At 40.3% G+C, this 127889-nt stretch overlaps 2 protein-coding genes across 10 annotated transcripts; both read right to left on the bottom strand.

Annotated features, from left to right (window-relative positions):
• Positions 1-6299: 6299 nt before the first annotated feature.
• Positions 6300-25479, bottom strand: IL17C (interleukin 17C). Its single transcript, XM_043981198.1, has 6 exons — positions 25473-25479; positions 20960-21386; positions 9388-9473; positions 9211-9266; positions 8092-8417; positions 6300-6558 (listed from the first exon to the last, which is right to left on the bottom strand). The coding sequence occupies exons 1-6, from the start codon at positions 25477-25479 to the stop codon at positions 6300-6302; spliced, it is 1161 nt and encodes a 386-aa protein (XP_043837133.1).
• A 2902-nt stretch (positions 25480-28381) lies between these two features.
• ZC3H18 (zinc finger CCCH-type containing 18) lies at positions 28382-125959 on the bottom strand. 9 transcript variants are annotated; one of them, XR_006354743.1, is made up of 21 exons: positions 118942-125272; positions 117040-117662; positions 107358-107442; positions 106847-106927; positions 102414-102562; positions 102034-102126; positions 100109-100266; positions 91683-91800; positions 90005-90273; positions 59702-59893; positions 58912-59037; positions 52423-52524; positions 46286-46429; positions 44924-45076; positions 43912-43920; positions 41525-41685; positions 40097-40296; positions 37638-37734; positions 31784-31880; positions 29883-30386; positions 28382-29128 (listed from the first exon to the last, which is right to left on the bottom strand). XR_006354743.1 is itself a non-coding variant. In XM_043982547.1 (21 exons), the coding sequence occupies exons 3-21, from the start codon at positions 117646-117648 to the stop codon at positions 30182-30184; spliced, it is 3048 nt and encodes a 1015-aa protein (XP_043838482.1). In that variant the 5' UTR covers positions 117649-117662; positions 118942-119134; positions 125796-125959; the 3' UTR covers positions 29310-30181. The 9 variants fall into 9 exon arrangements, 8 of the variants coding, with proteins under 8 accessions (XP_043838482.1, XP_043838483.1, XP_043838481.1 ...); XM_043982547.1 differs by lacking the exon at positions 28382-29128 and adding an exon at positions 125796-125959 and having other exon boundaries at positions 29310-30386; positions 118942-119134; XM_043982548.1 differs by lacking the exons at positions 28382-29128; positions 118942-125272 and adding an exon at positions 125688-125959 and having other exon boundaries at positions 29310-30386.
• Between the last annotated feature and the right edge of the window lie 1930 nt (positions 125960-127889).

The raw sequence follows: 127889 nt of genomic DNA, 5'->3' as shown, positions 1-127889 counted from the left end.
CATATTCATGGTGTGGATAAGGCCCAAGCCCCTTCTCTCTGCCTTCAAAATTTTACAGTCAGTAAACAAGTGTTTATCAAGTGCTTGCCATGTGCCTGGCACTGTGCTGAGTGCTAGGGATCCAAAGAAAGGCAAAAAAAAATGTTGGTGTAGCATTATATGTTCTTGAAATCCAGTGCAAATGATGAAACCACAGTGCAGAGAAATGGGCAAGGACGTGAGAAATCCAATTTTCTTGTGCTTTTCTCTCTGCTCTTGTGCTTCCTATGTTCATCCCATGGTGGAAGAAGACACAGTGGGCCCTGTGTTAAGTGGATACGACAAATATGTGTAAGGTCTAGTATCTGTTCTCAAGGAGGTCCCTTTCGAGTGGAGGAGCGAAGGGAGATGGATGGATGCCTATAAAGATGGACTGGACCGATGGAGAGACAAACAGATGGACAGAGAGATAGCTGCATAGATGGATGGATGGATGGATAGATATATGGGAAATGGCAAAATGCTTCAGTATCTTCTGCACCAAGAAGACCCCAAGTGGGGTCATGAAGAGTTGGACATGACTGAACAACATGGATGGATGGGTGGGTGGGTAGATGATAGAGAGAGCTAGAATTTAAGATTCCCTAGGTAACAGGTATTGTGCTAAGCACTGGAGATACAAATACAAGTTGACATTTCCTGTTCTCAAGAAGCTAATACTGTCATGGGCAAAGACAACACATAAAGGGGAGCTGAAAATAGAGGAAGGGTCCTCAGTGGCGTGGCAAAGAGACTGCAAGAAGTGGCTCATGCGCCTAGAATGATAAGGGAAAAGGCTTACCTATCAAAGACCTACAAACATGACCATAACATGAAGCAGCATGTGATAAGCACCTATCAGGAAGTTTCAAACAAAGTTCAGGTGAGAAGAAGTCATTAACAGCTCGGTCAGAGATTTTTATAGAAGAAATGACACTTGAACGGAGCCTTAATCGACAGGCAGGATTTCAACAGGTGGAAATATGGGGGAGAGCCCCAGGAAAGCTATGAGCAGAGATAAAGGAGTGGGAAAACCCCAGGGTGTGTCATAAAAACAGCCATTCCTTCCCTCCCTTGCTCATAAACTGTTATTACTCGGGGCCTTTGGCTATTTGTTACAAGGGTCTATGCACTGATTGCAACATTATCCTTGAGTATTAAGAGGAAGCTCAGCCAAGGGTTGGGCCATCCTTACAGAGCTCTGCAAGTATGGCTTCTTCCCCTCCCTGCCTTGGTTCTTGCTCCCCTGGATCTTGTTAGGGGAGGGCAACATAGTCATGAAGGCATTCAAATGTAACTCCTGCCTGAAAAAGCAGCTCCACTTCAACATAGCTGAAGAGGGGTCATCTGATCTGTGCTTGGAGCCCTCCAAGGAGGGAAAACCTGATGGATGGATGGATGGATGGATGGATGGATGGATGGATGGATGGATGGATGGATGGATGGATGGATGGGTGGATGGATGGATGGGTGGATGGATGGATCTATGGATGGATGGATGGATGGATGGATGGATGGATGGATGGATGGATGGATGGATGGATGGACAAGCATATAGGTAGATAAATAGATGGAAGGACAAACAGATGGATGACAGAGGATAGATAAATAATTAGATAGATAGAGGATAGGTGACAAATGGATAAGTTGGCAGACAGAGAGGTAGACATAACACTTATGCAGCACTTACTATGTGCTAAGCACTGTGCTAATCTCTAGGTATTGTGTCAAGATAATGGAATCTGATAGATGAGATTTAGCAGACACTCAGGAGCCTACCTGGAGATTAATTTAAACTGATTGAATTGGATTAGGCAACTGACTGCTGAATGGATTACTGGTTGACTTCTAGTTAAGCACATCTGGCTGGTACTTAAGGGTATTTAATGAATTTGAATGACACTAGCCAATCAGCTTGAAGAACCTCCCATTTCTGGGAGGGGAAGATGAAGCAGGAAGCAGATGCTGGGGATGGGTTCCTGCCTCTTTGACTTCGAGACATCGAGACATGGGCCTGGTGGCAGAGAACTTCACATGGGAGTTTAGGAAGGGAAGGATTTCAGGCTATAAGAAATCTGTTCTCAATCTTTCTCTTTCTTTTACTATCTTTCAATAAACCCTTAAAAAACCTGAACTCGTTTATCAGTGATTTTAGTCAGTTTCCCCCCAAAACTGGGGGGACAGATTAGAACCCACATTTAGGGGGCAGCTAGGTGGCACAGTGGATAGAGCACCAGCCCCGGAGTCAGGAGTACCTGGGTTCAAATCTGGCCTCAGACACTTAACACTTACCAGCTGTGTGACCCTGGGCAAGTCACTTAACCCCAATTGCCTCACCAAAAACAAAAAAAAAAGAGAATGAGAACCCACATTTAGAATTTTAAATGACACAGTATGCAAATACAAGGGAACAAGATGGCACCTGTGCTCAAGAAGCTTTCATTCTAATGGGAGAAAACAAATAAAGGGGATCCAGGAAGAGGTGGAGGGATCCCAGATGAGCACCATGGTGTGGAAATGTGTGAGAAGGTTCTAAGCCTGGTTCCAGGCAAGATGGGGCAAACTGTTCGCCTGTTGATCCCCGGGGCGCTAGGGGCAGAGTCCATGGTTCTGTTGTGGGGGGAGGGGGCTCAGACTGGTTGCTGGGGGGCAGGTGGTAAGGTGTAGAAGTGACTAGGACATTACTACCTCTTGAGGCAGCCTTCCCCTTATGGAAATTTATCAAACAATCCTAAATTTCTCTCTTGGTAACTTCCTCCATTGTTGCTGGTTCTGTCCTCTGGAAAGTAATAGAAGCTGAGAGCCCTTCAGATTCTCAAAGATGCCTCTCATCCCCCCCAGGTCTTTGCTGTCCAAGCGCAGCTTGTCCAGTCCATTGATTCCACGTTCAACAAGTATTTACTGAGCGTCCACCATATGCACAAAATTCTGGGCTAGATTCTTTCAATCAGTTCTCACTGGGGATCCCACTAGACAGGCACCAGCTACAGACCAGGCGCTTCCAACAGAAAAGTTTAAAATGAAAGACAAACTTTATTTCCAAATGTAACTTCATTTTTGTGAAAACAGAAATACAAAGTCTGGGGATAACAATAATTTAAATAAATTATTTTTATTATTATTTATCTACTCCACACCCCCCTCCCCATTCCCTGTCCTTAGCTTTTAGACCCCTTAGCTTTCCATCTAATATATGACATAATTGTGCCCAAGAAGAAGCCAGGGCTCCCCCTGAGGGAACCAATAAAATTCACAGTAATTAATTAATCTGAACCTGCCCCACTGAGAACCTAGTGCCAACCACCAGAAGCTCAACGCTGACACCTGACCCTTGGGGCCTTCCCTCGGATGTCCAACCCAACCTGCCACATGGAGGATTAAGAAGCATCTTACAACTTTTTTTTTTGTGTGTGAGGCAATTGGGATTGACTTGCCCAGGGTCACACAGCTAGTAAGTGTTATGTGTCTGAGACTAGATTTGAACTCAGGTCCTCCTGACTCCAGGGCCGGTGCTCTATCCACTGCTCCACCTAGCTGCCCCCATCTTACAACTTTTGTTGAATTTCTACAAAGGCCTGACCACACCCTACTGGCATCTAGGCCCAGGAGACCAGGTTCTAAGGTTCTCCAGGGTTTAAAATAATCCTGGAATTCACAGCTAGATTAGTATTCTCTCATTGACCAGGCCCCAAGACAAGCTATGTCTTTCTGTCTTGTGAAACTTGGAACCTCAGCTGGCCCAGTAAAGGCACATATAGCTGCAGGCTCCACCAGCCTGGACCTATCACTGAAGGAGGAAGGACAGGGGAAGTAGGGAGGGAAAGAGAACATATCATGAGATTCTGAAAATGAATATATATATATATATATATATATATATATATATATATATATATATACACACTCATACACACATATATCAAACACGTCAGAACACAATTGAGTCATGGAGGAGTGAAGGATGGTTGGTGAGGACAAAGGTCCTGTATATTCTTTCTTTCTTTCTTTCTTTTTTTTTTGTAGGGCAATGGGGGTTAAGTGACTTGCCCAGGGTCACACAGCTAGTAAGTGTTAAGTGTCTGAGGCTGGATTTGAACTCAGGTACTCCTGAATCCAGGGCTGGTGCTCTATCCACTGCACCATCTAGCTGCCCCTCTTTCTTTCCTTTTAAAGGCAGTTGGGGTTAGGTGACTTGCCCAGGGTCACACAGCTAGTAAGTGTCTGAAGTGAGATTTGAATTCATGTCCTTTTGACTCCAAGGCCAGTGCTCAATCTACTTCGACACCTAGCTGCCCTCCCATATATCCATTAAAAAACTATGCACCAGGGACGGCTAGGTGGCACAGTGGATAAAGCACCAGCCCAGGAGTACCTGAGTTCAAATCCCGCCTCAGACACTTGACACTTACTAGCTGTGTGACCCTGGGCAAGTCACTTAAACCCCATTGCCCCACCAAAAAGCATAAAAACAAAACAAAACTATGCACCAACCCCTCCCCCAGCGGTCTTTGTCATAGATAACTATAGTTCAGGGATAGGGTCAAGAGAGTGAATAAGAAGTGAAAGTCAAAGGGAAGTTTATAACCTAGCAGAAGCATTGCTCCTTCCATTCTTGTACTTGAATAACAGAAGAGCTGTGCCTCTCCCAAATTTGTGCTGAGTGGGCCAGGTGTCCCAACATCCAGTCTAGGGGGGTTTTCACTAAATCATATGCTGCCTTTGTGGTTCAAGTGAACATCTGGAGCAGCCTAGAAAGAGGAAATGTCCCAGTGGAAGAAAAAAGCCCCTAGCTCTGGGTCAGAACTGTGGCAGGCTCTCTCCCCCCAGCCAAAACCTGGTAACCTGTGGTTTCATCGGAGGGGAGGTAGTTGGAGAGAAGTCTTTCAAAGGGTTAGTTTTTCTTTTACTGGTCCCTGTAAATCAACCTGGAACTTGTCAAATTATGACAACAGGAAATCAAAGACCCTCCAGATAAAAAATAGCCAGAAAAACTGATACAGTTTCCCTAGGACAGACCAACTGTGGAGAGATAATCCAACCACGATGCCATTTCATATAAATAATTAATAAATATATAGATACACACATATGCACATAGCCACAATACTTCTATAAATACAATCTGTGCTCAGTGGGTTCTCGGGGTGTAATTACAGCCTTCCAGAGTTGACAGGGAACAAGTGGGCTGATGTGACCCATAAAACCTCCACCCTTTTTTCTCCTCCACCTTGACTTGCTGATTCCCAAAGCTTCTACCCTGTGGTACAGTCTGAGGGCCTGCCCAAAGAAAGGGGCCCAGCACTGGACACAGAGGAGAAAAAAATAGGAAGATGGCACCTGGAAGGTTGTGTTACAAGAAGGAACCCACCAAAAGACAGCCCACTGGGCTTGAAAATAATAATAATTATTATTATTATTATAATTATAAAATAACTTACAAGCTGCAGGGCTTACAAAGGGCTTTCCTTACAGCAACCTTGTGAGGTAGGGAGTGCAAGGATTATTGTACCCAGTTTACAGATGGAAAAACTGAGAATCAGAGAATTTAAAGGACTTTTCCAGGGGGTACACAACTACTAAATACCAGAACCTGGATTAAAAACCCAGGTTTCATTTAACTCTGTGACTACAACATTAAAAACATAACCTCCCCACCCCTATCCCCAATGTCCATCCCACTAGACATGAGAATGAAGAACATCATAGTAAGTGAGCCAGGAGCTATGAACAAGTCCATGTTCTCCACTCATCCTTGGGAAGGGCCAACCCTGCCAACAGCACTGGACCCAGCAGGTGTGCAGTGAAGGGAGTCTTGGGGAACCTTAGGTTCAAAGGCCAAGAGAAAGTCAGCAAGGGGTTAGCAATCAGGACCCAAGGAGGATAGTGGCACCAATAATAAATAATTGTGGGCCAAGTGTATCCAAGTGTCCAGTGCTGGAGAGACATTGGAGAAATGCAGAGGCAAGAAGAAGGTTCCTTGTCTTAGCTGGGTTAAAAACTCCTTTAGGCCCTGTTGTACAGTTAGGGAAACTGAGGCCCAAAGAAATGAACTGACTTGCCCTTGGTCACGCAGCTGGTAGCAAAGCCTAGATTCAAACTCAGGTCTTCTGATTCCAAACACAGGGCCCTTTCCATCACTCCAGGCTGCTTCATGGACCAAGCTGCATCATGGAACTAGGCAAGTGATGCAGAGTTGGAGAGAGGATTAAACAGAAGAGGGAGTAATTGAACCAAGAGGAATGAGTGGAGTGAGCCTCCCAGCTCTAGCCAGTTGTTCCTTCTTATTGGAAGCGGGGCAGGACACAAGTGCAGCCCACGGGAACGTTGATGTATTCTATGTGGAAGGTGAAGGCCCCTGGGGTCACCTGAGCATCTCCCTTCAGAGCACAAGGTCTGCGACGGAGGACCATGACTCTCTGATGCAGCAGAATCGAGTTGAATGAAGATGTCTCCCGACCTGATTTCATGTTGATACAACCTTTGCATAGGCACTCTGCAAAGGCCAGCTTCTGGGGATATCGGTTCTCATCCGTGTCGATTCTGTGAGACAAAGAAGTGAATGAGCATTTATGCGGGGCTTGCTAAGTGCCAGGCGCTGTGCTAACTGCTGCGGACACCAAAGGAGGAAAAGGACAAGCCCCTACCCTCAAGGAGCTCACAATCGAATGAACAACCTCCCAAAGTTGTTGTGAAGAAAGTGCTCAGATAATTAGAAATTTAAGTGATAGGGGGCAGCTAGGTGGTGCAGTGGATAAAGCACAGGCCCTGGATTCAGGAGGACCTGAGTTCAAATCCGGCCTCAGATACTTGACACTTACTAGCTGTGTGACCCTGGGCAAGTCACTTAACCCCAATTGCCTCACTTAAAAAAAATTATAAAAAAAAAAAAGGCAAATACCCCTGGGGAGTTGGAACATCCCTAAGGTCATGTCTGCCATTGACAACTAAGATGAAGGGCAGGTGGTGCAGTGGATAGAACACTGGCCCTAGAGTCAGGAGGATTTGGGTTCAAATCTGCCTTCACACACTTACTAGCTGTGTGACCCTGGGCAAGTCACTTAACCCCAATCGCCTCAAAAAGAAATGCAATTAAGGTTGTAAAGAGTAGGCTGAGAACACATAGAAAGGAGAATAGGGAGGTGGGAGACAGTCAAAGAGACATTTCAACTATTCCACAATATTGCCTGGATGTCCCCGTTTCAGTTCCCCTCTCTGCTGCTGGGACAAATCCACAGAGAATACCCCCAAACTTATTGTAGGCAATAATTTTGACCTTTTCTTCACCCCTGTCCCAATTAAAAACCAATCAAATTATCAGATACTGGGGGGATTGGGCAGAGGCTAAAACAGGCAGGAGAGGAGGAGGTGATTCTAACAGGTACTAACAAGAAAACTCCATCCAACTACCTAATACATACTATCCATTCCCATCACCAAGGCAAAATGGGAGTGAGCCTGCACCTTCCTCCTTCCATATCTCTCTCTCTTTTAAAAATTGTATTTATTTATTTTTTGTAGGAGAACGAGGGTGAAGTGACTTGCCCAGGGTCACACAGCTAGTGCCAAGGGTCTGAGGCTGCAATTTGAACTCAGGTCCTCCTGAATCCCGGGCTGGTGCTTTATCCACTGCGCCACCTAGCTGCCCCACTTCCACATCTCCCTTGGGAGAATTCTTTGCCCGTTCAAAGGCTGCTTTTAATGTCCAATTTAAACTCTCAGACAGCACGTGATTTTGTGGAAAGGGCTCTAGGCAGGAGGTCAAAACATTGGATTTTAATCCTGTCTCCGCTGCTGCTGTCAACGAGGCAGCAAATCCCCTTTCCCCTGTGGGTCGCAGTAAAATGAGAGGAGTGACCTAAGGGAGCGCTAATGTCCCTTCCAATAAACGTTAATGCTCAATGTGCTAACAATACGCGTTCTAAGGTTCCTTGGGCTCCCGCACTTCCAGCTCAAAGGTCATTTTTTGTTCTGGGAGCCTGATTTCACTTATGCAAATGTGTAGAACAAGGGGCAGCCTTGTCGGAGCCCCCGGGCTGCAGACCTCCGCTCCTCTTTCCGGTTGGTGCGGCTTACCGGTAACTCCAAGGTGAGAGAGATCGCTGTTGGTGCTCCGCTTCGTACAGGCTTTCAAGCTGGAGGGTCGGGCATCGGGAGCCCTGGTGGTGATGATGTCTCTGTCCCCCAGCCGGGCTCCTAGCCTCCAGGCTGGACACCAGTGTAGCCGGCAAGGAGCGGGCAGACCTGGCGCCCTGGCCCATCAGGTGGAGGGGGAGCTGGCCGTCGGACAGCTCCTCGGGAGGGTAGCAGCGTTGGTGAAGATGGGCAGTTTCTGAAGGCTGCCAGTGTGGGTGACGGGAGAAGCAGGCGGGCAAGCAAAGGAAGAGAAGCCAGGCTACGATCTGAAGGAAAAAGTTGGGGAGAAGGGAAAGATAAGTGGGGGACTCTTCGTGAGACTGGGAACTTACTTGACCTTCTGGCAGACCCTGGGAAAGTCTGCCAACTTAGCCAGCAGAGACGGCAGAGTCTTTGGGAGGGAGGAAGGATACCTTCATCCCCTGGGGAGAGGTTCCTTTTCCTAGGCCGCCTCCTGGGAAAGTCTCCTGATTTCAAAGTTACAGAAACCCTCTAGCTCAGAGCTTCTTAACTTCCTTTGTGTCCTGGAACCTCCCCCTCCCCCCCCCCCCCGCAGTGTGGTGGAACCCATTGTCTTCTTAGCACAAAATGAAATGCACAGGATCAAAAAGGAAAGCAATTATATTGAAATATATAGGGTTTTCCCCCCTCTTAAGTTTCTCCTGAGTTCTATCCAAAGAGGTCCATGGACCCCAAGTTAAGAATCCCTGCTCTGAACTTTTCCTAGTGAACTCAGCCAAAGAAACAGACAAAAGCCTATCTCTTCATCTCCTTCCATAAACTGCTTCCCTGTACCCATCCCTCCAACTCCCCCTTCACGGGTTCTCTCCCCAAACATATCCTAACTTTACAGCAAGGTGAGCTAGACATGATTCTTCCGGTTTTCTTTAAGGCAAAGCTGGGCTATCCAAATGCACCAACAGAACCCAATCCACTCAGAACTGGCATTAGAGGGGGAGGGGAAGAGAGGAAAGAGGAATCTTCATTTCAGACCCAGGGTTCTTTCATCCTCCAGATCATATCACTACTCCCAGGAGACGCAGCTTCCATTGTCCCTACCTCCATCCCTCCCATCCCATCAGTAAGGGCTGGCTCAGCCAGCAACACATCTCCAGCTGGTGAGTGGCCAAGATGCCGAGAGTAGGCACTGCTGCTCTTACCATGACAGAGCACTCCACTGGCTATAGAAGGAGATGGAGGCTTCTTTCTGGTCCTTTGTGATCCTCCGGCAGGCACCTGTCAAGGGGTCTATTTGGACGTTTCTGATTTCCCCTGTGGCTTTGCTAGGCTCCTTATACTCGGGCAGAGAGGGCGGAACACACCTGCGGAAACTCCAGGGGAAAACATTCCTTTGTTAATGCCCTTCTCTTCCTCCTTTGTAAGGAAGTGCCTTGGCCCAGTGTTTTCTCCTCCCAACAATGATCTGGCCTTCAAGAAAAGGGGGCCTTCCCAGAGGGATCAAGTTTCAAATGTCACTTTAACCTAGAAGGTTTTTGAAGGACTCCAATCCAGTTTTCTTCTTGAGGTTACTGAACACACCGGATCTGCTGCCTACTTTCCCCTCCCCTAGTCTGTTTCACTCCTATCCTCCCTACAAGCCCATTTCCCCCAGTCTTCAGTACATCACCTCATTTCCCCTTCCCCAATTCATATCACCCCTTCACCCCAAACCCATCTCCCTTTAATTACTCTCTACAAAGCCACCATCCCTGACCCTCAGTCTAATGCCCCATTCTTCAATCCCCCCAACTTATCTACCCTTTTTAGAAACCAATTTCACCAACTATATTCTCTAGAAAACCAATTACCCATGCCCCTAACCCCAAACTCATTTCCCCCAACCACCCTCTGCACAAATCCTTTTTCTCATCCTCACCTTTACAAGCCATATCCTCTTTCCCCCTTCCCCAAACCTGTGCCTCTCCTTCCCTCCCCCATGACAGCACCAGGGACATATTTAACCCCCATTTCCCTTTTTATGGAGGGCTCCAAGCATCCATGAGGAGCAGTAGCATAGGGAAGGGAAAATAGGAATTCAGGGTTTACCTTCCAATTCTTTGAGCCCTATTTTCCTACCTGCAAAATGGAGTTAATGACTCCTCCTCCCTCCTTCCCTTTTTCCCTCCTTCCCTCCCTCCCAACTTTCCTTCTTCCTCTTGTTCTCTTTTTAAGGAGAGGGGAATTCATGGTGCAAAGGCTGCATGAAGAACGAGCCCCTCAGACTGAGGAGCGCATTTTGCTTTTCCTGTCACTTCACATCCCACCCAACCTTGACTCCAAGAAGACTATAAGCTCTTTGAGGGCAGGGCTCATTTTGGATCTCCAGCAGAACTTGGTGCTGAGCACAATGACAGACCTCAGTAAAATATTAACCTCTTTGTAGAGTCATAATGTAGTAAGATTTGGGGGCAGCTAGATGGCGCAGTGGTTAAAGTACCGGCCCTGGATTCAGGAGTACCTGAGTTCAAATCCGACCTCGGACACTTGACACTTACTAGCTGTGTGACCCTGGGCAAGTCACTTAACCCCCATTGCCTGCAAAACAAACAAACAAACAAATAATGTAGTAAGATTTGGTTTGTTTTTCTTTTCTTTTTTTCGGGGCAATGAGGGTTAAGTCACACAGCTAGTTAACGTCAAGTGTCTGAAGTCACATTTAAACTCAGGTCCTCCTGAATCCACAGCTGGTGCTCTATCCACTTTGCCACCTAGCTGCCCCAATGTAGTAAAATTTGGAAGGGATCATCTAATGCAGCCCCTTCACTTCACAGAGAAGGAAACTGGTCCCGGAGTTCAATGAAGCGTAATTCAACCAACATCTAGAAAGTGCCTGCAATGTGCAGAGCGTACGCTGCATGCTGGCAGAAACAGAAGATGTAACAAGGTCATGGCTCCTGCCCTCGTGGCACTTACGCTCTTGTTGGGTGATATGACACATCCCCAGTCACATAAAACTATCATACAGGCATATACCTATATACATATAGACAGATTAGAGAGGGGCTGATAAAGTACTAAGAGTGTGGGGAGGTGCAGCAGGAGGGGAAGAGGCTAGGGAAGGGTTCATGGAAGGAGCTGCCATCGGAATTGGGCTTTCATGAATGGCTAGGTGTTGAAAAGCAGCTAAGTGGTGCAGTGGGTAACATGTTAGACCTGAAGTCAGGAAGACCTGAGCTTAAATGCAGCCCCAGACTGGATTTACTAGCTGTGTGACCCCTGAGCTAGTCATAACCTCTCCTCCTCAGTGTCCTCTGCCTGTAAAATGAAGATAAAACAGCACCTACCTCATGAGGTTATTGTGAGGATCAAATGAGGTAACATGTGTAAAGTGCTTTGCATACCTTAAAATGCTATATGAAAACTAGCTATAAAAATAATAATTATTTGTTGTTGTTCAGTTGTTTCAGACTCTTTGTGACCCCATTTGGGGTTTTCTTGGCAGAGATACTGAAGTGATTTGCCATTTCCTTCTCCAGCTCATTTGACAGATGAAGAAACTGCGACAAACAGGGTCAAGTGACTTATCCAGGGGTCACACAGCTAGGAAGTGTCTGAGGCTGGATTTGAACTCAGGAAGATGAGTCTTTTTGACTCTATGCCTAGTACTCTATCCACTGTAGTGCCACCTAGCTGCATCATCATCATCATGAGGAGAGAGGACATTCTAGGCATACGGAATGTCATAACCAAGGGTTTAGAGACAAGAAAGGCCAGGGGCAGTCAGTTGTCCAATTAAGGTTATGAGGTAAAGGAATAAGGTACCCCCAATTATGGAGCATCTTGAAAGCCACAGAGGAGTTATGAGACCAGCAGCAGAGCCAGGCCTCCTGCTCACCAGGCTAGAGTTGAATTGAATTGAAAAGTCCCTCCACCCCCCATACCTGGAGGGAGCAAGTTAGGAGCCCACCCCTCCCCCAATCCCCTCCTCCCCAGTCTTTTCCACCAATTGGCTATCATCAATTCAACCATTAAAACTGGTTGGAGTAGCTCCCTCTTACATCTAGGAGCAAGCATAAAAACCTGTTGAATAGTTTCTTGGTCTATTAAAGGCTAAAATCAGATGTAAAAAAAAAATCTTGTTTGGATTTTCAGCACAATCTGGCCCCCTTCCTACCTTTCCAGTCTTCTAATGCTCCGCCCCCTTCCACTCTTCCACCCACCAACAATGGCCTCTTTGCTGATCCTTGAACACAACACTCCAACTGTCCCAAGGTGTTCCAGGACTGAAAAAAAATTCTCTCTCTCCTCATTTCTGCCTCTGGACTTCCCTGGCTTCCTTCAAGTCTCCCTCAGCCTATTCCAGTCCTCTTTAATCTTAGTGCCTTCCTTCTGAGATTATTGCCAATTTATCCTGTCTATATCTGGCTTGGACACAGTTGCTTTCAAATGGTCTCCCCTCTTAGAGATTGTAAGCTCCCTGTGGGCAGGGACTGTATTTTTGCCCTTTTTTGTATCTCCAGTACTAACAGCAGTGCCTGGAACATTATAGGAGTTTAAAAAATTCTTGTTGATTTGATTATCTAAAGTTTTACTTCCTATTAGTATGGGACAGATAACTGGAAGATGGCTGAGTTTGGAAGTAGAGGCTTTGGACTTTGTTTCCTTATCTATTTGTTTGTTTTTTGGGGGCAATGAGGGTTAAGTGACTTGCACAGGGTCACACAGCTAGTAAGTATCAAGTGTCTGAGGCCAGATTTGAACTCAGGTACTCCTGATTCCAGGGCCAGTGCTTTATCCACTGTGCCACCTAGCTGCCCTTGTTTCCTTATCTATAAAGGGCTTGACTACATGACTTCTGAGGTCCCTTATACTTCTGAAGCCCATGATCCTCTACTCTATCACCTTCCCCTGGGAAGGAGTTGTTAAACCCTGTTTGTACCTTCATGTGATGAAGGCTCCCAAGGTGGGATTTGATAGAGGTAAGAGAGGAGACAGCATTGTGTAACTACTCTCAGCAGTGCAATGATCGAAGACAATCCCAAGGAACTAATGAGAAAGCTTACTATGCACACCTATAGAAAGAACTGATAAAAAGAACACTTGTGGATTGTACATATATAACCTGGTTGCAATCTTGTGGAGGGGCGTGGAAAGGGAGGGAGAACAATTTGAAACTCTAAATCTTATGAAAATGAATGTTGAAAACTACCCTTACATGTAACTGGAAAAATAAATGTTTGTTGAATAAAAAAAAAGAGAGAGAGAGGAGACGGTACCAGGATCCCGAAAGAAGGAAGGGAGGGAGGGAAATGGCCCGTCATGATAGGAAAAGAATGAAGAATGGGGCAATAGATGGACATCTAGTCACTTAAGAGGCACAGGGAAGACCTTCCCTTCCCAAATAGACTGTCCCCTAGCACCCAGGCACAGCGCCAGGATTAAGGTACTACCAGCTCCCGCATCCTCTTTTTTTTTTTTTTTGTGGGGCAATGGGGGTTAAGTGACTTGCCCAGGGTCACACAGCTAGTAAGTGTCAAGTGTCTGAAGCCGGATTTGAACTCCAAGGGCCGGTGCTTTATCCTCTGCTCCACCTAGCTGCCTTCCCATTTGTCTTTTTTAAGAGGATGCAGGAGGGGGCGGCTAGGTGGCGAAGTAGATAAAGCACCAGCCTTGGATTCAGGAGTACCTGAGTTCAAATCTGGCTTCAGACACTTGACACTTACTAGTTGTGTGACCCTGGGCAAGTCACTTAACCCCCATTGCCCCACAAAAAAAAAAAAAAAAAAAAGGACAAATGGGGTAAGCTGTTAACCAATTTATCACCAGGATCATAGCATCTGGGAGTTTCAGAGCTCAGAAGAACAGCATCATGGGAAGAACAATGTATTTGGACTCCAAAGACCTGGGTTCAAAACCTGGGACCTTGGAAAAGTCATAGGTTAATAATCTTACTAGACGTTGGTTTGTTCACTTGCAAAATGAAGGTGGCAAAGTGGATAGAATGCCAGGTATGGAGTCAGGAAGACCCAAGTTCAAAGTTGGCCTCAGACACTTAACACTAGCTGTGTGACCCTGGGCAAGTCACTTAACCCCAATTGCCTCACCAAAAAAACAAACAAACAAACAAACAAACAAAACCAAATAAAGAATAAAGAGGTAAAGAAAAAAATGAGGGGGAAAGGAAAACAAATATAAAAGATAATTTTTCCCTGTTATTCTCAAAACCCATCAATCTTTTCAGTGCCTGGAAGCAAGGTCACTGGTTGCCCCAAAAGAATCATAGAGAGTAATTTTGGTCTATTTTTAGAAACCAAACCCTCTCCTTCCCATGCTCTACAGCCATTAATTATCCATTATTGAGATGAGCTTGTACTCAAAGGCTATGAACAAAGAGTTCTCAAAAGGAGAATTGCAGATGAAGTCATATTAAAGCTCATTCTGAAACACTAATAAGAGATGCAAATCAGAACAACTCTGAAGTCTTATTTCACACACAAAAGTGTAAAGGATGATAAACAATGTTGCAGAAAGACAGGTCTACTGATCATACTGGAATAATACTGTTGTTTGTTTTTTTTTTTAATGACAATATGCCACAAAACTTTGACCCAGAGATTTCACTTCTGTGCATTGTGATGATTAAGAAGGTAGAGCAGGGGCAGCTAGGTGGCACAGTGGATAAAGCACTGGCCCTGGATTCAGGAGGACCTGGGTTCAAATTTGGCCTCAGACACTTGACACTTACTAGCTGTGTGACCTTGGGCAAGTCACTTAACCCTCATTGCCCCACCAAAAAAAAAAAGTTAGAGTGACATAGTTTCTGGGTAATTTAATCATTTTATTAATAAGGCCTGCACGTTATTAATAAAAGGACAGTCATTTGGCTGATTCTCTTAGACCAAAGACAATCATGGTGGTGGACTCACACTTTATATGCCCTTCAAAACAGTAGGTGGGCCATCAAACAGCAATCAAATCTAATTGGTTAACATGATCAGAGTTGGGCTATATTAAAATGAAGAGCTCAGTATCTCTTAGATAGGGAAAGCATCTCTATAGCAGACCACCCATAGCTTTGTACTATCGGTTCAAATAATGTATGCCCTCAACAAAAAAAAAAAAAAAGAAAGAAAGGAAGAAAGAAAGAAAGAAAGAACATATGCCCTTTTCGTTTTTTTTTGTTTTTTTTTTTTGAGGGGCAATTGGGGTTAAGTGACTTGCCCAGGGTCACACAGCTAGTAAGTGTTAAGTGTCTGAGGCCGGATTTGAACTCAGGTACTCCTGAATCCAGGGCCGGTGCTCTATCCACTGCGCCACCTAGCTGCCCCACATATGCCCTTTTCAATGGGGGCTGAGAATGACCCCTGGACAGAGAAATCTCTACTCAGACCCTGCCCCCCCCCCCCAGCCTTCAGCTTTTTAGACAAAAGGATCCCTCCAACTTCAAGGCCAGTGCTCTATCCACTGCACCATCTAGCTGCTCCAACACTTACTAGCTGTGTGACCCTGGGCAAGTCACTTAACCCCAATTGCCTTACCTATCCAAAGCCATCTCCAGTTGTCCTGATGTATATCTTGCCACTGGGCCCAAATGTTTCTGGAGGGAGAGTGAGGTTGGTGACTTTGCACAGTCCCCCCTCACTTATATCCAATTCCCTGAAAGTCATGTCATCATTACCTTCCTGATATCGTGGTCTTCTTTCAGAAGAAGGACAAACAACAACAATAAGACAAAAGGATCTGTCTCCACCCAAGTTTGAGTAGAACACAATGAGTTTCCCCACCCTAGATTAAATTCTTTGCAAGGTTGGGTGGGGTCTGACCAAGATGAAGACAGTTAATGCAATCTCATTGTCAGTAATATCCTGAACTTTTAAAGAATGTTAGAAGAAGGGTGAGAGCTCTGAATCTCCTCAAAATTGGTTTTTAATAGTCATTTCTCACAGCATCTAACCCAAGGAAATCAAAGACAGAGAGCCCCATATACAACAAAATATTCAGTGCAATACATTTTGTATTAGCAAAGAACTGGAAACAAAATGGATATCCATTAATTGGGGAATGGCTTAATACATGGATACCAGGGGATATTACTGTTCAGTAAGAAACAATAGGGGTAGCTAGGTGGCACAGTGGATAAAGCACTGGGCCTAGAGTGAGGAAGATCTGAGTTCAAATCCAACCTCAGAAATGCACTAATTGTGTGACCCTGGGCAAGTCACATAACTTTTGTTTGCCTTAAGCCTCTGGAGAAGGCAATGGCAAACCACTCCAGTGTCTTTGCCAAGAAAACCCCAAATAGGGCCACAAAGAGCTGGACAGGACTGAACAACATCAACAGACACAGGAATCAGGTAGTAGTGTAAATGAACCAATGCAGGGTACATTAAACAGAATTGTAAAAACAATCTATATAATAATGCCAATTATGTAAATGGAAAGAACAAAAAACCACACTTGAATGTGAAATAATTATAACAATCTTATAATAAGGGCCAATAAGCTTGGCCCTGGGGAAGAACTTTTCTCCTTTGTTTTCAGAAGTGGGGACATTTGGATATTAAATATTGCAAGTCAGTTTATGAATTGATTTTGTTGAACTGCCTTTTAAAAAACTACACCATCTAGCTGCCCACTCTAATACACTTTAATAAATCCTTAAGGGGCAGCTAGGTGGTGCAGTGGATAAAGCGCCAGCCCTGGATTCAGGAGGACCTGAGTTCAAATCTGACCTCAGACACTTAACACTTACTGGCTGTGTGACTCTGGGCAAGTCACTTAACCCCAATTGCCATACCAAAAAAAAACCCCAAAACAACAAAAAAATAAAGTGTATTAGAAGTTAGTGAAGAGAAAGAATGGAAAACCCTAGTTTAGATCTATTCAGTATAACCAGAGAGAAACCATGTGAAGTCCCCCACCACACCAAAGTCCTGGATGAAAACGGGGACCCTCCTTATCTCCATCTGCTGCCACCAAGCCAGTTCTGGACAAAAAGAGGAAGATCCATCGAGCCAGCCTCTGCTTCCTACTTCCTGTTTCCCTCCCCAAAAGGGGAAGCCCTTCAAGCTGATTGGTTGAGAGTGGTCTCCTGTTGATGGCATAGTCCACAGTCTCTGAGAACAACACCCTACTGAGGGTTGGCCACTTGTGGTCTCGATTTAATAATTCTTTTTTTTTTTCGCGGGGGTATGGGGGTTAAGTGACTTGCCCAGGGTCACACAGCTAGTCAAGTGTCTGAGGCTGGATTTGAACTCCGCTACTCCTGAATCCAGGGCTGGTGCTTTATCCACTGTGCTACCTACCTGCCCCCTGATTTAATCATTCTTTTTTTTTTTTTTTTTTTTTTTTAGTAAGGCAATTGGGGTTAAGTGACTTGCCCAGGGTCACACAGCTAGTAAGTGTTAAGTGTCTGAGGTTGGGTTTGAACTCAGGTACTCCTGACTCCAGGGCCGGTGCTCTATCCACTGCGCCATCTAGTTGCCCCTTTAATCATTCTTAAGTAGGTTCTCAGTCAGTTTCTCAGTCGTACCCAATTCAATCAATTCCAAATCAATCTTCAGGTGGGGCCCCTTGGGTCTGCCAAATCCCATTATTTTATGACAAAGAGAATGTTGTTCAGATCTAAGAAGATGAAACTTAATGGGGAGAAATGCAAAATCAACACTTGGGCTCAAAATGTCAACTTAATTCATACAAAATGAAGGAAATGTGGCTAGACAAAGGTTTGTGGGAAAACTATCTGGCTTTTTGGGTGACCTCTAGATGTGTTGGCAGTGCAAGAAGACAGAAGAGGTGTGAGTTTAGACTGCTTTAAGAGAAGCAGTGTCCTGAATAAGGAAATGTGATAGTCCCATATCCTCTGTCCTGATCAGAACAGATCTTGAATCTTTTGTTTTGGAGAGAGTCCAGGGAAGGGTAGCCAGGATGGTGGCAGATCTTGAAATACTGCTATCTGAGGATCCTCTGAAAGAAGTGGGCATGTTTAGTTTAAAGAGAAGACTTTGGGGGACCATGATAACTAACCTTCAAATATTTGAAGGGCTGTCCTGTGGAAGAAGGATTCACTTTGAGCAAAGGGTGGGAAGTTCGAATGGAGACAGATTTAGGCTGTACCCAAGTGGACTGCCTCCCGAGGGAGTGATGGATTTTCCATCACTAGAGGATGTTGTAGGATCATTGGTCACATACAAGTTGGACCAGATGGATGGCCTCTCAGATTCCCTCCAGCTCTGAAGTTCTGATGATTTCAAGCTATAAGGGGAAGTAGAATGCCTGGTGATTCCAGGATTGGACAAGTCACTTCTTCTCCTTTCTCTTCCTGCTTAATCATTTCCTCTTACATTACATCTTTGCAGAAGATCTTTCCAGTGAAACCTGGGAGGTGGTTAGCGCACTTGGAGCTATTGAGTGGCTAGACCCATCCCTAGCAGAACCTCTTTCCCTCTTTTAAGCCAATCTTAGTCTTCTGAGTTCCTACTTGTTCCACAGATTTGTTTGTTTTTTTGGTGAGGCAATTGGGGTTAAGTGACTTGCCCAAGGTCACACAGCTAGTAAGTATCAAGTGTTTGAGACCCGATTTGAACTCAGGTACTCCTGACTTCAGGGCTGGCGCTCTATCCACTGCGCCACCTCACTGCCCCTGTTCCACAGATCTGGACTTCACTCAGCCTTAGTTTCTCCAATAGAGCAAGACTGCTGGTGATCACTCCCCTTGCTATTGGATTCAGGATGGACCTGCTGGATATAGATAGGGTCAGGAAAAGTCAGCCAAGATCTAAGTGTCTCATGGGCATTTTTTTTTTTTTGGTGGGGCAATGAGGGTTAAGTGACTTGCCCAGGGTCACACAGCTAGTAAGAGTCAAGTGCCTGAGGTCGAATTTGAACTCAGGTCCTCCTGAATTCAGGGCTGGTGCTTTATCCACTATGCCACCTAGCTGCCCTCAGAGGCAAAAATTCTGACTAAGATCATCGAGTTTATAGTCTTAGGTGACTTCATCTACTTTCCTTTGACTATTTTACAGATGAAGAAACTGAGGCTGAGAGAGGAAGAGATGTTCCTAAAGTCACAAATGTAGTAAGTAGCAGGACCACAGTTCAAATCCATGTACCTCGAACACAGATATGGTGCTTTTTCTGCCTCTTGGACATAGAAAGTTTATGTTGCAAGGGACCTTAGAACATGGTGTATTAGAATATAGGATGTTAGCATTGCAGATGTTCTTAGAGATCCAGCTCCCTCGTTTTATAGATGAGTCAGAATGGGGAAATGACTTCCCCAAGGTCACATGGGCAGCATGCAACCGAGATGACCCGACATATTAGTCCTTTTCCAAACTCTCTTAAAAACCATTTTACTGCAAAAGATTTAAAGAAGGTCAGTGAGGTCTTTGACCCTAGGCAAGTCACCCATCCCTGTTTGACTCAGTTTCCTCATCTGTCAAATAAGCTGGAGAAGGAAATGGCAAGTCACTCCATTATCTTTGCCAAGGAAACCCCAAATGGGGTCACAGTGAGTGGGGAAGGCTTAGTGGGTCAAGAGTGTGGGCTTCCCTCCCTTCTTTTCCCCCTTGTACTTGGACCCTGGTAAAATTGGGCTCAGGACCATATGAAGGGTGTGTGTGTGTGTGTGTGTGTGTGTGTGTGTGTGTGTGTGTGTGTGTGTGTGTGTATGTGTGTGTAATCAGGGGAAAGATATTTCCATCACTTTGCCCTGATGATATGGCAGAGAAGGGTTTTGGCTTGGGATGTCTTTGTTGTTGTTCTTTCTGAAGATTCTCACACAATGAGTCTGAGTCATTGACAGGCTGTGGCAACAAGTCAGAATCATAAAAAGTTAGAGCTGGATTAGCTTTTAGAGGCCCAATTCCTTCATTTTGTAAATGAGGAAACAAATCCAGAGCAGGACTTCTCCAATGTTATCCATCTAGGAAGTGATTCTGAGCCTGGCGTCATGCCCAGCTAATCTGATTCCAAATTCCAGTTCCTTTTCCATGCTCCACAACACCTTGGTCCTCCTGCTGGCAAAACACAAGGTCACAGGGATGGCCACCACCTGTTTTAGGATCGGCTCTGATAGAAAGGAACCACCAGACAAGTCATTTAACCTCTCCATCTGCCTTTGCTAGTCTCTAAAACGGAAACAATAACATTCTTTCTGACTCACTACACAACAGCATCTATGGGTCTGACACGAGGTCATTGTCCAAGGTGAACAGTGCATTCCCCTCACTGAGAGTGATCCCCTCATAATCCTTATTTTTCTAAATTCAGGAAACTGGCCAGCTAGGTGGGGCAAGCACTTCCATGGAATTGGTGAGCTGAGGGATGTGGCTGCTCTCAAGTTCATTTCTACAGCAGCTAGGCATCTGTGACCTTTCTCTGACCCTGGATCTCTCCAAATCGAGGCCATTGCTACCTATCTGCCCAAGGAGTTCTGGGCTCCAAGAGTCAGACCCAAGAAGATTGGGGCAGTCGGGAAGTGGAAAGGTCTCCGGTTAGCCTGGATTCCTTGGAGTCTGAGACCTCAGCAGCAGAGGGGAGTGGGGGGGGGCGGGGAAATTCAGCTCCCATCTCTCTGCATCGCTCTCTTGGAATAGTGGGATTCCTTTTTGGGGGTAAAGAGGATGGGCAGGGCAGGGAAGGAGAAAGATGAGGGGAAGGAATTTTAAGGGCTGGTGGCAGAGGGTGGGGAGTAATTATAATTGCAATTTTTAGAACGCTTTGAGTTTTAGAAAGGGTTTGCCTTACAACAAGCACTCCGTGGGGCAGCTAAGACAAATATTAGCTTCATTGTACAGATGGGGAAACTGAGGTTCGAAGAGATGAAGACTTGACCAGGGCTGAAATTCAGTCCTCAGGCCTCTACGTTGAGCACCCTGTGGGTGCGGGTGGGTCCGGAGTCGTCACAGAAGCCGGGTAGGGAGAAGGGAAGACAAGGGACTTATGACTCCAGGGCTGGGAGGGAACCACTGCGGGGCAACCCCCGGGCTGGGGCAAGCGGCAGAAATCCCAGGTTGGGCAAGACTGGAAAGCGCCCGCGAGCAAAGAGTTGAGCTTGTCCCGACCTTGCATCCCGAAGGGCGGAAAACGAGTGCGGCCACTGACGTAGGGCAGCCCCGGCCCTCGGAAAACCGAAGCTACTTCCTCTGACGCCCCAGATAGCAAGGGCACATTGCCAGGAGCCCCGCCTGGCAGCACGCACGAAGCGCGGCGCGGCGAGGACTCCTGTTCCGGGATTGTCACCAGGTGGGTGGAGAGATGGATACTTGGGGAGACACGGAGAGAAGTAGAGACTGGAGACAGGGAAAGGAGAGACGAAAAAAGAGGGAGGGGCACAGGGGAAGGAGGGAGGGACGGGGAGAGGGAGAGGCACCGGGGAAGGAGAGAGGAGAGGAGAGAAAGAAGAGATAACAATGATAAATGACTTCGATATGGCACATGACTCTTTACCCACATTTTCTCTGGAGTCTTACAGTAGAGCCCAGGAGGTTGGTATTTATCATCATCTCCATTTTATGGATGAGGAAACTGAGGCTCGGATTTAGTGATTTGTCAAAGGTCCCACAGCTAGTGACATTTAGAGATTTAGAACCCGTCTTCCCCAATACTCTATCCTCAATGCCAAGCGGCCTCTCCAAAGAGATAGGAGTAGGGCAAAGCCGTATGGTAGAAAGAGAGCCGACTTTGAATTCGGAAGATTTGGGTTAGAATTTGGGCTCGGTCACTACATCTGTGACCTTGCGCATGTCACCTCCGCTCTTTGGGACGCAGTTTTCCTCATTTGTAAAATGACGGGGCTGGACTAGATAATCTCCATGGCCTCTTTAACATTCTGTGATCTAAGGAAAGAAAGGGACAGAAAGAAACAGGAAAAAAGGGCAAGGCCAGAAGACAAGGGTCGGGGGAGGGAGGGAGGGAGGGAGGGAGAGAGAGACAGAGACAGAGATAGAGACAGACAGACAGAGACAAAGAGAGACAGAGACAGAGACACACAGAGACAGAGAGACAGACAGAGAGACAGAGAGAGGCAACCCTCTAGGGAGCATTGCTTCGGTGGGGGCTTCTGGCATTGTTTTCAAACCCCGGTTTAAAAAAAAAATCCCTCCTTTAAACAATGTAAGTGCAATATTCTAATAAACGCTACATAAATTATATTCTAAAGCTTTGTAGTCCCCTCCATCCCAAATACATTCACTAGATGAAGCACGTCTCTTCCCATTCCCCCAACCCACAGGTCACTTTGGAAAATCAGAAAAACTAGAGTTCAAATACTGTCTCAGACACTACCTTCGAGACCCTGGGCAAGTCACTTAACCTCTGTTTGCTCCAGTTTCCTGATCTGTAAAATGGAGATATTAATAGCACCTTGCTCCCAGGATTGTCGTGAAGGTCACTCAATGAGAATCTCCACTTATTCATACTTATTCGAAAAGTGCCCAGCACACAGGAGACACTATATAAATGTCAGCTGTTATTATTACGAACCTACTGGGTAATACTAGATGTCTTTGTGCCTCCATTTCCTCGTGTGTAAAATGGAGATTTCATTCCATTTCCGCAAACGTTTATCAAGTACCTACTATGTATATAACATGCTGTGCTAGGCACTGAGGATACAAAGATAAAAAAAAGAAGGGGGGGGCTGGTTCTTGCCCTCAAGGTGCTTACATTCCAATGGAGGGATGGGGGGAGGGTTAGAACTCATACAACTATACATATGAAATCTATATGAAGTAACAAAGTAAGTTGAAAGGGAGTGAATGATGATAATCGGAGGATTCAGGAAAGGCTTTGTATAGGAGTTGGCCCCCAAGCTGTGCTTTGAAATAAGCTAGGGATTCTACCAGATGGAGGTGAGCAAGAGGTATATGCTAGATGAGGGTGATGGAGTACAAAGGGGTGGAGACCGCAGATGAAACATTAATATATGGGACTCACTACGATTGAACAGAGTGTGGAAGGGGATTAATAGGAAACATCTGGAAATGTAAGTGGGAGCCAGATTGTGAGGTTAGATATTTAGTTTTGCCCACCTCACTTGGAAATTATGAGGATCAAATGAGAAATCTAAAGATTTAATTATTAATATTAAACGGAATCCTAAAATTAATGATTCCATTTCTGAAAAGTCACAATTGCATGTGCACCCAAATGAACAGGTTACAGCATATTATGAAAGATGTAACATCAAAAGGAAAGGTCTCATATATACAGATATTGGAAACAGTAGGTGCTCACTGACTGGGAAACAGCTGAACAAATTGTAGCTAATGTAATGAAATATTATTGCTTCAAGAGAAATTATGAATGTAAAGAATTTGGGAAACTTGGACAAACTTAGATGAACTGATACAGAATGAAGCAAGCCGACCCCAGAGAACAATTTACACAATGGCTATGGTCATTTAGGAAAATACTAAAATCGGATCTTTTTTTTTTTTTTTTTGGTGTGAGGCAATTGGGGTTAAGTGACTTGCCCAGGGTTACACAGATAGTAAGTGTTATGTGTCTAAGGCCGGATTTGAACTTAGGTCCTCCTGAATCCAGGGCCGGTGCTCTATCCATTGTGCCACCTAGCTGCCCCTGCAATATTCACTCTTGACCATCATGACATCTCTCACTTGTATTCTCTCTAATCACACAACCAAAGCTCTGTACAAGTAAACTGAACCCCTATGGACTCTGGTTCTAATGAAATACTGAACAGTCACATTCTGATTGATAAAGTGTAGGGCAATGATGAGGATACTCTAGTGGTCTACACTGTTACCTTCCCATTGCCTCTCTTCATGACATTCCATTGCTGATACATCGGGTCCAAATTCTTCACCTTTAGATTGGAGTCCAAGGAAAACCTGGGGCTCTTTCTATGAGAACATAATTATTTCTCAACTCCATTCTCCCCTGGGGGACAGCTAGGTGGTGCAGTGGATACAGCACTGGCCCTGGAGATAGGAGGAGCTGAGTTCAAATGTCACCTCAGACTTAACCTCAATTGCCTTAAACATCCAGTCGTCCTGATGTGAATCTTGCCACTGGACCCAGATGGTTCTGGTGACTTTGCATAGTCCTCCTTCACTTAAATTCAATTTACTGCAAGTCATGACATCACCTGCCTGATGTCATGGTCCTCTTTGAGAACGAGGACAAACAAGATTTTCCCCTGGTCAGTCCTTGAAAGGTTTGCTCTTTCCATTGTCACCATCCTTAATGCATCTGATTCAGAAATTTTATGGAAAGCTACCACCCAGTAACTGCAGAATCATATTACCTAAGCGTCCTAAGATGCTGTCTCTATACTAGAGCCCTAGGTCAATGATTCTGAAGAGTTTTGAAGGTATAACATTCCAGGATTACAGTTTCTACAGTATTTCCTCTGTCTTAAGAGTCTTATGGAAATGAATTTTTTTTTAAAAATAGGGAATTAAAATGGATTTTGCTCTGAGACTTTCTTGATAATTTCATAATATGCCTTGAGATAATTGGGTGACCCTTCAGGGTCACCATTTATTCTTTGTGTGTGTGTGTGTGTGTGTGGCAATTGGGGTTGAGTGACTTGCCCAGGGTCACACAGCTAGTAAGTGTCAAGTATTTGAACGCAGGTCCTCCTGACTCCAGGGCCAGTGCTCTATTCACTGTGCCACCTAGCTGCCCCCACCATTTATTCTTGAAAAACCATTTGTTATTAAGTACAAAGCTTTGTGCTTAATGCTGGCGAAAATACAATGGTAATTTTATCTTGGTCCCTGTCCTCTGAGAGCTTACAGTCTAGCTGGGGAAAGGGGAGACACAGCACACACACACAAGTGATTAATAGCATAAAATAACAGAGAAGCCAACAGGGTGGGGACCATTCATTGCTTCGGGTCCAGTTATCATGTCCATACATAGTACACACAGAACTACCTTTGGGTCTCTGAGGTTCCATGCTATGAAATACCTGGTCTACAAAATCCTTTGAAGCTGCTCATCTCTGTTCCCTACTGGCAACCATATCCCAGCACCTGGATTCAAAATCTCCTTCTGGTGGGCAACAAGAAGAGACCTCAGAGAAAGCTTTGATCCATTTCTACCCTTTATTCTGTGCCTGTCACACCTTCTAGTCATATCGCATGCTTACATCCTGTTCATATACATTATCTCATTAATGGGCAAGTACCTTTATTATCATTTGACAGATGAGGAAACAATCTGCAAGCAGCTAAATAATCTGCCCAAAGGTTTTCAAAGGATTTCCACACCTGGTTCTTGCCTCTCTCTTTATTTCTTCCTTCCTTTCCTTTTTCTCTTATTCCCTCCCTCCTTCCAGCTCCCTTTTTCTCTCATCAAAGCAAGTGCCTGGCACATAGTAGGAGCTTCATAAATGCTTATTGACTGACCTTCCATATCTAGCCCAATTCTCTTCCAAAACCCCATTTTACAGAAGAGGTAATCGGGGTCTGCAGAAAACACATGACATGCTCCAAGTCACACAGGCGGTGAGTTGGCAGTGCTGGGATTTAAGCCCTGGGTCCACAACTCACACCCTGTCCTCCTTGCCCTGTTGCTTCCCCAAGATCCTTCCTCCTCAAGTCCTCCCTCTCTCCCTGATGGGTTGAATGAATCCCTCCAGACTGCTGCTAGCATCGTAAATCAGTTTGAATTCCAGCCCAGCCATTTAGGCAAACCACTGGCTCTCAGATTCCTCATCTGTAAATGGGGGGGTGCGGGGGGGGGGAGGAGGGGAATCTTGCTAGTAAGGAACTCTAGGTTGCTTTACAACTCTATTCGTTATTCTGCGATTCTTTCTAACCCAGGGCACAAAACAGTTCCTGAAGACCTATCTCCCCACAAAGCCTTTTTGGGTTAATGTGAGGGGAGGTGGGATGGGTCATCATGGCTACATTGTTCCATACCCCGAAACTGCAGTTGCCTGTTAACACAGATAACATACTTTTATTATTTACTTAGGAACATGCTCAATACTCTATTCTATTCTTTGCATGCCCTTCCGCATTCACTCACAGTAATAACTTACATTTATGTGATTTTGTGTCTAAAAACACTTCCTAATACATCAGTTGACTTAATAGAACCCTGAGGTAGGCAGTATTAGGTATGATGAACAACCCCCTCCCCCCTTTTACAAACAAGGAAACTAAATAAAGCTCAGAGTTCTTTTGCCCAGGGTTGGATCAGAAACAGGACTAGAACTCGGGTCTTTTCGACCCCGAGTCCAGTTTCTTGCCATTCTATTTTGTTTTGGGACTGCAAAATAGCAGGGACTATTTATATAGATTGCGAAAGGGGTCTGTTACTGGAGCTAGTGTAACTAGGTGCTTTGTGGCAAGGATTACAGGCTACAGTATTGATTTTTTAAAATTCAGGAGGGGTGGTAGGATTGAAGTAGAGCCTGTCCTGGTAATCAGACAGCATGGGTTCTAGTTTCAGCTCTAACTCTTGGGAAGTCAATTCCTCTCATCATAATGAGGGTGTTGCCCCAATTGAGTTCTAAGGTTCTGAGCTCTGACATTCTACATTCAGATGATAAGGAAGGTTTGTTCTGCCTCTAAGATGCTAGGGTTTTATTTTGTAAGCCTTTCTGGGCTCATTTTGCCAGAAGAAAGTGACTAGTCTTTGCGCTTGTTTACAATTTTACAATCTGGATACATTTCTTTTCCCAAAGTAGAGAAGGCTGTTGTTACTGTATTACTATAGTAGAAAAAAGCTTGGGTTTGGAAAGAGAAGACCTGGGGCCGAAGTCCCAATTATTACAGACAAAATTCCTGAGTTGTTGGATCAAATGAAATACTGAAAAACACTAATTCTTACTAAATATCCTGCCCGTGGTATGAACTCTTTTGGTAGTTCTGTTGGAAACATCACACATAATTTTAGAGGCCATCTAGTCTAACCTATACCTGAAAAAGTTTCTTCTACCACATGTTCAACATGTCTGAAGACCTCCAATGACCAAAACCCTCCTACTTTTGGACAATTCTAATTTTTAGGAGGTTTTTCCTTCTAATAAACCTAATTTTTTCTCTTTGTAATTTCTACCACAAAAAGCTCATTCACAGAATAAGCATAATAATGTCTGGTAGAAGAGAACTCGCTAAGTCCCAGCCTTAAAAGTTGTTTCCACACAGAGGTCTTTGAATCGAATTGACTTGGTCTACCAAGCAAAGATGACAGTGAGCAGAAAGAGACCACAATAGTATTTTAGACAGTTTGTTTTTCCCACACTACACTGATTTTATTTCAAGCCCAGTTCATCTGAAGAGAAAAAAAGCTGTTTATTAGTCATTAAACTCTAGGGCTGCCAGATGACCTACGTAAGTAGTATCTAAGCTATTTTCATTAGGTAGAGTAAGAAAGACCATTCGAAGTTAAGATCACTAGCTCATTCTCTGGGGCAAGTGTTCTTTCTAGTGGAGGAAGAATTCAGGTAGGCAGCATGTGGAAGACATATCCCCAGACACGGGAAAATGATTTCATCAATATATTTCTGGTTCTTGGAAAAGATCCCATGTAAGCGGGCATACTAGTTGGTCTAATGGACCAGTTTTAGACAATCCATTCATATCACACTTCTAAGGAAATTAGCAATAATCCCTTCTTTTTTCTTCCTTCATTAGGACATTTACTTGTTTAATGGGAACCCAGGAATATAGATCTGGCCTTCCCATCATCTCAGAGTGTGGTCTGGGGCAAGCCACTTCCTCCAGTAGATGGTCTGTCTCTAGGGTAACTAGCTCCCTTTGCTAACAAAGTAGGATATTAGGATTCAACCCTGTGGAACTAAGGACCATTCATAAACTACCCATAATGGTAGCTTGGTTCTTGTGAACTCACATTTCATCTGGTGAAAAATGTTTCTCATCTTCCAAACACAAGTCCAGCTATGGTCTGGTAGTAAGCTGAGTTAAATCTTGTAAGTATCCAAACAAAATCTGCTCTGGATTGTACTAATTAATCATATCCTCATCATCCTAGACAGTACAATAGCAGAACAAGTTCTGGCCATGAAGTGAGGAAACCTGGGTTCAAATCCCAGCTCTGACACGTATTAGGCGAGTGACCATAAGCAAGTAATTTAACCTCTCTGAGTTTATTTCCTTATATGTGAAAATGACAAAAATAATACTTGAACTACCTACCTCATAGGTACTCACAGTTTTATGAAAGCCTTAAAAGTTTATATAAAATGTGATTTATCTGATTGGATGAGGACAAGAATTTAAAAATATAATCAACTTGATACAAACAAATATAAACACAGGCAAAGTAAACCAATTCCCAACTTTCATGTTTAATATTCTAATCTCATCTTGACCTCAGGGTTGTGCAAGAGAAGTCAGAGAGGGAGAAATTGGAGGAAGAAAACAAGTCTTGAGGCTGTGTCCCTCTGATGACATGTCTTCTGGGGAACTGTGCTTATTGGGTAAATTAGACAAATATTACAGTTTAACTGATGTCTTAATACTATACATTTTTTTCCCTTAGAGTCTGGCAAATAACTGTTCTGAGCTCAGTCTTTTATTTTGATGGTGAGCTTGGATGAGAGTTGACTGTGAGCAAAGTGAGGTCACCACAGAGCCAAGAGATGTGGCTTCTCGGTTTAAGGCACTTCCGTGTAGATGCCAGCAAAGCTGTGGTAGCTTAATTTCTTTCCATAGCCCCTAAGTTACTCACACATGGCATGTTGAAACACACGTCTTCTCTCCTGGCCTATAAGCAGGAATCTGCAGGAAAGGTGCAATGTGCCCTCAAGGGGCACCAACAGTGTGTCACGTCACAGTGATTCTGCAGACATCTTCAGCTTTCTCTTTACAGGCCATCAGGAAAATGCCGCAGGTGGGTTCCCTCGGCAGAATTCCATCAATTTCAACTTTGCCAAGAGTCACAAGTATGACAAGTCAGGGAATAAGGTAAGAGACATGATTTCAAGGGAACCTGCAGAGATGGGAGACCGGAATCTGTACAGTGAGGCTGACGCGTCTCTCCAGTGTCACAGCGCCTCATCTGTACTTTCATCAAGATAAAGAGGACAGACCTGGAAGAAAAGCGCTCGGTAAGCTTAAGCTATTGTTAAACTAGAGCAAACAGAATCTACGACTTCTAGTCCCCAAATCATCAGTTTGCTGGTTGTGTGGCCGAGGAGTCGTAAAGGTAAGAGTGGGAAATGGGAGAAGAGTCACTCCAACACACGCAGACACAACTAAAAGGGCAGGAAGAACTGTTTATCAAAATATTTTATTTTAGGAGACCCCCTCAAAAAAAAGACCCTCCTCACTAGACAGATGCCCCAACAATACCTTTGCTTTTTTAATCAACTAAAACAATCTGATGCTTAAAATAAAAGATAGGAAATATTTCCTGATCAGACTTTAGTCAAGAATATATATATATATATCTATCTATCTATGACTATATATATATATATATTTTTGATCCTGGGGAGGGGGCAAGGGAGAAGATGTTGCCAGTAGTTCACAGAAGTATTCGGTTTTCTTGTTACACAGGAAATAGAACTGCATTGCTGAAGACACAACACACAGCAAGGCTAACTAGAATACAACTCGTGGCTAGCAAAGAGGAGTGGGTGGAAGAGGAGGAGGAGGAAAAAAGAAAAAGAGGGTGTGAGGGAGGAGAGAGGGAGAGAGGGAGGGAGGGAGGGAGGGAGGGAGGGAGAGGGAGGGAGGGAGAGGGAGAGGGGGAGGGAGAGAGAGAGAGAGAGAGAGAGAGAGAGAGAGAGAGAGAAAGTATCCAGTGGGGCTGGAATTAGGAGTCCAGGATTTATAATTTACATTGAAAATGTTGCTGCGTGTGCCTCCGCCTCCGCCTTGGTGCTGGCCTGTTCTGCCTCTGGGGATTCTGCTCTGGGAAGGGACTCATCCTCAATCTGGGAAGCAGCTGGGAATCAGAGTCATCTTCATTATATGGGCGGCTTCTTTTCCAGCTGAGAAACTTTTTTTTTCCTTTTAATTAATTTTTAAAAAGAACGGCAGCCAAAATAAGACATTAACTGCACAATCCAAAATGGCTGCGCTTACACTATTTATAAAAACATGTGAGAGTCTGTGCGGGACAGGGCCAGGGCCAGGAGCTATACTTTCCCAGGGATTTTGGCCCGCTTCCGAGCAATGGCATCTTCCACGGCCTTCAGCTGCTTCAAGAGCTCTTCCCGTCTCGATAGCGTGCTTGACTTCCCAGACTTGGCACCAGCGGTGGCCGGGCCCCCATCAGAGGCTTTGCCTGGCACACTGGTGACTTTGCTTGAACTCTTGGACTGTGGTGATAGCTGGCGTTTCCTGGGAAGGAAGCAAGAGAAAAGTAAGGCAGGCAGGCAAGGAAGAGCGGAAGAGTAGACAGGACCCATGAGCCTGGGAAGCTCTCCTCCCCACCCTGATTCCTATGCAAGGGTCTAAAAGGCCAGAAGTGAATGGCTTCAGACTTGGACTCTGTGGGAAGAGCTCCCTTGGGGAGCTGCGTGAAGTAATGTCTGAAAAGCTCCAGGGTCCCAAGGGCCTTTGATGCCGAGTGGGCCGGCTGGCGGGGCTCTCATGACAACCTTTGCTTTTGGGGGCTGACTGCTGGGACCGGCAAGGCTAGGAGAAGAAGGGTCTCCTGCAGCCATCAAAGGTCATTCAATCAGTTAAGCAGCCTCCGTCGGGTCCCATCTAAACTCTCCATTCTGCTTTTCTGCCCTGGAGAGACTCGATTCTAAAATGTTAAATGACATTTTTGCCACTGAGAACTAAAGTGGGAACCTGCCCCCTGTTGAGCAACAGCAGGTTCCAGCTTCTCCAGTCAGTCTGGGAAGGGTTAAGTCTGGAGAAGAAAGGGCAGAAAATTCTGCTGACTGAAGTTCACGAGGAAGAGCGAGAACTGTATGTCTGTGCTTCTCTGAGTGCCCAGCTCCCTCTGTTTCTGTGTCTTGTCTCTTCCTAGGTCCTGCCTTCCAGGTTGTTCTTTAAGGATTCAACAAGTGCATTTGTCAGGCAAATGATGACGTAGCAAAAGCACCAGGGCCTAAGAACTACACTGAAGACCTGCTTCTGGAAGGCAGCTGTGTGAAAAGACAGTCAGTGAACTGAATGATTCAAAGCTCTGCCTTCCAGGCCTTCACTTCCTTCCGTTCCCTTCTGCTGCTTCATTTGGGTCTTATTTCTCTCAGTGCTCCCAAACAGTTTGCCACATGCTCTCAAGAGGCGTTTACTGACTAACTGCTGCCGGGCCTTTGGCTATTCACTGCTTACCTGCAACTTTACTAGCAGAGGGGGCAAAATTCAAGACAGTCAGTCTGTTTACTAACAGGATAAGGAAATATCTGGTTGAGAAAAAAGTCAGACTTAGCCACAACAAAGTTTTTAGACTATTAGTGGATAGTATTCATACTCTCGCCTTTGCCTTTTACTACAGATCATAAATAAAGGGCTCCTTGTTGGTTCTGTGCTAGGGAGCACAAGCTCAGCTTGGTGAGGTTTTGGGCATGGGTCCAGTGATGGACTGGATACCATCTGAGGATGAAAGCTAAGCTCAGGGAGGTTTATCTTCACCCAGGTCCTAGGGCAGCGAGCTCCTCGGCATTCTTAACCCAGGCCTCTTTACTGCTTTCATGATGCCACAACAGGTAAGATTCCCGCTCCCCTTACAGCAATGGAGCCACTATATAAAGCTGCCAAGGAGGACAGAAGAGGGGACTCACCTATCTGGTTGAGTCAGAGGTGGTTTAGGGTTCTGTCCTCTCTGGCGTTCCTGTTTGGGAGAAGAGAGTCTTCCAGCTGGTTTCCTGTCACGAGAACCTGGAATACAAGGTGGAAAGGAGTTATTTTTTCAACCCATAACTTGTCAGCCTCCAACAGTCACATTCTGTATTGAAGATAATCTTAAAGAATGTGACAGTTTGGGGCAACATCAGTGGAAGTGAGGCTTTAATTATAGCTCAGATCATTTCACTTTCCTTAAGAAAAATAGCTCCTGGGCAGCCAGGTGGCGCAGTGGATAAAGCACCGGCCCTGGATTCAGAAGGTCCTCAGTTCAAATCTGCCCTCAGACACTTGACACTTATTAGCTGTGTGACCCTGGGCAAGTCACTTAACCTTCACTGCCCCACCAAAACAAAAAAAGAAAAACAGCTCCTCACTTAATTTGTAAACCAACCTAGGGACCAATGGAGGACTTTTCTTTCCAAGTTAAGACTGTCGTATACTTCCCTTCCAATGTGCCTGTTGGAATCTCCCCTCTATCATGAACATCTTTCATCTTAGACCCCTTTCTTCTGTACTCTTCCAGCCCCACAAGCAGACACCACATCCCAGCCCACCCTCTCTAGTACCAGTCGTACTCTCTCTAATGTCCCATTACTCAGAGGACTGAGGAACAACAGTAGGAGCAGGAGCAGCAGCAGCAGGGGCCTTCATCACAGATGCTTCCTGAGCCTCCCTCTTCCAGTACTGTTTAGCCATCCCCCCACCTCCCTTTCCCCTTTGAAGTCCTTTCTCTGCTACCCCTATTCTGCCTGCAATCACTTACTGGCTGCTGATCATTTCATGTTTCCTTTTCATCCCAATCCCCAACACTCATACTTGAGAGACTTCAAAGTACATACTTATGTGTCTGTTTGTTCTTTATATTTAAATGTTTCCCTTAGTTTCTGAAGAACCGGAAAGCTAAAGTGTTTGAGTAGATATCAGCTTTCTCAACTCTCATGGCCTACACCCGCCCTCCACCTCAGCCACACACAGTGATGGATGCTCAGAATCTGGGTTTCACCATTACCCACAAGTGTCTTACCTTTAAACTCTGGAATTGAAAATATTCCCTGCAAGCATAACCTCCCCTCCCTGTTGCCTCATTCTTCCTAATCCTATTTCTCATCCTCCCATTTCTCTTCATGTCATTCTTGCTCTAATCTTGCTTTCCTCCTTTCACAATCCCAATCTTATAGTTAAATCAGTTCAGCTGCCCTCTACACTTGAATTTCTTATCCCTTGTCCCAATGCATGTCTTGTCAAAACACGACTTGGAAGTAGAGGTGAAGGAGAAACAAGACATCAATCACCACTGCAGATTTGTTAGCTAATCTCACCTGGGTCCTCTCTCTAGGGGCGAAGTGAGCCTTCCTCTTCCCTAATTAATTCTCTCTGCCACCCATCACAGTGGCTGTTCCAAAATTCCTTTCTTTCCTCCAAATCCCCCATGTCCCCTCTACTCCTTCCCTCTCGAGGACAGATTAAAAAAAGAAGCTCCTTTTTCTCTCATCTCACTGCCCAATGACATCGTGCCCTACCATTTTCTCCAGCCTTTGATGAGAAGGGATATGCCTATTTCTTCTACTTACTGAGGCCGACAAACTCAGACACATGCGATCCTATTTCCTTCCATCTCCTCCAGCAGACTGTCCCCACTATAATTTCTTTGATCCCTTCCTATCTATAGGTTCCTACACTGTTTACCACAAACATACCAAATCTTCTCCATCCTTAAAAACTTGTCTTCAATCTCTCCTCTCCTTTTCAAACTTCTTGAATAAGTTGTCTACTCCTGCTACTTTTACCTTTCATCTCACTCCAAAACTCTGTTTGGCTTCTGACCTCATTACTCAAATGAAACTACTCATAATTGCTAAATCCAATGGCCTTTTCTCAAACCTGAACTTCCTTGACCTTTCTGCAGCCTATGACACTGCTGATATAAATGGGGTGGGGGTGAAGTAATATGTATGTGCAAGGAGCAAGTAGGCTGGTGTGACTAGACCACAGACTGTGCAGTGGGAAGTAATTTGTAAGGTATCTGGAAAGCCAGAAAGCCAGATCTCCTCTATACTCTCTCCTCAATGGGATATTGTGCTGCTGCTGCTCTTTCCTGGTTCTCCTCCCGTCTCCTAACTTCTCATTTTGCTTTGGTGGATCATATTCTGTGGGTCCTTCAAGGCTCTTCCTGGGCCCGCTCTTCTTTCTTTAAAGTCTCACTTGGCGATTCTATCTCCCATGAGTTCAATTACCATCTATGCAGATAGTTCTCAGACCAATTTAATCAGGCCTATTCTCTCCTGTGGTCCAGCCCTATGTCACCAACTGAATATGCTGTAGGCACTTCAAATTCAACATGTCCAAAAGAGAACTCATCTTTCTTTCCCCCTAAATCCACACCTCTTCTGATGTTTCCTGTAGACATCGAGGGTACCACATCCTCAAATCACTGGTTTCTTATTCTCACTTGTTCCATATCTCCAGTCAGTTGCCAAATCCTATCTTTCCTGTCTCCTTAAGATTTCTTGCCCAGCTCCCTTCTCTCCTTTCACATGGCCACTGCTGTAGATTAGGCCCTCTGAATTGTTGCTTCAAATCTTTTCAAATCTTCCCTCCATTCAACTGCCAAAGTGATTTTCCTAAAGCTCAGGTCTCACCACCTCACACGTGACTGTAACTCAATAAACTCCAATGGTTTCCAACTGCCTACAGATAAAACGTAATTTTAAAAAAAGCATTTAAAGCCGATCACAACCTGGCTGTCTATCTTTCTACTGGGTGGGCCAAAAGTCACAATGTTTGAATAACTTTTTGAAAAAAATTTTTTTTGGGCCATTTATGAGATTTTTCATATGTAAATTCATTTCCTATATGTACTGTATATGATGCTATGGCACTGTAAATTAAAAAACATAAAATAAAGGCATTTGGCCCACCCTGTAGTAATCTTACAAATGACTTTCTGCTACAAAGATTAGGGTCTAGTACTATGAGCCTACTTGCCACCCCTTGCACATATATACTGCTTCATCTCCCATTTATAGGGTTTTGCACTGGCTGTTCTGCATGTCTGGAAGACACTCTCCGTCTCCCCCTCTTAGAACACCTGTTTTCCTTTGGAAAGCGGCTGACAGGAAGTCTTCTAAAAGAGGGCCTCTCTTGACCCCTCTCCGAAAAATACCTTGTCACGGTTTTGTATATATTCTACATATCCTTATGTATGTAAGACAACAGTTTCCCACCTGTCTGACCATTCCTCAGTCTGATTTGCTGGATTATTCATCCTGACACCTAAACATGGATACCTGCCAAGGCCCTACTCTCGGCTTCTCTTTTCTTGATATGTTCTCTCTTGTCGATCTTATTTTTTTCTATGAACTTATGATCTATCAAATCAAGGTTTGACGTGATTGAAACAACAAATTCTTAGAGAAGACAGGAGAGAGTAGAAGGGATCAATGGCACGAGGAAGGAGATTCACACTGGAAAGATGGGAACAAAAACAAAAGGAGCTTTTAAGGTAAGACATGAGGATTCTCCTAATGAACAGTCTTGGTTTTTCCCAGTAAAGCAGGTGATGCTCTCTGCAGTGGAGGAAAGGAAGGCAGGTGGTGGCTTAGGGAGAGAAGATGAGATTTGCAGTAGCCACTAAGGGGAGTACAAGACAGTGAATCAATCTGAGGAGAAAAAAAAAGATTGCAGTAGTGAGGGCACAACTGAGATTATGTAACAAATGTGTAGTAGACCAGTGTACTTGGCAAGGTTATGTGACTTTCTAGCAGCAGTAAGATTAAGTAGACAAATAAATGGTAGAGGTAATGGCTGGAATTTGGTAAGGTGTGAATGGTAACAGGCAAAGGGGCAAACTATTTGAGAAAAGGGAAGAGAGGAGGAAGAGGGAACAAGCATTTATTAAAAGATTACTATGCGGGGCAGCTAGGTGGCGCAGTGGATAGAGCACCGGCTCTGGAGTCAGGAGTACCTGAGTTCAAATCCGGCCTCAGACACTTGACACTTACTAGCTGTGTGACCCTGGGCAAGTCACTTAACCCCAATTGCCTCACCAAAAAAAAGATTACTATGTCCTGGACACTATGCTAAGAACTTTACAAATAAAAAACCAAAGCAAAGGTTAAGTGATTTGTCCAAGTTCACACAGCTAGAATATGTATGAGACCGAATTTGAACTCAGGTCTTCCTGACTCCAGTCTCACTCTTCTATCCACTGTGTAATCGTGGATCTAGAAAGTAGAAAGTATAATATACCCAGATGGAGTGGACCTCAAAGGAGAAAAGGTCACTGACAGCAGCTAAGGGAAGGTTTAGAAAGGGCAGTGAAGAGCAAAGACTATGCCCATTCTTCCTGCTGGTCCGTGTGTGATGGAACATGAGAGAGGGCACATCAAGGATTGCAGAGGATGGCCAGGGGTATATTTGTTCTAGGGGGATCCAGATTTGCATAAGTACAAGGAGAGTGTGAGAAGAGATCGAAGATGAAACAAAATTCGTTAATGACAAAGTAGGGGTGCCAGAGGTCACCACAGAAGGGGAAGACAGGAGGTTTAGAACTTACTTGATGTAGATGACGATGAGAAACGAAAGAGAGGAGGTTTTTGCCAAATAGCCTGGGGCTCTTGGATCACAGGTAATTTTGTTATTGTTTAGTTGTTTTTCAGTCATGTTCGACTCTTCATGACCCCACCATTTGGGGTTTTCTTTGCAGAGATACTAGAATGGTTTGCCATTTCCTTCTCCAGCTCATTTTACAGATAAGGAAACTGAGGGCAAAAGGGTTAAGTGACTTGCCCAGGGTCACACACAGTAAGTGTCTGAGGCCAGATCTGAACTCAGAAGAATCTTCCTGCCTCCACGCCTGGCACTCTTTCTACCATCTTAGTACCTCACTGTCCTTCACAAGGAATTAGTAAACAAATATCCTCTTCCTGAGGGCAGAGACCGTCTCACTTTTTATTCTATGTCCCAAGCACTTCGGACAAAGCACACACAAATATTTGCTGATTAACTGAATACAGAGGCAAACGCTGTAAGACAAGGACTACTGTTTCTTGAACTCAGGTCTTCTGCATTCATGCCTTTGCCCAGGTGTTCCCTCTATGCTTAGAATACCTCTTAAGCTCCCCAGCCTCATCTCCTCCCTCCTTCCTTCAGGAAGCCTCCCCTGGCCCTCCAGTTTAGTGCTCTACAATCATGTCTATAACTGTTTACTTGCTGTGCCTACTCCCTGCTTCTCCACCTCCTCCGGAGCAGGGACTATGTCTTCCTTGGGTCTTTTGTCTGTGTGCCCAGTGGTGAGGGCAGCCCAGTACATGCATGAGCAGTACTGGTTGAGGGGGCACTGGAGGGAGCAGTATAAAAAAAAAGTCTTGTCGCTTAATCAGTTTTGATGCCTCTCTCTACCTTTTAACTGTTATCACACCTTCACCAGCCTCATTTTAGCCAGCTATCCTTGTAACCTAGTACACAATCTGCTGCCCACCTTTTGTAGATGGAAGGGAGAGGCCTTAGATGTTGCCTTACAAAGTCAGACTAAAAGAAGAGAAATTACAAGTCTTTGGGAATGGAAGCTGATGTGTGTAGCTTAGTGTAGTCACTGTTCTAGCTGTCACAGCCATAAATAACTTGCTTGCAGGCCTGGGAGGCAGCATGTTTTTGAGCTTTATTACAAGCCTGGCTCTTACCATTTTGCAGAGTGATAGCGAAATAGTCAAGGCTGCGCCAAGACCAGAGAGCTGCTTCCAGAAAAAGCAACTCTCTCAACACCAACCCGACAGTACGGTCATTTCTTACCTCTTTCAGGAGACAGGTTAGCTCGTTTTGCTGGAGGAGAAGTTTGTCTATCCTTGTCTGATGGTTCATATCTCTTCCTGCTTCCTTTATCAGCTGCCTAAAGTGAGAAAGGAAATCAAGCCAAAGGCTGCAGAGAAACTCTGGGTAAGACTTAAAAACCCCAAACAAAACCAAACCAGAAACAGAAGTATCAAGTAATGAAGCTGCCTTACATTCAACATTCAGAGCAATACTGCCTAGGACGGACATGGCTCATCTCGAATGGGCTCAGTCAATTGCTGAGCCCGTGTGGGTCTCGGTTCCCTATCATTAAACACACAGGAAAGAGTGACAAAACATTTCCCATTTCACGAGGGTATCATAAAGGAATTCTTTCGGTACTGGAACACAAAGTTACTCACTCAACCTAATTAGGATATAAATTACTGATGCGTGACAAACACGAAAGGCTTTCAAAGTGTGGTCTAGAGCTTTTGGTCTGGGATTGGACCTGTGATTTCACTGATAATGGGAGCTTGAAATGAGGAAACTTGCCCTACCAATCCAAATTGAGCAACTGCTTGGCAGTTTATACAATGGTGTACAAATGAACTAAACCTGACATACAGTAACACTTACAAACTTTTACATTTTAAAAATTCTCTATCTATAGCATGTCCTCTTTTTGCAGCAATTCCTTGTTTTAAGTGATATGGCACTGAATTCACAAGATTTTGATGTATATGTTTTAATTCTCTACCAAAAAACCCCAATATTTTTATCACATCGGCTATTGAACATATTTTTGATAAATAGTTCATTTTTCCAAGGCTAGTTTTAATTATAAGCCACAAGTTTTCCACGGGTTTAAATAAGATGAGCTTCTAGGGCACTGAAGCACGTTTATCTCTTTTTCTCATACATTTGTATTAACCCTTTGTGAAGTGGGACACAGTACAAGGTCATATTTTATATATTTCATCTCCATCTGGGGGCATTTCTGTAATTCTGGAATAATTCAGACCATCATTCCCCCATTGGGGACAAGACTTCAAGGCCCACTGGAGATTAAAAAAAAAATACTAAAGTCCCCCAAACATGTTTTAGAGTAGACGTTTTATAGTCTGATGAAGATGTCCCAATCTTATCTGCTTACTTGGACTTTTTCTGATAATAGTTTTAGTCTTGAATGAAAAGTTGAGCTTCATCAGTAAAATCTACCTCTTCTCAATTGTGAGTACTCCAGCTTTTATGTTGTTTTGCTCACGACAAGATCTTCACAGGAACTAAAGTTAGCAGTTATTTGTTTTTACATTATTCTTCCTATTTGTTCTTCTGACTTCAGGAAGCCCCTACTAGAGAACAGACGAATCAATAACAACCCTTCCACCTGCCCGTTCTCTCTGAAGGTCTCTGCCTGTTTTCAGAGGATCAATTAGGCTTTTATGCATCAACAGTTTCAGTTCTTGGTAGTGTTTTTCATTTTCAGCCTCACTTTGCTTTGAGTTTCAGGGTGACTGATGCTGTTTCATTGTGGGCTTGAAGATCAATGAAAGGTCTGACTTCCACATCAACAGCTATGATACTGTCTCTAAGTCATTGAAGTATGTGCTTTTATTAAAAGCCACAACTTTTGCACATTTGTATTCTTGAAAATTATGAAATTAAAAAAAAAGCCAAAGAGAAATGAAACGTGTCCATGGCATGACACATAGGACCCAGTACAGAGAACTAAGTAAAAGGTGGAGAAAACCAGCTTCATTGGGTTCAGGGCAGGCATTTTAGTCAGAGTAGCATGTATACATGTATCATGAAGACATATCAAAATCATTCCCAGTCCCAAGTAACTTTGTACACCACTGCCATATGGGAGAGTTGCCCAGGGTCACTCAGTCAGTTTAGGTTAAAGGTGGAACTTGGATCCAGGTCTTTCAAAATCAGATACTGAACATGAGTGGTGTAGTCTGATAGTGGCTCCAGGGACATTCTGAGGCTTTCCCAGAAGATGCCATCCTTACTATGCATTTCTATGACTTTTAGGGAGCCTGAGTCTTTCTAATAGTTGTCACTTTCCCCATGCAGTCAGTACACTTAGCTGTGGAGTCACTGGCCAACTCTACAAGGAATTCCCAAGTCTCATTACCAACATAAAGCCATCCTTTTGGTACATTCTCCAATTTCTAAAAATGTCAAGAAACAAAACTGCTGTCTGTCTTGGCAAGTGGCAGCCCTCAAGTCAGCCCTAACTCTCACTCACTGGCATCAGCTATCAGAGCCCAAGTTCAGGGAACTGGAACCTGCTCCATGCCACCCTGACAGGTTTTTGTTTTCCCTTCTAGTGAGGACTATGGCTCTAACTCAGCTGGGTTTCCTAATCAAGTTTTTTCTTGTTGATGTTCCTCTTCTTCCTTTTTCCTCCTATTAGCAGATCACTGGTAGCTGAATTAGTTGGCCCAATGTCCTTGCTCTATAAGTCTTACCTTATTTAATAACGTCAGTTTGATCTCTTTGTGAGCGCTGAACCCTCCTTGCTGAGGTTGTGGTGGGAGCACTTGTTGGGGAGGTGGCGGCTGCTGGGATGATTTACTACTGGCTGTTGGTTTTGTGGATTTGGGGGGCTGTGTGGGCGCCTCCCTTTTCCGCTTCTCTTCTTTAACACTGTCTTCTTTTTTAGATTTTCCTGTTAAATAACAAATTCTCACAGTCAATCATCTGCAGTAATCTCTTCTTTTGGGTTATTTTGGGGGCAATGTAGTTAACAGCAGGAAACACACAAAATATGTGTATGCAGATTAACAGTGAATATGCAAATAACAAAACTTCTCTATGTGCTGAATGGTTTCTGGATGATGGTGGAAGAGGCAAGTATACACTGATGCCTACTATGGGCAGACTCTGGCCTAGGCACTAGAGAGGGGAGTGGGGTGGGCTGGGGAATGTTAGACCACAAAGACGAATGTGTGGTTTTAACCAAGAGGCAACTTGGCATAACAGAGCCTCAAGTGCAGCCTCTGACACACACCGGTGGTGTGACCTTGGATGAGTCACTTAACAACTTTCTTGAAACCATAAGCTTCTAAGCAGGCTCCATGTGTGTCAGTGGCTGAAGTTTCCTCATCAGGCATTCCGTTCCCCACATCTCTAAAATCACAGGTCTGGTCCAAAAACTCTGAAATAAACCTTCTAAACACATTCATCTTCCTTACAGCCAGTGCAGCGAGTTATTCTGGGAGACGCAGGTCCCTGTCCTCAAGGAGCTTGCTGTCTGGTAGGCAGGCTAAAAATAGACTAGAGAAATGCATCTAATGCATGGTGTGTGAAAGTCTCTGTGAGATAGATACACAGCACCAGGAGTTTGCAGAAAGAAGATTCCATTTTGGTGTCTCTCACTCCCCCACTATAAGTTTATATTTACATTTATCAAACATAGGCAATAGACATTTTGTAGTGTTTCTATTTAAGACTGATCTAAATGGCTGAAAAACTAGTAAGAAAAAAGTGATAAATTTTATTACAGGTCAAGGTTTATATTGAAGGCGTCCCTTTCTCCCATTGAGAATGAATGGCATTTAGGTCCCAAAGTTATTCTGCACTGCCTACCTTATTTGAGTGAATTAAACAATGCTCATGTACTGAGAGACCCACTTAAGGCTAGGATGAAATATCCACATGGTCTTTCATTTTCACAGCCAAAGACAATTAAGTGATGTAGAATGTGCAAAGATTCACTGTGGTTTTTTAGGGGGTGGGGGAGACCTTTCAGGCATATACTGTCTCAAATTTTTGTTGGACAAACTTCTTATGAGCTCATGTCACCACTACATTTGTTCTAAGTAGTGAGGCATGGTCTCTAGGGATGTCCAATCCTCTCAGAAGATAAACCAGCACAAAAGAACCAGATGCTTTACCTTTTTCTTTCTTCGGCTGGGCGGGGGTGGGAGACCGAGAACTGGCCGAGGAAACAGGACTGGCCAGATCAGCATACATGTCTTCTGAATCGGCACTGCGAACAGAACTGCTACTTGAAGTGGCACTGGAGACAGAGGAGACGCTGCTCACGCTCAGGGACCTGTAACATACACAGAAATCCATGCACCACCAAGGGGATACTGGATTGCAGGACAGTGAGGTAGGAGGGGGAAAGTAAAGGAGGGGGGGTGCACAGATGGAGACTGGCTGCTTCCCTACCATTGACCAACACGCCCAGATCTCCCCTTTCTTGAACTCCTTCCGTTCACTCCCCACTGCTAGCTGTGGTGCTGCACTTCTCCCTTCTGTGGCTGAAGCCCTAAAGAGGCCACCTATAAGAGGGGTCTGCACTCCCCTCTCCCTTCACTCTCTGCAGCTGGGCTTACAACCTCTTCATTCAATTGAAATTGTTCTTCCTAGTTGCTCACAATCTCTCAGCTCAATCCTCATTCTCCTCTGCAGCCTTTGGCACTGCTGTTCACATCATCCTTCTTGATACTCCCTTCCCTCTGGGTTTTTCAGGACACCACTTTCTCTCTCTTTCTCTCCTGGTTCCCCTCCCACCTCTCTGAGTGACCACTCCTCAGTCTCTTTTGCTGGATCCTCCTTCAAACCATGCCCTCTAATCTAAGGTGTCCCACAGGGCTCAGTCCTGGGTCTCTTCTTCTCTATAGTACTTCACCTGGTGATCTTATCAGTTCCCATGGATTTAATCATCACTTTTATCTAAAGATTCTCTAATCTACTTACCTAGCCCTCACCTTTCCGGTGAAATCTATTAGACATCTCAAACTGGACATCTCTACCTATTAGACATTTCGAATTGATCACTAGTAGATATCTTAAGCTTAACACATCAAAACAGGACTCATTAGCTTTCCCCCAAAACTCAATTTCCCTATTACGACTGACAGGCCACCACCATCCTCCCAGTCATGGAATCGAGGTGCTGACTCCTCACTCTCACTTCTCACCTCCCATCCCCAATACAATCTGTTGCCATGGCCTATCTATTTTATCTTTGAAATACCTCTTTTCTCCTCTGACACTGCCACCATCTTGGAGCAGGCCCTCATCTCCTCATGTTGGACTACTGCAAAAGTTGACAATTGCTCTCCCTGCCTCAAATCTCTCCCCACTCTAGTCCATCCTGCAATCAGCTGAAAAAGTGATCTTAAAGTGCATGTTTGACCACACCAGGTCTCGCCTCAATAAACTCCCTATTACCTCTGCCATCAAATATATAATTCTCCATTTGGCATTCAAAGTCTATTATCATTTGTCCCCTTGATCTAGTATTCTTACACCCTAACCTCCCCCACTGTACTCTGTGAGCCATGACATTGGCCTCTGCTGTTCCTTGAACAAAACCCTCCATTCTCCACACCTGGGACATTTTCACTAGCTCTTTTTCTTTTCTCATCTCCTCTTCCTGACTACCCTGGCTTCCTTCAAGTCCCAGCCCAAATCCCTTTCCCAATCCCCCTTATTTCTAGTGCCTTCCCTTTGTTGATTATTTTCAATTGATCTTGTTTGTATGTAGTTGTTTACATTCTGTCTCCTTCATTAGATTGTGAGAGCTCCTTGAGAGCAGGGTCTTTACCTTTTTTTGTATCCCCAGCCTAGTGCTGTGCCTGGAACACAAGTGGGCTTAATAAATGTTTATTTATTAAAAGTTATCAACATTTATTAAGTGTCTACTAGTCAACAACACTCCTATTTCCCACTGTTATTTTCTAAGGGATACGTGTGCTCAGAACTGTAGGATTTAGAGATAACAGAACTTTCTATCACTAAGTAAGAGGATTCCCTGTCCAGTTAACAGAAGAAAATGATCAAAACCTGGTGTTTGCATGCACTACCTACCAACATAGAACAAACAAGGCCCTGTTCTGAAATATGCAAAACAAGGAAAGATGACTGACCTACAGAAAAATGAAAGACTACATCAGGGACATTTCATTTCAAAACACAATCAATTTGAAGTCAGAATTACTGAGCTCCTATCAACTTTGGGAAAGTTTACCTCGGACAGTCTTTGGTTTCTTATCTAGGACAAAAACTGTGCACAAGTCAAGTTACTTCTCTTTCTCTGGTGCCCACTTTTCTCATCTGTGAAATGAGCTGGACTAGATAATCTTCAAAGTCCCTCTCAGCTCTAAAATTCCATGAAAGGAGAATCCAACCCCAAAAACATGTCATTGAAAGGCATGAAAGAGTATTTTTAAAGAAATATTAAACTATTACAACAGACACAGAAATTTTTAAAAGTGGTAGTGGTGGTGTTAAATATTGTGTTTTATATCTTTCCAGAGAAAATACCTACCTGGATTTCCTAAGGCCATCAATAAATGGGTAAGGAAAAAGGGAAAGAACCACATTTTAAAAAAAGGCTATGCCTAGGCCAACAAAAAAAGTTTAGGTAAGAAAGCATAAGCCACTCCACTGCCTGGCACATTGAGAAGTATTTTTATTTCACTGATGATCAAGTCACTCATACCCATTGTGGTTTGATCTTTTCCCCCAGAGTGACCCTTACAACAGCTATTAAAATCCTTTGCAAAACTCCTTTCTACAGTCTTTCTTCTCTTTCAAGTGTCTCTTTTCAATTTTCAATAAAGGGTTTGTTTAAAGGTTCTAACTAATTCTCAAAGTCTCAAATTGTAAGCTATCAACTTTCCTCCTGGAGAGACTTAAATAAGAAACTTTCTAGAACTCAATAGTATAATTTTAGATGGCCTGCCTCCACCCATCTTTCTACTGGCCTTTGCTGTATAGAGAAGATACCAACTCTCTTGGTTTTTTTTTAGACTGGAGAGCATGAGATCAGATCTGGCAATTTGACACAAGTGTTTCAGAGAGAAGTATAGGACATCAACTATCAGTCTAAATGTTTTAGTTTTACTTCACAAATACAAAAGTACTTCCTTCCTGGGCTAGACATGTATTCACTTAGAATATTACTCATCTTCAAAACAAGTAGAATTAATTATGTCTGTGAATTTTCTTTTTAAAAATTTAAGTCTTGGGGGCAGCTAGTTGGTGCAGTGGATAGAGCACCGGCCCTGGAGTCAGGAGTACCTGAGTTCAAATCTGGCCTCAGACACTTAACACTTACTAGCTGTGTGACCCTGGGCAAGTCACTTAACCCCAATTGCCTCACCAAAAAAAAAAGAAAAAAAAAAGTCTGACTTTCAGAGCTGTTTTCTAACAATATAGCAGCCATCCAACATCACCCCCCTTCCCCCAGGAGAATTTTCACACTTACAGGATTGACTAGTAATTGGTCCTAGAATACCTCAGGGAGAAGGAAGCTAACACTTGGCTTAACTTCTTACCGGGACTTCCTGGACCCTGATGGGGAGGGAGAAATAGAGGCAGAAGTTGATCGGGAATGGGACCTAGAGAGAGATCTTGACAATGACCTGGATCGGGAACTAGATCCGCTATAGCTACTGGCGCTGCCGCTGATGCTGCCGCTGATGGTCCGCCTGCAACACAATCAGATGTCCTGTTAGAATCATTGTCAATGGATTAAGGACAAGGTTACTAACTTATCAGAGACAAACAGCTACAACCCTTGGTTCAGACAAATAAAATGTTTACATGCTAAGTTGAGGGCCCATTATAACTTCATTTTCTTTATGGGGGGCGGGGGAAGAAAGAAAACCTCAGTGAGAGCTCATGCCAATTCTGAAGAGACTGACCATTCTCACATTGTCTATCACCACATTAAACCTGTTTCCATAGAATGAGACATAAGTTATTAGATGGAAAGAAACCCTACTGGTCCCTACTTTGCTACATGTTCAATTCCACATGTTGAACCTGTGAACATAGAACACTATTTTTAGTAGTAAAAAGCAAGATGACATGGCCTGTCTAGAGACTAAACCTTCAATCTTGGAAGCATTAGCACCATGCTCTAAGTAATTACAATAGGATGATAAATAGCAACAATAATAATGGTGATAAAGTGAATATCCATTTAAATTTAAAATGGGGCGGGGGAAAGGCAATGAGGCTTAGATGACTTGCCCAGGGTCACCCAGCTAGTAAGTGTAAAGTGTCTGAGACCGTATTTGAACACAGGTCCTCCTGAATCCAGGGTCGGTGCTTTATCTACTGTGCCACCTACTTGCTCCCTAAAGTACCTTTACATACATTATTTCATTTAATCTCCATAATCACCCTGTGAAATGGCAAAGTAGTTTTCATCATTTTACAGAAAGACACTGAGATTGAGGGAAGTTAAGGAGTTGACCAAGGTCATAAAGCTAGTTCATGGTGAAGCAGCAACTAAAACACAGGCCTCTTGCTTCCAAATTCTGTCATTCCACTAGACAGGATTGCCAGTTTATGCTTACTTTTGTTCACGGGAAGACTGAATATATTTGTTCAAGAATTCCCAAGTCTCATTACCAACATAAAGCCATCCTTTTGGTACACTCCCAATTTCTAAAAATGCCAAGAAACAAAACTGCAGTCTGTCTTGGCAAGTGGCAGCCCTAACTCAGTTACTGGCATGAGCCATCAGAGACCAAGTTCATGGAACTGGAACCTGCCCCTTGCTCTCTATTCCCCTACTTCTGGATTCCTGAGTTTACCATCTCCCGGTTTCTGTCAGAGTTCTCTTTGGGACTGCACACGTACACCACTCAGAAATTACAGTGACCACAAAGAGAGCACAGCGGCCTCACCTCCTTGGTGGGGTTCTTGTTTGGCGGTCCTTCCTCCTTGCTTCTCTGTTATCTCCTGGTTTGGTTGGCTCTGGTGCAGGTGTAATTGTTTTGGTGGACTGTGGGGGGGCCGGAGGTGGGGCTGGCTTTTTCAGAGACTTCTCTCTAAGAGATAAGAGTCCAAACATGCTACTGTCAGCAGCAAAGAAATTTTACTCTCTGAAGAAAATTTCCAAATGTCACACCTTGGGTTAGGTACGACAAAAAGCACAACGATCCAAGTTTCACTGCTTCATTTAAATGGCAACATTCTACACAAGTGACACCATGTGTCAATGAACTTTCCTATCACACTAAAGACAGTCCATCTATCGCTCCTTTATCTGAGCCTTTTCTACTCTACCACACTGCCTCTCAAAAATCAAAGTAGTGCTTACAGTGGCAGAACTCTAAATTTTAGCCATCTCGGAAAAAAAGAAAAGAATTATATGAAAAAAGTGATCAAGCTGTCATAAATTCTGACAAAACAATCCCTCTTCTGGGTATAAATCCCTAGGAGATCAAAAGCAGAAACAAAGTTTCAAAATAGACTATATATATTAGTGTCAGTGCCACTTATGATGAGGCAGTGTGGTCGACTGGATAGAGCTAGCCTCAGAGTGAGCTGTGTCCTATGTAACTATCCAGGAGAGGCAGTGTAGTACAGTGTAAAAGGACTTTTGCTACTTACTAGCTATGTGAACATGACTTTTTAGGCTTTAGCAGCTCAACTGGACAATGAGGGAACTGGATTCTGGGGGTCCATCCAGCTCTAGATTTATGATCCTAAGTAGCAAGGCAGTGGCAGCACTGTGGCTGACCTGAATTGGGGGTGTTTCCTTACTAGAAGGTCCCTATTTCCATGAAATCACAGATTAGATCCAAAAAGAAATGATCGATCTGAGTAATTCAGAGAAATATGAAAATTATTTGTGAATGGAGAATGAAATAACACTGAGTAAAATAAGGGGAATCAGAAGAACAATCTACAGGACTCTCATATAACTGAAAGCAATGTAGAAACAAAAGGCATCTACAAGAGGACTAAGCCCATGGCCTCTGTGGCAGCTGCGCAATGCTACCCGGCACATGCTCTGGATGTACCGTTTCTGTTTGGAGAGTGGTGCTCAGACTAGTTGTTATACACGGAAACTTTACTTCTTTCTGTGACCTCCTGGGGACTTGTGCCGATATACTTTTTTCAAAAAAATACCTTCACTTTACCAGTTATATGTAAGCAAAATGCCACGAACGATGTGAGGAAAGCAAGCTCCCTTTCAGCTGGAAATAGGGTTGGTTAGAGAAACCTATTCATCAGCAAGTATTGTTTCAGGGTCTACTATGGATGCTATGCCAGGCAATGGGAATATAAAGAGATTATCAAGCAGTCCTCGCTTCTTTAGGAGCTTGCATATGATTGGGGTCAATGCATATTCTATTTACAACTATCTACTTGTGTATGCATGTACACACACACACACACACACACTATATATATATATATATATATATATATATATATATATATATATATATATATGACATTTATACAAAATCAACACAAGGTAATCTTGGGGTGGAAGTTACTGGTAGTTGTAGTGAAGGGAAGGCAGCAATCAAGAAAGTTCCCACATAAAAGATGGCACATAAGCTAAGATTTTTAAACTTCAATTTTATTTTATTGTCAGTTCCTGATTTTCTCCCTCCTCCCTCCCCCTCTCCCACCCATTGAGAAAGCAAGAAATCTATGACAAATATGTGTAGTCAAGCAAAACAAATTCCAGCACTAGTCATGGTCAACTCCCGGGAGATATGTTTTAATCTACATTCTGAGTCCAATGCCCCTATCTGAAGGTGGTTCATCCTGAGTCCTCTGGAAGTGTGGTTAACCACTGAATTGATCAGAGTTCCTAAGTCTTTCAAAGTCATTTATCTTTACAATATTATTGTTATTATTATTGCATAAATTGTCCTCTTCGTTCTGCTCACTTCACTATGCATCAGTTCATATAAGTCTTCCCAGGTTTCACTAAAATAATCTCCTTTATAATTTCTTACAACATAGTAATAATATTTTATCATATTCATGTACCATTTATCATATTCAGCCATTCCCTAATGGATGGGTATCCTCTCAGTTTCCAATTCTTGGCAACCAGGAAAAGAGCAGTTATAATTTACAAAGATGAGTCCTTTCCTTTTTATTTTTATCTCTTTGGAATAAAAACCTAGTACTAGACTGCTGAGTCAAAGGGTATGCAAAATTTAATAGTTTTGGGGGCATAGTTCCAAATTACTTTGTATAATGGCTGGACCAGTTCACAACTCCACCAATAATGCATTCAAATATTTGTTTTCCAACATCCCCTCTGGCATTTTTCTTTTTCCTTTTTCTTGTCAACTTTGCTAACATGATGGGTGTGAACAACTACCTTAGGTTTGCTTTCATTTGTATTTTGAACATTTCTTTCATATGACTATTGATAACTTAGAATTCTTCCTCCAGAAACTGCCTATTTATATCCTCTGGAAACCATTTATCAATTGGGGAATGGTTCTTCACTCAGTTCATTTAGAAAGGAGACCTTTATCAGAGAAATTGATTGCACAGATTTCCCCCCTATTTCCAAATGCTTCTTCTCTTTTAATTTTAGCTCCACTTTTTTAATGCACACTTTAAAATTTTATATAACCAAAATTGTCTATTTTACCTTCTGTAACCTCTTTGGTTCATGTCTGATCATGAACGCTTCCCTTATCCACAGGTCTGATAGGTCATTTGTTCCATGTTCCTCTAAATTGCTTGTATGTCTAAAGAATGTACCCATTTGGTGCTTATCTTGGTATTCGGTGTGATATGTTCATCTATACTTAGTTTCTGCCAGAACATCTTCCAGTTTTCCTAGTAGTATTTTTTTGTCAAAGAATGAGTTCTTGCCCCCAAAGCTGAAAACTTTGACTTTATCAAACATTGTTATTGTGCTCATTTATTTCTGTATGATGTGTACCTAATCTGACCAATCTTTATTTTTTACCCAGAACCAAACTGTTTTGATGCTTACAGCTTTATAGTATAGTCTAGATCTGAGATTCTATACCTTCCCTTACATTTTTTTTTTTACATGGATTCCATTGGTATTCTGGTATTTGGTTTCTCTAAAGGAATTCTGTTACTATTTTTTTCTAACTCTGTAAAGTAATCCTAATAGTTTGATATGGCACTGAATAAAATAATTAGGTGGTATTGTAATTTTTATTATATTGGCTCAGACTACCCACGAGCAATGAATATCTCTTCAATTATTTAAACCTGTCTTTATTTGTAGAAAGACTGCTTTGTAACTGGGTTCATATAGTTCCTGTATTATCTTGGCAGGTAGACTCCCCAAACCAGGAATTCTTTTTTTTTTTTTTTTGGTGAGGCAATTGGGGTTAAGTGACTTGCCCAGGGTCACACAGGTAGTAAATATCAAGTGTCTGAGGCTGGATTTGAACTCAGGTCCTCCTGACTCCAGGGCCGGTGCTCTATACACTCAAACCAGGAATTCTAAGAGTGAAAGATGGAGAGTATTTCAGGATTAAGGCCAGGCTGAATTTAGGCACAAAGAACAGAAACGTAGCATTGTGGAAATAGCAGGAAGCCAGTTTGGCTGGACTGAAGATTGTGTGGAAGGGAATCATATGTAATGAGAGTGGAAAAAGTAGATCAGAGGCAAATTGTGAAAAATTTTAGATGCCAAATAGTAGTTATTTGCACCTAGAGTCAATGGGGAAACAAAGGAATTTACAGAATAGGTGACTGACATGGTCAGAGCTGTGGGTTAGGAATATAATTTTGATAGCTATGTGCAAGATGGACTGGAGAGGGGAAAGCCTTGGGGCATGCAGACCAATTAAAAAGAAAGATAAAAGATGATGAAGACTTGAATTAGGGTGGTGGTTGATTAGATAGAGATAAGGGGATAGATGTAAGAGATACTGTGGAGGTAATGATGACAAGACCTGTTTACTGGTTGGATATGTGTGGTGAAGGAGAGTGAAGAACTGATGATTCTAGGTTGTAAATCTGGATGTCTGGAAGGAAGTTGGTAACCAAAATGAAAATAGGAAAAGTTGGAAGAGAGGATTGGAGGCAGGGGAAGGTAGGAGATGGGAATGAGTTGCTTTGAGATGTCTACTGGATATCTAGTTTGAAAAGTCCAATAGGCAGGTAGTAATTGGAGCTCAGAGAAAGACCAGGGCTTGACACAGATATCCAAAAATCGTCTGCACAGGAGTTAATGGGGTCACCCAGAAATAGAGTTTGAAATGCAAGGTCCAGGGCAGAGCTTTGGGGCACACCCATAACTAAGGGATGCAATTTAGATGATGATACTAAAATAAGTGGTCAGAAAGGTTGAAAGAGAACCAAGAGTAACAGGAGGAGAGGATGGTCAGTCATGTCAAATAATGAAGAGATGTCAAGAAGGATGAATTCAGAAAAGGTTATCAGATTTGGAAATTAAGAGATTACTGGCAATTTTAGAGAGAAAAGTTACCAGTGGAATAATGAGATGGAAATCCAGATTGCAAAGTACTGAGAAGTGAATGAGAAGCAAGGAAGTGGAGGTAATGAGAATAGCTTTTTCTAGGAGACGGACAGGAAAAAGAAAAGAGAAATAAAGGATAAACAAGTAATCTGTAAATCTAGGAGAGACCTGGATATATTTGTAGGCAATAGGAAGGAATCAGTAAACAAGGACAAGTGGATGAGTGTGAGGGCAATATGACAGAGTAAGAATGGAATGTGATCAACGGTACAGAGAGAGGTGAGAAGGGTCGAGTTTTCAGAAATGGGAATAAAGGAGAGAAAAGGAGATGATCTCAAAGGGTTCTGAGATGCCAAGAAGGGGAGAAGAGGAAGCTCATGGCAAATGGCCTTTATTTTCTCAGTAAAGTAAGAGCTGAGAGTGTGGGAGCAGAAAGTAGTTGATGTTGGAAGCTTGAAGAGAAAAGAGGTTATGGAGGAGTAAAAGAGACTGCTTTGCTACAGTAAGGATGCGCTTGAGATTAGATAGCAAAATTGTAATGGACCCAGTTAGTCCAGCTGAAAAACCTCCTTTTGCTCTATTCAGCAGCAGGTGAAGAGAAGCAGAGGTAGCACAATTTAGGAGTAATCAAGGGTGGGTGTATGGCAAGGTATAGATATATGTGGGACAAGGATAACAAAGACATTCCAGAGCAGAATACAGTGTAATACTGAACAGGTTAACTATAGGATTAAGACTGTGAAGGGTGAAAAGATAGAGAAAGCTTTGAAAGAACTGAAGAAGGGAGAGACTAAAGGTCATGAGGAAAAAGAACAAATTTAGGAGGAATGAGTTCTAGGTAGAGGTGGAATTATAGGCTATGATCAGATAAAGGAATTTTAGAATTGTTGATCACAATGGCAAGATCAAAAGATGCCTTCCTTGGATAATAGAACCTGCCTCTTGACACTTGAAGAAAAATTGAAAGACACGAGGTATGAATGAATGAATAAAGCCTATGTTAATTGGCTTTAAATACAGAGTATCTTTATCTTATACAAACCTAAATTTTAATAAGAAATAAGATGCCAAAAGATTTTATTTCATTTAGGAGAAACTGAAAAAAGTGAGTCTCTCCAATGCTGTTTTTGGCTCTTTAGAGCAGCAGCAACAAGTAGTAGGTAGTTCATTACTAACTAATTTTCAGGAGGAATCTAAGTAGTAGATCAAGAAAATTCTCTTGTTAAGGAAAGCCTATTGGCCAAATTAGGGAGTACAAAATTATATGAACTATCGCATAAATGGATAAGGCTTACTTTCCTACTTTTACCTATTAGAACACAGGCCTCCACTCAAACAAAACATTTTCTTACAGAAATTGGGCACTTGACATTTATTTTCTTGTTTACCCTGTAACCTGATGTTTGGCCATGAATCACAAATACTTAACAGAGCTTCATTTTATAAGATTTCCATTCTTTATGAATTTCCTTTCATAATCTCAAACACTTTTAAAAATAAAGAACAAATTAGTTGGAAAAATGGAGAAAACTGCTAATTCTTCTGAGAGCTTTCTCAAGTAAGGACACATTTAAATTCTTATAAACTCACCCTTTTCCAGCAGGTGGGGCAGGCTCTCCTTTAGTTTTTATAGAAGGTTTATGTGGGGATGGTGTTGGTGATGGAGAAGGGGAAGATGAAAAAGACCGAGACCTGGGAAGTAAACAATATGGAATGGCTATGAGAGACATATATGGCAAAAATATATACAATTCAAAAGCACAATTGTTAAAATAGCTACCATGCTACATGCCCTAAAGAATGTAAGATCAAAAGAGGGGTTAACAGTTTGATGAAGTATTATAGGCTAGACTTATGTAAGTACACTAATTATTATTAGCAATTTGAACTTCATGAATCTTTTCCCACACCATAATTTAGTTTTTTCCCCAGCCTTTTCTCTTTAATATCCCCTAATGTTATAGTGAAAGAACTGCAAGGAATCTATCAAAGATAAAAGTTGATTAATAATATTTAATGGAATGCAAATACTGAACTTTATGGTAGTAGTTATAGAAATAGTTGTTAAAGATGAGGACTCTTGTGCTTATGAAATTTAAAATCTCTTGGTAATATGGGGAGGAAAAGCAGAAATATAACAAATATCCAAAAGCACTTAATATTAGTGCAATGAAAAGAGATGAATATGGAAGGAGTGAAGAGATACAGAGCAGAAGAGTGGAGAGTTAGGTATTTTGAAATGGAAGGGCCTGTGGCAGTCATATATGACTAAAATTCTTCTCTCTTTCCCACTGACTTTAAATACTTCCCGAATCCTTCCCTTCCTTTGACTTCCCACTACAAATGCCTCTGTTTGGGTCCTTATCTCTTCTAGCCTCATTTACAGTAACACTACTGAGTGGTCTTGATGCCCCAGTCCATCTCTTCTTCACTTCATTTCTCACAACACTGACCCAAGAAATCTTAATGTGTTATTCTGATCATGTCATTCCTCAAAATGATTCAATGGTACCAGACTATTTACTGAATAAAGAATAAACTTGGATTTTTAAGGACTGTCACAATTTAGCTCCCACCTCGTTTCAGCCTTATCCCAAACGACCATGGCAGACACACTCTCTACTCTAGACCACTCGGAATCCTCTTAGTTCTGGATTTCATACACAAATGATAACCAGTGTAGAGCTTGAGAGTACCATAAGTTCATCTAGTCCAAGGCTCTCATTTGACAGGTATAGTACTGGAAGCCACAGAAGGAAGGAATTTGCCCAAACTCACAAAGGTCTTAAGTGACAGAGTAGGGTCATGTGAACTCAGGTCATTAGGTTCTAAATCCAGGGCTTTCTTCCAAAGCCCAACACTGCCTCCTGATTCCTCCCAAACTCTCTTTTTTCAAGGGTCAAATCTGGTTCCTACCTTTTCACTGGAGCCTCACCTGACTGGCTACTCTTTGGGACAGAGTGATCTCTCCTTCACACTCATCTCACTCTCCACCACAATCATTCATGTATGTGATTTCCCCCAATATGGAGACAGGAAAAACACTGGTTTTAGAGTCTAAAGGCTCAGGTTCAAATCCCACCACTGCCAATTACCCTTAATGTGACCATGAGCAGGTCACTTTCCATTTTCAGGCCCCTTTCCTCCTCTGTAAATGATGAGTTTGAATCAGACAACCTCGTTGGTCCTTGTATTTATATCTAGTGCTTTGTGGGCCCCTAAATAACTATTTGTTGAATGGATGGATGGATGTGAGTTTTTTATCAGATTTTGGAGGAATGCAAATGGCTGGGGAGAAATTTAGTCCAGGCCAAGAGAATGATCTGTGTCATGGCAGAGTTGTGGGAATAAGCTGGCCTTCTGTGGGAGACAACTGGCTAGAGTGCAGAACTTAGCCTAGTGAAGGGAGGAGGGGTCTGGGTTGTGTAAAAACATTGAAGGCTAAGACAGAGTACTTAGATTTACTGAGATCGAAAATAAGGAACAGGGTGATAGGGCTGAAAGGAGCCTTAAAACTCACCTAGTCCATTGCCCACATTTTACAGGTGAGGAAACTGAGACCTCTCTAGAGATGAAGAGGTCACAAAAGTAGTAAGGAGCAAAGACAGAATTTGAATGCAAGTCCTATCACTTTAAATTCATCATTTTCCCCTCCATGCCATAATGGTTTTTCAGTAAGGAAGGGACATGAGAAAAACAGTATTGAAATACTATGTGGAGAAAGTGGGAAACAGGGAAATCATCTGGAAAACTAGCAATTCCAGGAAAATGACAAATTCTGTTTTGAGAAGAGAAGTTTCAGGTATTAGTGGATTATTCATCTAGAAATATCCTGTAGGCAAATGGGAATGTTGGAATAAAGAAAGGGTGAAATAGGTAGTTAAGTTGAAGATGTACTGAAGGTCTGAGGGTCGCTAAATAGTCACTTCCTAGACTGGGAACTACAAAAGATAGGGAGTAATAAAAAAGCCTAAAGAAGATTTTAAAACAAAACAATCACAATAGGTAAGCAATCCATGGGACTTAGGTCATCCATGAAACAAATGCCTAATGTGCTTGTGTTACCTTTTTTCCCTATTAAAAATTCTCATTCAAAAATTTCAACATTCTCTGTTAAATTTGGAAATCAAACATTAAGGAATATTATCAATTAATTATTACTACATATTCATATAGACCAATACATATAAGGTTTAAAAAAACTCCAAAACCAAAAAATGCTGTCAAGAAACTTAATGATTCAATTCCCTAACACTCTATTCACTAAACACTAGTATATAATAGAAAATATTTATAAAATAATTAAGATACAGATTCAATATTTCTCTTACAGGGTGGGAAGGCACAAGTGAGATTGAATTACAGTATATTATTACAGTTCAATATAAGAATATTACTTTTGTCTTTCTCCCAAACTTGTAAGAACCTGCTTCACAACCAGTTGCTTACTTGCAATACATATTCTTTCAAAGAAATCCATCATTCCCATTTCCAAAAATGACAAGTTAAGGAGAGAAAGGGGAAAGAGGTAAGGAAGAAGCACCCATCATTTTTGAATCTCTCTCTCTTAAGAGTAAAATAATAGTTTATTTAGGTGCTAGGGAAAGGAAACCAAGAGAGAAGTCCTTGGACTTCTGATGGGAAGAAGGCATGGCACAGAGGCAAGCCTCTCTGAGATACCTATATCTTCGAGCAGGAGACAGGCAGATACTTTTATAGAGGACCGTGGTGTTCCCATGAGGTGATCATTTGACTGTGGAAAGATCCCTCATTGGGGGAGGACCATCCCCCACGGGTGGTGGCTGGAGGAAGCTGGGTGAGGGGTGGCTCTGGATCTCTCAAGCCATCTTTCTCCCCCCTCACACCACAAAGGCAGCAGCCACACCTAATCGTATCTCCCCGAGGGGTAGGGGAGACTGGAATGAAGGGTGGTGGTCCTGGAACTAATTCAGTTCAAAACTTTCTCTTTGATAGTCAAGGTTGGACCATGCTCTTTTAAGTTAACATTCATTAATTATCTGGGAAACAACTAGTAACATTTTTCTTCAAAGGCACATAATTTTGTGTAATTGCTAAGAATTTAATGTTTAAAAAAATGGGACTTTTAAAGTTTACAAATAAAATCAATTTTGGCACAAAGGTTTGAGTAGTTATATTTGAGTTTAATTAAAAATGAATTCAGAATCTGGGATAAAGCTTCCAAATTACATACTTCCAATTTGTCATTCCACAAAATGTATTCTGGCTGAAATCATCAAGAAAAGGGCAACTTCTTTATTCTTATGGTTTAAACTGCTACCTGCATATAATGACCTCCACATGTATTTCTTTGGTTTTACCTATCATCACCAACAGTATTAGTTCCCTTCCAATTCTTCTCTGTCTTCAAGGCCTTCTGGTAAATCTAAGTCCTCAAACAAATCATTCTGAGCACACAGGCTGATTGTTTCTATCACTGTCTTTGCCAATGGGCCAACTCCTCATCAATCCAATACAGACTTTCCTATTATTCCTAACTTACTTTCTTGAGGAAGTATTTCCTGGGTTAACTATAATTTCATTACTCCTTCATGTTCCATATTCTTTATGTACCACGTCTATATTCATCTTTTAAATTCACTTGTATAACATTCTGGTAAATGTTTGAGGCTCACCAGAGGGTAGAACCACTCAGAGTATACCAGGTTCTCCTGGCTCCATCCATTAATAGTGAAGTGAGCTTACAGCAAGCCACTTTTTTGAACCAGAGGTTTTTCTTTTGTAAAGTGGGGAGATGGGTACTTGCTATGTTTACCTTGAAGAGTGGTTGGGACAATCAAATGAGAACACTGTGAAAGTGCTATAAAAATGATAAAGTGGGGCAGCTAGGTGGCACAGTGGATAGAGCACCGGCCCTAGAGTCAGGAGGACCTGAGTTCAAATCCAGCTTCAGACACTTAATACCTACTAGCTGTGTGACCCTGGGCAAGTCACTTAACCCCAATTGCCTCACTTAAAAAAAAAAATGATAAAGTACTATTCTGATATAACATATTATTCTAACATACTAGATGACCTGGAAAAGCCTTTTTGAGTCTTTTTCCACATAAGAATGTTGTATGTTAAATGAATATCACTGAGAGATCCAAGAGGGCAAAGGCCATGTTTTCTAATTCTTAGACCCACCTGCTTGTCCAATACCACCTAGAAGAGCACTCAGCTCATAGCAGGTGTTCAAAAATGTTTGACAAGTATGACAGCTCTGTTCAACTTTTTATTTATACAAATTATTTCTCTGTGCAAAGTTATATGATGTGATATTCTTTACTTTAGAAAGTAAATCTACTAAAGCTTTCTTATTCCACAACTGTCATAGGAATCATGTATCTATCAGAACTGAGAGGTTAAAGGCTTTATTAGGATAACAATGTCCAACAATGAAACTTCCCAATGAAATAAGGGGGAAAAGCATCATCCCTCCAAAAGCTAATGTTAAATTGTTTATACATGCTACTAGGGCAGCTAGGTGCCACAGTGGATAAAGCACCAGCCCTGGATTCAGGAAGACCTGAGTTCAAATCCGACCTCAAACACTTGACACTTACTAGCTGTGTGACCCTGGGAAAGTCACTTAACTCTCACTGCACTGCAAAATAAATAGACAAACACACAAATGAGTGAATAAATGAATAATATACATGCTACTTAATGGGCTTTAGCTGAGAGTAGAGTATTGTAGTCATTAAGTATAAGGTTGAGGCAAGAGTATTTCTGATAGGTTGCCTAGATCATGAAATCCTGACAAAGCTGCCTATGCATGGAGCCCAACCCACCCATGTAGTACAAAGGGAAAAGGTCTGGGTTTGTAGTCAAAAGGCCAATGCTAAATTTCCGTCTCTGACACTTGCTGCTGTGAAACCTCGGACAAGTTACTTAAATTCTCCAGGCCTTAGGTTCCTCACCTGTAAATGAAGGAATTGGACTGAATGACTTCTAAGGTACTTTAAATCAGTGATTCTAGGTGCCCTTCCTACTGTTAGTCAATCTTCTCCAAACCCGGGCCAACTGTGATTAGTTACATAAAGAAGAAAAGGAGAGTTGGGCTGAATACAGAAACATAAGCAGTCCAAGTTAGCAAAGTATGAGAGAGTATCCGAATCTTTGGGAGATACTGTAAAAGACAGGGCTGTCAGTATGTATGAGTAAGGATGCAAGGGTGTTAAGAGTGAGATGGGAAGGATCTGAAAAGGGCTGAGATGGCAGGAAAAGGTGAAAAAGTACAAGTACAAAGCAGAAAGCAGAGAGCTTTAAACATTTGGTGAATGTAGTCAATTTAAGTTTCATTCAATTCTGACAAGCAAATGAAAATAAAGGACTAAGTGAAATTCTTAACAGAACTTAGCAATTTTCAAAACACAAAAGCCAACAGTTCCACAGAAGGGAGCTGTCTAAACTTTTTTCAACCTTTAGTAACTGGATTATCATATCATCAATATTTTAGTGGCTGGAGAAGCCCCAATTGGAACTTGGTCTATTTATGTGCATTAATCCAGTTCATTCACTGTATAGCCCCTTATTTTTTTGATGGGCTTACTTAGCTCAATTCCAGCATACTAGGAAAATATACTGATACTAGTATTTCTGGAATAATGGCTTATGTTTTCATTTCCGTTTCATTTATCAAAACTTACAACAACTGCATTCTATTCCATTTGGTTTCAGGGCATATTAAGAACTTAAAACATAGCATTCAACATTTTACAGTAATCACAAGTCATTTCAAAGCAATCAAACATTTAGCAGAAGAATATAGCCTACCTACCTGAGACAAGGAGACAGAGACCCTCCATGGAGAGCAAACTACCTTGACCGGAATTTAGGAATTATTAAAGAGGTACCCTGGTTGACTGCCTCTGTTGCGAGGGTACATGGGGAAAGAGGTCCCCAAACTGTAAGTAACCAAGGCCCCAACTGAAAACTGTATAAAAATAAAGTCGTTCAACACAAAGTCCACAGATTGCCTTTGACCCGCTTCCATCTCTTTTTCCAGAAGAGCAGGGAGGCAGTAACGCTGGAGAGCACTGGCCAAAGAAAGTATACCTGGATCTGCTGCCTGAGAATGAGCTGTGTCTAGAAGACCGACTAGAATAGGAGCTGTAGGATGAGGACCTGGACCGGGATCGTGAGGAGCCAGAACCAGAGTATGATGAGGAACGAGAAGATGACCTGAGAAAAGAATGGGAAGAAAAGTCATTCCATCCACTTAAGACTATTTGGTTACTTAACTTTGTTAACTTTCAGTTTTGAATAGCTTTGTGTTCACCCCCAAAAGTATGTATCCCTTCTTTCATTTAGCTATTTTATGGACTCGACTTGGCCAAATCCATTTGGACAATTTTTTTTCTTCTGGCATTGGGTGTAGCTTGTCATCGTTCTCTCATTTGTCTTACCTGCTCTACCCCCCAACCCAAACAAAAATCTAGACTCTCAGAAATTCAAATGCTTTCTCATAGAAAGCATTTAACATTATCATTCTGCAACACACTGAATTTCCACCAGCTGTCAAAGACTGGCCTTAAAGGGGCAGTTTGGTTTTTGGTAGTCTTGTAAGGGAGGTTGTTGTATGTGGTTATTACTTTCATTTTATTCCACAAAACCACCTCAGATTTTCTTTGCAACTTTTGTGCATTTGGAAGTTAATTCTCACCTTTTATATTCTATTTTCACTGGGAAACAACTTCATGTAAGTTTCATTCACAATAAAAACTAGTCCAAAATGAAAACACCGCTACTGTTAATAACAATAAACCAAAATATCTAATAAAGACAATTCAGAAATAACAATTCCTTGTATCCAAAACTGCACTTTCCTTCAAAGTACTCTGTTTACCTGGAGGAATTGGATGCAGATGCAGATGAGGCAGATGTTTTTCGACGCCTCCGTGCACGGCTTGGAGAAACCGATACGCCAAGTTTCTTCTTAGGAGACTTAGATCGTCGCCAAGGATCCTTCCATTCATCTGCTCTTTTCACCTGTGGGCCAGCTGATGTGGTTTCCTTCTTTGGTGGCTCAGGTTGACGGCTGAAAACATGCACATACCAATTTTAATGAGGAACAGAGTTCTCCTGCTCTCAAATGAGGGTGATGTTCCAAAGCTACAAGAGTATTCTATCTCATAATTGCCATCTGCCCAATGTATCACCTAGCTTTTTGGTCAGAGGACATATCTTTCCCCACAAGACAACTTTGTAAATAAAAAGCAAAGATATCTGGAAGCAAACGGGCACTTTCTTTTAACCCAATGCAATAGTCTGTCTTTATAAATTTTAAAATATAGTGTATGACCTTAAAAAGAGAAGTTTTACTGCTTCAACAAGCATTAAATAACCTAGTTAAACCATAAAATCAGAGAGATCCTGAAAATATTATTAAGAAAGCAAGAAACATAATGGTTAATAAAGAACCATAAACATAGGAAGTAAGATTCAGGGGTAGTAAGAGTGATAAGGGGAAGATAGTCTACAAGGCCCTAAATGTAAACTAATCCACATGAGCAATGTTGACTTGTCAGTTATAATGAATTTAGTGACCAATGGCTTGCCAAATTGACAATGAAAAATAATTTGATGAAAGCAAATCTCAGATGTGAGGCTACCATGAGTACTCTGAACTGTTTCTTGTGCTATGAAGCTCTAAGGGACTGAATTGTTCTCCAATTGAATATTCTGACAAACAGGTCTAGCTGACTAAAAGAGTTCTTAAAATTAAAGATGTAGTCAGGGCACAATATTGAGGAAAGGTAGATGCCTAGAAAGTATGACTTGTTTTTTCTTAGACCCTAGGACGTAAACAAATTTGTTTGTTCGTTCATTCATTCATTCATTCATTTATTAATTAATTAATTAATTAATTAATTAAAAATATATTCTTATAGAATAGGTAGTACCACAGTATTAAGGATAACAGTTTGGGATTTGGGAAAGCTAATGGTTATAGATCCCCAAGGAAGAAGTTCTAAGATAATTATTTATAGAATATTATATTGGATGAAGTTAGTGAGACAAATGATCAGAATAAAAAATAAATATCAGTGTTCCATTTTTTGCTTTTGGGACTTTCTTTTGTTAACAGCAGTTATGACATTTGTTTAATTAGTCAACAGGTATTTGTTCAGTTCCTGCCATATGCTTAGCACTACACCAGTACTTTGGAGACACAAAACTTTAGGTATAATACCTAAATTAACCTAAGTACACATTATCACTAAAATCAAGATTTAAAATTCCTCTTATCTCAGCTAAAGTTCCTGAACCACTGATACATAACCAAGCCCTAGTGTATTAAAGTAATACAGGAAGGAAATGAAAAACAAAACAAACCAAACAAAAAATCCAAACAAACAGATAATTCCATTCTGAGAGAGGCCGTTTAAAAGGTTCTTTCACCTTTTTATTTCTGGGATTGTCGTCTTAGCCTAAACATTTAAACAGGAAATTTGTGTTTCATAATCAGGATTTGCCTTAATCACTAGAGAGTATTTCCATCTTGCTAAATACTAGTTAACAAAAAGAGGGGAAAAAAGATGGGAATTAGAAAAGGCAGAGGGTTTTTTGCTCTGCTTGTGATTGGTCCTAAATTAAAAAAAACTCTATGCTGTGATAGGAGGGAAGGCAAAAAGAGCTTTGGTTTGTTTCTATGATCACAGTCATGTCTGAAGAGTCTATCTTAGGTTGTGGACAGACTGGTTAAACCAGGTTGTCTACAATCCTGTATAGAGTTATTTTCACATCAGCAAGAATTTCCCACCTACTCTGGATAAAACTATTTGGAACCCAAATGAATTGGCTGCTTTAATAGTAGCAGTATGAATGGAGCCTATTTGTACACAGTCTTCTCACATAGTTGCATTACAGGAAATTCTGGATATACTCCAAGCACTCTTCCCCCCCCTCCCCAACACTCTTACCAACATGAGAATAGGGACTCTGCTGACAAGCAAGTGAAGAGGTACTGGATTTTCTATTGGCACATATAGCCAAATAGTATCTCAAGAAAGGAGCAAACAGGTTATTATTCAAGAATTCATCTGCAGGATATCCTGCCAACTGCTATCCAATGCTAATCCTCTTAAAAAATAATCCCAAAAAACGTCAAAAACGTTCTCAGATCTAGATATCAAATGGAAACTATCAATTTTAGTGGCAATTTTTTTGAGCAACAATTATACTATCCAAAACTTCTTGAAGACAAGCAATGTCTTATTTATCTTTGTTCTACATTCTTAGAGACATATTATCTATAGTAAGTATTTAATATATCCACAAAAGAAAGGAATATAATTCTAGAATCTACTTGTTTTGTTCTTTTCTTACATTTGGATTATTTTTATCCATTTACAGTGTTTTATTATGAGGATACTATCGAATTAAGTCTATTCTACCATTTAGGTAGAATACTTTATAGAAAAATATACTTGACATATCTTTTATCTACTCTCACAAATGAGTCAGCCACCGCCAGTGAAATACTTATTGCTTAACGTGAAGGAATGAATAACTATAAAAGCATTTATTAAGTGTTTCCTTTATGCCAAACACTGTGCTAAGCACTTGGGATACAAACAGAAAAAAGGAGACAGCATGACTCAAGGAGTTCACACTCCAATTGAGGGAAACAACACATATAAAAGACTTAAGCTACAGGGCAGATGGGAAGGCTAAGGGTGCTAGGGCAAGACAGAAGATAAGGCTCTGGAAAGATAAGGCCTGGTGGTCCTTCATCTCACCAGAAGGCTTGTAGTTGGTGACCTAAACTCATTCAAGTGATGTGAACAGAACAGCCTTGTTGTTCTTCCTTTTGGCTAAGGTGAGCCTTGATTAGGGCTTCCTTTCCTGGGAAAGGAAGGCAAAGGAGAAAGGAACTTTTCCAGGGGAGAAAATCTGGATGATGAAGATGAAAGAAAAAGGATAGGTAAAGGAGAGGATGGCATACCATTGCACATTAAGATCTACTGATGTGAGGAAATCTAGGAATTACGGGGTTGGGAAACATGAGTGAGGATATTTGGGTGAAAGTCAAAAGGGAAAAACAGAACAAGTAAATAGATGAGAAGTTTGGGAAACAGATTCTTGACATAATAGAGCAAGAAATCTATTCAAATTCTCCCTTCTGAAGGCAGAGTAGCTAATATCTTGATTTGCCTTGATGATTTCATCCTTTAAAAGGTAGAGGAATCAACAAGGAAAAATTATATTCTGGATCTAATTCTCACTAACAGGGAGGAACAGTTTCTAGGGTGGAAATGATGGAAATCTTAGGGGGATATGTTCATTCCATTCTAAAGTTTGTGATAAAGGAGAAGAAACCTGGACATGGTCTGACATGAATCCATGATTTTAGGAAAGGTAGGCTCCTTTGGTCTAAACTACTTTAGGGAAGTCAGCCCAGGAACAAAGGGAGATATTCAAGAATAAAATTCCAAAGACACAAAGGAAAATAATACCACTGAGGAGGAAAAAAAGGATCTGTCTGGTGAAACTACTGTAAATGCATATGAAAGTAATGAATGAACTGATATTTTGAAGCAATGCCGGGTAACAGAATATGGCTTGGTCCTATAAAAATAGTGCCAGGAACATGAAAATTCAAGATTAAGCTAAGGACAATAAAAAGTTTGGGGAGTTTGTTTTTTGTTTGAATTTTTTTTTTAAAGCTATACTGGGAAAAGGAGGAGGATCAAAGAAGGGATAGGATCTTTGCTTAGGATGGATGAGGTAACTGAGAAAAGGTAGAGCTATTCAATTATTATTTCATTTCTGTTTTATCTGAAGATACACAACCTTTACACCGGAATCACAAAACAAGTCGATGCAAGTAAGAGATTGGGAGGGAGTATACCTAGTTTACTTGATGACTTCAAGTCAGAATTGGCAGATATATCATGTGATCATTGAGCCATTCTCAATAATAATCTGAAAGATCATAGAAAATGGAAGAACCACAAAATTGGAAAAGAGCAAACGCTGTTCCCAGTTTTCAATAAAGGAAAGAGAACAGAGTCAAAGTCTGCAAACTGTAGGCCAATGTGCTTGATTTTGAGTCCTGGGAAAATTCATGTTAACTGAAAGTCAAATGTTTTAAAAAACAAGAACCCAGGTCATGCCAGAGTAGATACGGTGAGTGATGTGGACACAATTACCTTGATCTTAGTAAAACTTGTGTTACAGTACCGCATGCTATCATTCTGGAGAATACGGAGAAGTATGAGTTCAACAACATTATAATCAGATAGTTACTGAATTGTTTGGATGGAAGAGTAATTGTGTTAATGGTTCAATGTCAACATATATAATAGAGCAGGAGGTCTCTAGCACATTTCCCAAGGATCTGTGCTTGGTCCTGTGTTGTTTAACATTTCAATGTCTTGACTAAGGGCATATATGCTTGTGTATCAAATTTACAGATGATACAATATTGGTTGGGATAGCTAACATACTGGATAAAAGAATCAAGATCCAAAAGGATCTTGACAAGCTAGAGCTGGTAGGCTGAATCTAAAAAGACAAAATTCAGTAGGGATATATATATATAAATATAAATAAAGTCCTTGTTCTTGAGTAAATAAAAAATCAACTTCACAGGTTTAAGATGGGAAAGACACAGGCAGATGAAGTTGTTCTTAAAAGAATCTGGGGGTTTTAGTGCACTCGATATGCACTGGCAATGATATATAGTAGCCAAAAGAACTAATCTGACCCTGTGCTGAATTAAGGGATGGCTTCCACAACAGGGAGGTGATAATCTCACTGTATTCTGTCCTGGTTAAGATCACATCTGGAGTATTTTGTTCAGTCCCACCAGTCAGTCAAAAGTCAACAAGCATTTATTTAGTTCTTACCATGTGCCTAGAATTGTGCTAGGGATATGAAGAAAGGAAAAAAAAGATAGTCCCTGACCTCAAGGAGCTCATATTGACACCATGAAAAAAAAATCGTAATACAAGATTTACACAATGTAAATGGGAGATGATAGCAGAAGGAAGGCACTTGCTCTAATTCTGGTACTGATTCTGGGCCATGGTTTTGTTTTGTTTTGTTTTGTTTTGGGGGGGGCAGGGCAATGAGGGTTAAGTGACAGCTAGTAAGTATCAAATGTCTGAAGCCAGATTTGAACTCAGGTACTCCTGAATCCAGGGCCGGTGTTTTACCACTGTACCATCTAGCTGTCCCTGGGCCATGTGTTTTGACAAAGACATTGATAAGCTGGAGAGTGTCCAGAGGAGGGTCATGATAGTGAAGGGCCTTGAGTCCTGAAACATGAGGATCAGCTGAAGGAGCTGGGCATGGTTAGCCTGCAGAAAAGACTCAAGGAGGACATCATAACTGTTTTCAGGTATCTGAAGGATTGTTATATTGGATGAAAAGATTAGATTTGTTCTGTCTGGCCCAGATGGTAGAAGCTGCAAAGAGTTAAATATAGACTTGATGCCGGAAAAGACTTCCTAACAATTAAAACACCCAAAGTGGAATGGGCTGCCTTAAGACATGGTAGGTGCCTATACTTTCTATTTCTCTCAGCTCATTTCCAATCATTCCAGCAAGTTGAATTTAACTTGTTTGCTGCCTACCTGCCCCACCTCCATTCCATATTATTTGTTTCCTCTTCAGTTCTTTTTGCATTTTTATCTTGACTGCCCTCTGTCTTCTATACCAATCTCTGAGCCTTGCTGTTTCAAAACCTGGCTCTAAAAATCACATCTTCTAGCAAGTTTTCCATGAGTAGTTTATGTTTCTATACTATCTTAGTTCCTATATACTTCATCTGATAATTATACTTTTTGCATCTTGTGCTAATTCCTTGAAGGCAGATGTCGTGCCTTTAATTTCATTCATGTTTCTCAGAGTACTGAGTAAAGTTCTACACGTATGAGGTGTTCAAACTGTTAACTCAGCAGATTCATGAAATTGCTACAAGAAAGTTCAAACATACTGTTAATTCAGAAGGGTCAAAACCTTAAATTTGTAAGGTACTTTAAAAACTTAGAGAGTCACTTTTTGTAGAAGTAAAAAAGTGCTGTAAGAAATGAATATGATAAAAATTTTATGAACTGATGAAGAGTAGATTCAACAGAACCAGGAAAACAAAACATATAATGATTGTAACAGAAAGTACAAAGTAACTGTAACTCAATGCTGTAAAAGTATAATCGCTAAACTTGTCCTCAAAGAAAAGATATGAGAAGGCACCTCCCTCCTTTTTTCAGAGGTAGAGGACTATGGGTATGTAACACTACAGATGTTAGACTTTTTTGATGTGTTGGTTAGTTTTGCAGAATTGTTTTCTATTTTTTATCCTTTATTATAAAGGATAGAGACCTCATAAGGGGAAGGGATATATCAGGAAATACAAGTGATATAAAACAAAAGATATCAATAAATCTTATTTTAAATATTCCTCTTTGTAAAAGATACTTGAAAGGGGAAGCAACTGAATTTAGTCCTCAGATTCAACTTTTGTTCTATCAAAAAATAAGAATTCCTTTCTCACTTTGGGTAAAGACAACCAACTTAACACGTGTAATGTTATAAACCAAAATTAAAATTGGGAAAATATATAAAAATTAAGAAACCTTCTACACCACTGCAATGGTTATTTTGATAAGTTAGCACTAATATCAGTGTGAACTAAAAAATGCTGGCCTCCCATTCAGGAAGAACTGAGCTGGTGTCCTAACTCTGACAGACACTATGTGACAATGACCAAGTCACTCACCCTCTCAGTAACCCCCAGTAACCAAGTTAAGACTGAATTTATTCCAGAAGGAATTTCCTTCACCAATGACATCATAGCTCCAGGCCAAAAAAGGTCTATCACAGTTAAATGTTATCATTAGGCAATCACATTTATGGTAATACACGAAAACCATCTAGTAAGGCACAAAGAAATTCTCTATGTAAGTGGAAGGAATACTCAGAACAATAACAGATCTTTTGAAACCATTAGCATTGAATAAGGCCTATTCTGTAGCCTAACCATTGTACGTTTTGAAAATATGGACACAGAAGCAAGAAGCCAAGTGTTAATACAGAGACAACTGGTGATGGATTATTTATAGAAAAGTGGAAATTCTAGGCTTTGCAATCTTAGTAAATGAAAGTTTAAATTTGCATAACCACTTCTAAGAATAAAGCTGGGAAAGGAAGTGAGTTCTGCCTCTCTTTATAATATGACCAGGTAGCTATATAATCTTATCTCCCAATCTAACTCATTCTTTTATTCAAACTTCAGGTCCAACAGGTGAAAGCTCAAATTGGCTACAAATACAAAGGGTAAATGTATCTAGGGAACAGAATAAACACTTTAAAAAACTGTTGTCACCTATTTCCCAGGCATATGAATTACAAAACTGTAAAGCAGACAAGAAAATTTGTGTGTGGGTTGGGGAGGGAGGGGAGGAGGTGTACTTTGACATACCTATCTGAACAGTTGCTAAGTTTGACATCAGAAGAAGTGAAAGAAATTGAAAGTATAAAGAATTTATAAAAAGCATGAGAAAGAAAAATCAGATGCACATAACTTTATTCTCTGACATTTTTATAATGTTAAAAATATTCCCTGGTAATTTATTTTCATTCCAATGAGCATTTATAGAACACCACAAGGTAGCTGGCATTAGATACTTACTCGGCACTCTCAAACAACTTTGTGTAGAAATATGATTCAATTTCACTGCTCCAATTCTACTTCAGGAGGATTCCCTACCTGTACTGTTTTAATAGCTTCCTAAATTTCTGGTTCCATTTAATCCAACTTCCTACAGCTGTTAGATTGTTTCTATTGGAAAAAATCCTAATCTAACTTTCAGAGTTGGAAGGGCCCTCTGAAGCCATTTAGTCCAGCCCACACGCAAACAAAAATCTACTCTATAACATATTCAGTGTATAGTCAATCAGACTTTGCTTGAAGAATTTTTGTGAGGGGAATCCCAGTATCTCCAGAGTCAGCCTATTGTGATAGCTAGGGCCTAGAACTGAGGGAATTACTAATGTAATTCAGTCTTAACTTAGTTACTGGGGGTTACTGAGAGGGTGAGTGACTTGGTCATTGTCACATAGTGTCTATCAGAGTTAGGACACCAGCTCAGTTCTTCCTGAATGGGAGGCCAGCATTTTTTAGTTCACACTGATATTAGTGCTAACTTATCAAAATAACCATTGCAGTGGTTTAGGTTTCTTAATTTTTATATATTTTCCCAATTTTAATTTTGGTTTATAACATTGCACGTGTTAAGTTGGTTGTCTTTGCCAAAAATAGTCTTAGTGATTTGCCTAAATACTAAACACTGAAATGCTAAATGACTTGCCCAGGGTTAAACTGTCAGTATACATTATAGACATTAGAAGTAACACTTGAACCCAAGTCTTCCTGACACTATACCTTCATAGTGGACAGTTCCAATTGTTGTTTTCCTTTTCCTCAGGCCAAGTCTAAATTTGTCTTGTTGCAACTTCTACCTCTTTTTCCTCCCAAGTTCTATTCTTGGTGCCAAGTCTATTACATAGCTATCATGTCTCTCCCCTAAGTCTTTTCCTAGCTAAGTATCCCTGTTTCTGAATCCAATCTTTCTATGTCATGATCTCAAGATTCTTTTCACTGTTCAAGTTGGGCTTCTCTGGACTCCCTTCAAAACATGAAGTCAGTTCAATAAGCATCTATTAAGTATCGACTTATGGGAGTACAAAGACAAAACCAAAGTACTACCTGTCTTCAAAGAGCTCATATGCTACTAGGTGGAAACATATACAGATCAGCGTATACAAAATAAAATACAAGGTAACTTGGGGAGAGGGAGAACATTAATGAGAGAGGGAGGGGATCAGGAAAGGCCTACTGGAGGAAGAAGCACCTGAGCTGTGCTCTGAAGGAAGCTAGAGATTACACGAGGTAGAAGGTGATGAAAGAAAATGTTACGGCCTGGGGGGTCAGCCTATGAATGGGAGATGGGATATGGCATATGGAGACACCATGCATTTTTGTCTGGTTAGAATGTTGTGTGTGAGAATGGAGAGCTGTGAAGGATCTCAGAGGCTGTCTAATCCAATTCTCAACCACTCTCTCTCCCACTTCCATTTTAAGGAGGAGAAACATAATGCCCAGGGATGCTAAGTCATTTGTCCAAGGTTATACAGGTAATATCATAAGTGATAATTGAACCAAGATCCTCTGACTCTAGAAGCAGAGCTTGTTCCATATATCCTAAGCAATGTATCTAAAAAGAGGCTGGAAACAGACTGGGAAGGGATTAAATGCCAGAGAGAAGAATTTGTATCTTTTAAAAGCAACAAAGAAGTTCAGAAGCTTCTTGAGAAGTAGAATGAGGGGAGTCTACAGGCGAGGAGACCAATTAGGGACCTAATAATCCAGGCAAGCGGGGATATGGTGCTGACCTAGGGTGGTGATTCTACAGGTAGAAAGAAGGGGTGAGATATGAGGGATGATGTGGAGGTAGAACTGATCAGACTTAGCTGACTGCATGTGAGAGGGATCGTGGTGAGAGAGAATTAAGACTGAAGGATAAAAACATCAAGGATGACTGAGGCTGTAAGTCTGGGTAGTAGTGCACTCAACAGAAATAGGGAAATTGCAAAACAGGGAGGAGGTGGAAGAGATAGTCACGTGTTTCTGTCATAAACATTTTGAGCTTAAGAAGCCTATGGGACATTCAAGTGGTGATGCAGGAATGGGGCTCACAAGAGTTGAGGGCTAGATTAGTGGATCTGGAAGTCATCTGTGCTGAGATAAACTGAACGATGGGAGCTAATGAGATTCTCAAGTGAGTACACAGAGAAGGAAGTCCAGGGCAGAATCCTAGGGAACACCCATAAAAAAGAGGGTGATATCTTAATGATTATCCAGGAGAAGAAATGGAAAAGGGCTGGTCAGACAGGTTGAAAAACCAGGACAAATGGTCAGACAGGAAGGAAACCAGGAGAGTACAGAGTGTCAAGAATTTAGGAGCAGAGAACACCTAGGAAAGGGGAATGGTCAACAGGGTTAAGACTTGAAGAAAGAAGTATAGAAGTTCTCCACACATTTCTTTCATAAAGATCTAAAAACATAGCAGAACTGATCAGGAAATCCAAGAAAAAAAACTTACTAAGTCATTTTCTAGCTCAGTTCGGCAAAGAGACAGAGAAAGGTGTGTGGACACACCTCTGGCCACTGAGCATCCCACTGTCCCAGGACTGAAAGAGGGCAGAGACTGCACGGCACTAGGGCAGGAAGAGGTCCCAGGGGGTCTCTGAACCAATGTAGGGTGGAGGAATGGGTACTCATGGAAGCTCATGAAAATATGCTACTTACTACCCAATTCCAGGGGAGACTGTTTTGAGAAGAAGGTCTGTTTTGAGTAACAGATCCAGAGCAGACTGAGTAGACCTGTGACTTAGCATGGTGGTGAGGCACAATCCCAGGCCTCAATTGGGTAGTGAGAAATAAATTCAGAAACAATGTGTCTCTGACCTCAGGAGTTCAAGTCTCCAGGGCAGGCTGAACCCTGTAGCAGAGGGCAGGAATCCCAGACCAAAGGGGAGCCTGCAGATTATTTATTCAGAAACTGCAGAACTTTCCAGTGAGCATCAGTCTAGCAGTATTCTATTGGAAAATTTCAATGCTAGACAAGGTGACAGGCATCTTGATCAGACCCAAACCTGGAGCAAGAACCTGCAAAGCTTAAACCAGGAAGCCAGTGAGCAGACTTTACATCACTTTTAGAACACAGAAAGCTTACAGGTCCCCAGCTGAGTTGTCCCTGAGATCCTGAAATAGCACAACACTTAATCTCTCTCTCTCTCTCTCTCTTTTTTTTAGTGAGGCAATTGGGGTTAAGTGACTTGTCCAGGGTCACACTGCTAGTAAGTGTTAAGTGTCTGAGGCCGGATTTGAACTCAGGTACTCCTGACTCCAGGGCCGGTGTTCCATCCACTGCGCCACCTAGCTGCCCCCAACACTTAATATCTTAAGAAAGCAGGACCCTAAGAGGGGAAGGGAAAAAGCATTTATATAGTACCTGCTATATGCTAAACATTTCACCAATATTATCTCATTCGATCCTCACAACAACCTGGGGAAGTAGGTATGGTCATTATCCCCATTTTACAGTTGAAGAAACTGAGGAAGACAGAGGTTAAGGGACTTAACCAGGGTCGCACAGCTAATTAAAGTGCCTGAGGCTGGATATAAAATCAGGTCTTCCTGACTCTAGACCTAGCACTCTATCACTAGCTGTCCAAGAGGACAAAAGTTTAGCTCAGAATTCCTCCCAGAAGTTAAAAGAGCCCAGTCCTAGCATAAAGACAAGAAGTAGGCTATAAAAATGATCAAAGAATTCCACTATAAAGAGTTACAGTGACAGGGAAGCATAAGATATGAACCCAGAAGAAAAGAATGACTCCAAAACCTCAAATAAAAATGCAGCTTGGGCACAAGTCCAACAAGAATTTCTGAAGGTGGTTTTTGTTTTTTTGTTTTTTTAAGAGCTAAGAATTATTCTGAAAAAGATCTACATATTAATCAAGAAAGAAGAGAGCTGAGAAGAAGCCACTGGATTTGGCAATTAGGAGTTTACTAGCAACCCTGCAGAAAGCAGGATCAGTTGAATATAGTTGGAAGCCAGGCTTAAAGAAGTGAGAGGTAAGGAAATAAAGGCAATGACTCTAGACTGCTTTTTATGGAAGTTTGGCAATGAAACAGAAAAGAGACATAAGATGACAGATAGCTTGAGGGGATAGAAAGATGAAAAGAAGCTTGTTTCTGTGTTTTTTTAAGGATGGTATGTTTGTAGGCAGTAAAGAAAGAGCCTATGAATAAAGATTGAAGATACTCAAGAGAGGTATGTTTCATTAATTTTTCAAAGCCACTACTGTTCACTCCTTTGATCAGTCATTTTTCTTCCTCATTCACTCTTGTTTACTGCTTTGATTAAGAATTCTGAGGTCTTTCAGAATTGTTTTTCTTCCTAAGTCATTACTTGTCACTGTTTAGATCAGAGTTCTGAGGTCTTTTAGAGTTGTTTTTCTTCATATTAAGCTTGTTTTTATTGTGCAAATTGCTTTCCTGGTCCTGTTCACTCTCTTCACACAAGCCTTTCCTTGTTTTTCCAAATCTGTTATGGTCATCATTTCTTGTTGAATAGTAATATTCAATTCTATTTATATGTCACATTTAGCTATTCCCTAGTTGATGGGAATTTGTTTCCATGTCTCTGCTACTACAAAAAGTGCTGCCATACATATGTGTTCTCATATATACTAGGTTTCCCCCTCTCTTCTTAATCTTTTTAGTATATATGGCTAATAGCAGTCAACGGATAAAATAGAATGTACAACTTAGTGACTCTTTTGTATAACAAAATGATTGTTAATGAAATTTATAATAAAAAGGGTTTAAAAAAAAAGATTCTAAAGAAGGGGGAAATAACTGGAGTTCTCCAAGAAGTTAGAGAGGATGGGATCAAAAGCATACATAGAGGTTGGTTTTGGCAAAGAGAATGACCTTTTGACTAGAACAAAAAAGAAAGAAAAGATGCCAAAATGTGGAACAGAACAGAAGAGGGAACTCAGTATACATGGTGTTAAATTTTTAAAAAAGTAATGTGTGAGACACACTTGGGAATAGGGTGCTATAAGTGGTTTGAGGAAAGAGACGACATTTGGAATAGATAATGTGGAGACTTCAAAAGAGAATCAATCAGGAAAGAGTAAAAAGATTGGCATCAAATAAGAAAAGCCTTGTTGAGATTATGGTCTGATCATCTTTCTGGACACCATACATCCCTCAACGTAAGCTAAGATTGCATTAGCAATTTTTGGTTGTCAAATAATAGCTGACTCATGTTGAATTAGAGTCTCCAAATAAAGTAAAGTTTAGAATGCATCAAGTAAGAGATGAGGGAAAATACTATACTAATAGAAAGGAAAAATATATTGTAAATACTGTCCTCTTGAGATTTAGTTTACCAAAAAGTGATGTCTGATTTGACAACTACAAAGTAGATAAGAGAAGAGCAAGAAATAATAAACCAAGAACAAGACTAGAAGTTCTTTGAGGGAAAGGAATAACTGTATTTATCTTTCTGCCCTCCACAGTGTCATATATTTGAAAGGGCCCTGGATTTAGTAAGAGAACTAGGGTTTGAATTCTGACTGTACTATACTATTTGGTACCAAAGTGACTGTGGGCAATTTACTACCCACTTTGGGCTCTAGTTCCCTCTGTTTCTATTGTTTCACACATAAATGATCTCAATCAACATTTAAATGCCTACTCTTTGTTAGGCACTACAGCCAAACTCTGGGGATACAAAAAGCAGCAAAAGACGATTCCTGCCCACAAAGAGCTTGCAATCTAATGAGGGAGACAATATGCAAACATATGTAAAAAGCAAGCTATGTATAGGAAAAATAGGAAATAATTAACAGAGGGAAGACACTGGAATGAGATTTTATTTGGGACTTGAAAGAACCCAGTAAATAGAGATAAGGAGGGAGAACATTCCAAGTAAGGGGGACAGGCAGAGAAAATGCCCAGAGCCAAGAAAGAGATGCAGTGTCTTTTATGTGGAACAGCTAGGAGGCCAGTTATTATGTAATAGGGAGTAAGGTAGAAGACTGGAAAGGTAGAAGGGGACTAGGTTATGAAAAGTTTTGAATGTCAAATAGAACATTTAGTATAGGGAGCCCTGGAGTTTATTGAGGGGGAGTGTGGGAGTGTGACATGATGGAATCCATGCTTTAGGAAAATCATTTTAGCTGAACAGAGGATGGATAGACAGGCAGACCTACCAGCTGACTGCTGCAATAATCTAGGCATGAAGTGATGAGGCTCCTTCCAGATTTACACCCCATGAACTAAATTTACTTGGAGCAGAGTAGGCTAGCTCCTTGAGGAATGAAAAGAAGGAACTTAAGGAATGTTTGAAAAATCTGAAAAGGACCCTAAGGTCATTTACTCCAAACCCTACCCAAGCCTGAATTTAATCTACAATGTCCCTGATAAGTAATGCTCAACAAAAAACTTGAATTAAGAGATGAAAGAACTAGTAACATACTTCTTAAAATGGATGTGCACAAATCTACAGATCTGACAACTTGTACTCTACATATTTCTAAGGCTAACTAAAGTCTCTACTGAACTATATTACTGATGATTCAATGGTACAAAGAAGGCTCTTGAAAACTGGAGCAATGCAATTGGTTCTTCACATTTATCAAAGAGAAAAAGTAAATATTAGCTACTTTTCAGCCTGATTTATATAAAACCTAGAACACCAAGCTAAATCATGAATTGGTTATTGATGAGGAATTTACCTGAATAAATCCAGGTACACATTAATAACTTTTGTTTCTGGGCGATACAATATTTATGGCAAGGGGGTCATTTTCTATTACTTCAAAGATATAAAACATTGTTTTTGCCTTTTCGATATGAAAACTGTCTCCATGTTCTTGTATCCGTTTGAAATAGCTGAAAAACTCCCAGAATTCACTGGGAACAATAGTCAAGGTACAGCACAATGATTTACAGGAATGATTAACTGTCCCTGAGAATTACAGGACAGGTGGAAACTAGTTTGAGTCAATCCTTTATTAGGTGAGGGAATTGACAGCAATACTACCTGCTGCTATGTAAGTATGGAAAGAATTTCTGTCCAACTGGAAGAACAGCACCCAGGTCTTGTTCCTCAATGTACCGACTTTAAAGGATGATGCTAAAGTTCACAAAAAGAAAGTTTCTAAAGAATAAATCAAGTGAGGTGATTGCATTTGGTATGAACTACCAGGAAAGAAGTTTTCAAATCTGACAAAGAAAGCACAACAACATGCCTATAGCTAAATACTTTCAGGAACTTTTTAATTTTCTACTGGAAGGAAACAGTAGTTAAAAAAAAAAAAAGGAAAGAAAAAAAGATACTTTAAAAGATTTGTAACATCTCTTTTCAAAAAGCTGAAGGTAATCACTATCACAAAAAGTACTTTAGTACATAGGTATTTTGCAAAGGCCATAACATTCTGAAATGAGGAAGCCCTTGAAAGCCTTAAATCAAAAAAGCACAGATTTTTACCACCACTTGAGACAGTTTTAATGTATGTATGTTGTTCCCCATATAATGACATACTCAGTGGGATTGATTTTGCTATAAAAGACTGAACACTGAAATAAAAACAAAGACATTGGGGAAAGTCTGATTTTAAGCAATCCCTCATTACTTGAATTAGAGAAAACTGAGTGTAATTAAATGAAGAAATGGAGTGGGAGGTCAGGGACATTCCACTTTTTGCACAGTCCTTAGTGCATTTATAGTATCTATGTATAAATTTCTTTATTTTTGAACTGGTATGTTTAAGTACTCCACTCCCCACCCTCAACCCAACTTAAGAAACAAACACCATATGAGGACTACAATGAGCTAGTGAGCCTTTAGCTCATCAATTACTCAAGGAGTCTAGGTACAACACATCAAGTTACAAAATTCAAAATCCACTCGATTCCATAAGTAAAATACAGGGTGATAAATGGAATAGCATGGACGTTGGCAAAAAGTCACAGACAACTGTTTATAGCAAAACTAAAAAAAATCAGGAAAAGTCTCTTTCCAAGGAATCTAAAGAAAAAGGATGTCAAATTTTTGGGTTTTTTTGGTGAGGCAATTGGGGTTAAGTGACTTGCCCAGGGTCACATAGCTAGTAAGTGTCAAGTGTCTGAGGCTGGATTTGAACTCAGGTCCTCCTGAATCCAGGGCTGGTGCTCTATCCATTGAGCCACCTAGCTGCCCCGAGATGTCAAGTTTTGAAAAAAAAATTCGAAGTGAAATAAAACTTTTTGCAGAAAAGATGGTAATATTAATTCAAATGAATTAGCAACAGGATTCAGTCATCACCCCTATTTTATAGCTAGGTTAAATTTAGGTCCATACAAACACAAGTCTTACTGATCTCAAATCCAGCACTCTATCCAGTCTACCAATTCTTCTCAAAGGGTGATTCCAGGGGTGCTTTGGGGTCTCCAAGATCCTTTCAGGGGATCTTCCACTCTCCTTTCCACTGTCTCCTGACTTTCCTGGCTTAGTTCAAAAGTACCAGCTAAAATCTCACGTTCTACTGGAAAGTTTTTCTTATCTCTCTTAATTCTAGTACACTCTCTCTGTTGATTATTTTCCATGTTCCCTGTGCATAACTTGTTTGTAAATAATTGCATGTCACTTCCATCAAAATAGACTGTGAGCTCCTTGAGGGCAAGTTCTATCTTGTTTTTCTTTTTATCCTCAGCACAGACACAATGCCTGACACAAAGTAAGCATTTAATTTATTGATTAATTTCTAATATAGTAAATATCAATAGATATAATCCACATAAACAAAAACTTTTGGAGGGAGGGATTCTTAATAATTTTTTTCTAATTTTTATTTTTTGTGGGACAATGAGGGTTAAGTGATTTGCCCAGGGTCACACAGCTGGTAAGTGTCAAGTGTCTGAGGCTGGATTTGAACTCAGGTCCTCCTGAATCCAGGGCTGGTGCTTTATCTACTGTGCCACCTAGGTGACCCTTGATAATTTTGGGGGGTAGGGGTGAGGCAATTGGGGTCATGTGACTTTCCCAGGGTCACACAGCCAGTAAGTGACAAGTGTCTGAGGCCGGATCTGAACTCAAGTCCTCCTGAATCCAGGGCTGGTGCTCTATCCACTGTGCCACCCAGCTGCCCCTGACCCTTGGTAATTTTTAAGAGTATAAAGGGGTCCAGAAAACAGAAAGTTTCAGAACTCCTGCACCATGCTACGAGACTTCCCAGAACTTAAGAATTCTTTCTACTTTGAATTTCAAAGCAATTCAGAGTACACCAAACTAGCCAAACTAGGTTCCAAATGTTTAGGACTTCATAAGTCAAAGTCAAAGCCTTGATGTACATGTAGAGGAAACAGCCAAGAGATTCTTTGGAGGCATTAAAAAAATGTACTAGAGAAAGTGAAGCTTCACATTTTATTCCCTGGCAAGCCACCAAAAACCCATAAGGAAAGTCAAGGTTTAAGAAGATAGTGAAAGATAATATGGCAATACATAATATTTACAACTGACATTAACATAGCATACTTTACCTACACCATCTCATTTGAACTTCAAAACAACTCAGTGGGGTAAGTACTACAATATCGATTTTATAAAGAAACTAAGGCTGAGATAAGAGACTAGCCTGTGGTTTCACATTCTGTAAGTGTCAGAAGTGGAACCAGACACAGGCCTTCTTGATTCCAAATACAACATTCCATCCATTTTATAACATGCTGCTTTTCAGGAGAAAAGAATAATCTTTACTTGTTTTGAATTTTAAAGCATAAAATAATTATAGAAAAAACACTAATATGGTTACAAGGCTAGAAGGAGTAGACTTTATCCTTTATTAAAAACAGTAACTTAAACTAAACAAAACCAGTTAAAGCTCCAGAATACAGAATAATTTTTGTATTATTAAATTGGAAGACTCTGTTCTAGGTTAAGGATGGCACAGATATAGGGATGGGGAAAAGAACATCAAGTATATTGTGAAAAGAAAAACATAAGTCAAGTTAAGAGTAAACCATCTGGTGGAAGGGAAGCAAGATCAGCATTTTGCATCATAAACCTCAATTAATTTCAGATAGATTATAGACTTAAATGTAAAATAATAAACTATGAAAAAAAGATGGGAGAAAATTGAATAATACTATCACTACTGGAGAGAAGATAAGTAAATAAGTAAAAGGAATTAACAGGGATGAGAGCTGTGTTTAAAATTTCTGTAAATGCAAATAGAAAAAGCTCCCAACATATTGGAAATGGGGCAGAAATTTGAAACCAATAGATTATAGCAAATATGGCGGATTAAAAACTTGACATCCTAAAATTCTTTGTTGTTAATGTTTAGTTGTTTAGCTGTGACAAACTCGTCTTGATTCCATTTAGGCTTTTCTTGGCAAAGATAACAGATTAGTTTGTCATTTCCTTCTCTAGCTCATTTTACAGATAAGGAAACGGAGGTAAACAGGGTTAAGTTACTTGCCCAGGCAGGGTCACACAGCCAGGTCTGAACTCAGGAAGATAAGTCTTCCTGACTCCAGGTCTGGCATTCTATCTACTGTGCCACCTAGCTATCCCAAGATATATGAGGAACTATTAAAATTGAGTGGTTATTTTCAGTCCATGATGGGCAAAAATGTCAAAGGGTAAGAATAATTTTTGAAATAAGAAATTCATTTTTAATAATTCCTTGAAGAATGCCCAACCTCACTAATAATCAAAGAAATACAAATTTAAAAAACTCTCAGGTACTCCCTCACATTGATCAAAAACAATTAAAAAGCAGGAAAACTAAATGGGGGGTGGGGGGCTGTGGAGAACTATGTTTGTGTATTCATTACTGTTAGAACTATAAATTTCCAAAATCCGTTTGGAGGGCCACCTAACAGTATACAGTAACTGTTACAAAAATAAACATATTCTTCAATTAAACAAGCATTTATTAAGCAACTACTATGTGCCAGGCATCAGGCTATTTGCAGGAACAAAAGACAAAAGCAGAACAGTCCCTGACCTCAAGGAACTTATATTTAATGGAGGAAGCACATGTACATGCTATGTAGAGAAAATGGCTCAGGGTGTAAATTACTTGGAAGAAGCAATACTTTGGGTATGGAAGAAGAAATACTTATTATATGGGAGCAACTAGGTGGTACTGTGGATAGCACACGGGCCCTAAAGTTAGGAGGAGCTGAGTTCAAATCTCACCTTGGACACTTAATTAATTGTATGACCCTGGGAAAGTTACTTAACCCCAATTGTCTTATTATTTTTTGCAGAACAATGAGGGTCAAGTGACTTGCCCAGGGTCACACAGCTAGTAAGTGTCAAGGGTCTGAGGCCGGATTTGAACTCAAGTCCTCTGGAATCCCGGGCCGGTGCTTTATCCACTGAGCCACCTAGCTGCTCCCCTGCCCCCCCCCATTGTCTTAAACATCCAGGGCCATCTCTAGTCCTGATAGATATAGATATCTATCTAACAACTACACCCAGATGGCTCTGGAGGAGAGAGTGAGGCTGGTGACTCTGCACAGCCCTCCTTCACTTAAATCCAATTCATGGCAAGTCATGACATCACCTACCTGATGTCATGGTTTTCTTTGGGAACAAAGGACAAACAACTTTTGGTATGATTTCTTTTGTGACATGAATAGTCACACATGTACTTACACTAAAGTGGCTCAGAATGTCTGATCTTGACCAGATGAAATTGGATTGAATTGGCTTTTTTAGTCAGTTTTATCAGCTGAGTGTCATATTTCATGCCAAACACACATTTCACTACTCTCTTTGGTTTGGTTTTTAAGAATGGATATTATCAGGGGCAGCTAGGTGGTGCAGTGGATAGAGCACCGGCCCTGGAGTCAGGAGTACCTGAGTTCAAATCCGGCCTCAGACACTTAACACTTACTAGCTGTGTGACCCTGGGCAAGTCACTTAACCCCCATTGCCCCGCAAACACACCAAACAAACCAAACAAAAAACCCAACAACAAAAAGAAAAGAATGGATGTTATTCAAAGGACATATGCAAAAGTTGTAGCTTTTAAGAGCATACGTCAATAACTGTTAGAGATAGTGTAGTAGCTGCTGGTGTGAGGAAGTTAAGCTTTTCCAAAATCATTCAAACTCACAACAAAACAGTATCAGTTGTCCTAAAGCTCAAAGCAAAGAGAGGCTGAAAATGAAAAACACCACCAAGAACTGAAACTGTTGAAGCACAAAAGCCTAATTAATCCTCTGAAAACAGGAAAAGACCTTCAGAGAGACCTGGCAGGTGGAAGGGTTGTTATTGATACATCTGTTGTCTAGTATAGGCTTCCTGAACTTGGAGGAACAAACATCAAGAATAATTTAAAAACAAATAGCTGCTGTTTCTACGAAGAAAAACCTCTTGTCACAGGCAAACCAACATAAAAGCTGGAGTACTCACGACTGAGAAGATACATTTTACTGATGAAGCTCACTTTTCATTCAAGGCTATACCAAAACTACTGTCAGAAAAAGTACAGGTGGGTAGGTAAGATTGGGGCACCTTCATCAGACTATAAAACTTCCACTCCAAAATGTGCTTGGGGGAGTGGAAGTCTTGTCCCCACTGAGGGAAAACTAAATTATGGTACATATTTATCCCAGAGAGAGAAAGAGAGAGAGAGAGAGAGAGAGAGAGAGAGAAAAATAATTCAACTGCCTATGTACTTGGTTGATTTAAACTGTTGGACTTGGGAAAAAGGAACTGCCTGTAGAAGGTATGCTTACTATTCCATGTAGTCAATGATTTCATCATGATGAATAATTAAAGAATGTGTCAAAATCTTGTGAACTCAATACCAAATCATGAGAAAGAAGTGAATGGAGCAAAAGGAGAACATAATAAAAAGTGCAGGAGAACATAATAAAAAGTAAAATATTTTTAAAGAAGCAAAAAATTTTGCTTCAGGAAAAACACTGGTTTAGAAAATGGAGACCAGTTAGGAGGCTATTGCAATAGTTCAGGCTACAGATAAGGACTTAAGTAGAATAGTAGATATATGGATAAAGAAGGTATAGATGTGATAGATGGTACAGAGGCAGAAACAGAAAGATCTAGCTATTTGATATGTGAAGTAAGTGATAGTAAGGGGTAGGTTATTACACTAAGGTTACATGGACTGAAACCTTTGTATTGCTTATACAAAGAAATATAGATTTATTGAGTATCACAAAATGAAAAATGCAGAATAAGAAAATTTGACAAAGTATTCTGACTGAGACTAAAAGAGATTGAAATGGTGTTACTTTATGTGTTGATAATAATTTCAAATGTAAACAAATGGTTGTACTGATGTTCAAATATTGTTTTTTAATAAAACAAAGAATAAGTTGGAATCAATACCGGGCAAGATGAGAAAATGATAGTAAGAAATTCTCAAAGTGGAAGTACAAACAATATAAACTTACCAGCTATATCCTAGAGCAGAGCAATCAGGGAAGAGAAAAGGAACTAGTAAAATAGTCTAGAAGGAAGAAAGTGAGAACAGCTCTAAAATAAACATTCTAAATGGGGCAGCTAGGAGGTGCCACAGTGCATAGAATGCTGGGTCTGGAGTCAGGAAGACTCATCTTCCTGAGTTCAAATCTAGCCTCAGACGCTTATTTGCTGTGTGACCCTGAACAAGTCACTTAACCCTGTTTGCTTCAGCTTCTTCATTTGTAAAGTGATCTGGAAAAGGAAATGGAAAACCACTTATCTTTGCCATGAAACCCCCAAATAGGGTCATGAAAAGTTAGACAGAACTGAAGCAAATGAACAACAACAACAAAACATTCCAAGTAGGGAGATTAGGAAAAAATGAGGGTCAAATTACAGCAAATATTTTAAAGTGAAGCTTTTTTTTTGGTTAACCTTTTCTGAAGGTCCATGACTCACATGGCAATCAGTCAAAACCACTTCTTTTAATTATATGGGTGGAGAGGTTTTTTAATATGTAAACTAAAATACAAAGGACTGAAAAGGAAACCAAATAGAATGAAATAAAGTTATCAAAATATAAAAGAAAAACAAGTTCAGGGATCTCAGGTTAAGAACCCTAGGTTTAGGGGGCAGCTAGGTGGCGTAGTGGATAAAGCACTGACCCTGAATTCAGGAAGACCTGAGTTCAAATCTGGCCTCAGACGCTTGACACTTACTAGCTGTGTGACCCTGGGCAAGTTGCTTAACCCTCACTGCCCAGCAAAAAAAAAAAAAAAAAAAAAAAAAAAAAAAAAAAAAAAGAACCCTAAGTTTAGAGGAACATTTACTGACTTATCCCCCACCTTACATTTCTTTAGTGATACTTCTCAAAGATTTGTGATTTCATTATCTGTGATGGAGATAAGCCTTCCCAATACAAACAGGGGTGAAGCAAGGATGCTCATTATCACCTCTATTATTTAATATTGTATTAGAAATGTTAACTATAGCAATAAGTGAAGAAAAAAATTAAAATAACTAGAATAGGTAATGAGAAAACAAAATTATCACTCTTTGCAGATGATATGTTGTTATACTTAGAAAATCCTAGAGTCAACTAAAAAACTACTTTAGCAAAGTTTCAGGATACAAAATAAACCCACATAAATCATCAGCATTTCTATATATTGCCAAGAAAGTCCAGCAATAATATATAGAAAGAGAAATTTCATTTAAAATAACTATAGATGGGGCAGCTAGGTGGCGCAGTAGATAGAGCACTGGCCCTGGATTCAGGAGGATCTGAGTTCAAATCCAGCCTCAGACACTTAACACTAGCTGTGAGACCCTGGGCAGGTCACTTAACCCCAACTGCCTCACCAAAATAAATAAATAAATAGAATAAAAAATAAAATAATTGTAGACAAAATAAAATACTCAGGAATCTACTGCCAAGACAAACCCAGGAACCAGATGACCAGAACTATAAAATGTTTTTCACACAAATAAAGTCAGATCTGAACAATTGGTAAAAATATTAATTGCTCATGGGTAGACTGAGCTAATATAATGAAAATGACAATCCTACCTAAATTAATTTATTTAGTGCTATACCAATCAAACTATCAAAATATATTTTATAGATCTAGAAAAAAATAATAAAAATCATCTGAAAGAACAAAAGCTCAAGGATTATCCAGGGAATCAATAAAAAAAAAATGAGAAAGGTATTCTAGCAGTTCCAAATCTCAAACTGTATCATAAAGTGGTAATCATCAAAACAATCTGGTACTGGCTAAAAAACAGAGAGGAAGATCAATGGACTAGAATAGATACAAATTATATTATAATAAATTACTATAGTAATCTAGCATATGATAAACCCAAAGATCCAAGCCTTTGGAACAAAAACTCATTATTTGACAAAAACTACTAGGAAAACTGGAAAACAGTATAGTAGAAACTAGGTATGGACCAATGTCTCACTCCAAATACTAAAAATAAGGTCAAAATGGGTACATGATTTACACATGAAGGGTAATACCATAAGCAAATTAAATATGAACAGCAATACAAAATGTAAAATAGGTAATTTTGATTTTATAAAATTAAAAAGTTCTTACACAAAACTAATGTAACCAAGATTATAAGGGAAGCAGAAAACTGGGAAAGAATTTTTGAAATAAGTATCTCTGATAAAGGCCTCATTTCTCAATTATATAGAGAACTGAGTCAAATTTATAAAAATACAAGTCATTCCCCAACTGATAAATGGTCAAAGGATATGAACAGGAAGTTTTCAGACAAGAAATCAAAGCTACCTATAGTCATATGAAAATATGCTTTAGATTACTATTGATCAGAAAAATACAAATTAAAACAACTCTGAGGTATCCCAGAGTGGCAAATATAACAAAAAGGGAAAATGTTGGATGTTGGAGGAGATGTGGGAAAACTGGGACTCTAATCCACTGTTGGTGAAGCTGTGAAAAGACCCAACCATTTTGGAGAATAATTTGGAACTATGCCCAAAGGGCTATAAAACTGTGCATACCCTTTGATCCAGCAATACCACTGTTAGGTTTATAGCCCAAAGACATCCCTAAAAAGATAAAAAGACCTATTTGTACAAAAATATTTATAGCAGCTCTTTTTGTGGTGGCTAAGAATTGGAAATTAAAGGAATGCTCATCAATTGGGGAATGGCTAAACAAGCTGTAATATATGATGGTGGTGGAATATTATTGTGCTATAAGAAATGACAAACAGGATGATTTCAGAAAGGCCTGGAAAGACTTATATAAATACATGTATAGTGAAGTGAGCAGAACCAGAACACTGTGCAGTGACAGCAATATTGTTCGATGAAGAACTGTCAATGACTTAACTATTCTTAGCAAGACAATGATCCAAGACAATCCCAAAGGACTAATGATGAAACGTGCTATCCACCTCCAAAGAAAGAACTGATATTGATTGAACACAGGCTGAAGCAAGCTATTTTTTCACTTTCTTTCATTTTTTTGTCTTTTATTCAAGTTTTCTTATACAAAATGACTAATATGGTAATGTTTTACATAATTGCACATATATAGCCTATATCTGATTGCTTACTGCCTGGGGAGTGGGAGAAGGGAAGGAGGGATAAAATTTGGAACTCAAAACTTTAAATAAAAATGTTTATTATTAAAAAAAAGATTTGTGATTTCATTGGTCTGAGTCATTGATTCAGATTATAAGATTTCTAACCACTTAGGTGGGTTTAAAAAATTGCTAAGGTCAAAAATTTCACTACCTTGCAGCCAATCTTGTGATCAAGTATCTTTAAACTTGACATCTTCAGACAAGAGACAAGGTAGTCCATTATCAGGTTCATATTTTCTTTATATCTGCCCTCTACTTGAGGGTCAACTCTAATGCTAATTGAGTTAATATCTGGATCTAATGTTTCAAAGTAGGGGAGTATGCGATGCATTTATATTTTGTGTGTGTTCCTCTCACTGCATTTCAGGAGTTTACCTTCTTGGGATTAAGAGACATACTTAAGTTTTGTGATTTAAAAGATTCCTACTGGTTTAGAGTCTGCCTGAAAGAATTAAAAGTAAATAGACTAGGTTTTTGGTTTTTTTGTTTTGTTTTGCTGGGCAATGAAGGTTAAGTGACTTGCCCAGGGTCACACAGCTAGTGTCAACTGTCCGAGGCTGGATTTGAACTCATGTCCTCCTGAATCCAGGGCTGGTGCTTTATCTACTGTGCCACCTAGCTGCTCCCAGTAAATAGACTGGTGAAGACTATAAATAAGTATTATCATCTATTTGGTTTAAAGTCGATTGTGATTTTGAAAATAATGTTTCTGTTGCTTATTCTCTAACATGTTGCCACAATATATCATTTATCCTTTTAATAGGTGGAAACAAAGAAGAGCTAAGTTCAGGATGGTACTAGTGAATGCTAGGATACTTGGAGATTCTTAGATGCACCACAGGAAACACTTGGATAAAGCTGTATAACAGATGCTAATTCGGATCTGACAAAATCCTTGCACTTATTTCAAGTGTAGCACATTTTCTAGGGGATATAATTTTCCTCTTTGTAGATGAATAGAACATGAAAAAATGCTTTAATCATACTAGCAATCAAAATACCTATATGTCAGAGAACTTTTGAGAAGTTTAACTTATCTTGCAAGGATGATTAGAAAGGCATGTTTGCAACATAAATGAGATACCTTAAAGTCATTGCTCTACTGAAATGTTCATGTTTGTTCATAATAAAAAATTTCATCATAAAAGTCTATGATAAAAAAGATAATTTGTTACAAACCTGGGTGATCAAAGGAAATAACAGTATGCTTTTGGAAATGTTCATCCAGCTGAAAATCTAGCCCTTTGAGAATAAAAGGTTCAGCTAAATTAGGGTAATAGGTCCTAAAATCTGAAATGTCACTGAAATTGAAATATTTGTATGTCTCACTTAACTCAATAGGCATCTTCCATATTTAAATTAAATCATATCAATGAGATAATATATAGTTTATGTATATGGAGCAATCATATCAATAATCAATGTTAAGAGAATATAATGGATAATTAACAGAAACACAACTTGCAGATTCAAGTTGTAGGGTTTAGGTCAGAAGGGACATTCCAGAAAGTTTAAGCAGCCTTAATCAGAGTCACACAGCACTAATTTGTGGCAGAACCTGGACTAGAATTTCTAGTCAAGGGCATTTCTATTAAGCTTGTATTCTTTTTTTTTCTTTTTCTTTTCTTTTTTTTTAGTGAGGCAATTGGGGTTAAGTGACTTGCCCAGGGTCATATAGCTAGTAAGTGTTAAGTGTCTGAGGCTGGATTTGAACTCAGGTACTCCTGACTCCAGGGCCGGTGCTCTAACCACTGCGCCACCTAGCTGCCCCTTAAGCTTGTATTCTTAATTCTGAAAATCTTGATGTATAAAAACCCCACAAGACTCTACTGATAATTCAGGAAGGCATGGACACAAAAGTGAAAGTGGTGGATCCAAATCTCCTAGGAGATTCTGTAATTAAACCATCTGCCCGTGTATCATGCTAACTTCATTAGGACACATAATGTTAAAATTCATGCTCTTGGTAAATTAAAAAAACGGAGTTGGTTCTCTCCATTTTTTTTTGCATAGTTTTATTTCTATTCCTTTATTCAAAGTAGTTAAGAATTCTTAAAAGAATTTTAAATATGAATAAAATGGAATACACCGTCTCCAAAAGTTTTTTAAAAAATTCTTCTGACTTAAAAAGCCAAATTGGAAATGCCACATTTTTAAGGGAAGGGGAACATACTAAAAAGATTTCTAATTACAAACAGAAACTCAGCTGTTAAGACTCCTGAGCCCTTACAATTATGTTTTTATAGGACATGCAAAAGTTAAATTTCACCCAGCTTCTAAGTTGTCACAAATTAATGAATAAATTAAGGAAGTTTTTACTATTTATGAAAATGTTAACAACAAGAAACCAAAAAAAAAAACCCCAAAAAACAAACCCCCCCAAACCCTAGAAGGTAATTTTTTTTTAATTACAAAAGGTTTTGTCATCATAGTGTTTCCTTAAGTAGGGAGCTCTCCTAAAACAACCATGATATGATTTAATTTAAATATGGAAGATGCCTATTGAGTTAAGTGAGCCATACAGAGATAACTCGCAAACCTTCAAGTAATGGACTGTGAAAAATATCAACTGATTTCAAGAAATCTTCTATCGGGGCAGCTGGGTGGTGCAATGGATAGAGCACCGGCCCTGGAGTCAGGAGTACCTGAGTTCAAATCCGGCCTCAGATACATAACACTTACTAGCTGTGTGACCCTGGGCAAGTCGCTTAACCCCAATTGCCTCACTTAAAAAAAAAAAAAAAGAAATCTTCTATCATAATTTTCAAACCCATAGGGATGTCAGAAACCACTTTGAACAGTTCTAGAATTCAATCAGAATTCAAGGACTGAACATTCATTAGCTTTTTGCTTGGACCTGAAAAACAGAAGTAAGTCTTGGACATACATCAAGTTTACTCTTCTGTCTCTGAGCCAAACACATTGGTATCATGCCGCCTAAGCCAATTCAGGCAAAATAGCAGTTGGTGGTCTGCCAACTCATGATGAATTAGGTGAGCTATTTTTATGTCTAGGAGGTGATGAGGAAATTTTGAATAGAACAGGGAGAAAGGCTAGAGAGCAAGGGTTATGAGTTAAGATCCCAATCTATACCTCATCTGACTCCCAGAATCTAGAATTGGCTGTCTCAATAGCTGGCAAGAGAGTCAGTGAATTAAAGCGATTGATCGCACTTTGGCAGAAAACTACTGAAAGAAGATTACAACAGGACGGATAAGTCACAAATAAAGGAGAAAGTGGAAGTTTACCAACGGGAGACTACCTAGCATCAGTAACCGCCTGAAAGAAATCCCCAAATGAAAATTTGCAGGAACATCATAGAAAAAAATCCATAGTATCAAGGTCAAAGAAAAAAAATACTTTAAGTAGTCAGAGAAAAAGAGTTCAAGTACTGAGGAACTACAGTTAGAATCTCACAAGATTTAGCAGCTACCATTATAAAGGAGCAAATAATATAGAAAACAAAGGCAAAAGCTTATAACCAAGAATAACTCACCTAGGAAAACAATGTAATCCTACAGGGGGAAAATGGACTTTTAATGAAAAAGGACTTCCAAGCATTCCTGATAAAAGATTACAGTTGAGTAGAAACTTTGAAATATAAACACAGGAGTAAAAGAGAATACAAGTGACCAATAAAGATGAAGTGTCTGCATTCTAATGAGGAGAGAAATGATAAAAGCATCCTGATATCTATAATGTCCTGTGGAATCACAGAGGGAGTCCAATAAGATGGTTGTTTTGGGATTAATTTGTGTTATGTTGTGATTACCTTGCAAAAAGAGAAGGAGACGTGGGAGGGGGGAAGCATACAATAAAAAAGAAAGGAGAGGAATAGGAGGGATGAACGTATTTCCTCACATAATCAAGGGGCACAGATAGAAACCTATACAAATGAGGAAAGGGCAGGGGAAGTAGATGTCACTTGAACCTCACTCTGAATTGATATGGAGTGAAGTGAGCAGAATAATTTATACTACAACAACAACACTGTAAAAAATGTATATTTTGAAAGACTAGAAACTCTGACCAATGCGATGATCAACTATGACTCAGAATGCTGCTTCCCTCCAGAGAGAGAGGTGATGGACTAGATAGGCAGAGTAAGACACATATTTTCGGACATGGCCAACCTGGGGATTTGTTCTGCTTGACTGGATATATATTGCAGAGGTTTCACCCCCCCATTTAGAAAGTTAGATTCTAATTTTGCATAACTAAACTTAGAAGATAATGGGGTTCATCTAGGCACATTATCCTTCATTTCTATCACTCAGAGCTTTCCTTTGTGTAGTGCTTTACTTTTATTTTATTTTTTTTTTTTATTATTTTTTTTTTTAGTGAGGCAATTGGGGTTAAGTGACTTGCCCAGGGTCACACAGCTAGTAAGTGTTAAGTGTCTGAGGCCGGATTTGAACTCAGGTACTCCTGAATCCAGGGCCGGTGCTCTATCCACTGCGCCACCTAGCTGCCCCCAGTGCTTTACTTTTAACAATTTTGTGCAACAGGAAGTGTATTTTTCTTATTTTGCAGAAGAGAAAATTCAGATGCAGAAGCACTTTGGCCATGAGCTCACCGTTGTTGATGAGTTATTTCAGTTATGCCTGACTCTTTGGGCCCCAATATGGGTTTTTCTTAGCAGATACTGGAGTGGTTTGCCGTTTCCTTTTCCAGGTCACTCAACAGATGAGGAAACTGAGGCAAACAGGGTTAAGTGTCTTGCCCAGGGCCATACTGCTAGTAAAGTGTCTCTGAGAATGGATTTAAACTCAGGAAGATGAATCTTCCTCATTCCAAGTCCAGTGTTCTGTACACTACACTACTTAGAGGCCCTAAGCTTACCATAGCAGGTTTCTAAAGTAGGATGTGTGAACCCAGGTCTCACTCCAAACCTAGCACATTGATAATTATTTAGAATCTAGACCAAGAGCTCCTAAACTATTCCTTGAACTAAGTTTTAAAGTACTCAAGATTTTACCACAAGATGAAAAGAACATAATGACAATAACAGTTTTAGAAAGGAGACAGGAGAACTGCTGACTTGGAGATGAATCACAAAAAATTTCAAGGATGACAAATTTCAATAGTGGGGAAATTGATGGTCTGGATGAATCCCCCAGACATCAACCCAATTATTCCCTATTATAACTTCTTCCCCCGGAAGTTACATGAATATTGCCTTCAATACTATGTAATTACAAAATATTATATGATCACACCTTGAGTTTTAACATATCATAAAAGTATTTTATGTAGCATTTTTAGAGTTCAAAGGGTTTTTAAAACAACAAAAAAACCACACCAATATACTTATTTTTATAAATCCATTACTTGTTACATAGTCTATTTTCATATTCAAGGAAGCAAATAGAGGATCATAGGCTCTCAAATTGGAATGAATGTTATAAGTCCTAGAGGATTGGCTAGTAAAGTAATCATCAGGTTATACTGATTATTATATATGAAGACACTACAGTATAAATGGCAAAAAAACTTAAAGAAAAAGGGTCTGGAAAAAACTTCCCGGATCTCCCAGCTACAACTACTTTAGCCATGAAAAAATGAAATGCTAAATTACTCTTAAGTTAAAGACTCTCTACTTAAAACAAACAAACAACCCCCCCCCCCAAAACCCCCCAAAGCACTGTAGTGTATTTTAATCTTCTTTAGCACCACTTATTGTCCAAAAAGAATAAAACAGTATTTTGTCCTAGGGAACATAGAAGAGGAACGACTGTCTCATCTGCAATATCCAATCTACTGAAAAAAGTGTCAAATACCTTTGTTTTTCTTTTTCTTCTTTTTTTTTTGGCAAGGCAATGAGGGTTAAGTGACTTGCCCAGGGTCACACAGCTAGTAAGTGTCAAGTGTCTGAGACCGGATTTGAACTCAGGTCCCCCTGACTCCAGGGCTAGGGCTCCCTCCACTGTACCCCTTCACTGCCCCAAGGTGGCAAATACTCAAGCCTTACTTGCCCCTTCCCCCAAAGTACTCGGGAAATGTCCTACCTTGGTGGCTGAGGGGACCTAGGTTTTGGCTTTTCCTTTTCTTTTTCTCGCTCTTTTTCTCTGTCCCGGTCTCTGTGCTGTCTATCTTTTTCATCTCTCTTGGCTCGTTCTCGTTCCCACTCTTCTTTCCTCCGTTGGCGTTCTTTGTCCCGTTCTCGTTCTCTTTCTCGCTCTCTCTCCCTTTGCCGCCGTTCCCTTTCTCGGTCTCTCTCACGTTCCCGTTCCCGTTCTCTCTGTCTATTTTCTCTCTCTCGCTCCCTTTCTCTTTCCTGAGTTAAAAAAAATATACAACACAATTATTTAAACAAATTTACTTGATTATGAAAGAAACAAAGTTTATAATTTCAAATGGTAATTAAATTTTGAAGTTTCCTCTGAGAAAACAGGGAACAATGATGTTGTTGCTGGGCACAATGTTAAGGAATGGATGAAACATTAAACAAGATTTGTACAAAGATTGGATCCTATCCAGCCCTTTGGAGTAGCACCAGGATACTATTTTGGAACTTTTCTCTATTCGGATTCTAAAATGTTCAAGTCTATCATGGTACAGGAACCATGATGAAGTGCTCCCTCATTTTCAATTCAAACCACTGCATAAATGAAAGGAACTGGTTTTATATTGCCTTGCAGTGATCTCTTTCCAGAGCATGTACATCCTTATCATGGCCATTCATCTTTTCAGAAAATGAGAGGAAGCTTTCTACCTAGTGTTCTAAGAGACTCCTTCTGGTCCCTAAAAGATGGACTTTGTCTCACTGCATTAGAGCATCCAGCCTCGACAGCTAGGACAAGAACAAAGCTAACCAAAAGAGTTTTTCCCTAACACTAAGGATAGCCATCCCTTTTCTATGTGGTCATCAGGCCAAATTAAAATTACTTTTGTTATGTATTCTAACTTTTGTTTTGAAAGCCCACTACTTTATAATAATATTTTGTAATAATACTGTAATAGTATTTTGTAATAATAATAATAAGTCATGCTGGTGAGGATAATATATCTGACAATGGCAATAGCTTCTAGCTAAATTTTAGCTAGGCATATCACAATTCAAGATGATAGATGAATTATGAACAACCTGCAAGTATCTGGCCATGGATGAGTTATTCACAGATTTAGACTACAAAATCAATCTGAACTAGCTGAGTTTAAATTATGCAGCTTTTAAAATATAAGAAATACAGTTTGAAATATTTAATTTATCCCAAGAAAAAAAGTGTTCACAACTCAGATCTACAAACTGGCTATAATGAGATGAGAATGAATGATAACTAATAATTAGTTAATAGTATTTAGTGACAATATTTAGTACTTTGTGGTACCCACCACAAATTTAGGATTGGAAAGGTCTGAATGAATTTTTTTTTTTTTTCAGGGCAATGGGGGTTGTGACTTGCCCGGGGTCACACAGCTAGTGTCAAGTGTCTGAGGCACTGACTCCAGGGCCAGTGCTCTATCCACTGCGCCACCTAGCTGCCCCCTGAATGAATTTTAAGTAGAAATTCTGGACATTCATTTTAGTGTGATAATTTTGACACTCTGCCAATAAAATTCAAATAAATCTTATACAAAAAAAGAGTAAAATTATAATGAAAAATAAAAAGGCCCACAATATACAAGAAAGCAAAAAGTTTAAAAACGTATATTCTATTGTTGAAATTTGACTGTCATACTTACTCGATAATTATGATATGGTTCCGTTTCTGTGTATTGCACTCTGAAGTTCTCATATTGTCCACCACGCCAAAACCGTTCTATTTCATAATCATAATAAGGATCTGAATAAGGTTCAAGTCTGAAGGAAAAAAAAAGACTGAAAATAAATTCTACTTGTAGGATGGAGGAAAAAATCTGCATGCAACATTATGAATAAACAAGCATTTACTCAGAACCTACAGTGCCTAATTGTACTGTATGCTATGGAAGACACAAATGAAATTATGAACCCCAACCACAAAATGCCTATGTCCAACTGGAGAGACAAGCAACATACATATAAAACAATCAGATAATAAGAAAGTCTATAATATAGTACTCAGTATATAGTATGGACGATAAGCACTAGAACTGGAAAACTAAATCGAAATGACTAGAGTAATCAAGGAAGGCTTCCTTCCACAAGTGGAATTTGAGATAAGCCAGGACATAAAGCAAGTAGATCTTCTTAATTAAGCAGGTGCTTTTGTTTAATTATTTATTTATTTAGATTCCCCCCACCCCCAACCCCTTTGAGAAAGCAAGCAACATGATGCCCACTTTGGGGTTTTCAACCAATTGACTGGAATCTTAAAGGATCTCTGATCCAGTAATCTTTTTTCCCTCTTTTTAACTGGGGGAAGAGATGAATCTATCTCCAACTGTTCCTTAGTGTTCTTAATCATACCCATGGCTTCAATTATTATCTTATTTTAGATGACTTTGAAATCTGTATTCTGTTCTGACATCTTTCTGGAACTCTAGTCTGGATTACACCATTATTGCCTCAGTAACCTAGGCCTGAACCTTAAATAAACTCTTCCCTCCTTCCTAATCTTTCCCCTAACATTGCCATCTAATACACTTCTGTCAAATATTGCTAATTCTACCTCTTTGATATTTTGCAAATGTAATCCCCTTCCTTCTTCTCCCAAAGCAACCACTGTAGCACAAGCTCTTATCCTGGAATACAATAGTCTCCTAACTGGGTCTATGGCACTGAGCATTTTTACTTCTCTACCTTGCCCTTTTAACCACTGCCTGCGTAATATACCTAATACTTGAATCCTGGGATTTAATCATGTCCCTCATCTGGTAAAAAGAACTGCAATCACCACCACCACAATAATAATAAGAAGCTTTAGTGGTTTCCCAAGTGTGTATAGGATAGTCCTAAATCCCTTGTTCTGACATTCCAGGACCTGATAAAAGCTGGCACCAACCTAACTTTCCAAACCTCAGCACTTCAGCATCCACTGGTGATAAGACTAGGAAGGAAGGGGAAGAAAGTTTCTCCCTCCTTCAAGACACAACTAAGGAGTCATTGCACGAAGCCTTCCTCTTTCCCCACTCAGCTCTAAGAAATATATCCTTCAAGTTTTTCACAGCATAGAACGTCAGGCCCATTCTTTTTTTCTGATCACATTCTGCCTCCCATTAGTTATTTGTATATGTATCTCCTGATAGACTGTTAACTCTTTTGAGAGCAGGGATACCTTTAGATACTTCATCTGTGAAGCCAATAGCACAATGCTTAGAACACACCAATCACTGGTATAGCTGATGAAAAGAATCAATACTGGTGATGAAACTCAAAGAGTTAGGAGAAATGAAGGAAAAAATAAGGTTTTTCTAAACAAGAAGCCACAGGCAATGCTTGAGTCACTTATGTCCTCCAGCTACTAGTAAGTAAGAACAGAAGGAAGTATGACAATAGAAGAGATGAAAGAAGAAAGAACAGGTCTGGTTTTACAACAACCCATATGATTCACTCACTTGCAACAACCTGCTTACTTGCTCAAGACCTAGAAACACCCAGCTAGGTATCAAGAAATCTTAGTTACTGGGAGTTTCTACTACCCATACAAGCAACTGGAAATGGCATCAGTTGCCCAATTTAGATCTGAACTCTTAAACTGAAAACTCAAATTGGAAATGAATCTAAAACCCCCTGAAGATATAATTTCTCACTTATTTCTCTATAGTAGCAGTAGACAAAGTTTACTAACCAGAAAGCAGCCACCTTGCTTAAGTTAAGTGGAACCATAACACACCAACTAGTAAAACTACGCTATAAATTATAAGTTAAAAATTCCTTAAGCAGGAAATAACCTACTTAGTAACTTTTTTATTATTTTTCTGAAGCATGCCTCACCAAACTATCTAAAAGATAAAAGTCTTCTAGCTTAATGTAGAGCTATCTTCAAAATCCTTGCTTATGGGGCAGCTACGTGGCGCAGTGGATAGAGCACCGGCCCTGGAATCAGGAGTACCTGAGTTCAAATCCGGCCTCAGACACTTAACACTTACTAGCTGTGTGACCCTGGGCAAGTCACTTAACCCCAATTGCCTCACTAAAAATAAAAAAAATTAATTAATTAAAAACCCCTGCTTATGCTTCATTTGAGGGAAATGTTGATGGCAATTAGAGAGAATCCAAACTGAAAATCCAGCTTGGAAGTTTTGCTTCCATCTTCAGGTCCTGTTTTTCAAAAAAACAAAACAAAACCCTTTGATCAATCTTGGATGAACTACCCACTCATTCATTCATTCATTCATTCATTCATTCATTCATTCATTCATTCATTCATTTATTTATGGCAGTTTAACTTCTGCTCTTGCTGGGATGCCCTCTTCCAATCTGTTCTACATGCTTTCATTTGTGTCACTGGTGCCAGTTTTTAAATACTATGTACCCATGGTGCCATTTCTAATTTGTTTCAAATATCATCTACTATGCTTACACAGAGTTCTTATTTAAGACAAACATTTTAGGGCTAAGCATATAAGGAAGTTTTTCACTTTAAGGTATAGCCAAACTATACCTAATTATGTACTTTTTTTGGGGGGGAAGGTTCATTTAGCATTTTATTTTTTCCCCTATTACATATAAAAACAATTTTAACATCCATTTTTAAAACTTTGTGTTCCAAATTCTCTTCCTTTCTCCCTCTCCACTCTGGCCCTTTAAGAAGGTAATTCAATATAAGTTATACATGTGTAGTCATGAAAAACATTTCCATATTAGGTTGTGAAAGAAAATAGATTAAAACTCTCAAGAAAATGAAGTAAAAAAATTATGCTAGAATCTATATTCACACACCATCTTCTTTCTCTGGGGATAGATCACATTTTTCATCATAAGTTCTTTAGAGTTGTCTTTGATCATTGTATTGTTGAGAATAGCGAAGTCATTCATAGCTGATTAACTTTGTAACATAGGGCATGCATCAGCTTATGTAAATCTTTCCAGGTTTTTCTGGGAGCATCCTGCTCATCAGTTCTTATAGCACAATAGTTAGTATGTCATAATCACATACCACAATTTGTTCAGCCATTCCCCAACTGATGAGCATTCTCTCAATTTCAAATTCTTTGACACCAGAAAAGAATTGCTATAAATATTTTTTGTACTTATAGGTCTTTTTTCTTTTTGTTTTTTATCTTTTTTTTTGGATATGACCCAGTAGTGTTATTGCTAGGTCAGAATATGCATGGTTTTATAGCCCTTCGGCCATAGTTCCAAATTGTTCTACAGAATGGCTTGAATCAATTTACAACTCCACCAACAGTACATTAATGCCTCATTTTCCCCATACTCCCTAAAACACTTGTCATTTTCCTCTGCTGTTCTATCATCCAATCCAATGGGTATGGGGTAGTACCCCAGAACTGTATTGATTTTCATCTTTCTAATCAATAGTGAGACCATTTTTTCAATATGACTATAGATAGCTTTAATTATTTCATCTGAAAACTGTTCATATCTTTTGATCATTTATCACTTGGAGAATGGCTCTTATTTTAATAAATTTTACTCAGTTCTTTATGTTTAAGAAATGAGGCTTTTAACAAACCTGCTTCAAAAATTTTTTCAGTTACTATTGATAACTGTATTTTCACTCATCCTATTCCCTTCCTACAACACCATTTATTCTATTCTCTATTTCCTTTCACCTTGCCCCTCCTCAAAAGTGTTTTGCTTCTGACTTCCCTTTCCCCCATCCCTTTCCCCTCTTACTTTCCTGCAAGGTAAGATAGATTTCTATACCCAACTGAGTGTGTATGTTATTCCCTATTTGAGCCAATTCTGAGGAGAATAAGGTTCACTCACTCCCCATACCTCCCTTATCCCTCCTGCCCCCACCTCTGTAAACTTCTTCTTGCTTCTTTTATGTGAGATAATTTACCCCATTCCATCTCTCCCTCTTCCTTTCTCCCAATGCATTCCTCTCACCCCTTCATTTTATTTTTTAAAGATATCATCCCTTCATATTTAACTCCCAACTGTGCCTGTTGTTCATTTATATTCCATCCAACTGCTCTAATATGAGAAAGTTCTTATGAATTACAAGTATCATCTTCCCATGTAGGAATGTAAACAGTTTAATCTTTTAATATCCCTTATGATCTTTTTCCTGTTTACCTTTTAATGCTTCCTCTTGAGCCCTGAATTTGAAACTCAAATTTTCTATTCAGCTCAGGTCTTTCATTAAGAATGCCTAAAAGTCCTCTCTTTCATTGAATGCCCATTTTTGACTCAGTTTTGCTACACAGATGATTCTTGGTTGTGATCCCAGTTCCTCTGCCCTCTAGAATATCATATTCTAAATCCTCGGATCCTTTAACATAGAAGCTGCTAAATCTTGTGTTATCCTGACTATGGCTCCACAATACTTGAATTGATTGCTTCTGATGGCTTCCAATATTTTCTCCTTGACCTGAGAGCTCTGGAATTTGCCTATAATATTCCTGGGAGTTTTCATTTTGGGATCTCTTCCAGGAGGTGACTGGTGGATTCTTTCAATTTCTATTTTATACCCTCTGGTTCTAGAATATAAGGGCAGTTTTTCTTGACAATTTCTTGGAAGGTGATATCTAGGCTTTTTTTTGATCATGGCTTTCATGTAGTCCAGTAATTTTCAAACTATTCTCCTGGATCTATATTCCAGGTCAGTTGTTTTTCCAATGAGATATTTCACATTGTCTTCTTTTTTTTCCTCCCCATTCTTCTGGCTTTGTTTTATTGTTTCTTGATTTCTCATAGTCATTAGCTTCCATTTGCTCAATCCTAATTTTTAAGGAGTTATTTTCTCTAGTGAGCTTTTGTGCCTCCTTTTCCATTTGGCCAATTTGGCTTTCCAAGGCATTCCTTTTCTCACTGACTTTTTGTACCTCTTTTATCATTTCACCTAGTCTGTTTTTTAAGGTGTTATTTTCTTCAGTATTTTGTTGTTGTTGTTGTTGTCTCCTGTTGACTCTTTTTTCATGATTTTCTTGCATCACTCTCATTTCTTTTCCCATTTTTTTCTCTACCTCTCTTACTTTATTTTCAAACTCCTTTTTGAGTCCTTCTATGGCCTGAAACCAATTTATATTTTTCTTGGAAGCTTTGGATGTAGGAGCCTTGATTTTGTTATCCTCTTCTGAGGGTGTATTTTGATCTTCCTTGTCACCATAGTAACTTTCTAAGGTCAGAATTTTTTTCTGTTGTTTGCTCATTTCCCTAGCCTATTTCTTGACTTCTCTTTGTTAAAGTAGGATTCTGCTTCCAGGGTGGAAAGCATATCTCCCCAGGTTCAGGGAGTTTGTGCAGCTCTTTTCAGAGATACTTCTAAGGATTTATGAGTTTTTAGGAGCTTCTTAGCTAAACGAGAGATCTTAAACTTAAAAATGGGCAGGACATCAACATGAATTACTTAGGTGACATTATTTTTTGTGTATACTTTTTGCTATTAGGATGCTTCTGCTAATGGTACCTTAAATCTGAAGTTCAAGAATCAAGATGGCAGCTCCTACATGGAAGGACTGTGTCTATAATATTACCTTCCACCATTAATTAGTTGTCCATGTCAGACTGGTTGAAAAGCCATCAATTTAGATCAGTTCATTCAAACGAATAGTATTCTCTCCATTTTCCAAAGTGATTTTTAAAATCTTAGATTATTTTTAAAAACCCACACATGGGGCAGGTAGGTGGCGCAGTGGATAGAGCACTGGCCCTGGAGTCAGGAGGACCTGAGTTCAAAGCCATCCTCAGACACTTAACACTTACTAGCTGTGTGACCTTGGGCAAGTCACTTAACCCCAAATGCCTCAACAAACAAACAAACAAACAAACAACCCCACACCATATGGCCTAAATTCAACTATTATTTGTACTCTAGAATACTGTCACATGTGCTCCTGTTCCTGTTAGGAGTATATGTGTATGTACATATATACACAGTAAGTTTCATAATGTTTGGAAAGTACTATATAGTCACTGGACATAACATGGTACAGATGTAACGAATGGAGTGACGCCACCTGCTGGGGAGTTACTGTAGGAAAGCTCTGCCATGAAGAGAAGACGCCTGAGGGCAAGCCATGTGGTTTTCTTTGGCATCAGGAAGTGACATTTGCTCGTGGGTACTTTCTATAAAAGAGGCAAGGCTTGCTCTCTCGCTCTCTCACTTTCTTTCTGGAGGACCTCAGAGGGGAGAGGAGCTAGAGACATTGGCTCACTGAGATAGACAGCTGAATCTAGGCCTCTTTCTCTCTCTTCACCAAATTCTTATTCTCCTTAATAAATGTTTAAAAGTCTAACTCTTGCTAAAGCTTCTAATTTATTGGTGACCACTCATTAGATATTTTAGACAGACTAGCTAGAATTTTAGCCCCTTACACAGAGCACTTGGCTTGGAAGTCAAGGGATCCAGGAATTGAGGCTCTGACACAGTGTGGCTTTGGGTAAAACGCCTCTCTCTGAACCCCAGTATCTTTATCTGTTAAATAGGGTAATTATGTTAGTACTGGGTTGTAGTGAGGAAAGCTGTGTGTTTTTTTTGGGTTTTTTTTTTGGGGGGGGGTGCGCAATGAGGGTTAAGTGACATGCCCAGGGCCACACAGCTAGTTAAGTGTCAAATGTCTGAGACCAGATTTGAACTCAGGTCCTCCTGAATCCAGGGCTGGTGTTTTATCCACTGCACCACCTACCTAGCTGCCTGAGGAAAGCATTTTTGTAACCCCTAAAATAGTACATAAGGGTAAATAATTTATATTATCATTATCAAAGGCAGCTATAGGAGATATTTAACTGGAGGAAGTTTTAGTGCACCTCTGCTCCATCAGGCCTTGGGGGCTGACACATCATTAATAACAGAAAAGACAAAAGGCAAACAGTAGGTATGGGGCTTATCTGGTGAAGCTAATAGTTTACCACTCTCTTTTGAGAGCAAAAGGAGACCTAGGCAACACTTTCTTTTATTATTTATTCAACAAAGAAGACCTAGGAACCTACTATGTGCCAGGCATAAATAAAAGTCTCATTTCCATTTTTGCCTCAGCCATTAAAAGGGAAATGATAGGACTGAGTTTTGTTGCCGGGTTGGGTTTTTTAAAAATACAGAATATTAACGTATCTCTCGAGGCCATGCTTGCATATATTATCATTTCAAAATATACTTAAGAAATCAAGGGTCAGTTAAAGTTATATGACTAAATCCTAGACAAATATCTATCAGTCTCATTCATCTCTAAGTTTTTATTTTCATTTAAATTCATGAATATAATTCATGTTGATAAACGATGAATTTTTCCATGACAAAAGGTAAGAAGTGACTAACTACAACTGGGAAGTGCTGACAAACCAATTTGGACTGTCAAAAGCATTTCAGTTTATGCCAAGTAACTAGAATGAACCAAAATGATTCTCTCTGGCAGAAACCTGGCTTTGGGGTGTTTTTTAAGCCTGAGAGGTGATACAAATCATAAACTCACAGAGAAAAGCTGTGACCCCACTAGACTATAGAAACAGCTTTTTGCTGCCAAAAGCACGCTCCCATAATCAAAGTTTCTAGCAACATGGTGGAGAGAAACAAAGGCAGCAGTGTTGGTTGGCAGTGGATCTGTAACCCAACCCCCAAGTCAAGGCTCTCTGTGCCTTCTGTGTTTTGTGTTAAGCTCTACAGATTTCCTGCTTCCTGATGTGACCATGCAGAGCTGAGGGAAGCAGAAAGGAACACAAGGCTCCTGGAGCAACTACAAGATATGCTCTCAAGCTCGATGGGAACAACAGATGGCTTACTGAAGGGACACCAACTACAGCACAAAGCCCCAATAATTATTTAACAGAATCTGAATAAAAGAAAAGCCAATTGCTGCTAATACATAGCCAGAAGTCATTTCAGAGATGCATAACATATTACACTAGAACCAAATTAATACACTCTAGGTAATCACATGAACTTAGACCTACCAACTTACTACTACTGCACAGGTATTTTTCAGATAAATAGACATTTCAAAAAAGAAGGTAAGCAATTCCTCTCCCAAATATCTCCCAAAGAGTTCTGAGAATAACATAAAGATATATTGGCATTTTCTTCCCACAAATCATTAAAGAAAAAAAGGTTTTCACTTCTTACGCTGTATCTCTGACATCTCTAGTAATCCGATAATTCCATTCTCTGAAAAATTCGTTTTCTTTGTCAAATTCTCGCTCGTCTTCTCCAATGGTCACTGTAAACCTTTTTTCTTCAAAATCAGGCTCCTGCTCTTTTCGAATGGTAGCCTTTTTTAATACCTACCATTGCAAGAATAAAATAACATATAAATCATTTAAAAAGAAAATACTATCACAATAACTGATGGGGGGGAAGGGAAAGGGGAAAAATTAGCAATCACCTGTATTCTGGTTTGGCATCTAGCACTCCCAGAGACCCTAAATGGGAAGGATGCTAAAATTAACACAGCAGTCAGGCAGAAGCTGCATGATGGTGGAGGTATTTTTTTTTTTAATGCCTATAAGCTTTGTGAAAGAATCAAAGAGCAGAAAAGTATCCAACAAAATCACAAATCTCTGGGACTCAGTTTCATTTGTAAAATGAGGGGTTTGGATTAGATCTTTAAAAGCCTTTCCAGATCTAGATCCCACAATCCTAAATGTTTACTGGTTTTTAGAGCAAATAAGCAAATCGAGTTCTTGATTAAACTACTGGAGTTGCATCCAGCTCTCAAGACAGGCCCACCAAACACAGCCATAGATTTAACTTACATTCCAACAGGCAAAGATCCTACCATGACCCATAAATATTTTGGTGGTTGCGCCAAGAGACTGAAAATATTCAAGGAGCAAAAAGCATGAAGTGAAGAGAGAGTTAGAATGGAAGACAAAAAGGCTCATAACAACAGGGCCAACACTTAACTATTCAAAACAATTGCTAAATGTCAACATAATTGTTAAGGTCACTCAAGTTTTTAAAAAGTGGGGTGGGGGAAGAAGGGGGAAGCAAGAAGGAAAAGGAGTGTAGTAAGATAAGACAGGAAAATACATTTTAAAAGGTATAGAGGGTAGAAAAATGCCATGAATAATTTGCTCATCAAGTTTTTCCAGAGATGAGGTCACATCCAAAAAAGGGGGATAACATTTTATCTATACAGAGACTGCGAAGAATTTTATGAAAGTTGAGGAGGGGGATTCCTAGCCACTGGAGGTTAAGTAAGGCTGTAGCTACAGACGTAGGTCAACTGTATTTTGTCAAATTTTCTTTAGTAGAAATTTGGTTTAAGAGCAGGTAAAACCTTCTAATAAAGTATATTTGCACAAGACACCTGACAATTACTGGATTTGGTTTTAATTTCAGCCAAATATCGAACAAGTAATAACTCATTTATATAGTGCCTTAATGTTCAAATATTTTCCTCATAACCTTGAGACATTCTATCTTGATTTCCATTTTGCAGATGAGGAAACTGAGACACAGATAGACGAAGTGATTTGTTTATGGTCAGTCTCACAGGAAGTATTAGAGCTGAGACTTGGACCTTTCAATTTCAAAACCATTGCTCTTGTGACTACATCACGTAGTCACAACATCAAAACAGTAAGTGTGCCTAGTCTTCTCTTCTATGTAGGTTGTAGTGTGTCTTTCCCAGGGGATGAGCCCATATGACCTAAGGAAGTCTATAAAACTTAAGGATATACTATTTATGTTTCTCTTTTAAAAAAAAGTAAATTAAAATGAAAGATACAATTAGAACTATAGCATTTAGAACGGGGAAGAACCTTTAAGATCATCTAGTCCAACCCCATATTTTATAGATGGGTAAACTGAGGCCTAAAGAGGGGAGGGAAGTGACAAACAGGTAGCAAGTAGCAGAAGCAGGATTCGAACCCAGGTCCTCTGACTCCAAATTCGGATAGCATGAGTCCACAGAAGTGTGAAAATAATTCCCAGTGGCTTTACTGTGTTTCATTTCATTCTCTCTGGATCAGATAAATGCTAATAATGAATTTTAGGCAATGAAGAAGACTACATTTCTCTTTTCAGGTTTTCTGCTGTCCTTTTACCTCCTTTGCATGCCGGAGTCCTCTCTCCCAGGCACTCTCTGTTGGGGGTTCTGGAGGTGGTGGAGGCAGAATTTCATCAACAACTGGTCCACCCTGTTAAAAAATTAACGAAAAAAGTTAAACCTTTATTAGATGCTAGAAAGTAGAGATGACAAATATAGCCTTATGTAACCCAACTTGCATTAAAGCCACCTTGATAAATCAGATATCTAAGACTATTGAGATGTAGAAACCAAGAATTTGAAAAACATTTCACCTAAAGCTGCAAAAATGCCTTCTTACAACTAGAGAAGTCTACAGATTTAGGTTTAGGGACACTAATAAATCTCAGAATTTCTTATTCAAATCTACAAAGCTTTAGTGGAAAGGGAAGTTCATACCCAAGGATTGGCAGGCATCAATGGATGAGGTCCAACAGGTGGTGCACCATTGGGTGGAAAGGGGTCTGGTTTTGTGATCAAAGAATAGTTTCCTTTGTCATTCACTCCAGGATGAATAAACCTACAATTCATCCCCCATGTACAGTGACCTGTAAAAACATAAAATCAGGTAAGAATTTGTCCAAAGCTATTTTTTAAAAAATCCTACTACCTAACAGATCTATATAGGATACAGAAATTCAAGATACTGTACGGTATTTCATAAACTCTAAAGGCACAAGTAAGTATTCCTTCCTTTTTGGTTAAAGCCTATCAGTTGGAGCTCAAACTGATTTTCCTGTATGGAATTACAGCTACTAGTATGAACCTTCAAATAAAAATAGCACAATAAACTCAGACATCTGTCCTTTTTTTTTTATGAGGCAATGATGGTTAAGTGACTTGCCCAGGGTCACACAACTAGTAAGTGTCAAGTGTTTGAAGGCCAGATTTAAACTCAGGTCCTCCTGAATCCAAGGCCAGTGCTTTATCCACTGTGCCACCCATCTAGCTGCCCCCTCATCTGTCTTTAAAAAAAAATAACTGAAGTTCTTACAAACTATCTCTTAATCATAATTTGGTCTGAAGGATGAAAAATACTCATTAAATAGATAGTTAAGAATTATAATATAAGGACCGAATTACATGTGTAAGAAACTGAGTATATGAATAATATACTAGAAATTATACCTTCAATATGGGAAGTGAGGTCAACGAGCATTTAGGAAGTACCAAGCACTGTGCTAAGCTACTAAGGGCAGTGGAGAAGAGAGAGAAAAAATTAAAACACACATGCCCTTGCCAAAGAAAAACTGCCAAAGGTATGAAGATCCACCTATAAGCAATAATCTGGAAGGAAAGTATCACATCCCTCCTGCTTCAGCACAAGTGCTAGGCACATTGGATCTATGATCATCAGCTTCTGTAAGCAGTTAAAAGGAAAGCAAGAAGATGGCCCTGAAGCAGGGAAGCAAAATGAATTGTGTTAAGTGGCCTGTAATATTATAAATCCTACTTTATCAGCAAGTCAGAAACAAATAAACAAAAAAATTCAGGGAGGTGTAAGTCACTCTGCTGAAACAGAGCCAAACTCTACAAATGGAGACTACTGTGAAAATATGGCTATTCTTGGCCCTGATCTGCTCATGCTCTACACGTCTTAAAAAATAAGAGGTAGAGATCCTATCTTAAGAAGTTAGTTTTAAATAACATTTTTTTTAAAATCCAGAAAGAACTTAAGTGTCATATTAAAAAAAAAAACACCGAAACTCTACCAATATTTTAATAAGCTACAAGTTATTAAATGTTTCCACTGTAATATTTCCTACGATAAAGTATATGACATGATTCTCTAACAATGTAACATTTTCAAAATGTATACTGCTTAAAGATGTAAACTAGAATTTTAACTAGTTTTTCGTTGATTCTTTGGTGCAACGGCATCTAATTAGTTTAAATCTTGTCTCCATTTCCCACTTTTCCTTCATTAAGCCTGACTGAGAAAGAGTTGGTTTTTATAAATAATAAAGATTTCCAAAAAAATTATAGAAGCTACTAAAATAAAACCATTTATTTTCATATGTCCTATTGTTTAGCTTTATTTGATGGTAAGCCAAAGAACATGACATAAATAAGTATATAATTCAAAGCTTTCAACAACCCATTTTCCATTGTCTTGATTAACAGGAAGACACTTTAATATTCAAAGATTCTGATATCTTCAGGAATGCATTGTTTTTGTTTGTCCTTCTTTCTCGAAGAGGACCATAACATCAGGGAGGTGATATCATAATTTGCAGTGAATTAGATTTAAGTGAGGCAGGGCTGTGCAAAGTCACCAGCCTCATTCTCTCCTCCAGAGCCATCTGGGTCCAGTAGCAAGATATACATTAGGACGACGGGAGATGGCCCTGGATGTCTGACGCAATCTGGGTTAAGTGACTTGTCCAAGGTCACACTGCTAGTAAGTGTCAAGTGTCTGAGGCCAGACACTTTGAACTCACTTCCTCCTGACTCCAGGGCCCATGCTCTATCCACTGAGTCACCTAGCTGCCCCTTAGGAATGCATAAAGTGAAGCTAAAGAAAGAAATCAATTCCATGGCTATATTTTTATGTTTTTTTTTTTTTTGGGGGGGGGTGTGAGGCAATTGGGGTTAAGTGACTTGCCCAGGGTCACACAGCTAGTAAGTGCCAAGTGTCTGAGGCTGGATTTGAACTCAGGCCCTCCTGAATCCAGGGCTGGTGCTCTATCCACTGTGCCACCTAGCTACCCCATGGCTATACTTTTATACAACCAATGTGTACTTTAAACACAAAGAAGAAAAACTAAACCAGCAGTGGTTGAAACACAGGAAAGAACCAATACAATGAATGGAATTGGTCCACATTTTACAAGGAGTATGAATTAAGTCTAAAATGTGACAATGGAAATTTAGAAAAAAATGTTCAATTCACTTAAGTCTTAAATTCAAGGAAAACAGTATTTGTGAATTGAAGGTATGTTTAAGTATGAAGCATTTTGTAACTAATTTACAAATCATTTTCCATGGCTATTTTGTTTACTTTTATGTAGGATGGTCATTTACCAAACTAGATAAGTACTTTATAGAACTACATAATTAGCTTGACTGTAAATTATAGAATTTTGTAGAGTAATTGAGCAAGTAAAATAAGGTAACTAGACTTGAAGCTCTCTGAAGTGCCTTTGTACTCTTTATGTCATGATCCCATGATTGTTGAGAATACCTAGTTAATTTGTATCTGAATATACAGAAATAGTTCATCTGCATTTTTAGGGAATGAAGTTTTCCGGATGATTGAAGCTTACCCTTTTTAAGAAATAAATTTATTTCAGTCACCTATTTTTCCAAAACACATTACATACTTCCCAGCTTTCTTAAACAGAGTATGCTGAATATAACAAACTTTTCTCAATAACTCCAGCCACCATCATGATTATCAATTACTGTTCTGTGTTATAATACCTTTAGAAACTAGAGTTCTATAGGATTATTCTGTCTCTCTACACGAGCTAGTCCCAGACTTGTCTATGCTTTTACGTGGATAGTTCTTTGGTCTCCTAAAGCTGACATAGGTTCCACTTCTTCCTAAATGGGTTGCTGTTCATTTAACCATGTTACCTCACACACAATTTCTTGCCTGAAGTATAAGGATTTCTCAACAATTATTGACTCCTCATTCAAAATCTATTTTCCCTTATTTGTATTATAGATGGTTGATCCTGCCAGGAAGTAAGATTTCCATAAAAGCCAGAGGACTGGGGTGGGGAGTAGTACTATATACCAAATACGAATAGATTAGAGTATTATTTTAACTAGTTATCTGCTAATTAAACTGAATTAGATATTGGACTAAAATAAAAAGAAGATATAACCTATGGATTAAACCTCTGCATTAAGTTATTTTTAACTTAAAGTTATATAAGGAGCCTGGCCAGTGAGAAGTCATTTCAGAGGAAGAATCAGAGAATCAGAATTTTAGAATTGGAAAAGAATTTAGACGTCTTCCAGTTCTATCTTCCATAACAGTTCCAAAGTTTTCTTTTGACCAATTTTCTTCTTCAAAATTCTTAAGCTATATACATTTTATTGCAGTCTACATCAAGTTCCCCACATGCAAAAGAAATCAATCGAGCTTAAATCATGACATGATTATATGATTTGGGGAGAAAAATTATATCACAACCAAATCATTATTTGCAATTAGGTAAATCTGAACTTTAATCTTAAGAACAGAGGCTGGAGATAAGAGTTTCTGGCATTAATCAATGAAGAAAAGGGGGATCAAGAGGGTAGGCTGAAATGAGTAGAAGAAAAAAACATAACACTTTACAACCTTAGTAAGGAAGAAAAAATAAGATCAGAGCAAATAAAATGGTTAAAAGAACAGGATATGCCAGGCAGCCTGCTAAACAAATTCATTTCATATTCATAATTTACAAGTGAATTTCTAAATTACAAATGAAAAGCCTTTCCATATGGAAAACAAACAAAAAAACAAAACAAAACAAAAAGACAACCAACGCACACAAATCCAAACCTAAAGTCTCTTCTCATAGTATCTTTTTTTTTTTTTTTTGGTGAGGCAATTGGGGTTAAGTGACTTGCCCAGGGTCACACAGCTAGTAAGCGCCAAGTGTCTGAGGCTGGATTTGAACTCAGGTCCTCCTGACTCCAGGGCCAGTGCTCTATCCACTGCACCACCTAGCTGCCCCTTCTCATAGTATCTTAAAGCAAGTTTCAAAGTAAAAATAGAAGATAAAAGAGAAGAAAATAGGTGTTAGTCCAGATTTTAAAGATTAAGATCTTATCAAACTTCCACCTGATGTTCCACCTAGAGTCATACTGTTCATTTCATAGAGAAGAAAGATCACCGTTTCTTTCTGAGGGCTGCTCCACTTGGAAATCCACGCCGAGAACGTTTCTGTTGCATCCTGTTGAAAGGGGGAACCCACCTTATAGAGGTGGGACATGATCAAAGATAATACCTTCAGAATCTGGCCTTGTAAAAGGGGCCTTATTCACCTTTCCTTATGAGAAGCATTTGTTTTAAACAAAAAATTTTCAAATAAGGTCATGGGGCCACAATCATTTCTATATTGTCAAGTGCATGGTGGTTATTGTATAATCACTTATTTTATCAATGATCATTCAAATTCCCATGGGGAGTGGGTATGGGTAAAGCAGGGTATGGTATCAAGACACACAAGATTTTAAGATGCGTCATAGCACAGACCCCTGAGAATATCATTATATATTAAGGTTCCAGTGTACTCAACACTGTCCTACTCTTAACAATGACTACAAGTCACTTTCAATTCCCTGGGGATGCAACAAGCTTTACAAATGGTGGTTTCAAGCAACCTGGACTTCATATACAATTACCTTTCATAAAGAATCGGCAGGTGGGACGAGGCCTCACCTTCCTATCACTAGGATCCTTCACTTCTCCTTCTTCCAGATCATCATCCTGAAACAGAGAATAAGACGACGTAATAAGAATTCTGATGACAAAAGTTCCTTTCACAACAAAGCAGGAGAGAGAAAGCTGACAACACAACACCACTGTCACGAAGATAGACATGTAAAAAGCCAGTTGCTCCAAACCTTGGCTAATTCCATGGGTGAGAAGCAGGGTAGAAGACACGCTTCTGACACATTCCACCTCTGTGACTATGGGCAAATCATTTAATCTTTCAGTGCCCCAAGGTACTTTCTAAGGCTACTGAGATTATAGACCAGTTGCTGATCTATACCTGTAGGGAAGTTCCAGATATTAACATGAGAATCTCAGGTTGAACTTCAAAAATACAAACCAACGCCACCCTCCTTTCCTTGGGAAAATTTGTAAGGGATGAGAAAATTTGGCTTGTTAGGCAAATGACTAACAAGTTTTGTACTTTACAATTTAATCAATTTAAGGTATGCACAGAACTTTCTTCAGAAATCTGAAGTAGATAATACAAGTATCACTATTATCACGAGTTTAATAGGTTAACAGGACACATTTTAAAAGCATAAACATTTGTAGAATTTGATTCTTAACTGAATAATGGAGGCTATAAGTTCTAGCATATTACCAACAAGGACTTGTATATGACGAGTAAAAGCCAATATCCATGTCATATATGACAACAGGAGGCTGGTTCATTATACCAAGAATGAAAATTAAATAGATGGGCATAAAACACTCAGGAAAAGCTTTTACAGGTTGATAGCATGAGATAATATTTGTAAAGCACTTAGCACAGTGTCTGGCACATAGAAGGTGCTTAGTAAATGTTTGGCTTCCCCCCTCCTCTGCCCAAGTTGGGCAGATATTCTTTGGAAGATTTATGAAAAGATTGAACAGGAAAAAGAATCACATAGGATGAGAGAATGTAGACAAGCTGTTATTTGCATTAGTGGAAGGAGCAACACTGATGAGAACATATCCATCAAAGTAGTGAAATAGAAATATCTGTACTATTTTATCTATCTTGAAAATAAGACATTACTGTGCTACATTAAGGGAAAAACTTACATCAAGTAAATAATAGTAATTTGTTTCATATCACTGTTATACAGAATTATTCTTCTACTGGGTAAAAAATATTGTAGGTTTGTTATTTTTTATTTTCTAAGAATAAATTTTAAGTACAAAACAGTTTTGAGATTATGAAAACCTTATTTAAACAAATTCAAATGAAAGATTTCTAAGGCTAATCTTTCCTAAGGAAGTTGATAATTTCTTTAATTTTTATGGAAGAATCAAGTTCATACTGTTATAGCAATTTAAAACCTCTTTCGCCTTCCATTTTCCACTTAGCTCTTTTTAAAAAAGATTCCCTCATAAAATTATGTGATCATTATACCAAAACCCTGATGTAGTCATTTAATATCAAAGTTAATCTACTGAAAATGATTAGGCAGTGAGGATGAACAGTATGTTAAAAAATTCTCAATATAGTCCCTTAAGAAACTGTAACAAAGTGAATTCACTAAAATAACAAAAGGTGACCTCAAGAGAATTTTTTCCCTCTGTTCAGAGAAGAAAAACCTCTTTTGAAAGGTTTACAGCCACTTGACTCTTCCTGTTAGTCTTAGAATGCCAAGTATTGATAATGAAATTATACACAGTGAGATGACACAGTCGACAGAGGGCCAGGCCTGGAGTCAAGAAGACCCAAGTTCAAATGTGGCCTCGAATCTTACTAGCTGTGTCTCTGGAATGTCATTCTATCCCCTCAACTGTAAAATGGGGGTCAAAATAGCACCTACCTCACAGGGTTGTTGTGAAGATCAAATGAGATAATATTTGTAAAAATATTTAGCACAGTGCCAGGCACATGGTAAGCAGATGCGTGCTTTTTCTCAGACCTCTCTTCACATACAAACACATACATATAGACATACATACATATGTGTGTATATATGTTAATATATTATATTGGAAAATATGTAGCTATTATTATTATTGTTATTGTTTGTTTTTGGTTGGGCAATGAGGGTTAAGTGACTTGCCCAAGGTCACAGAGCTAGTAAGTATCAAGTGTCTGAGGCCGGATTTGAACTCAGGTCCTCCTGACCCCAGGGCTGGTGTTCTATCCATGGTGCTACCTAGCTGCCCCCTATTATTATTATTATTGGACAATAATTTCCAGAAATGAGTACATGACAAATACTGTTAAAACCATTAAGAAGTGAACTGAAAATGCTTTTTTTTTTTTCCGGGCAATGGGGGTTAAGTGACTTGACCAGGGTCACACAGCTAATAGGTGTCAAGTATCTGAGGCCAGATTTGAACTCAGGTACTCCTAAATCCAGGGCCAGTGCTTTAACCACTGCACCATCTAGCTGCCCCCTGAAAATTCTAATGAGATAAAAAAATATAGTTGAATTTTCAGGTAAATAAGTAATTAGTTTCAATATTCTTCTAAGTTGTCATTTTCTACCAATATAAATCTTATACTGTGCTTAAAACTCTAGGAAACGGGACACCTAAATCAAAACTGACAATCTACATTTAGTTTGTAGTTTATTCAAGTTTGGTCTTTGAAGTAGATACCTTTTTCTCACAGCCGGGTAACTACCAGGCATTAGAACCATAGAGCAATATGATCAAAAGGCAGGGAAAAGAAAATAGATTCAACCTCATCCAAGGGGGGCAGAATCTATAATAAAGGAGAACATTAATGATCATTTCAGCAAATAAAACAACCATATGCAATTTTTACTTAGTATCAGAAAAAGAATTTGAGAGCGATACAAAACATTCCCTGAAGACAATGGCTCAACTGGTGTTCAAAAGAACAACAAGGGGCAGCTAGGGGGCACAGTGGATGAAGCACCAGCCCTGGATTCAGGAGGACCTGAGTTAAAATCCAGCCTCAGACACCTAACACTTACTAGCTGTCTGACCCTGGGAAAGTCACTTAAGCCCCACTGCCCCACAAAAAAAAAAAAATGCTGGCACCCAGGAAAAACAGAAAAGCATATTAGATTCCACCCAAATAATCTGATAACAAAGATGCCAAAGAACTTCTGAAGATTTTAAGAAAGACAACTAACAAACAGAAAGATGTTTTAACAGGTGTATAAGGAAAGATTTTTTTATAAAAAACTTCAATTTGGAAAAGGAAAAGACTGAAAAAGAATATGACTGAAGGTCACAAAATCACAAATGAAAGTGTTGGTAAAAATGGGCTTGTTTATGAAATCTTGGAATATTAAAACAAAAAGATGCCCTCAGAAACATTTCACATCTGGCCTCACTCACAAGCAGATGAAAACTCTCTCTGCCTCAGTTTCCCATAAAATGGGGGTAATAACAGTACCTATCATTAGAGTTGTTATGAGGATCAAATGAGACAATATGTGCAAAGTATTTTTGCAAACCTTAAAGTGCTACATAAATGTTAGCTTTTTTTTTTTAAATGGCAAGCATAGGACAAATAAAAAGTTCTAACTCACAAAGCAGACTACAAACTTATGAAACTTTACCTGACTTGAAAATATGGACTATTTAAAAAGGTTTAGATAAATATTCAAAGATAATTCACCAATAAAGACAACAAAGCCAGTGGAAATCTAGAAGATCCTAAAAGAGTTGATATCAGTCAGAGAATTTGACTATGTCATACTACATTATTTCCTGTGGCATCTGCAAAGAAAGAATGTTAGCCTGGTTGGAGCAGGGACCTCAAACCCTTAATTAAAATCAGTCTCATTCGTGGACTAGTTGCTAGTGATTTCTTTGTCCCTTTACCCTGCAATAAAAACAATCCAAGAGTTTTCTATAAATAATTATCTAAAAAACTTGTAAGAATAATTTCATCTCTGATGTTGGTAGATATATTAATAACTAAGGAAAATTTTATCATGGCAAAACGTGAGTGATAAAATCTTTAGTTAAAAATGCTGGTCCAAGTAAAACATGTTCAAGGAGATTAACTGTATGAATTGGTATCATAATTATGAAGGAAATTAAAGCAAAGACTACGAAAGTGATGGGGGAAAGGAAGGAATCAGCTTACCTGTCTCAATAACCTATAATTTAAAAGGAAAAACAGCTGTGAATGTGTATGAATATGTGTATATACATATACGCATGTGTATATATAGACACATATATACATACACACACACACGTCACTGTGAGAAGTCCTGGCAATTTTTTTTTTAAAGACCAATTCAAATCATTTTCTCAAGTTAACATAGCTAATAAACACTTACAGTTGTTCTGCATGCTGAAATGAAGAAAACAAAGAAATAACAAGTTAAGATATCCTTTGGTAATGAAATCCCTATTCTATTCTTAAAAAGATTTAAATGAGATGACTGCTAATCAAACCAACCAAAAACTTCTTAGGTGTTATAAGTATGCACTAATTTCTTTTTTTAAAAATGATAACCAAAACAGATTTTTTTCATAATTTAGAAATATTTGAACAACTGATATACCACAATGTAAAAATGTTCATTGCTTTTTGTAATAAATGAAAATCATTATGCCATTCAAAACCAATAGTATTTTCCAGTTTTTAAGTACAGGGACCTGTGCCAAACAATTAAAAGATTTCATACTGGTGTTTCCACTTATTCCCAGGCATTATAGCAGTGTAGAGTGAGCAGAACAGGATATTAGAGAGGAATGAAAAGTCAATCCTAGAATTTTTGAAAAGAGAGACCAATAACTCAGCAATTGATATGGGTTAAATTTACTATGGGATACAAGACTTGAAGATTAGGACACAAAAAGAAAAGAATATTTGGTCCTTCATACATCACGATCCCAGGATGAAATGTGTTTTCTTATCATGGTAAGAGCTCACACTGAGCTATCCATACTACCATCTGATTACCCTTGAATCCCTTCAATCCATTTCGAATTGGCTAAGAAGGACTAGGGCAATGGCCTATATTTGTGGAAGAGGATTTTATTTTGCTTCCTAAAGAAAACTGGTCCTAAATGAGAGTGAAAGGAAGCCACACAGTATAATTAGTACTATGTCCTAACCAGTAAAATGACTCAACAGCAACAGGATGTCTCTTAATAAAATTTAAAAAAAATATTTTTTTTTCATTCCAGATTATATCCTCATCTTATAAAATTCCCATTTGTTTCCTACTATGCCAGGAAAGAAGACTATTACATTTTAGGAAGATTTTCAATGTGGGTTATGACACAAAAGGCTTGTGGTTGACCAAAGGTTAATGGACAAGAACATCCCATTTTTGTGACATTCCTTTTACTTGGGATTTGACTCTACTTAGAATTCCTTCAGCAGGGATCACAAAATTAGAAATTTAGAGTTGGAGTGCACCTCAGAAGTCACCTAGATCGATCTTCTTTTACAGATGAGAAAACACTGAGGTGCAAGGCCAGTGAGTGACTAATCCAAGTTCACATAGGCAGTGTCTCTAAAGAAGGATTTGAATCGACCAACAAACATTTATTAAGGATCTACTCTGTGCCAGACACTAGGAGATACCAAGATTAAAATGAAACAGTCCCTTACTGAAAGATGTTTATAGTCTATTGGAAGTAAGAAAACATGACTCATGACTGGCACAGAATAGATGCTTTAAAAGTTCATGTTGATCAGTGTATATGTATGCATGCAAACTATATACAAGGGATACCAGGTAATGAGAGGCTCAAGGTAGATCAGGAAAGGGTTGATGTAGGTGGCACCAGAGCTGTCTTCAACACAAGCTGGGATTTCTAAGAGTAGAAGGTGAAGAGAACATATTCCGGACATGGGAGAAAGTCGGGGCTAGGTGGAGAGATAGGCAATGGAATGTCACGTATGAGCAACAATAAGAAAGCCAGTGTGGCTGGGCCATATGTAAGCAAAATGAGAGGTAATAAGGTTTGAAAGGAAAGTTGGAGCTAGGTGGTAAGGGGCTTCTAATGCCAATGTATTTGACTCTAGATGTAATAAGGAGCCATAGGAATTTACAGAATAGGGGGACTAACATGATCAGATCAGCATGTGAGGAAAATACTTTGGTAGCTATATGGAAGGGGAGAGGTTTTACAATTAGGAGGCAACAACAAGATTTGATCATTAAATAGAACATAGTTTGAGTAGCTGAGAACATCACCCTAGTGGGAGACTTGGGTAATCAGAGGAACAGCAGAACAAGTATCTATTAAGCCCCTATCATGTGCCAGGCACTGTGTGCTAGGTGCTCATCAGATATTGTCTCATCTTATCATCACAACAGCTCTGGGAGGTTGGTGCTATTATGATCCTCATTTTAGAGGTGAGGAAACTGAAGCACAGAGGTTAAGTGATGTGCCCAGGGTCACACAGGTACAAAGTATCTGAGGCCAAATTTGACCTCAGGTCTTCCTGAGGCTCACTGAATCACTTCTAGCTGTTTCTACTATGGATAGAAACACGGAAATCAGAAGTCAGTTAGGGTTGTCATCACAGTGTTGGGGTTGAGGCACAGCACGTTCAGCTATGGCTGATCAGTCCAAACAATGAGTGTGGAAAGTTCACAGGTTGGGCACAAAAAGTCTGTCTGAATATTTGGGATGGAGATATCTCTAGATGTGCCTATCTCCCATTTTCCTTGTGCTACTGAGCCAGAGCACCTTCTTTGATGTGGACTTGCCATGTTGTGCAGTCCTGTGCCACTGTCTCCCATGTCTCAAAACTGATACTAAAGTTTTTCAGAGAGACCTTGAGTGTTGTTGGTTTTTTTGGGGGTGAAGCAATTGGGGTTAAGTGACTTGCCCAGGGTCACACAGCTAGTAAGTGTCAAGTGTCTGAGGCCGGATTTGAACTCAGGTCCTCCTGAATCCAGGGCCAGTGCTCTATCCACTGCACCACCTAGCTGCCCCGAGAGTGTTCTTGTACTATTTCTTCTGACTTCTGTCTAAGGACTGGATTAGGAGAGGGAAAGATACCGAGTTGTGCTGGATTTGTTGAAATTCCTACAGGATGTCCACTTTGAAATGTAGGACTGTAGCTGAGAGTGATTAGAGATGATTATCAAGAACCAGAGATGATCATTAAAAACATGGAAGCTGATGAGGTCGCTAAAGGAGAGATTTCAAAGAGATGAACGAGCACCAAGGACAGAGGCTTAAGTGTACACCCACAATTAGGAGGCATGTTAAGGATGCTGATCCAGCAAGAGTCTGATTAGTTAAGAGAGGTAGGAGAACTGAAAGAGAGCAGTACCATAAAAACCTAGACAAGAGAAATGCTAAGGAGAGGTCAAAAAGGATAACAAGAGACCATTAGCTTGGGCAATTATAGATCATTTTGGAATCACTCAACTTTAGTCTGGCAAAGCCAAATAGAAAATGGTTGGAGACTGAGAAAAAAAGGAAATTAAAGCACCAACTCAAAGAGTTTTTTTCTAGGAGCTTTGCTGCAAGAGGGAAGGAAAATATGACAATAGTTTAAGAGAATGACAGGGTCTAATAACGGTCGTGTGTTTTGTTGTTATGTTCTAAGGATGTGGGAGACCTGGGAGTATTCATAGACAGCAAGGAAACAGACAGGGACAAACTAATATTTTTTTTTTTTTAAAGTGAGGCAATTAGGGTTAAGTGACTTGCCCAGGGTCACATAGCTCGTAAGCGTTAAGTGTCTGAGGACAGATTTGAACTCAAGTACTCCTGACTTCAGGGCTGGTGCTCTATCCAGCCACCTAGCTGCCCCCAAACTAATAATTTTTAAAAGGGAATGAATGATTAAGGGGACAACCTTCTGAGGAACACAAGAGGAGATGAGAGAGAGCAAAGAGTTGGTATGGGTGACTCAATGGACCACATTTCATCCGAGACTAGAGTAAATGAGAAAAAAATGGGCATTAATGATGTTAGGAGGTTGTGAGAAAGAGATTCTCAACTGTAAGCATTGGGAGAGAGGGAGGGTAGGGAAAACTTGAGAGAAGGGAGGTTTTGGAATAGCTGCTATCAAAAGTGTGAAACATTCAATTAAAGAGAAGTAAAATGAGGGCCCAGTTGAGATTAGCTCACAATTTTGTACTAGACCAGTGATCATGATTGAGTGACTTCTTTTAGCTACATTCAGTGCCTGATGAATAGGAGCAAAGGTGGGAGTAATCCAGGACTGACATAAGGGAAGGCATGAATAGTGCTAAGATAAGGGAACAAAGAATTTGGTCATAGAAGATCAAACAGATTTAAGTACTGGTTAAGTACAAGGCTGAGAATGGGAATGGAGGAAAAGTCAGGGGTCATGCCCTAGGAAAGTACAGGATAGGATCAAGGCAAAGAAAGACATGGAATAACAGGTAGTTATGAATGGATAAAGACATTTTAGAGTTTTGGGATGACTGAGAGCAAGAGTGTGATCATCTCTGTGTGTGGCTGAGGTGGAATGGTAGATAGAGTTGAGTTTGAGGTCCTAGGAGGTTAGAATGTTTGAAAGAATATCAACATGTATTGTAAAAGTCCTGTGGTATAAGAGCAGTAATTTGGGATTGAAAGAAAGTCTGAGTCAGGTATGGAATTCCATGAGAAAGAAGAGAGTTATGACCTGTGGTTACATAACTGCCAGTGGGATCCAGATTGGGCAACATGGTTAGATGGAGTGGACTTCAAAGGAAAAGAAGGTGCTGAGTGAAAATGGAAGAGGGAGAATGTGAAAAGGGGAGCAAGGAGCACTCTGACTGTCCCTGCTGGACCCATGTATCGTAGGGTCTGAGAGAAGACGAAAATGGCTCTGGAAAAAAAGGGTGGATCCTTTGCCTCTAGAGCCAGTGCTTTCCCAATGCACCCTCAGGCTTCTTGGCTTCAAAGAAACTTTCTCTCTCCCCTAAATCCTCTCCCCAAAACACAGCAGCAGTCTGCTCTTTGGAAGAAATCCATTGTTAAAGGCTCATGAGCCATGAATACAATGTTAGGACAATTAACTTTGCTTATCCAGGTTAAGGTTATTATCTATAAACCCAAATAAGCATGAATCATCAAAACTACCTGGTTGTCATTAAAAAACAGAAAATCTGACAGATAATCCAAAACTGACACTTTAAATAACTACTCTCTTTCCTTGACTTTCCTTTCATTAGCCACATCCAACAAGTAGTAAATTAGTTAAATTTGAGCTTCAAGGCATTTTATTTCCCATTTTTACTGTAAGGCAAAGGTGATAATGATCAGTCAAGTTTACTAAGCAAAGCACTATGAACAAAACTGATCCCTGATCATTTATTTTCAATTCAATTATACAATCCAACAATCACCAAGTCATGCTTATGATGAGCCTACTGCCTAGTCCAGGCACATCCTTTATAACATTTCCTGGATGGCATCATTAGTACACTATCATTATGATACATTATATCAAACCCTATAAAATCATGAAACCCAGATAATCACCTCTTTATACATTCTGTGGAACTGTTTTCCCCATATCTTTTTGCCTAATGTCATGTTTTCAGATCATCAATTAACGACATTGGGCAGTAGAGTACTATGTGTACAAGCAAAAACGTATGCCAAGTGAGTAGAAAATTGTGTTTGTTTCCTTGAGAGAGGGCAGGAATGCTAAAAATTTTAGTTAAGTTTATATTAGTTTTCAAGGCTATTACTTACATCAATCTCTCCATCATCTATTTCTCCATCATCTTCCTCTTTTTTTTTCTCCTTAACAGATTCCAGTTGCTCTTTTTCCTCCCCATTTTTACCACTGGGTTTTTCTTCTTCCTCTGGAGTACCTTCTCCTTTTTCGTCCTCATCTTCTCCACCAGCCTTCTCAGCCTCATCCTCTTGAGCAGTAGTAGTTGGTTCCTCAGGAACCTCCTCATCATAATCTAATTCATGCTCATCCAGTTCTCTAGTGACTGAAGAGGCTTCATCTCTAAGATCATTTGTCCTGTCTTCTTCTTCCTCCTCCTCCTCATCTTCCTCTTCCTCCTCCTGACAGGGCGAGTTCTTAAGATCTCTGCTCTGCTCATTATTATCAGAGTCCTGAGATTTGGTTTCACTCAATCGGTCCTCCTCATCTGAATGATTTTCCTCTTCACCCTGACTCAATGCCCTTGCTGCATCTTCTTCCTCTTCTTCCAAATCAGTACCCCTGCCACCCTCTCCATCCAAGTCCTGATCAGACCCACTCTCTTTCAGAATGTCATCGTCTGAGAGCTCCTGCTGCTCTTCCTCTGGAGATCCAGGATCTCGATCAGGGCTCTCACACACATCCATCAGTATCCTCTGGTCTACAAAAGAAAGAGAAACATATACATTTACCAAATCCAACACAAACTGGGAAATAAATCTAATTCCCTAGCTCTTCTGGCTTGAAGGGGAAAAAAGGGGTGTACGTGTCTCTCCAGCTGGCTTTAATCCTGAACAGACATTCTCTACAATTTAGATTCTTATTCTCCAGACTATGAATGCTATGCGCCCATGGGACCATATATTTAGAGCTGAAAGGGACCTCAGAACCCCCTCATTTTAAAGATAAGTGGACTGAGCTCAGCCCAGAAGTTAAATGACTTGCCCAGGGTTCCATTGATAGTATGTGGAAGAGCTAGGATTTGAATCCAACTCCTTTGGCACTAAATCTAGAACTATTATTACTGTAACATTCCAAGAGAAAACAGGCAATTAACTTCTTTAAAATCACACAGATCCAATTAGGAATTGTAAATTAAAGTGATATTTATAAACCACTTAAGAGATTTTTAGCAATGACAATTCAAGTGAAATATGCCAAACGGGTAACATCCTCCATATCCCACACCATGCTACTATCTTCCTGAACTCTACTTTCCCCTAAATACAAATGCAATTTAAGGCAATATCTCAATGTTATAATTTTGACACAGAATGCCCCCCTCCCCAATTCTAGCAGTTAATGGGGGAAAAAAGTCAACAAGATCTTTTGCTGCAGGAGATAACAATACGATTTTATGTGACATATTGCTTTTGAAATTAAAGGTGGCCCCCATATGGTAACCACTAATACTATTCATGGCACCAGATTGTAAGCCATAAACCTACCTTTTGCTTTAGAGTTAACCTTAGGGGCCTAAAGCAGAATAATTGCAGACAGTTCTTTAGCAACTCTCAGCATGCATTTCAAAGAGTGTCCACGTTGGTGCCTGTCATTTTTCATGTACAGGTACTGTGTTAACATCAACCCAGATCAGAATACCTATTAAAAATAAGTTAGGATAATAGATGGTGGGCACTAGTGGTCCATTTTATGACCTATCTGTATCAATTTACACTCCAAAAGTAGAAGTGCACTTGTCATGCAAAAGATGCCCACAGAAACTAAGATTTAGAATGCTTTGAACTGAAGAATTACTAGCCTGGCCTCTAAGGCTAGTAAAGGGAGAGCGTAATCCACTATAGTATTTAAGGCCATTTTGAACTGTCAGGTAATTTAGTGGACATTGTCACATCTACAATGAAGGACTCCTTCCTTCCCACCAAAATTGTGATTCATGACTCATGACTTTGATATAAGCTGCCAACGGGTATATTCACCTGTAGAGAAGAACTTCTGGTAGAAAATTCTCCATATTACGAGAGCTGTGCTTACATGATGTTGACAGTCTCATTCTGCTCTATTTCAGAAGATATTCAAGTCTATTTTTACTACTCCAGATTTAATTATAAAGTGCACACATGCTGGTATCCCACTCAGATGCTTTAGGAGGGTACTTTGTTCTTCCTTCTCCTGTTTTTAAATGCAGGGCAAGATGGCTGACATTTACTAATTTCATTCTGCATGTTGGTGGCAGAAAAAACACTGAGCAGTTTTCATGCAGTCCTCTGAAATCTACAGGGATGTACACACTGGCTACATTCACAGCATCACAGGATTTAGAGCTGAAAGAGACTTTAGAGATTATCTAGTCCAAACCCCTCAAATGACAGATGAAGACCAAGAGGTCAGAGATGGAAAATGGCTTGCCCCAAAGTCACACGGTATATTCAGAAGATAGGGTATTTCTCAATTCCACCCCCTCCCCACACACCGTCCCCCAATTAAGTAGTCACATTTGAACCCAGGTCTTTTTTACTTTAAATTCAACATGTATTTCAATACAACACAATGCAGCTAACCTCATCCCCTGGTAGACTGCTATCTCAGTCCCTGAACAGCACTGCCTTAATACTCATTTCAGGCTATGCCCTCCATAGCACACCACCTCCTTCTAACAGCCTGCCACAATCTCAATAATGAAACTGGATAGTTAATATCACAAACACACCATTATCTTAGTGATCTAGGGCAAAAAATGTACACTGAATTAAAGCCTATCAATCATCCAGTGCTTATTGGTTTGGGCTGAAAGTTTTGGGGGCTCACTCTTTTCAAAAGAATAGAGAGTCAAAGAATAAAGAGTCAAAGCTCAGAAGCTCATTTCTCCAAAGAGCTAAAGTCACAACACTGACAACAATTTATTGCTTTAACAAATGGAAAAAATTCTCATTAAAGGACATTTCATGACAATTTACTTTAAGATAGGTTTGTTTAGAACCTGGATTTTCATCCTTGTAGCAAATTCGGTGATGTAAGTTCCCTCATCAATAAAGTTAGGCAACTCTCTAACTTAAGGGTCTTAGATAGTTGCTTGGCGGCAATGAGGTTAATGGTCACACAGTTAGTATGTGTCAGAAACAGTACTTGAACCCGAGTCTTCCTGATTTCAAGGTCAGCCCTCTATCCCCTGACTTGTTTACAGAAAGTGGCCGGCCGGCTGGGCCAGCCAGCCAGGCCAGCCAGCCAGCCAGAATGAAAGGAAGACAACGAAGAGAAAGTTAAGAGCAACAGACATGTATAAGCCATTAACAGAAAATATGGGGCGTTTGTTTTCTCACCTAACTAACATCGCTAAAAAGCAGACAGACATTTGAGACTGACCCACATCTCATTCTACAAACTGTTCAACACTATCATAGAAAGGGAAACTCATCCTTGAATGGGAAAGGGAAGGTAAGAAAACTGAAGATCTTTTCTTTTTACAAAGCAATCCTGTTTGAATTTCATGTTTCATGCTGCTCTAAGCAAGTGAATAAAGATGGAGGAAAAAAACTGACCCTCTGCGCCAGAGAGAACAAGAATTCTGGTCCTTCTGCAGACAGTTCTCACTTCCTCTCCTTGAATCAAGTGGAATAGGGATGGACATCAATTAACTATTGAAGGTCTATTTCTAGACCTTCACACATATAGATAATTCATTATAAAGCTTACTAATCTGGTTTAAATTTAATTAGGTAAAGAACCAACTGCATTTTACATTCAGGTAAAATTGAACTTAAGACCTTAAATGAGAAAATGTAGAAACATATATCTTTCTGACTTTGAATTAGTCTTAACCAATCCTAGAAATGGGCTTGTAAGTAAACAGAAGAAAGTTCATTATAGGTAGTTCCCAATTTACAAACACTAGACTTTGAATAACCTTTACAAATAAGAACAGTTATTGCCATCAAAGCCCTACTTGCCTTCTGGATGAAGTTTTCACTTTTGCCACCGGGAGCACTCTCATTTTCATGGATTTCACCCTTCACCCAACCTTCTCCACTATTCTGTAAGTATCAGCAAAAGCTCCAAGCTAGAATGTTCCACACCTCCTTGCTGCTATATCCCATTCCCTATTACTTGCACAAGTTTTAGAGAGACTCAAAAGGTTCAGGGAATCTTACATATTATATAGTTTATTTACGTTATATATTAAAGAGACTTCTGGAGCTACCCTGGAAACCTAAGTACCATTATAAAAACTGTTTCTATGGAAAATGCTGTATTTCAAGTTCCAAATAACCAGCCAAAAGTGATATTGTGGAACACAACCCATTCCTAAGTTTGGGACCACCTACACTAACAGTAGTGGGACGTTTCCCCTGAGTTGTGTTCTTCCAATAGTGGTTGATTCATCAAGAAGCATTTAAGTGCCTACTATATGCCAGGGTCTGTGTTAAACACTGGGGATACCAAGAAAATATAAAACATCTCTTGTCCTCAAAGAGTTTTCATATGATGCCAGAAGAGACATGTATACAATCAAATGTCCATTTATGTCTTACTGCAGGTCCCTTTATGCAACAGCTTATTTTTCCAAAATAAATACAAGGGTTTACTTTAAGCCCAAGGAATAATGATGGCCAAAAGAAGGATCAAACATGGGACCTTAGCCTTAGATTATGTAATGGGAGACCTGTCTATGATTGAACCTGGGATTACAAATAGCGCAAGACAAAAGTATAGTCTAAATAATGAAAACATGATATGATAATGATATGACCAACTAAAATCAACCTCTGAATTCCATAGGATCCACTGCCTCAATTTTTATTCTTGTGAAATTGTCTTGTATCATGAAACTTCAGGGTGATCTACTTCAATCTACACTTGGACATGAATTCCCTTTACAACATCCTCAACAATCACCCAGTCTTTTTTTTGGATCCTGATTCCTGTTCCACATATAAATTATTCCTTCCAGCTTTGTGCTATTTTCAAATTTAATAAGCACTCTATACCTTCAAAATTATTAAAATGCTGAAAATCATAGCGCTAAGATCAGTAGTAAACACTGACACAAAGACATTGTTAAAGATATCTTTAAAATTATAAAAAATTAAGCACTTGCTACACTTGTGTCCCCTTCTAAATTTGATTTTTTTTTTTTAAGTTCTACTTTAGCATGTTGGAAGAGAAGTTACTTAAAAGAACTCAATTTCCATTTCCTATATTCTTCAAGACTGCAGACAGGCTTTCATGTGTTCCTAAGAATGTGCCAGAGCAATAAAAGCACCAAGCATACCTACTACTCTCAGGAAGAAGCCTTCACTTTCCAGGCAGCCGGGTTTGCTTTCCCTTGTAAGACTAGCAAAATTTAAGTCTGTGGTGTTATATACTAGTTAAGTGTCACTTATAAGGATAAATGGTTACACTCTCTGAAGCCTTTCTTTTCAACACAACAATGAGAAATTGGAAAGTCATTATAACATAAAAGAAAAACAACACTTAGTATAATGGAAAGAGCACTGGGTTCTGGAATCAGAGAACCTAGATTCCTAACTCATTATCGCTGCTTACTACCTTTGTAAATCTTGGGCAAGTTACTTAACTTTCCTAGATCAAGCTTCATCTGTAAAATGAAGGAGGTTCCTTCTAGCTCTAGTTCTAGAAGTCTAGGAATCCATAGGCATCAACCAGAGAAGCATCGGCCACACCAATGTGGTTTAGTTAGAAAGAGTTCTGGATTATCTGTCACTAACTACCTGTATGACTTTAAGTTGCAAAAAAGAATACTGACAATAACATCACCTTATAGCTACATAGAACTTTACCATTTTCATGATGTTTTTACATACGTTTTCTCATTATACCTCTGAGTCTGTTTCCTCATCTGTACTACAAAAGGTCCAAAACAGGTTTAACACTTGGTTTACTTTAGTTTAACAAACGAGACATTTTCTGAAAAAAAGTCTTAGCCGACTTGTAACAATTTTTCTCAACTTTGTCTTCTTAGATGATCTAATACTGTCTTATGATCATGAATTCATGTCAAGGTTTGGAGCCTAATCTTCAGAACCCTGTTCAAACATGTAAGAAATTGCCTATGGGGGGCATCGAGGTGGCGCAGTGGGTAGAGCACCGGCCCTGGAGTCAGGAGTACCTGAGTTCAAATCCGGCCTCAGACACTTTACTAGCTGTGTGACCCTGGGCAAGTCACTTAACCCCAATTGCCTCACTAAAAACAAAACAAAACAAAAAACAAGAAATTGCCTATGATGTGAAATATGAAGTGATGAGACTGATTTTTAAGCAAAATTTGGATATTCATAATTTCAACAATGTGAATAATCCCTCCACATAAAGTCTATAACAACTGCATACCTAAACAGACTATTTTAATGAATTATTGGGGCCAAATAAATTAATCTTTAGGGTTCTGGTAATGACGAGACCTCACTGAGCTAGGCTGGTCTTCAAACAAGTCAACTGCCAGACCCCTACTCAAAATTTTGTTAGGAACTGCTGGCACAATCTTCAAGAATGCAATATCACCTCCACACTATTATAAAGCCACTAGAGAAATAATTTAGTTTAGTATTTATATCTAAATTATGTAAATATAACTATGTAGTCAGCCGCAAGGCCACATGTTTATTCCAACAAATATAGCTCATTCATAAGCCAAAAGAAAATTTTAGTCAGAGTTTTAATCAAATCTAGTTGAAAAACTTCTCTTTCAGAGTTTATGACAGTATTTTCAAATATATTCAATAGTGGCAGGTCTTTATCCTTTGGGGAACAATCAGAATTCAGAAAGAGTAAAAAGCAATCTCAAGTCAAGTCTAATGAGTCAAAAAGCAAGTGCTACTGTAAATAATCACCCTGGTATTCTTCTCTACCTTGAAGGCAAAGAGGACTTCTTAAAATGTTTTCCCCAATAACAGCATGATTGGAATAAGTATATAGCTTCCCAAGATGACTTGTTTGAAGGTCAACATGCAATTCGCTGTATGAGTTCTTATATGCTTATTTTTTATTTTATTTTGGGGGAGCATTCTTACTTTACAGCCATAACTCCTGGACCACCAAGGAGAGATACCCAAAACGTGAACACTCCCAGAAGGAAACTAGTATGGCTGGTGACAGCATTTTTATTAATTTCTCCCAAATTTAACTATAAGACTCATTGACCCGGCCCCTAATAAATCCTTGGGAAATCACTCATGCTTTAACAATCAAGAATTGTTGAGACGTGGTAAAGTTAAAAACTACTTTGATCACAGGCAAGGCTTTACTGCACTGTTTCTGAAGTGGCAATACTGTTTCTTTAAGGTTACAGATTACCATGTAAAGGCTTGAGACATATCACCATCTCAGGAAACTGGCTATCAGTAATTTAAAGAAAAAAGGTTTCCTGGACTTGGTGAATGGCAAATGGTTCATGACTTAGTCAATGGTCAAGGTTTATACTCTGATGAGAAGTCCCCAATCTGCCAAAGAGGTGGGGGTGGGGTGACCCCAATTCCCTTGTCACAAAAAGAACTAAATCACTGAAAAGAACTACTAAGAAGGGTAGGTAGGTCGGAAAGAAAACCAATGATATGTCACAAAATGACATGCACTCACAAACACACACACACACACACACACACACAAAATGAGACTCCTTTCTTTTATAAAAAGCATGTAAAATTCTCCTAAATTAGTACCGTTCCTGACACATAGTAAGCACTTAATAAATGCACGATTAGATGTGACAATGGGTTTGGATCAGTAGTCTGACCTTTCAGAAGCCTCCGTTTTCTCATTTGTAAAAATGGAAATAACACTTTGCACTAAGACGTCCAGTTCTCTGTAAACCTTAAACTGCTATAGGAATATTTGTAAAGGTTTCTGTAATACACTTCACTCTCCACAATAAAGCACAGTCGACAAATGCATGTAGCAAAGCCTAGGTTTTATGGTTCTTGCTACTAAGAGAAAATATGCACAAGAGCTGAAATCTTCATGCTTTCCCTGCCACTGCTACAGTTACCTTCAGCCAATCAATAGCCCTCACAGTTTGTTGCCATCTTCCTAATCAAACAGACATGGAATTTACGTAGTTTTTTTCCTTCTCAAAGGTGCAAATAGGGCCTTAAGGTCAGCCAACAGGCACACTCGGGAAAGCAAAGACAGCAAATCCTGGGCGCTCCCCATCCAAAACTTTCTCACGCCACAACTTTCCGCGCAAGGAACCCCTCGTAGAGCGGGGCCGCTGGCCTTTGTGGTCGGTCAGCACGGGCCACGTAAATCTCGGGCCCGCCATCCGTGACAGCTCCGGAAAGGCCAGGCGGGCGCAGGGAGCGACCCCCACGGGCAGCCCGCCCCCGCCGGCCCCTGGCGCAGGCACGGTCTCGTGGGGCCGGCCGGCAGCTGCCCTCCCTCCAGGGGCAGGAAAGGAGCCGGATCGCGCGTGCTTCGGGGCCGCAGCCCCCCGCACGCGCCGCTCCCCCACGGAGCCGGGCGCCGAACCTGGCCCCTCCCCCCCCCACGCCCCACGCGCGCACGCGCACACACTCTCGCGCGCGCCGGGGGAGCCACGAGCCCTGAAGTGCTCGAGCCCCTCCCCCCTCCCCGCCTCCGAGGCTCCGGCGCGCGGCCCGGCCTCTCCTCCAGGGCCGCTGACCCCCGGCCGGTCCCCGTCGCGGCCTCCAACCCAGGCTGGGCCTGCGCCGCCGCCGCCGCCGCCGCCCAGCCCCCGGCGCCCGCTCCTCACCTCACCACAGCGCGAGGGCGGCCGCGGAGGAGAGGAGGGGGACGGGGCGGGGGAGGGGGGGCGGCGGCGCGGAGAGGCGTCTTCCCGGTCCTTCCGCTCCTCACAGACCTTGGCTGCTTCGGCTCCGGCTCCGGCTCCGGCTCCGGCTTCGGCTTCGGCTTCGGGGCGACGCGGGCGGAACAAACGGGCTCCACTACCCGCGGGGGCCGGCCATTGTGCGACGTCATCAGGCCGCGACCGCCTCTCTCCAGAGAGCGGGCTTCCCTCCTCCCTCCTTCTCTCCCTGGCCGGGTCCGGGCCGCTCCGCCCACTCCTCTCTCCACGCCGCGCCCTGCCGTGCGTGCTCTGCGCGCTGTGCGTACTGTGCGTGCAGTGCTTAAAGAGACAGGAGCTGCCTCCTGCGTGAGACCTTGCAGAGAAGGCAGGCGGGAGGCATGGGGGGAGGGGAAAGATGGGGGAAGACAAACGGAGGCACGTCGGTCAATCAGTTCGTAGGACCAATAAGAAATTATTACGTCCCTACTGGGTTGTAGCCATTGTGCTGCACGCTGGAAAGACAAAGACAAAAACGAAGCAGCTCCTGCCCTCAAAGAGCTTAATGTTCTATCGTCTGCACGCCTGTAGACAGACATTTGAAGAAGATACAATGTAGCTTTGGGGAATAGGGGGCGGGGGAGGGGCAGGTCCTAAGCTGCAGAAGAACTAGAAGAGCCCAAGTCTGATGGAAAGCAGCATCTGAGCTGAATCCAGAAACAGGCGTCCTAGAGGAGGAGGAGGAGGAGGAGGCGATGCCTGTGCAGACTTGGACATGGAAGATGGAGTGCCAAACATGTCTGTGGTCGGGGGCGGGGCAGGGGACACCCTAAGTCATCGCAAAGGCCTATGGGTGGAGGGAAGGAGGGGAAAGAATGTGTCAGAAGACTGGAGAGAGATGATGGGACCAGACTATGACTATGACCCTGAGGAGCTCGGTTATTTTTATGGGCACCTTGTTGGTGCTTAATAAATGTTCATTGACGCTTGTGTAGCTAGGCTGCTCAGTGGGTAGAGTGTCTGGCCTGGAGGCTGGAAGACTCATCTTCCTGAGTTCATATCTGGTCTCAGACACTTACTAGCTGTGTCACTCTAGGCAAGTCACTTCACCCTGTTTGCCTCAGTTTCCGTATCTGCAAAATGAACTAGTATCTTTGCCAAAAACAAAAACCCAAATGAGATCACAAAGAGGCAGGACACGAGTGAAAAATGACTAAATAACAAGCAAAAATGTCTATTAAAATTAATGGATGGCAGTTTATTAAGGCAGGGTCAGAGGTGGTGGTGCTAACACAGCCAAACTTATCCTTTAGAAAAAATTGCTTTGAGAGGCTTGAAGTAGGGAAATAAATTATAAGAGTATTTGGGTGAGAACTGAAGAGGACCTGAACTGGGGTGATGGTTGTTTGAGAGGAGACAAGGAAGGAGGGAAATAAACACGTACTAAGCTCCCACTATATTCCGGGCACTTTACAAAGAGTGTCTCATTTGATCTTCACAACCACCTTGGGAGGGAGATGCGATTATTACACCCATTTTACAGATGAGGATATCAAGGCAGGCAAAGATTAAGTGACTTGCACAGGTCACTTTCAGGATCTGGGGGCAGATTTGAATTTATCTCTTCCTGACTCCAGGACCAGCTCTCTCTATCCACTGAACCACCTAGCTGCCTCAGGTGAGGAAACTGCATATAAAACTTCAGTAACTGAAGAAATAGCTGTGCCCTAAACAGAAGTAGAGCAGTCTGGAAGAGGGATTTTAAAAAACCAACAACCTAAAGATGAATTCCATGTTAAGTTTGGTTGTTTCAGGAAATTGCATGGGTCTGCATTTCTGAAGAGAGACTAGAGCTGGATATATCAATGTGGGAAGTCATTTGCACAGAGATCATGGAACTGATGGGTTTGAAAACAGTCACCAAGTGAGAAAGTGAGGAGAGAAGAAGGCTTAGGTCAATGCCTTGGGAGTGTGATATGAATGACAATTCAGCCAAAGAGAGGGAAAAATGAGGCCAGGCAGGTAGGAAAAGAGTCAAGAGAAAACTGTTAGGAAAGAAGAAGAGGAAGTATCTGGGAGGAAAGGGTGGTCAACTGTCAAAAGCTGTTTAATTGGAAGCCTTGAACCCTTCCTGGGACACCCCCTTGATGATTCTATGGACCTTCACCT

Source organism: Dromiciops gliroides, chromosome 2 (assembly GCF_019393635.1).
Source record: "Dromiciops gliroides isolate mDroGli1 chromosome 2, mDroGli1.pri, whole genome shotgun sequence".
Classification (NCBI taxonomy): Eukaryota; Metazoa; Chordata; class Mammalia; order Microbiotheria; family Microbiotheriidae; genus Dromiciops; species Dromiciops gliroides.
The sequence above is the reverse complement of the archived record's forward strand: the minus strand, read 5'-3'. Positions and strand labels throughout refer to the sequence as shown.

Excerpts from the sequence above, each read along its gene's own strand:
- IL17C (XM_043981198.1), bottom strand. Across the intron at positions 9,267-9,387 it reads CCAAATAGACCCCTTGACAG|CTGGAGATGTGTTGCTGGCT; the intron begins GTGCCTGCCGGA and ends GCCACTCACCAG. Across the intron at positions 6,559-8,091 it reads CTCTCACCTTGGAGTTACCG|AATCGACACGGATGAGAACC; the intron begins GTAAGCCGCACC and ends TTTGTCTCACAG.
- ZC3H18 (XM_043982548.1), bottom strand. The coding sequence starts at position 117,648 with ATGGATGTGTGTGAGAGCCCTGATCGAGATCCTGGATCTCCAGAGGAA. Across the intron at positions 91,801-100,108 it reads AGAGATGTCAGAGATACAGC|ACTTGAACCTTATTCAGATC; the intron begins GTAAGAAGTGAA and ends TTTTTCCTTCAG. Across the intron at positions 90,274-91,682 it reads AACCATATCATAATTATCGA|GAAAGAGAAAGGGAGCGAGA; the intron begins GTAAGTATGACA and ends TTTTTAACTCAG.